This window comes from Muscardinus avellanarius, assembly GCF_963383645.1.
Source record: "Muscardinus avellanarius genome assembly, chromosome: 4".
Taxonomy (NCBI): Eukaryota; Metazoa; Chordata; class Mammalia; order Rodentia; family Gliridae; genus Muscardinus; species Muscardinus avellanarius.
Window position 1 is genome coordinate 128,766,734 of NC_137789.1, and position 136,533 is coordinate 128,903,266.

General features: G+C 38.5%; 1 protein-coding gene across 1 annotated transcript; it reads left to right on the plus strand.

Annotated features, from left to right (window-relative positions):
- Positions 1 to 1,704: 1,704 nt before the first annotated feature.
- ENTPD1 (ectonucleoside triphosphate diphosphohydrolase 1) lies at positions 1,705 to 63,119 on the plus strand (the record flags this gene model as incomplete). Its single annotated transcript, XM_080694841.1, has 11 exons — positions 1,705 to 1,714; positions 9,193 to 9,320; positions 18,627 to 18,744; positions 21,610 to 21,760; positions 23,505 to 23,664; positions 24,151 to 24,390; positions 25,638 to 25,898; positions 37,233 to 37,352; positions 44,723 to 44,860; positions 47,083 to 47,273; positions 62,735 to 63,119. The coding sequence occupies 11 exons, from the start codon at positions 1,705 to 1,707 to the stop codon at positions 63,117 to 63,119; spliced, it is 1,902 nt and encodes a 633-aa protein (XP_080550967.1).
- Between the last annotated feature and the right edge of the window lie 73,414 nt (positions 63,120 to 136,533).

The following is a 136,533-nucleotide window of genomic DNA, read 5'->3' on the forward strand; positions in this document are numbered from 1 at the left end:
GGCAGTCAACAAAGTCAACATCAAACCACAACCTGCAACTTCCCACTTACCCACTGTTCACATTTCTGGCTCCTGGCATCATTACCACTTTAAACTAGAAATCCTCTGGAAAGTTTGCCTCTTCAAGTAAGAGCCTTGGATTTTCAGAAATTTCTATTAAGAATTTAAAAGTGCTCAGGGAAGTAAGGAAGGATGAGGACAGGGGATGTAGCTCAGTTGTAGAGTACATCCTAGCATGCATGGGACCCTGGATTTTATTTCCAGAACAACAGAAAAAGGAGAGGGGGGTGTGCAAGGGAGGGAAAAGAATAAAGTGAAGAGGGTGAGGAAGGGCACAAGTATTTCCCTGTGTAGAAGGCAATTGATGTGCAGCTTGACACTGCTATCCTTTGAGAGGTCTAACTTACACAGTTGGCCTTTGGCTGGTCCCTGAGAGCTTGGATTCTGGAAGAGTTCCCACTGTTCTCAGAACTGATGGAGATGACTTGGTGTGGCTGGACTGTTTGTTAAGAAAGCATGGTTTGTGCTGGGCATCTGTTTTTTTCTGTGAGTCTGGCATATTAGTATACGCTGGATGAAGGTGCCTATGCGAAAGCTCTGGGCACTGCATCTTTACTGAGCTTCCCTGGTAAATATTTAACACAACTAATTGCTGGGGATACCTAAATAAATTTAAAATTGCTATTCTGATAAAAGGTATCTCATTATTTTCACTTACAGTTATTTAATTAAGGGTAATTCAAATACATTTGATATGTTGATAATATGTATTTCTTTTTCTTTGAATAGCCTCTTCATGTCCTTTGTCCATTTTTCTATTACACGGTTGATTATTTTCTTTTGTGTGTATGTTGGGGGTGACAGTATGGAGGATTGAATTCAGGAGTGTTGTCCTCTGACCTACACTCCCAGCACTTTTTATTTTTTTTTATCTTGAAACAGGGTTTTGCTAAGTTACCACATACTGGTCCCAAACCTGTGATTCTCCTGTCTGAGACTCTGAAGTATTAGGATTATCAGGGTGTCTCACCATGCCTAGCTGGTTGGTTAATTTTTAATGATTTTTAATGCCTTTTTATATTATGGAAACCAACTATTTTATGGCTGTTGGAAACATTTCCCCTAATTTACTTTTATTTTGTTTATACTGTAGTTTTTCTGCATGCATGTATTTATGTAATTTCTGAATGTTGTTCCTCATGGGTATAAAAATGAGGAAATAAAAATGAGATCATTTATATATGTAACATATAGAAAAAAAGCTAGGCAACTTGAGTCCGATCATGCTGTTTCCACTAGTACCCCACACTAGTTATGCATAGCCGGTACAGATTTTTTCAGTCTTTCTCACTATCTGCAAATAACCACAGCTAGTTGACAAATGCAGCTGCTCTAAGAAAGGGTAGAGTCCCCAGGGCACAATTCTTTAAAAAATATCAGATGTGGAAGAAGATTCATTTTAGAAGCAATGTGCTTATTGCAGAGACCATCAATACACTAGATTGTTATGCCTTTTTGGCTGGGACACACGGAATTCCTGTCTGCAGTCTTAGTGACATCACTTTGCCGGAAACAACCCTTCTCCCTGACGCCCTATTCTTAAGCATGGGATTCCATACTGACCACAGAGGCCTTTTATGTGCAATGCAAGCTATGGTCAAAGAATTCAGGGGAAGCCAGGAGGGCTAGGGGTAAAGAGAGTAGATGGCGGGTGGTAGGAAGTGAGAGGACCAAGGGGTAGGTTCTCCTTTGCTTCCTTATTTTTCACACACATAGCCTCTATTGGCATTTGGTTTTTGCAATCATTCACATTTTTAGAGTCAAGAACAACCAATTAGTTACTAATCTGAGAAGAGCACACCATGCAAAAAGAACTGTGGGTGGGCATTTGAGGGTTGGCAGAACTTAATTTGCAGGAAGGAGCCTCTTCTTGCTCCTCACCTCCATCTCCTCTGAGGGGTCCACCAGCATCAGCCAGGCCTTACTAACATAAATACTCCATTTCAAGCTAAAGAACTACAAACTAAGAATAACCAACTAATTAAAATTTCAAAAATGGAAATAGCTGGGCGTGGTGGCGCATGCTTGTAATCCCCGCGCTTGGGAGGCAGAGACAGGAGGATCACGCAGGTTCGAAGCCAGCCGCGTGCACTGGCTTAGGAGACCCTGTTTCCAAATAAAAATGTAAAAATAGGTCTGAGAGTGTAGCCTGGAGGTAGAAGGGCTTCCAGGAACCCCAGTACCACCAAAAAAAAAAAGTGGAAATAAAAGATCATAAATAAAAGCCAGAAACTCCTGTGAGGTCTGTGGTTCAGAGCTCAGTGGAAAAGCACATGGGTTTCTTTATCCAGTTACCTCTCTGCCTCTTTCGGTTCTCACCCCTCCCTTCATCTTCCCTCAGAGTCCAGCCCTATGCAGCCCTATATCCATCTTATTTTCCTTCCCTATCCTGTTATCCTTTAACTAACTGATCATCACTGAGGCCTTAAAGTTTATTTTTAGCTTTTGTCTTTTTATTGATCTTTTGTATGACCAAACTTCCTTAAGCAAAGCACGGGCAAGAAAAAACTCACTTGGACTTGACTCTGGATTGGTTAACTGAAGAAATGTGAGGAGTGTAAAATAGCATAAGGTCTTTGCATCTGAATAGAACTTGGTCAACTGAGGAAGAATGAGCTGAGTGATCCCTACGCCTCTCTAATGTAGGTCATAATTGAAGGCATTGGAGTGAAGTTGAAAGTCTAGGAACAAATCCCTACTCTATCTTTTGTGAAATGTATGACTAGGCAAGTGCCATAATCTTCCTGAGGATCCCAACCTAGCCTTCTGTCACTTAGTTTTTGACTCCAATGATCAAAAACTCCATGGTTCTCAAAGGTAGAACACTGATGGTGGTATCACTGAGAACACTCTAGACAGCCCTTCCAGCTAAATTGCTAATGCCAAAGTACCATACCCCCAGCATTGTATAAGACCAAATCTTGTAGTATAGGATAGGGTAGGGTGGTTGAAAGCCTGGGTTTCTGGAGCCAGCATTCCCATGTTAATTTCTGGCTGGCCCCACATTTATATCATTGTAACTTTGGGCTGGTAATTTAACTTTTCTGTTACTTGTTTTCTTCATTTGTAAAGTTATGATAATAATGTTGCCATAGTAACTGGGACCTCATTTAAAAATAGGGTCTTTGAAAAGACTGTGAAGTTATTAGAGGAGGGCATAGGCTCAACACTCCAACATATAGGCACAAGCAGTAACTTTTTCAACAAGACCTCCAAAGCACAGGAAATTAAAGCAAGAATTAACAAGGGGGATGGCATCAAACTAAAAGGTTTCTGCTCATCAAAGGAAACCATCAAGAACATAAAGAGAAAGCCTATAGAATGGGAAAAGATCTTTACCAGCCACCACTCTGATAGAGGGCTAATATCCAGAATATACAAAGAGCTCAAAAGACTCAACACTAGCAAAACAAATAACCCAATCAAGAAATGGGCAACTGAATTGAATAGACATTTCACAAAAGAAGACATACAAGCCGGGCGTGGTGGCGCACGCTTGTAATCCCAGCATTCGGGAGGCTGAGACCTGAGGATCACGGTTCATGGACAGCCTCAGCTACTTAGTGAGGCCCTCCGCAACTCAGTGAGACCCTGTTTCAAAATAAATAATAAAAAATAGGGCAGGAGGTGTAGCTTGGAGTTCAAATGCCCCTGGGTTCCATCCCCTGACCCGCGCAAAAAAAAAAAAAAAAAAAAAAAAAAGAAATACAAATAGTCAATAGATACATGAAAAGATGTTCAACATCATTAGCCACCAGGAAGATACAAATCAAAACTACACGGAGATGCCATCTAACCCCAATCAGAGTGGCAAGCATAATGAAATCAAATAACAAATGCTGGCTAAGATATGAGGAAAGAGGAACTCTTTTACACTGCTGGTGGGAATGCAAATTAGTTCAGCCACAACGGAGATCAGTGTTGAGATTCCTTAGAAAACTGGGAATAGATCTGCCATATGATCCAGCTAAACCACTCCTGGGTATCTTTCCAAAGGGGTTGAAATAAGAGAACTACAGTAACATATGTATACCCATGTTCATAGCAGCACAATTCATAATAGCCAAAATATGGGAGCCGGGCATGGTGGCTCATGCTTGTAATCCCTGCGCTTGGGAGGCTGAGACAGGAGGTTCGCACAGGTTCGAAGCCAGCCTCAGCTACTTAGTGAGGCTTTCATCAACTTAGTGAGACCCTGTTCCCAAATAAAATATAAAATAGGTCTGAGAGTATAGCCTGGAGGTAGAAAGCCCCTGGGTTCCACCCCTAGTAGCACAAAAAAAAAAAAATATGGAACCAACTAGGTCTCCATCCACAGATGAATGGATTGCAAAATTATGGGAAATACACGCAATGGAATTCTACTCAGTTATAAAGAAGGACAAAATCAGGTCATTCACAAGAAGATGTAAAGAACTGGAGAACATTTTGTTAAGTGAGATCAGCCAAGCACAGAAAGAGAAGGGACATATGTTTTCTCTACTATGCCCAAACTAGGGATTACTGGGGATACCAGAGAGATTCCAGATAATGGAGGGGAAACCTCAGCAAAGCTAGAATGGAAGGGTAGGAGAGGAAGAAGGCTGAGGTTGATTAATGGAGAAGCTACATTCGAATATGTGTAAAAGTATGAATGTAGCATGATCAACCTGGACACTCATTGTTGGGAGGGGGAAGAGAAAGTGGAGAGAGAGGGCACCAAGCACAGTCTGAGTGGATGCCACTTTCAATATGATCCACATAAAAATAAAATAACTCAAAAAATAAGAGTCTTTGCATATGTAATTAAGTTCAAGATATAGAAATGAGATCATCCTGGATTTAAAGTGGTCCAATGACTGATGTTCTAAAATAAAAAGAGGGGAATTTAACACACAGAAATACAGGGAGAAAGGCCACGTGAAGACATGAACTGAAGCAGCCACAAGCCAAGAATGCCATGAGCTTCCAGAAGCAAGCAAAGACAAGAAAACAATCTCCTCTAGAGCCTTTGAAGGGAGTGTAGCCCTGCCAGCACCTCGATTTTGGACTCTGGCTTTCGAATGTGAGAATACATCTCTGTTGTTTGAAGCCATATCTGTTGTGGCGGGCCTACGAAATGGAAACAGATTTTATAATTTGATAATAATAGTGCATCTGTCTTATAGGATCATAGTGAGTTAAATTAAGTATGATCCTCAGAGGATTATTGCTAGGGTTAAACTAAGTTAACACACATTATAATCCTATGAGATATATGTACTTTTATATAAAGTGCTTGGAATCTGGAATACGGTAAGAGCTCTTTGAGTGTAGGCCATTATGTATTGTTAGCTCACTGAATCTTACATAGCAATGCTATGCAGTACCTACTGTTATGGCTCTCATTTTGAATATGGGGAAACAGATACTTAGATAAAAAGGTAAGCTTCTGTTGTTTCTTGATCAGGAAGAGTCACTTGAAGGATGGGTTCAGCCAGGGAAAGGAACTAAGAAGGGCAGAAGTTCCCAGAAAGGGCCATTGTAAGAAGATCAGAGATGAGATGGAGGTGATGGGAACAGGGATGGATGTCTGACTAGAAGGAGGGCCCTTTGGCCCTGGGTAAAGCAACTGAGGGAGAATCTTAAAACACCTGAATGTGAGAACTACCTAAATATGTGTCCTCTCTTGGAAAGGAAGGGGGAGGTGGTAGAGTGAGTTAGGAGACCTTGACTCAGGGAGGTGGGGGAATGGCAAGGCCAGATTAGTACCAGTCCCCCTGAGCCTGGGTGTTCATCACTGGGCTATGTAAACAGGAAGGGCCACAGCACTCTGATATTTTCCAGTGCTTATCACATTTATTGTTTTGTTCTCTATATGACAAGCCAAGCTTAGTCTGGATGCGGACCATCAGAAATTAGAAACAATCTTAACCCAATCAGTGGCACTGGATCTACAAAGCAAAATTTTTGATGCTCTTGTCTGAAAATCATTCACCACTAGTAAGCATTCCAAAGCTAGTTACTAATGAAGTTAAAAATACTATATTTTTGGTATAATGAAGTAGAGATGCTAAGATTTCTGTGTACGTCAGGATTTTGACTAAGGACACAATAAAAATTTTATTTTCATTTTGATAAGAATTAAGTGGATGTAGCCGGGCATGGTGGCGCACGCTTGTAATCCCAGCATTCGGGAGGCTGAGACCGGAGGATCGCGGTTCACGGACAGCCTCAGCTACTTAGTGAGGCCCTCTGCAACTCAGTGAGACCCTATTCAAAATAAATAATAAAAAAAAAAATAGGGCAGAGGGTGTAGCTCAGAGATAGAATGCCCCTGGGTTCCATCCCCAGACCCACACACACACACAAAAAGAATTAAGTATATGTCATAATGACTGTTTCTGTAAGAGTCAAATGAGCCTGTTTTGTCATTTTTTCCCCCTGCTGTAACTAATTGGTTTGACATCAGTCTGTACTTTTTCAAAGCTTGGGTTGGTTTCTTTTAGTTTTGTCTGTCAAATTGAATGTTGAAGTTATCGCCTGCATTTCAGGAAGCAGTGCTTGATGTGGAGGTCCTGATTTACATATCTGGGACACATTCATAAAAAAGGAGTCACTAGGCTAGGGGTATAGCTCAGTGGTATAGTGCTTGTCTAGCATGTGCAAGGCCTTGGGTTTGATCTCCAGCTCCATAAAATAGAAAAAGAAAAAAAAATAATAAACTACCTAGGTTGCTACCCTCTCTTTTTAGACCCTCAGAGCTCTTCTAGATCTGGCAGCTGCTACAGTCTTGCTGTGTGTGTGTGTGTGTGTGTGTGTGTGTGTGTGTGTGTGTGTGTGTGTGATAGAGACAGACAGACAGACAGACAGACAGACACTAGGGATTGAACCAAGGGGCATTTTAACTCCCTCAGCCCTATTTTATTTTTTATTGTGAAACACAGTAAATCTCATTAACTTGTGGAGGGCTTCAATAAGTCTCTGAGGCTGACTGCAAACCTGTGATTCTCCTTTTTTAGCCTCCCAAGTACTAGTATTACAGCTGTGCATCACCTGTAATCCACCACCACTACAGTCAAGTTTTACTATGGAAAAATCACATTGACTGTCTTTCCCCGAATAGCCCATTATTTGCCTAAAAGATAACAGAAATGTGGTTTCTATAATACAATGTAAACTGGTATTCCAAAAAATTAGTTTCAAGAAACAATTTTGTCAAACATACCCAGTGATAAAGTATTGTGGAGTCCCCCCACTTTGAATTGGCTCTCTACATCAGAGAATTCAAAACTTCCACTGGCTTCCCTTATTTTCTTTTCATGTGGCAAGAGAGTTTTTCTATTTAGGGTGACATAAGAATTAGACCAGAAACTTTGCAATCTCTAGAAGAAAACATAGGAACAACTCTCCATCATATAGGCATAGGCAGAAATTTCCTTAATAAGACCCCAAAAACTCATGAAGTAAAACCAAGAATCAATAGGTGGGATGGCATCAAATTTGAAAGCTTCTGCACAGCAAAGGAAACTATCAATAATACAAAGAGAGAGCCTATGAAATGGGAGAAAAACTTTTCCAGGTATTTCTCAGACAGAGGATTAATATAGAGAATATATAAAGAACTCAGAAAACTGCTAAAATTATATAAAGAACTAAAAAACACCAAACAAAACCCAAAAATAATTCAAATGACAAATGGAATATTAAACTAAATAGATTTTTTTGAAGAAGAAATAGAAATGACCAACAAATATATGAAAAAATGTTCAACATCCTTAGTATTCAGGGAAATGCAAGTCAAAACTACACATATTTCATCTCACACCAGTTAAAATGGTAGTTACCAAGAATACACATAATAATAAATACTGGTGAGACTGTGGAGAAAAATAGAAACACTTATACACTATTGTTGAAATTGTAAATTAGTTCAACCACTACAGAGATCAGTATAGAGGTTCCTCAAAAGACTAAGGATAGAACCACCATATGACCCAGCTATACCACTCTTGTATTTATCTAGAAGAATTAAAGTTAGCATACTATCGCTGTATATGTGTACCTATATTTATAGCAACATAATTAAAATAAGTAAGTTATGGAACCAACCTAGATGTCAGTCCATCATCAGATTAATGGATAAAGCAAATGTGGTGTATGCACACAGTGGAATTTTACTCAGTCGTGAAGAAGAATTAAATTATGTCATTTGCAGAATGACTTGTGGAACTGGAGAACTTCATGCTAAGTGACATAAGCCAGGTTTAGAAAGTTAAGTGTTGCATGTTTCTCTCATATGTGGAAGCTAGAGAGGAAAGAGAAAGAAAGGTGTCTCATGAAAATAGGGCAAAGATCAGCAGAACAGTGGAAGAGGCTGGGGAGAGGAGGAGAGGAGAGAACTCATTTCATTTCCATACACTGCTTTGTTATGTTATCCCATCCTTAAGCTTAAGAAAAAAGTTTGAGCATAGTTTGGGAGTTGAGCGAGGATATGTGTGAATTGTTGGAATGAAAGGAATGGTATAACCATCCCATTTCCTGTTTACTCCCACAGTATAATCTGTTTAAATAGAATTGAAGTTTCAAAATAAAAATAAAATAGGGCTCTGTTTGTAGCTCAAAGGCAGAATACCCCTGGGTTCAATCCCCAGCACCACAAGAAAAGAAAAATGAAACTAGAGGGTGGGGCATAGCTCAGTGGTGAGCGCTTTCCTAGTGGACCAAGCAGGAAGACATGGGGAAAAAAAAAAAGAAGAGTGAAGCTGGGCGTGGCGGTGCACACTTGTAATCCCAGTAGTGTGGAGGCTGAGACAGGAGGATCACAAGTTCATGCCCAGCCTCTGGTGTCTCCAAATAGTCATCATAGCCGGGCGTAGTGGCGCACGCTTATATTCCCTGCGCTTGGGAGGCTGAGACAGGAAGATTGCACAGGTTCGAAGCCAGCCTCCGCAACTTAGTGAGGCTCTCAGCAACTTAGTGAGACCCTGTTTCCAAATAAAATATAAAATAGGTCTGGGAGTATAGCCCGGAGGTAGAAAGCCTCTGGGTTCCACCCCCAGTACCACCAAAAAAAAAAAAAAAATAGTCATCATAAGACCAGACAAAAATGTGAGGAAAATTATTGTTTGTTGATGTCTTATTGATATTTTCCTCTTCTAATTTTGGTTTTAGAGTCTAACGTGAAGACATTTTGTGTCAAAAATATTTTTATCATCCTTGGCTTCATATCTCTCATGGCTGTGATAGCTTTGATTGCTGTGGGGCTGACCCAGAACAAATCATTGGCAAGAAATATGAAGGTAAGTCAAATTTGTGTGCGTGCGTGCGTGTGTGAGAGAGAGAGAGACAGAGAGACAGAGAGAAAGAGACAGAGAAAGGTGGGGGAAGAAGGGTAAAGATAAATCAGAGCATAAAGAAGAAAATGAGGTTCTAGCAGCCTGAAAACAAGTCATATTCATTGTGTCAAGGGAGTAAAATGGAAACAGATGCTTGTTCTGGAATAAATTAGTGCAGGGAAGATAAGTTCCTTTATAATTGTTCAGCAAATCCATTAAGTCAATACTTTAACAGAGATGAATGCTTTCTTCACTTCATCTCCATCTTTGTTTTACTATGCTTATATTCTATGGTCTAGTCCTATATCTACTTCTTTCTCAATGTTTTATCATGGATGGGTTACAATGCAGCACTCTTTCTTCTTTCTATCCTGTTATCACTATCACCAAAATAATAAGCTTCATTAGACAGCTCTGTATGAAGCACTTTGGGAATCAGTGATTGTGGAGAAGACACATTAAAACTCATTGAGCCGGGCGTGGTGGCACACTCTTGCAAACCTAGCATTTGGGAGGCTGAGACAGAAGGATCACGATTCTCAGACAACCTCAGCTACTTAGTGAGGCCCTTTGCAACTCAGTGAGACCCTGTTTCACAAATAACAGGACTAAAAAATAGGGCTTGGGGATTGTCTTAGAGGTAAATTTCCCCTAAGGTTCAATCCCCAGTACAAAAAAAAAAAAAATAGAGTCATTAACCTTCTATGATATATCCAGAAGATAACTTCATTAAAGAGGTCCTAGAATACATGTGCAGCATATTCTCTGCATTTGAAGATAATGACCAGTGATCTTGGAAAGACGGATGCATATGCCAGGCTTTGAAACTTTTTCCACCCACCCAAGTCACTTGGGTAGCAGAGGAGTGGGTGTTACATTGGTGTCTTTTTGTCACACAAGTTCAACCCAGTGGGGCTGTATACAGCAGCTGCTTTGTCTGGACAGAAGACTGATGCTATCTCATTGCCAAAGGTCCCTTGCCTTTTAATGTTGAGCGATATTGGTTCTCTTGGCAAAACTTCACTCACAGTTAAAGCCTCATGACATCTTGATTCTGCTATTTGTTTACCAGCTTCTAAAGTACAGGATTGCTTTCTTGATTTGACCTTTTTGCATGTTCAATATTGCATCACTGGAGAAGGGGACTGCCTAGGAGGAAAAATCCATGACAGACTTGAGCTCTGTGTTCCCAATGAATACTTATTGTCATGGCTGACTTTCCTTCATTCACAGTAGCCTTCAAGTCTGCTGTGCTTTTGTGTTGTTATATTTGCCTGGAAAATGGAATGTGGTCTTCGGCATTATTTAAATAAAAGGTATGTGTGTTTGGAGATCGACCACTGGCATTAAAGTGAATCTTTTTGGTAACATCTTTTTGGTAACATAAAAATAATTTTTTATATGAAACCTAACCATTTGTTGAAGTCACATCGTAATTTTAGTGGATTTCTGTTACATTTAGGGGACAAAGCATTGGACAATACAGATACAACATTTTCTTTTTTTTTTTTTTGGTGGTACTGGGGTTCCTGGAAGCCCTTCTACCTCCGGGCTACACTCCCAGACCTATTTTTGCATTTTTATTTGGAAACAGGGTCTCCTAAGCTAGCGCGTGGGGCTGGCTTCAAACCTGCGCGATCCTCCTGTCTCTGCCTCCCAAGCGCGGGGATTACAAGCGTGAGCCACCATGCCCGGCCCAGATACAACATTTTCTATCACAGCTAGAAGTCCTCATTGAACACTGATGATTTAGTGTATACTCTTTGATAAGATCTCTGAAACCATGCAAAATTAAGTTGAATGCGTGAGGCGTGTGATAAAATTTTATAAAATCTAAAGTAAAGAATAAAAACAGAACTTATTTTGTATGACTTGTGTCTTGAGTAGTTAGGATAAATGTACAGTTAACTCTCAGTACCTGTGGAGGATTGGTTCCAGGGCTCCCCCATGGATACCAAAACCTGTGGAAGCTCAAGTCTTTTATATAAAATAGAGTGTTGTTCACATATAATGTATGTAAATCCTCCCATATACTTTAAATCATCCCTAAATTCCCTTTATCTAATACATTATAAATTATATGTAAATAGATATTTTACTGTATTTAGGGAATAAAAACAAGAAAAAAATCTGTACATGTTCACTATAGATACGATTTTTCTCTTCTGAATATTTTTGCTCAGCCCTTGGTTAAATTTATAGTGTAGAATCCATAGGTATGGAGAATGGACTGTAATTTGCTTCTGAAAATGACTGCTCACAAAGATAACACTATTTTGATACATGTACCTGGTATATTTATTTGTGATGATGATACAGTCTTGTTTTATTTCTGCCTGACTCAGTTTGAGGTCAGCCTTGCTAGGAGGGTGGCAGCCTCATACCTGGGCACATCTGGCATAGCACCACCACTCTTTATTGTAGTAATTTTTTTTTTACTTGGCCAGCTACTATTAGAGTCTAAGCATATTGAGGACAAGGACTAGGATTCATTCGTCTTCACATACATTTTTTTTGTCCATTCATTTAACAAATAGTTATTGAGCATTTACTCTATTTTGGGCTCTAGAGATGCAGTAATGAACGAGATTGGCAAAATCACTACCCTCGTTGGCCTTATAGCAGGGAGAAATAATCATTAAGTAATAACAAAATAAATGTTGAATTACAACCATCACAGCATCTGAAATGGGTGTTTACTGCATAGAAATGTGTTGACTCAGTGGATAGAGTGAGCATCTTAAGCAGAGAAAATCATTCCCTTCTTAGATATGACAAGCACAGGACTAGCCTGATAGCAGGGGACATCCATGTGGGAAGAAGACCCCTGCTTCATGATCCTCCGGAGATCCTGACTACCCCCTCTAACCCCTAGAGCCTTCTCAACTGGAACCTTTAGAGCCCAGGTCTACAAGTGTAATGGGTATTTTGGGGTTGTTCCCATGCCACCAAAGTCTGTGAACCTCTGCTAATAGATATTAGATAAGTACTTCATAGATACTAAGTAATGCAGTGCTGTGTGTGTGTGTGTGTGTGTGTGTGTGTGTGTGTGTGTGTACGTGTGCCCTAATAGACTGGACAGTCATTAGCTATGTCCAAATATCTCCTGGGAAAGTGCCTTTGTCCCAGTGGATCTAGGCAGAGAGGTAGCTCTGGAATCTGTTCAGTTCACTACTCCTTAATTCCTCAGTTGCCTGCTCATCACTGAGTTCTGGCAGTTTTTGTGCTTTTAGCATGAACCTTCCACACTTTGGCACGCACACTGGGCCAATACCAAACTACAAACCTTCATTAAAAGTTTAACTTCCGTAGAATATAGGCTCAGGGACCAGACCGCTTTGACAGCAATTCCAGATCTACTACTATGTAGCTCAGACTTCAGGCAAGTAAATCCCTGCCCCTAAGCCTCAAATGTAAAGTGGAGATAGTAATCATACCTACTTGGAGAATGGTTGTGGGGATTAAGTGGAATAAAATAAATGCTTGTCAGAGTGCTTCACAAATAAGAAGGCTTCGGTGGAGGCCAGCTGTCAACACCGCTTTACTGAAGATGTATTCTATGGAAGACCCTTTGTTACCACTAATGTTTATGGTCATTGAGCCAGCCCTCTGCATGGTTTCCAGCTTTTCCAAAATGAAATAAAGTGCTACATTTAGATAAGCACTTGTGACTTTATCTTTTAATGGAGAATTTGGAAGGCTTTGCTTTGATTTACAACCTCAAATACTGTTGGAAGATATCTGTTTTATTTATACTCTAGTAGATTTTGACCATTATCTGGTTTTAAAACTAGCATCTTGGAATGGACAGTGGTAGAGTTTCACAACAGTGTGAATGTACTTAATACCACCAAACTGCATACTTAAAAATAATTACAGTGAAAATATCTGTGTTATAAATATTGCACTGCAGTTTAAAAAACAAACAACAAAAAACAGTAGTGTGTGTTAAAGATGTAGTAACTCCAGTTTAAAAAAGAGAGAAAAGAAGATACATCCTGCTAGCATTTCTGTAGCTAATCTGTTTTGTTTATAGAGTATTCTGTCACATTTAAAAGGGCAAGCTTTGTTTATAAGCCCAGGCTCACTAAGCCAGACTGATGAGGCCACTGGATTTCTGCTAAAGCCACAGGAACTTTAAAGAAAGCTTTTGAAGAGCCAGTGTGTCTAAGGGGACAATGTGAAGTTGATTGTGCTGCTGCCTGGTGTCCTAGTCCATTTAGAGCATCCATAACAGAATACCACAAACTGAGTAATTAGTAAAACAAAAACTTACTTTCTTACAGTTTCAGAGACTGGAAAATCCAAGATGAAGCCACCAATATGTTTGGTATCTAGTAAGGGCCTAGTCTCTCTTTCCAAGGTGGCATCTTGAATGCTATGTTCTCAGGAGGTGAGAAATACTGTCTCTCATATGGGAGTAGAGCGAAAAAGGGCAGACCCATTTTCGAAATCCCATTTTATTGTGCCATTAATCCATTTCATAAGGCAGAGCCTTCAGGTTCTAAAAACTCCCATTAGGTCCCACCTCTTGCCACTGTTGCACTGTGACTAAGTTCCCAACACAGGAGTATTAGAGGGGAAAATATTTATAGCACCTAGCTTATGGGGTATTTGGGGGCATTTCAAAGAACATAAGTAATGGCACTGCTTTATATTAGACTGTAGATATTACCATTGTTTAGGACTGGATGGAATTCAGGAACCACATAGCTCCAACCACCTTCATTCATTCCTGTGATTCAATAATTATCTATTGAATTTCTTCTTATGTAGTATAATATACTATGGAGGATCTGGATATACTATGGATATAAAATAAACCTATCCCCTGTAGTTTACAATTTAATAGGACAGAGAGATATTAATCAAATAGCCACATCAATGTGTAATCATGCAGGTAAACTAATAGGATAGAATCCAATCAGAGGAGATCAGAGAAGGCTGAGATCTCAGGGCTTTCCGGACAAAGGCCCTGGAGCAGAATCTGTATGGCCTGTGTACATCTGTAAGCAGGCCAATGCAACTTCATTTGGTGGATGTTTATTTTTATTTATTTATTTTGTGGGTCTGGGGATGGAGCCCAGGGGCATTCAACCTCCAAGCTATACCCCCTGCCCTATTTTTTTTTTATTCTTTATTTTGAAACCAAGTCTCACTGAGTTGCAGAGGGCCTCACTAAGTAGCTGAGTCTGTCCACCAACCGCGATCCTCTGGTCTCAGCCTCCCGAATGCTGGGATTACAAGTGTGCACCACCACGCCCGTCTTCGGTGGGTTTTTTAGATGAGAGAGTTAAATGTCCCACTTCTACAGAGCCAAGAATCCAGCTATCTAACATTCCGTTTTTTTCTTTCTTTCCATATTTAAAGAGACTTATCCAGAATCTTGGAACTATGACATTTGTGCAGGTAGAATCAAGTCTACCCTTAAGTCTAGTCCTTAAGGACTGGTCTGCCTTACTTCCATATGGTTTCCAGTCTCAGTGAGCTCAGAGTCTGTTGCTGCTCATATTTCCAGGTCTTCTCAAGGACGTCAGTGTCTCTATCAACCAAGAAAAGTCATTTCATTGTTCCTCTTTCCAGACCATCACTCTGTTCATGCAGCATAGCTCATGAAGATCCGTTATGATGTAAAGTTATGTGGTCAAAAACTAGCTTAGGTCAAAATTGTATGCACAACTATATAAAATATGCATATAAATGACTAGACAAAACAAAAAACAAAAAAGACTAGACAGAAATGAGTAAAATAAACTTATTAATAACAAATATCTAGGTGAAGTTATTTCTTTATATGACTTTATTCTTTTTAAGTGTCTTTATTCTCATTTTCTAGACACTATTATTCTTTGGTACTTTTAAAATAGAAAATGATATTGTATTAATAATAATAATAATAATAATAGGATATCAGATCCCTTAAAAATTTTTTCTTTGATTATGAAGGATATACTTGTAGGAGTTTTTAATAATGTTTTAAATATGAGCTACAGAGAAACACTGTTTTTTTCTACTGCCAGACTTCTCTAAGGCATTTACTACCTACTGGGCTTGTTAGCCCAGAAAGAAAAGAGAGAGCAGGAACATTCTCTAAACTTCTAGAAAGCTTTATATGCTTGCAGGCCTTATGCTTTCTGGAACATGCATTGGAAAATGTGCCTGGGCTATAACCATGAAAGCCAAACTCCCCATGTGCTTAACTGGGAGCTTTCAAATGATCAAGTTTTAGCTGTATTTCAACAAACAATGTCATTTGTTTTTATTCTGCAAACCATTTTAAAAGACAAAAAGAAAACATTTGGAGCAGCTCAATAATTTGCATTCCAGCATGCTATATACCCATGGTGACATGTCATCAATTCCTTTGTTAAAATGCAGTCTGTCCCCTTCACAAACACTTGCAAACATAAGGTAGTAAAAGCAAAAGCTTTTTGTCTCTCAATGTGTAAAGCCTTGGAGAAGCAGGCTGACTGAAGTGAGACTGGTTCCTTGGTGGTGCTGGAAGGGTACTTTCATATCAACAAAGTTAGAGTAGAACAGCCAGATTCTAGATAAAGCCTACTTGCTGCTGCTTCTGCTTCTGCTGCCTGGATAGTTTTTATCATATTCTCCTGTGGTTGGAACATTGTTTGGAAGGAAGAATTCTGAAGCCTTGCTAGGAAACAACAGCATTTTCTACCCCAGAGCCTCTTCCTCCACCCTGGGAAGTTTCCCAGGAGCCCAAAGTCCCAGTCTCAGTCAGCATCCCTTTCTGCTCACAATGTCGTTTCTGGGATTGCTTTCACTTCAAGCCTAGATGCTAAGGAGTCTGTCCAGCTTGTTTCCTTGCTGTGCCCAAAGCAAGTATACAAGTCCTTTTCTTCCTAAAGGCATAAATACTAATTACTAGAGGGACCCCTGCTGTGCACAACTAGGCTGGTAATTCTATAGAGGTAATGGAGGGTCAAGGACCCTCCCTAGGTCTGCACAGTAATGCTTCCTGGTCTGTATTGAAACAGAATAAAGTTTGGCACTTAAAAGGTTCTATGTTAGCTGTTCCTAGTGGTTTGGGGAGGATCACTCTTGTTTTTACTCCTTGGAGGTTTAGGACTTGTTAGGTGATAAAACAATAGCAGGGAGGAAGGGAAGGTGAGAGAGAGAGAGAGAGAGAGAGAGAGAGAGAGAGAGAGAGAGAGAGAGAGAGAGAGAGAGAGAATGAATGAGAATACTACATTAAGTCTTCTCAAGTGGCAGGCCCACACTTTGAGGTCCACAGCTCAAAATGAGCAGCATATTGCAACAAGGGCTGGCTGACATCTCAGATGTGCCTCCTTTGCTTACCCACTTCTTTTCCTTCATGGTTCTCTCAGGCATAAGGATGACAAAAAGTAAATGTGCCATCTATTATTATCACAAGCCCGTGGCATATGTCATTCATCAACCTGATTAAGCTCCGGTATATAACAAAAAGGGAGTATAACTGAATCAAAATGGGCATTTGGAAGCTTACTTCTGGGTAGATATCTAAAGAAACTGAGAGCTTATTCCCACAAAATGAAATGTACACGAATGTACATTTAACAGTTTGGCAGTTAACTTGCAAACACCCCCAGATAGAAACAAGCCAAATGTCCATCAATAGTAGAATGCACAAAAATATAGTATAGTAAGTTATACCTAAAGGAGGCAAAGCTATGTAAGTCCTGTTTATTAAAAACAAACAAACAAACCCAGGCAAAACTTGATGCTGACAGAAGTCAAGACAGTTGTTACCCTTTGGGCAACCTGACTGAGAACCAGGAAGCTTATTGGGTCTAGGAAATGCTCTGTATCTTGATGTTGGTGGTGGCTATACAGACATCCATATATGCAAAAAGTCACTGAGACGTGCACCTAAGATTGGTGACTTGGCCATAGTTGTACCTCATTCAGTGTCCTTAGAAGGGAGCACTGACTTGAAAACTGCTGCCATCCCTCACTCCAGAGTTTCTGTGTGAAAAGTCTTAAGCATACAGTCTTGAATCTGACTGATCCAAACACAGGTTCTTTCACCTATTAGCTGTATATGTGAAGTAAATTACTTAGCCTTTTTTGTACTTTAGCTTCTTACCTATAAAGAAGAACTAAAAGGAGCACCTACTTTATAGCATTGTTCTGAGAGTTCAGTTTGACAATTAATACATAACATGCTTCATACAGCACCTACTAGGTCCATTACCTACATTCCTGAAATAGGATATGGGGATTTTGTTCTTCTCCCTTTCCCCTCTGACCATCTAGTTCTTCTTAAAGCTGTCATTTATGCTCTTCTCCCTACTTTCTTTAATCTCCCCTACTCTTAAATAGCTAAAATCATGAGGTTTAAGTACATATCTTTTAAAATGTACTGAATACAATTTTATAGTCATACTAATAATTAAAAAGCAAATGAATACATGTGGTGGTGCAGGCCTATAATTCCAGTACTTGGGAGACTGAGAAAGGAGGATCCAGGTTCACAGCCAGCACCAGGAATTTAGTGAGGCCCTCAACTTAGTGAGACCCTATTTAAAAATAATAAATAAAATAGGGCCAAGGGTATAGCTTAGAAGTAAACTACTCCTGTGTTCCCCAGTAAACACACACACACACACACACACACACACACACACACACACACACACACACAGTCTCTGTGTTTCTAAAACAAGCTGCAGATACACTGAACTTAAAATTAGATGAAGATATTTATTGTCTATATAGCCCTCAATGAATTAACTCAATGGTTCCCAAATTTTTATACACATTAGAATTACATAGATTTCATAAAATTTCCAAAGCCCAGGCCACCTACCAGACCAATGAAATCACAAGGTCTGGGGGTAGGACACAGGTCTGTGAAGCTCTCGAGGGAATTCCAGTGTATAGGTAAGTTTGAGAACTACTGGATTCGTTGCTTTCTATTCCTTCCATAGTGCCTCAGCTAATTCAGCATGTGGATCTGAATTTTGCCTGCACATAAGATTCACCTAGGAAGCTTCTAAATAACACAGCAACTCAGGTCCCACCGGATAAGGCCTGGCATGTCTATTGAGCAGCGAGCCTTGAGAGTTCTGTTCTAGAGGAGTGGGTGTCCTGGTAACTCTTGTGATCTGGGTAACCCCAGCCCTCCAAGCCCACCCAGTGTTCCTCTCAAGTTAAAATAGTTTTTCCTTGTAGTTTTGAAATCTGTCCTTATCCTCTTTGTTTTGCAAGCTAAATATGGAGAATTTTATGCCTGATAAGGTTTTTTTTTATTATTTTTGCCCTTAGTTTGGGATTGTGCTGGATGCAGGCTCTTCTCACACAAATTTGTACATCTATAACTGGCCAGCCGAGAAGGAGAATGATACAGGAGTCGTGGAACAGATAGAAGAATGCAGAGTAAAAGGTAAGAAGAAAGGGGAAGGGGAGACAGTGGAGCTGAGGACATGGGAGGCGTATGCCAAGTAAATCATAAGAGAAAAAGGAGCCTCAAATACAGGAAGCCAAATGAGAAGCACAAAGGAGCTCCTGCAGTTGTTTTTATCATCATAAAAATAATATAAATATTAGTCCCTAATTACCAAGCCCTTGAAGAATAAGCAAATTGAAAAATAACTGAGGGGGCTAAGGGAATAGCTTAGTGATAGCATACCTTGCTGAGCATGCGTGAGGCCCTGGATTCAGTTCCAAGCAACACACACATATGTGCACACACGCACACACACACACAAACAACAGTAATTGAGTAAAAGTAGCTCCAACTAAAAGGACACATCTGTGTGTCTTGCACTAAGAACTAAACATATATGATCTCATTTTATCCTCATAATCTCTGAATGAGGTAAGTATTATTTTTCCCATTTAAAAAAATTTAAAAAGCCGGGCATGGTGGCGCACGCTTGTAATCCCCTCGCTTGGTAGGCTGAGACAGGAAGATCGTGCAGGTTCGAAGCCAGCCTCAGCTGGCTTAAGAGACCCTGTCTTCAAATAAAATATAAGATAGGTCTGGGAGTGTAGCCCAGAGGTAGAGGGACCCTGGGTTCCATCCCCAGTACCACCAAAAAAAAAAAAAAAAAAAAAAAACAAGCCGGGTGTGATGGCGCACGTTTGTAATCCCAGCATTCGGGAGGCTGAGACAGGAGTATCATGGTTTGTGGCCAGCCTCAGCTACTTAGTGAGGCCCTTTAGGGCTGGGGGTTTAGCTCAGAGGTAGAAGGCCCCTAGGATCCATCCCTAGTACCACAAAAAGAGCAAAAACAAAAGCAAAAAACAAGAATACTGAGATTGAGAGGGGCTATACCACTTGTTTAAGGTTGAGCGAGTAAAACAATGGAGCTGGAGTTCAAAACGATCTTATTTTTATTTTGAAACAGGGTCTCACTGAGTTGCAAAGGGCCTCACTAAGTATCTGAGGCTGGCCACGAACCCAGATCCTCCTTTCTCAGCCTCCCAAATCCTGGGATTATAAGGCTTCCAGAGGGCTTTTAAAAGATGGATGCAGAGCTTCACCTCCAGAGTTCCTGCATCAACAGATCTGGGAAAGAAGCCTGAGAATTTTCTAACAAGTTCCCAGGTGCTGCTGATGCTGCTGGTCCAGAGACTACTGCTCTCTTAATCCTTGTGTACTCTAATTTACAGTCTGGATGAGCTTTTCAAAAGCCTTCAGCTTCTTTAAAGTCAGGAAAGACCAGATTATAGACTTTTTGGGCTAGGACAAGACCTTGTGGATCATTTAAATTTTATTATACAGAGAAAGAGACAAAAACTGGTAGGATTAGTGGCTTGTAAGAAGCAATAGAACCAGAACAAGAACCCAGAACAAGGTCTCCTACCTGCACTCCAGTCTTCTTGCTTCTCTAAAACACCACATTACACATTGATTTTTTTCCCCTAGTCCTTGGATTCATGGTCACAATCCAAAGAAGGTTAACTGTTTGGCTGTCTCCACACCCTCTACTCAGTACCCCACCATGCACCAGACATCACCACATTGCACCATAGTCTCTCTGACCTTTATCTCTCTTTGCCTTTTGAGCCTGGAACCTGCTGTGTATTTTCTGTCAGATACATAACTAGATCCCAGAAGATAATTGACTTTTAGTCTGAGGGCCTGTAGAGTCCACTCATTTCCATCATTTGTCAAGAAAGTAGTAGAGAAGAGATATTTTTAAGAGAACAAATTATCTGACCCAGTAGCCTGATATCCTGGGGATTTGGGCCCATCAATACTGAGACAATTCTTCTTGCATCTATTAAAGGCCAAATCTCTCATTTTATTGCCTTTTATTTAATTTACTCTTTCCTTTAATTTTTTTTAATTTAGCAGATGTCTTTCTTCTGCGATTCATTCCATGAGTGCATGAGTATTTGGTCTAATGGATACATTATTTTCTCTCTCCGAAGAAAAGGTTAATAATATAATTAAGGCTTAATTTTCTTAATCATATCAGTTACCTGATAACTTAGATCTGATTTTCTCATTATGGTTAAATAAACAGGCTGTTTAAAATCCTGCAAATGATCTGTTTAATTTATTTGCATAATTATCTTTAAAGCAAACAGTCGCTATGAAGCAGTGTGATATTTATCGTAATGTGATGAAAATGTTGAATGTAAACTTTTAAAAGCTTAAGGAGTCTTGGCTCCAATCCTCTCCATGGCAACATTAGTTTTTCTCTAAAACTAGAAAAGCAGTCTTGCTAGAGTGGCAGGGTGCTGGAGTGGAAAAGTCACTGAGGAGACATACTTCTATTTCTGTTTCTGCTCACAGAAAAGAAACTCCTCAGAAATTTTGGGGGGACTGGCCATGATGACATATCTAGTTAGTAAGCACCTTCTACCTTTTCACTAAAAGCCAGTATGTCTAGTGCTTCTTTTAATTCTTATTCTAAATGTCCTTTTATTTAGGTCTTCTAGGAACTTACATTTAAATTACAATTTTGTAGAATCTTTCAAAAGTAGTTAATAGAGTAGCTAGTTAGAAGACCTGCATCAAAAATCTGGGCAGTGTTGTGCAATTAAATATGAAATTGCACCACCCAGTGGCAAATTACTGGACACCAGACAGACTCAGCCTGAGGCTTGGAAATTAAATCATACCAATTCTTGTAGGTCCAGGGAGTTACCTTCTAAGTGTAGCAATCTAATATATATTACATAAGCAAGTTGATTTTTTTTTTCTGGTATTTTCTCAGCAACATCATGTTTGCTCTATATTGTTAAAGTATATTCTATACTTTTTAAAAATGTCACCTTCTCTACTTTTCCCTAGGTTCTGGAATCTCAAAATATGCTACAAAAATATCTGAACTCAGCACATACCTGACCGCCTGCATGGAAAGGGCCATGAAAGTGGTTCCAGTAACCCAACACCCGGAGACACCTGTTTACTTGGGAGCTACAGCAGGCATGCGGTTGCTCAGGTATAGCAGCATGTGGGGACCGAGAGTGGCTGGGACTTAGAGACAGCACAAGAGCCCCTAGAATTATGGAAGAGGACTCACTTACCTAACACCCTAAAATCCACACACCTCAAAGCTCATACCTAAGAAAGAAAATTTCAAGTGAGTAAAACTCCCAAACTCATAATCTGTATAATGGCAAGATTTTAAGTATGTAAAACAGCTTTCTCGCAGATATGTTGGCATGTGTCTGCAATGCCAGCTACTCAGGAGGTGGAGGCGTGAATATTGTTAAGTCTGAGGTCAGCCCCAGAAGCTTATTGAGACCCCTTCTAAAAAAAAGAAAGGCTGTGTCCATCTCCCCATGGGAAACTCACGAGGAAGGGATCGCCAGGAGAGAAATAGTGTATTCTGACACTTTGGGTACAGAATTAGTCAGTGACTATCTGGAAGGGGGAAGACCAGAGGAGACCCTCTGATGTTCCAAGATAATCACAATTAGAACATTATTATTGGTCACCACTTCGTACCATGTGCATTATTTGCCTACTTATTCATTTAGAGTATGGACGTGTTAATTATCATAACAAGTCTGTAAAGTATCATAACCATCATTATTATTACCCAGAAAAGGAAGCTGTGGCTTACAAATGTTAAGTGATTCACCCAAGATCACATACCTAGTAAGTGACAGAGCCAGGGTTGTGAGTGGGATTCTGAGAAAGTAAGGGTCCAGATCATAAAGTGCTTTGTGGACCATGCTGGGAAGTTTAAAGTTTATCTTGGAGTTAGTGGGAAGCCATTAAAAGATGTTACACAGTTGGTGATACTGATAGAAGGAAGGAAAGCTGAGGATAAAAGGAAGGTAGTTAGTAGTGAGTAGGTACGGAAGCCTTTCATATGAGTGACTACAGCTGGAAGGCAGCATCCTCTCACCCAGAGGCTGTGTTGATTAGCATAATTTTTTTTCAGTACTGGGGATGGAACCCAGGGGCATTGTACCTCCGAGCTACAGCCCCAACCTTATGTTTTTAGTCTTTTTAATTTTTGAAATAGGGTCTCATTGAGTTGTACAGGGCCTCACTAAGTAGCTGAGGCCATCTGCAAACTGCGATCCTCCAGTCTCTGCCTTCTGAATGCTGGGATTCTACGCCTAGCCTAGCACAGATCTTGTAAACACTTGCACCCCAAATTCATGATGACAGTACTGGAAAACTTCTTCTTTAGGCCTCAAGGTCTCAAACAGACCCAAGAATCGAGTGATAACATCAGAAATATATTTCCCAGTATGGCAGCCGGGGAGGAGGCTGAGTATCTGTCCTTGGTCACTTGCCACCCACTTTCTACTGCAGCATGAATTCAAAATCCCAAGCACTAACTTGTGTAGCCAATGAGAAGCTACCAGCAATATCTAATAAAACAAATGTCAGCTGTGGGTATGGTGGTGAGCCAAGACCCAGCCACCACCATCACAGACATTTTAAGAGCTTTGGATAGTTTTTGATCCAGAGAACAACAGAGCAAAAATATTATTTTAGGAATAGAAATCTGCTCAACAACTGAAAGGATTTGGAATAGTAGAGAGGAGGCTGAAAAATTAGCTCTGAAGGTTCCTCTGATAGACATGTGCGGGGAAATCTGTGTCTCCATTTATTCCAATGTGTTGTGGTTCATTTCTTTGGAGCATGGCATGGAAGTAATATCCAAAATGGGTAGACATAGTTATTGATTCAAAAATATTAACCTCACCTCTTCTTTGGTATAGGTTGGAAGACAAATATTTGTCAGAAAATGTCCTGAATGCAGTGTCAAGAACAATTAGCAACTACCCGTTTAACTTCCAGGGTGCCAAGATCATCAGTGGCTCAGAGGAAGGTGCCTATGGCTGGATTACTGTCAACTACCTGCTTGGCAAATTCACTCAGGTGAATACCTCATAGTGCCATGGAAGTGGCTCCCTGGGGGCCAATGCCATTAGTTTCTCAGGTACTATTTGGGTCCCTGGCCAGAATGAATGATGGGTGAATGAATGCATGAATTGACTCTCACACTTGTAGGGATCACTAAAGGTAAAATTATCTTACAAGGACTTCTATTCATGAATAAGGAAGCCATGTCTTCATCTTAGGGAGCTATAGAGAAAATATAATCTATCATTAAAAATAAGAACACCTAACATTTACCTAATTCGGTGTGTCTGTTGCACTAAGCACTTTCCCTGTGCTATGTGACGTCATCTCAGAACACAATCTGCAGTATCATTACTATCCTCTGTGGGCATGCTGCAGACTCAGGAGCCTCCAGGGACCCTTGCCTCACCTTTATGCCTGAGGAAGCCCCTGGGCCAAGAAGCAGCATCAAAAGCAGGATGTCCAGAAGCTTTTAGCACTGGTAACTGTATTCTCTTTCAGAATGCAAATTGGTTAACCTTAATCACCGGAGAAAATGATAAATGGGAAACCTATGGAGCTTTGGACCTCGGGGGAGCCTCTACACAAATCACTTTTGTGCCCCCAAACCACACTGTGGAGTCCTCAGACAACTCTCTGTACTTTCGCCTCTATGGCAGGGATTACTATATATATACACACAGCTTCTTGTGCTATGGGAAAGATGAGGCACTTCTGCAGAAACTGGCCAAGGACATTCAGGCAAGTATAACTGGACTCAGACCTGCCCTCCCCACATCTGCCACTCCAGCCCCCACATCCTGTTATTGTTTTCTTTCCAGTTCAGTAATTGGTCTGAAGTTGGTTATTGTACTTTCCATCAGGTTTCTTTTCAGGCAGGATACCAAACTACATCTGGTCGACCCCTATGAATTGTTCCATGCAGATATCCCCTCCTGTGTTTGTTTACTGCACTGTCTCCAAGGACACGACTCAGATCCTTTTCTCAGGAATTGATTTCTCACCCATGTGGGGTTGATAATGAAAGTTACATGCTAGAGTATTGTTTCGAGGAAGGGTTGCAATTTACAAGCTCTTCTAGAATGTTTTTATAAATCTCCCTTTCCCACAAACGACAAAAAACAGGGTTGTTAGAAATGACCTGAAGAAGGGGAGAAAAATTGCTTCAGGAAAAACAATGAATTTACCAATCAACAGTTCAAAGCTTGTTTCCACATGTTTCTTGCATTTTGAAGGCAAGAAAAATTAAACACTCAACGTCATGAGAGTACTAGGCACACCCTGACAAATAAACACACAGCGAGGTTGTCACATCCAGCTGTTCTGTCTCTGCCCAAGGGACAACCACTTTCTGCTTTCCTCCAAGGCGCCCTCTGTCGTTCTCAAAGTCACTATCAGTAAGAGGACCTCTGAGCCTCTAAGTCCCACTGAGTTTCTTATTCACCGCAGCCCCCTTTCTTTTCTTGAGATTGAGGATTAAAAGTCACTTGTGATAAAACTGGCTTAAAAGACCTCAGGTATCTTCCAGCTCTTGGAGCTTCTGATTCTCTGTCTGGGGAGGAGAGAAAGGAGCAGTGTGAAGATTTCTGGACCTTTGGATCCTAGCTTCACACTCAAATTTTTGAGAGTCTTAAGAATTTTTTCTTGTGAGTTAGCTCCTGACATATGTGATTAGGACCAAGCACCCAGGGACAGCTCCAGCTAATGGTATTTCTGTACCCATCTTTATATCTTTATATCAGGTTCCTGCAAATGCCCAACACGTTTATGTCTGGTACCACTTCTGGTGCCTATTATACAAATCCTTTTTTTTTTTTTTTTTTTTTTTTTTTTTACTTAAGGGTGAAAAGGGCAGGGCAGGGCTATGCTTATACCAGCACTGAATGCTGGGCTGTTGAACAGTGCTCACACAATGATGAAATCAGACTGTGCCTTTTGTACTCAAATATTTCATGAATGATTCCTTCAAGTGATTTTTTTCCATTCAGTTTTTAAGCACTGAAATCCTCCTGGACCCATGCTTCCACACCGAATATGAGAAGATAGTAAACATAAGTAACCTATACAAGTCCCCCTGCACCAAGAAATTTGAAAAGAATCTGGTATTCGATCAAATTCAAATCATTGGAACTGGAGACTATCAACGGTGCCAGCAAAGCATCCTCGAGCTCTTCAACACCAGTTACTGTCCTTACACCCAGTGCGCCTTCAACGGGGTTTTCTTGCCGCCACTCGAAGGGAATTTCGGGGTAAGTTTGTGAAATGATGAGGTAGGCTGATTAGGATGATTTTGCTGCAAGTCATAGAATATGTGCCTACATAGTAGGATTTCCTTTTTCTCTCACATAATAATGTCTTGAGATAATTCAGGGTTAGTTCTTTGACTCAACAATGTCAGGACGTGTGATCAGCTTCTCTGTTATCTTTGTGGCTTTCTTTTATGGTGCTAATATGGCAGCTACTGCTCTAAGCATCACATCTTCACAAAGCAGGAATGAAATTGAGTTTCTTTTGCACACATCTTTCTCCTATTAGGCAGAAATGCCAATAGACATCTTTTAAGATACTGTTGACAGGAACTTGGTGAAATGCACATCTCTAAACCAAGCCGTGATAAGGGGAAAGGATTAACATGGTTAATGGTTAACAAGGTTGGTTTAGGCTAATTCTTGTTTATTTCCTGAACCTATTGTTCCCTCAGCCTGGGTAAAAACAGGTTGTGTGAGGTGTGTGTGTGTGTGTGTGTGTGTGTGCATGTATGTGTGTGTATGTTTATTGGGGATTGAACCCAGGAATGTTCTACCACTGACCTATGTCCCCAGCTCCTTTTATTTTTTTATTTTGAAACAGAGTCTCACCAAGTTAAAATACACTGGCCTCAGACCTATGATTCTCCTGTCTTAGCTTCCCAATCACTGAGATTACAGGTGTTTACACTATACTTGGGAGGCTGAGATAGGAGGATCACACAGGTTCGAAGCCAGCCTCAGCTACTTAGTGAGGCTCTCAGCAACTTAGTGAGACCCTGTTTCCAAATAAAATACAAAATAGGTCTGGGAGTGTAGCCCAAAGGTAGAAAGCCTCTGGGTTCCATCCCCAGCACCACACATACAAAAAAAAGATTATATAAGCAAAAAAGAAGAGGGCTGGCTGTGGAGTGGGCACCCATTAAGGTGTGCTATAAGTGGCTTCTCAAATATCAGTAGAAGCAGCAGCTGTTGGATGATTCACCTGAGGATTTTCCTTCATAAAGATATTTAAGAAGTAGAAATCTAGGAAATCCCAAAGAAGCATAGACCATAGCATCTTTTTATTGCATTTTGGAACCCAGATCCAAGTTTCTTATTTTCCTAATTACCTCAGAATAAGATAAAATAATTGAGCAGAAGCAAAAAGAGTCCGTTTGATCTACTCATTATTCAAATGCTATATTTTGGTCCTGGGTATCAAGTATTAATGCATCACAGTTTAGAGGTATATAGCAAAATTAGCTCTCATTTATTAAGTGCCAAATATGGGCTAGGCACTATATATACATTATCATTTAATATATCATTCAAAAAAACAAGTGCATTTATCTGCCTTTACACTCTTTTTTCCTTTTCAGAAAACAGATCAGCATGTGAGGAATAGGGTTCAGTTCCCCTCCAGGACCCTAGCAAGAGAGTTTCTTGCAATTTCTCTTGGCCCAGTTTAATGTTACAGAAAGAGCTCCATGGAGAGAGCACAGGATCACACCTGATTTAACTCCTGGCTCCTTGTGAACTTCATGAGCCCTTCATTCCCTTGGTGTCTGGGAAAGCAACAGTGATTAGTGCCATGGATCCAGGCTTACTGTAATCACAGCCACACCTTAGCTTCCCCTCTCCTCAATGTTCCTGAGGAAAGTACATCACAGGGTAATGACTGTCAGCATAGCACTTGACTTCTAGTTGGCACCGAACCTAAATCCAGAATAAGCTAGGACCTCTCTTGGGTTCCCCGAGGCTGAGCTGGCAATAGTCTCCCACTTGGGCTTTTTTGGGTGAGGGCCCTTCTTTGCCTTGAATCACAGGTTTGGAGGAGGAATGAGAGAACCACAGAGGGAAGCAAGTACCCGGGCTGCTGGCCACAGCCCAGGGTCTCAGTTACTCCAGTCACTGCTAGGAAGTAAGTCTGAAGGAAAATGAGCATACCTTTGTTAAAAACTGAATTTTCCTTCTAAACCTCACTTTGGTAGACTCCTTAGATTTTCTTATTGCTTTCCTCTGAGTAGCATCTTTCTTCTATGGTTATATGCTCAGAGTCAGCCTGCCTGGTACCTATTTGTGCTTTGGCAATTGCTTTCTGCTTCAGACATTTTATTATTCCCTTTGTAATTTTTTCTTAAAACCTACATGTGTTTTTGTTTGCTTGTTTGTTTGGTCTGCTTTCTTGCCTATTAGGTGGGAGCGATGATACCTATGTTATTGTCAGTTAGCTGTGAGCAATAGATACACACGCCAAACAAGCAGCTACTGGATTTGTAAACTTCTAATAACTAGCTTTCTGGGGATGGGGAGCTGATTTTTACCATTTTCCAATTTCCATAATGTAAATGTTTCTACCACCACCTATTTCAAGGTACCAAAATGATATCATCTGAGTCACAAAAATTTTAAAATTTTAATAATCACCTCCCATTAGTGTATAAGAGCCAGTTCCAGCATACCACTGCAAAGAAAAGCTAATACACACTAGCACTGAGTGTGCCTTAAAAAGCTAGTTCTTTCTCCCAGCAGTCCTCATTCTGCATTGTCAGCCCTATAGGAAGTTCTCATTCCCAAGTCGGAACTTGAAGGATAACTATTTGCAGCACGTCCAGCTGTTGTCCCTTTATTTCTATAATTATTAGCCTGGGTGTTCTCTAGGGAAGGGAAATTTTGCTACATTGCATTCAGCTCTGATTGTGTGTGTGTGTGTGTGTGTGTGTGTGTGTGTGTGTGTGTTTGTGTGTGTGTGTGTGTGTACACACGCATGCATGCTGGGGATTGAACAAAGAGGCATTCTGTCTCTGAGCTACACCCTTGGCCCTATTTTATTTTTCTACTTGGAAACAGGGTCTCACTAAGTTGTGGAGGGCCTTGCTAAATTGCTAGGGCTGGCTGTAAACATGCCATCCTCCTGTCTCGGCCTCCTATGTACTGGGTTTACAGGCAAGTGCCACCCAAGCCCAGCCTCGAATTCTTGACCTGTAAATATAATAGTAAAACTGCCATTGCTGTGTCTGGCTACCCTCTGGTCCTGGTTGCTAGACCAAATCTAATGTAGAATGTCAAAATAGAAACACCAACAAAGAAGGAACATCTGTTGAGAATTACTTATGAGGTAATTTGGGAAATATTTTTTAAGATCACATTATGCCATTCATATAAACAAGAAAGGAAAAATACAATAGGGAATGAGAACTAAAGAATATTAAAATATATTTGTTTATATACACACACACACATACACACACACACACTCACACACACATACAGTTGGCGTTTGAAGAACACAGACGTTAGAGGCCCTGATCCTACCCCTTGTAGTCTAATTCCCGTGTATAATTTTTTGTGTGTGTGGTACTGGGGATGGAACCCTTCTACCTCTGGGCTACACTCCCAGACCTATTTTATATTTTTATTTGGAAACAGGGTCTCTTAAGCAAGTGAGGGGCTTTGAACCTGCGCGATCCAAGCGCGGGGATTACAAGCATGCGCCACCACACCCGGCTCCATGTATAATTTTTAAAGACCTTTTTTAACAGGTGCTTGTATTTTTTTAAACCCAAGTTGTAAACTTTTATTACAAATTAAAAATGAGGTTCTTAAGAATCTTATTTTGACCAGATATGAAACAATTTTAAAAGTCTTTAGAGGTATATTGAGAAAAATCCACATTTATTGCTACCCAAAAGAGTTGTCTTTAGGTAAAAATAGTAAGATCTCCATGCTACATAGATAATGCTAACAGTTCTGGTTTTCTAGTCAGCAGACAAAAAGCAAGCACTTATGGTCCTCAGCTCCAACTTTTAGTTCATTTTTTATCGCTGGGACTTTATTATACTCATTTCTTGTTGGATGATTGGGCGAGGGTAGAGATGATAAAACAACAGTCAGCCTCAGGGGAGACGAAGTTCCAGCTGGTGGACTAGCTGGTTGTTTTTTTTTTTTTCTTGACTTCTTGTGGGTTTAGGGTTTTCTCAGTGTCTCTGTTGGTGACCGAAGTCGAGGCGGTACCAGCCTTAAGGTGGGTGGCTTCAGACCTGGGTTCTCATCACCTTGGTTATCTATATCCTCTTCCTTGCTGTCCTCTGGCTGTCTTTGGCAAGGAGGGATCCTTACAGAATCATGGTGCCATGATTTAGGTATAGAATGTTCCCTGGAAAAGTACATGTATTAGCACTGCAAAATGTTTAGAGATGAAATAATTGAATCACAAAGGTTCTAATTTCATCAATGGATAATTGATTAACAGTTGGAATGTATTTATTGGGTGGTAACATAGGCAGGTAGTGTGTGGCTGGGTGAGGTGAGTCCCTGGGGGTGTGGCCTTGGGGACTATATATGTCCCTCATCTCCTGTCCCCGCTCTCTCTGTTTCCCACCTCCATGACAAGAGATTAAGGTTCTTCCATGCACCCTACACACCTTGTCACCAACACCATTTATGCTTTTGAGCCTGCCCTATGGACTGAAAACATGAGCCTTAATAAGCCTTTCCTCCTCTAAGTTGTTTTCGGCATTTTGGTCACAGTGACAAGGAAGCTGGCTAAAACACACGATCTATAGACCCAGTCTACATTCTGTCTTGCTGGTCTACCTTGTTCTCCTGCGATAGTCTCCATCACTCCTCCACACAAGAGAGCGCAGATGACGGTGACCATCCATAGGGTCTCCACAGGTAGTGAACCTGTATCTGACATAGGACTGGCATTGTGGGGCCTGGGCTTCGGGAGCACTTTCCAATCCCTCCTTCATTCTCTTCTCCACTCTCACTATTCTGGGAATTTGGTTTGGTAACTGTGTGGCGGAGAGAGTGTCTGTAATGGTTATGTTCCAGTGCATAGTTATGGCCTTGAGCTGGAACTCTACCAGGACCTGTAAAATTTTCTCCCTTTTCTCTTTCACCAACATGAAGGTCTACAGTCTATCTCCTACACTGTTAAGGTACATCTTGGGGTGGTTGTTCTTTGTGGCAGACTGTATACAATAACACATTTCTTGTCATTTCTGTTGAAAGCATATTTGTTTTTGTTTTTTGTTTGTTTGGCTTTTTTTGTGGTACTGGGATTCCTGGAAGCCCTTCTACCCCCAGGCTTCACTCCCAGACCTATTTTTTATATTTTTATTTGGAAACAGGGTCTCTTAAGCCAGAAAGGCTGGCTTCGAACCTACGCGATCCTCCTGTCTCCACCTCCCAAGCTCAGAGATTACAAGCGTGCACCACCACGCCCGGCGAAAGCATATTTGTTTTTTGTTCTCATTCTTCCCCAAGCTTTCATTGGGATGATCATTGTGTCTCTGTTGATAGCCATCACCCATGTAAGGCCATCTGGGCCACACTCCCTTCATCACTGTCCACGGTGCTGGGCTCAGTGTTGATAGCTCTGAGGGGTGCCCAGCAGCCATTACTCGATCTTGGCCTCACTGCTCACGAGGTGGCGAGGGTAAAGGGGCGGCTGTGGCTGCACAGGGCTCTCTGAGGTCCTCTCTGCTCCTCCTGCTGACCAGAGTTTTGACACCCCGAAAAGTTAACAGCTAATAATAGCCTGGTATTGATCAGAAACCTTACTGACAATATGAACAGTTGGCTAACACATTTTGTATGTCACATATATTACATATCGTGGAAAATCTGTGAGAACCACAAGAGAACACTTTTTTTTTTAGCTGCAAAATGCTATTTACTGGATCAACAAGATGCTGTTGTGGAGATGAACAGTGTCACATAGTATTTTAACGAGGCATTTGTAGCACTTGAGCTCATCCACAATAATTACAGGAGGTTACTATGAAATTATTACTGTACTATATCTTAATTTTACACAGTTATGATTTAATACTACATCTTTACATTTGATTATACCTCTTGATTGTAAATTATATCATGTACAATCAGAAAGTGTTAGTGTGCATACATTTTGTTAAATTTTTATTTTTTCCAGCTATGCCACTCCTAGGTATCTTTCCAAAGAGACTGAAATCAGAGAATTACAGTAATGTATGCATATCCATGTTCAATTCACAATAGCCAAATTATGGAACCAACCTAGGTGTCCATCAACAGATGATTGGATTACAAAATTGTGAGATATACACACAATAGAATTCTACTCAACAATAAAGAAGAACAAAATTATGTCATTTCCAGGAAAATGGATGGACCTGGAGAACATTAAGTTAAGTGAAGTTAGCCAGTCACAAAAGGTGAAGGACTATATGTTTTCTCTAATATGCTCAAGCTGGGGAGTAATTAGGATACCAGAGGGACTCCAGATAATGGAAGAGAAATTTCAGTGGAGCCAGGGAGGTGGTCAGGTGAAAAGGAGGGGAGAGAGGGAGGATCAATGAAGGAATAACTTCCATTGACATTAGGTACATAAGTGAGAATACCAATGTCAACCTCAATACCTTATATGAGGAAGGGGAGGATGGGGAAGGAGCCGAGGGAAAGCCCATCAAGGGCTGTGTGCATGTGTGTCACTATCTCTGTGATTTATATTATGATGCAAGACTATAACGCACCCATAAAAGAGTATAAAAAGTTCATTTTTATAGTAGAGTTACCTATACTTTATGGTAGCAAATTATTATTTTTTGTGTTTGTGGTTCTGGGGGGTGGAACCTAGGGGCATTCTATCTCTGAGCTACACCCCCAGCTCTATTTTATTTTTTATTTGGAAATAGAGTCTACGTTGTGGAGAGCCTCACTCAGTTGCTGAAGCTGACTGCAAACCTGCCATCCTCAATGTCTCAGCCTCCCAAATACTGGGACTTTAGGCATGTGTACCGTACCCAACTTATCTACATAAATTTTAGACATTTATGATATACTTTCTTCTTATTTGAGTATTTCTAGACTATATAGTTTGTGAGCTTTTTCAAATTGTCTAACCCCTCTCCAGATCTGCTTATAAGTGACTCAGTGTAGTTCAAACTTGTATTGCTCAAGGATCAATTGTATACATGGGTGTGTATTTAGGTCTAAGCTTTCTAGAAGCCAATGAAGAAAATAAAGCATAATTAGATCCCTATTTTCATTATATCCGGCATACTAGGTCCTAGGGCAAAGCCAAGTTACTCTTAGAATTGAATCCCAAGGATATTTCATAAGATATTTTATTAGACAATGTCTTTGATCATACTTTTTAACTGTAATTTCTTATACATATTGAGCATCCATTATCCAAAATGCTTGGGACTGGAAGTATTGCACATTTCTGAGGATTTTTTAAAATTTTGAATGTTTGCATAGACTTTACAGAGCTCATATCCCTAAGTCAAAAATCTGAATTCTAAAATGTTCTGTGTATTATCTTCCCTCTACTATAACAAAATACATGAGATAATAAATTTATGGATGGAAAGGGTTTATTTGGCTCACAGTTTTAGAGTTTTTAGGTCGTGATAGACTGGCTCCATTGCTTTGGGCCTGTGGTGAGGCAGATGGATGGAGTACACGGCAAAGCAAAACTACTCTCCTCGTGCGCAGGAAGCCAAAGAGAGAGAAAGGGACGAGGGTCTGGCAGTGCCCTTTGAGGGCACACCTGCAGTGACCTAATGGCCTCCACTGAGCCCTACCACCTCCCAGGAGCACTACCTGGGGACCAGGCTTTTACCACATAAACCTTTGGGGGATGTTCAATATCAAACTCTAGCACTGTGAACCAAGGAGTTTCAGATTTCAGAGTGTTTTGGGTTTTGGATTAGGGATGCTCGATTTGTAGTAACTTTAACTCAATAATATTAAAAAGCCAACTTGCTGGGTGTGATGGTGCACACCTGCAATCCCAGTATTTGGGAGGATGGGATGGGAGAATTGCTGGTTCTAAACCAGCCTCAACAACTTAAAGAGGCCCTGTTTAAAAATGAAAAATAAAAAGGGCTTCGGGTATAGCTCAAAGGTAGAATATCCCTGGGTTCAATCCTGAGTACAGAAGGGGGGGGGGGAGAAGAAAGAGCCAACCCAGCAATGGTAATTCTGCAGTGTACCAAGGAAATACAGGGTTTTTTTTTTATCCAAACTGATGGAAGAAAATAATTCAGAGTAGCTGGAATGCAGAAGAAATAAGCATTCTTCAAATTGCCTGCTATAATATTAAATCTTTAAGCTTGTAATTGAAAGAAGATGAGGAGCTGACCTTTTGAAGCTAGGAACTCTGAAGATGGTCCAGAATGTTTCCATCCTGAGTTACTGCTTAAATGTCAACTCACATGTTATAGGAACCAAGCAAAGAATTATAAAGTAAGGTTGAATCCTAGTATGGAAATGAAGGAGCTGATCACAGACTTACACCTCAGTGGTAGGCATCACATCTGTATCTGAGGGCAAACTCAGGAATTCTTAGAAACGAGTCAGCCTTTCCCTCAAGAAGTGCCTTTGGTTCCCTCCTGGCAAAAAATGTCAGATAGCTTGAGTCCCCAAAGCCCTACCCTTAGAGTAGGATCAGGATTTTTTCCCCCTACAGTCCTTTAAAATCATATTGCTATGAAAAGAAACTTGATAATGTGCCCTTCAACCATCTGATTTTCACGTGTTTCTTTCTGAAATACTAAAAGAAGAAAATGTTTTTTGTCATTTAGTATACTTCTTTGGATTAAAAAGTGAAAAATTCTAAATTAGCTTATGGCTATTTTTTTCATTATACAAAATGCATTAAAAAGGAAAAAAATGCCCTAAGCCTACTTATCCTATCCCATCCTATAGATATTTTCTTTTTCTTGGTTGAATTCCAACCTATGTTCATATAAGCAATAATCCATCGTAGAAGAGAACCTTCCAGGGGACTTCAGAGGCCATCTAAATATTGACCCAGTGTAGGGCCACCAATATTGCCTTAATATCTGGTGAATTTCTGAAGAATATATACAGAAAGGAAAACTACCACTTAGACCATGACACATGAGGCTTTGAATGAAGGTTGGCAAGTAGATGGAATGAAAAAACAAATTAATAATATAAATGAGTTGATCCCTGAGCATGGGAAGAGGAATTAGTGACGTTATTCTGGGGCACAGTCACCCAAGAAAGATAGATAAACCTTTCTCCACATCTCCAGTTTGCCCAGCAAGATTTGCTCTTGACTCTCTGACCTGATCTTTACTGCGACTACAGGGAAATGGTCTGTGTTCATACTTTGCTAGGGTTTTGTGTTTTTGAAAGGAAAATATAAAAATGCATAATTATCGGAGGATATTGGAAGATATAAAAAGGAGAAGCAATTCAAAACCTTGTTCTAAATTTGGTTCAGGTGTTTGTAATAAATACGGTCTTTATTGTTTGTTCTTATATAATGGCATTATTATGTTATTGCATGTTGCATACTTGATTCTGTTTTGTGAGAGGAGTAAAATCATAACCTGCACAGCCGAGGCAGGGACTAGACGCAAAATACTGAGGACGTCCAGACCAGTCATTTTTTTCTTTTATTTTTGCTGTGTGTGTGATAAAACATACATAATGCAAAATTTACAATTTTAACTAATTTATATGCACAATTAGGTGGCATTAAGTGCTTATGCATGGCTCTGCAATCATTTGCACTACCCATCTCCTTCCCAAACTGAAGCTCTGCACACACCATGCAAAACACCAGCTCCCCTCCTTATCCCCTTCAGCTGCTCCTGCTGCTACCATCCTACTTTCTGAATACATTTGACTGTGCTGGGAGCCATGATGAGTGGAGTCACACAACATCGACACATTTGTGACTGTTTGTTGGACTTAGCATCACATCTTCAATAATCCAACCATTCAGACTCTTCTGAAAATCTGTTGCTAAATGCTAAGGATCTCACAAGAAAAAAAAATGAGTATGTGGAAGTGTACAGAAATGTTTTGTATGCACTTTAAACAACATCTTAGCCAGGCATGGTGGTGCACGCTTGTAATCCCAACATTTGGGAGGCTGAGACAGGAGGATCTCGGTCTGCAGACAGCCTCAATTACTTAATGAGACCCTTTACAATTCAGCGAGACCTGTTTCAAATAAAGAATAAAAAATAGGGCTAGGGGTATAGCTTGCAGATAAAATGCCCCTGTATTCCATATCTAGTACTGCAAAAAAAAAAAAAGACATCTTAATCCTTTGAGATGTACCAAAACATTTACCAAAAATGATGTAGAAAACAGAAATTCAAGTCAAACCAGGAGCCTAAGCAAGGCAGAACTGGGAGTGCATACTTCCACAGGTGCCAGGGACTGCCTCTATGTAGAGGGTGTGCAAGGCACATTCAGACACATGCCAGAGACAGATGGACCTGATATGGGCACTACTGCCTCTGAAGTACAACCTAACACCCATAACATAAGTGGACTGGTCACGTTAGGGAGCGAGCTACTATGAGGATGGTCACTCACATGTGAAGGGAGTGGGGGCATGTCAGGTGGTCACTTTGGGGCAGGATCTTGATACAAACTGTAATGTCTGTTTCTGCTGCTTCTGCAACTACAAATGCTTCATTTATTTTGTACTTTAAAGTACAGTCAGTATGTCTTGATTGGACCTTTGGAAAACAATTTAACAAAGCCCTTTTCATTCCTTTATGAACAAACCTGGCAATGGGTTAACTTTCTGATTATGTTCCCTGGAAACCTGATAAAAGTGGAATGTTGACTACATTACCAGACTACTACTTAGAGTAGATGTGGAGGAGAAATCAAGCCCCCACCACCAAGATAAAGCGAGAAAAAAAATATTAAAAAGGATTAGTATTGGCACACATCTATAGTTGGTAGGCTGAGACAGGGGATCACAAGTTCAATGCCAGCGTCAGCAACTTAGTGAGACCTTATTTCAAAATAAAAGGGGTGAAGCCAGGTGTGATGGCACACACTTGTAATCCCAGCATTCGGGAGGCTGAGACCGGAAGATAGTGATTTGCGGACAGCCTCAGCTACTTAGCGAGGCCCTCCGCAACTCAGTGAGACCCTGTTCCAAAAATAAAGAAAGAAAGAATTTAAAAGTTGGGCAGGGGATATAGCTCGGAGATCAAAAACCTCTCGGTTCCATCCCCAGACCCGCAAAAAATAAATAAATAAAAAAAATAAAAGGGGTGGGGGGAATAATTTGGAAATAGGTTCGATCCCTAGGACAAAATAACAACAAAGGATTAATATGCACACAATTATTACTTTTTGTTAGATATGTATGTATAAGAATTTTTAAAAAATCATCTTTTAAGAAATTGCCATTGGATATTTTGGGGGTAGAACTGAATCATATGGCTTGTTTGCAGCGGGAAGTGCCTGGTAGAGGGTATCTCTGCTCCTCCCTGAGCCAAAGCTGAGCCCCCAGAGGGACCAAGCCAATGTTCCTGAGTGTTGTTCACAGCCTGAAACTGTAACTCTCTCTTGCAGGCATTTTCAGCTTTCTACTTTGTGATGAATTTTTTAAATTTGACATTAGAAAGCAAAGTCTTCTCACAGCAAGAGATGATGAGGAAAATGAAAGAGTTCTGCTCTCTGCCTTGGAGCGTGGTAAGTGAAGGAACAGTTCCCTCAGTCTGCTGTGAACTCGCCAGTGTGCAGAGGGAGTCTGCCCCTCTCCGCCTGCTGGTGGGACCAAGACCAGCTGGTGCTGAGAGAACCCAGGTGCAGACTCGGAGCCAACCTGCCAACGTTCCCTGATGTCTTGACACAAACTGGCCTAAGTAAGGTCTTGAATTTCTCAGCTACTATGAGGTCTGACTGGTAGCCGCTGGCCTGATGTTACTAGTCATCTCCGCCCCAGCCACTGCTTCTTCGATTCTGTTGTCTGTTTCTTCATAGATGTACGATGGCTGCTGTGGCCTCTCTGTTCAAGGTCAGAAGAAGGGTAGAAACAGATGCATAGTTTCCTTTTTATAGAAAAGGAAAGGCTATCCCAGAAGCCTCTGGGCAGTCTTCTTATTTTTTTTAAAAGTTTTTAAATATTAAGTTTTAAAGCCAGGCATGGTAGTGCATGCCTGAAATCCTAGCACTTGGGAGGCTGAGACAGGAGGATTACAGGTTCAAGGACAGCCTCAGCAAGTAGTAAGACACTCATCAACCTAGCGAGACCCTGTTTCCAAATAAATAAAATCAGTCTGGGGGTGTTGCTTGGAGGAAAATACCTCTGGGTTCAATTCTCAGTACCACAAAAATATTGTTTTATTGTTTTTTATTGATACATAATAACTTTACATTTAAAGGGGTATAAAGTGATAGTATGACATGTGTATACATTGTATATTGATAAAATTAGGATAATGAAGATGTCTATCACTTTAAACATATCATCTGTTTGTGGTAAGAACATTAAAGCTTCTCCTTCCTAGCTTGTTTGAAATATACACTACATTATTTTAACTGTAGTCACCCTACTGTTCAACAGAACACCAGAACTTATGCCTCCTACCTGTTACATTATACCCACTTACCAGCTTCTCCCTCTCCCTCCCTCACCATCTCCCCCAACTTGATAACCACTATGCCTTGTCTCAGCTATGAGATCAACATTTTATGTTCCACACACAAGTGAGATCATGGAGGACTTGTCGTTTTGCATCTGTTTTATTTAACTTAACATAAACTTTAAGGTCCTCCAGGTCATCCACGTTGTCCCAAATGACAGCATGTCATACCTCATTATGGCTGACTAGTATTCCATTTTGATCCATTCATCCATTGATGGGTATTAAGGTTGATTCCCTATCTTGGCTATTGTGAATAGTGCTACAGTAAAACTGGGAGTGCAAAGTATCTCTTTGACATACTGATTTCATTTCCTTTAGATATACATCCACTAGTGGAATTGCTGGATCATAAAGTACTTCTTTTTTTAAAATTTTTTGAAGAACCTCTATACTGTTTTACACATGGTTTTTGCTAATTTATATTCCTACCACCGATGTGCAAGGGGCCCTTTTTTTTAATATTCTTGCTAATATTTGTTATCTTTTGTCTTTGTCTCTTCTTTTTCATTCCTTTTTTGTTTTCCTTTCTTCTTTCCTTTTTTCTTTGCAGTGCTGGGACTCAAACCCAGGGCCTTATGTACCCTAGGCAAGTATTCTGTCTCTGAGCTACCTTCCTGGCCTTCTTTTTTTTTTTTTTTTTTTGGTGATGTTGGGGTTTCTAGAAACCCTTATACCTCCGGGCTACCCTCCCAGACACCTATTTTTTTATATTTTTATTTGGAAACAGAGTCTCATAAGCCAGCGAGGCAGGCTTCGAACCTGCGCGATCCTCCTGTCTCCGCCTCCCAAGCACATGGATTACAAGCAGTGCACCACCACGCCCGGCTCTTTTGTCTTTTTGCTAATAGTCATGCTAAGAGGCGTCAGGTAGTGAAACACTGTGTTTTTGTTTTGTGTGCCTAGTTAGGCATTAAGACTTTCTTATTGACATATTTTATTTGTACATATGTGTGGGGTATAGTGTGATAATCTGATACATGCATGCAATGTTTAGTGACCAAATTAGGGTAACATTTCCCAATTTCTTCAGCTATTAATCATTTCTATGTATTAGGAAACTTTACACTCCTTTTACCTAGCTATTCTGCAATGTACCATAAGTCAATATGCTTACTTCCAGGCTATGGGAAGCCAGAATAATTCCTCCTATACAATTGTGTTCTAGTGCTCCTCATGACACTTCTTCTGTTCACCCTAATTCCTAGCCTCTAGTGACCATTATTGCAGACTTATTTTATGAGATGGTTTTTTTTTTTAATTCCATAAATGATTGAGAACATGTAGTATTTGTTTTTCATTTCCTGGCTTATTTCATTTCACATAGTGTCCTGAAGTTTCACCCATGTTGCAGTAAATGACAGGATCTCATTCTTTTAATGGTTGAGTAATATTCCTTTGTGTATAAATACCACATCCTCTTTATCAGTCGAGGGATGCTTTGGTTGATTCCATATCTTGATTACTGTGAACAGTGCTGCAGTAAGCATGTGAGTACTGTAGGTATCTCTTGGATGTAATGATTCCATTTCTTCTGGATATATACCCAGTAGTCAGATTGCTGGATCATCTGATATTTATTTTTAATTTTTTTAAATTTTATTGGTGCATTGTAGTCATGCATCATAATGGGATTTAAAAAACCTTGGGTAGACATAACCTGCACACATCACCCAGCCAGCCCCCACCCAATCCCCACCCCATTCCCTCCCCAACTCTCCTTCCCATGCTTGGCTTAGTGGTTGATATCCATATGTTTGTTTAAGTACATGATGTGCTTTAGAAAGTTTCCCTCTTTCCCATTCCCATTCCCTCAGTTGGGTTGCCTCATTTGCTCCTCTATAGGATCTCCTTTTTCACCTAGAGTTACTCCTATGACCCATTTCTCCTTAGCTTTCACATGTTAGGAGAAGCATCTGATTTCTTATTTTTTGTGACTTAATCTCACTTAGTCTAATGTCCTCCATTTCCCCCTATTTCCTTGAAAATTGATGTCATTGTGTTTTTTTATAGCTGAGTAAAATTTCGTTGCATACATATCCCACAGTTTTGTAATCCATCTATTTGTTGATGGACATCTTGGCTGGTTCCACAGTTTAGCTATGGTGAATTGTGTAGCTATGAACATAGATACACATGCATTAATTTGGTAGTTTGGTTTCCTTTCTTTTGGGTAGATACCCAGAAGTGGTAATGCTGAATCATATGGTAAGTTTGTTCCCATTCTTCTGAGGATCCTTCATATTGTTTTCTAAAGTGGTTGCACTAATATGCAATCCCACCAACAATGTCTTAGAGTTCCCACTTCTCCGCATCCTCCCCAGCATCTGTTGTTGTTTGTGTTTTGAATGATTGCCATTCTAGTTGGAGTTAGGTGAAATCTCAGGGTAGTTTTGATTTGCAGCTCTCTGATTGCCAGTGATGTTGAGCATTTTTTCATGCATTTATTGGCCATTTGAATTTCTTCTTTCATAAAGTGTCTATTTAGTTCACTTGCCCATTTTGATTGAATTATTTGTTCTTTTTTAGTGTTTTTAATTTTTAAAGAAATCTCCATACTGTTTTCCATAATGGCTGTACTAATTTACATTCCTACCAACAGTATAGAAGAGGTCTCCTTTCTCTGCATCCTCACCATCACTTGTTATTTCTGTCTCTTTCTAACTGGAGTGAATGATATCTCACTGTGGTTTTGATTTGCATTTCCCTGATGAGAAATACTGAGCATTTTTCATATACATGTTGGTGAACTGTATGTCTTCTACTAAGGATTCAGATCATTTACCCCCGTTTTAGTTGGATGATACGGTGATAGTGATGATGATGATGATTTTGCTGTTTGAATTCCTACATATTCTGGATATTAATAACTTACCAGATGATAGTTTGTGTTTTTCCATTTGGAAGGTCTCCTCGGCTGTGCAAATGCTTCTTTGATATAATCCCACTTGTCTGTTGTTTTGTTTTTACTTTTATTGCCTATGCTTTTGGAGTCCTATTCAATTTTTTTTCTACACTAATGTCTTCGAGTATTCCCCTTTGCCTATCCCTGTAATTTCATAGTTTCAGACCAAACATAAGATCTTTGACCCATTGGGTTGGTTTTTATACGTGGTGAGAGGTAGAAATTTCATTCCATTCTTCTGCATGTGTGTCTCCAGTACAGCACCGTAGCTGCGTGGAGGGCTTTTTCAGGTCAGGGGTGAAGCCTTCAGCTTTAGTTTTGTAGTTAGTGTTTTGTTTTTCTCAGTATCCCCTTGACTAGTGTATGTGTGTGTGTGGTGGGGTTCCATATCAATTTTAGGACTTCTTCTGTGTCTGTAAAGAATCCCATTGGCATTTGGATGGGGACTGCATTGCCATCAGTAGCTTGCTTTAGGTAGTATGATCACTTTAACAATACTAATTCTTCCAATCCATGAATGTAGAGTGCCTTTCCATTTGTGTGTGTATGTGTGTGTATTCTTCTTGAATTTTTTTTCATCAGTGTTTTATAATTTTATTTGTGGAGATCTTTTTCTTCTGTGGTTAAATTTATTTCTATACAGCTGGGTGTGATGGCACACACTTGTAATCCCAGTACTGAGATGAAGCTGAGATGAAGGATTCGGGTTCGTGGCCAGCCTCAGCTACTTAACTTAGTGAGGCCCTCTACAACTTAGTGAGACCCTGTTTCAAAATAAAAAATCAGGCTGGGGGTGTAGCTTGGGGGTAGAATGCTCCTGGGTTTAATCCCCAGCACCATAAAAAAAATTTCTATATATTTTATTATTTTTACAGCTCTTACAAATAGGATTGCTCTCTTGATTTCTCTTAAGCAAGTTTACTATTGGTGTATAAAATGCTACTATTTATGTATGTTGATTTGGTATCATGTTAATTTACTAATTTTTTGATGGGGTATTTAGGGTTTTCTATGTATAAAATCATGCCATCTGCGAACATGCACAGTTTGACTTTTTCTTAATTTGAATGCCATTTATTTCTTTCTCTTGCCTAGTTGCTCTTGCTAAGACTTCCAATACTATGTTGAATATGTGGTGAAAATGGACATCCTTGTTTTGTTCCGAATTTTAAGAGGAAATTCTTTCAGCCTTCCCTGTTCAGTATTATGTCGGTTGTGGGTCTGTCTTATCTAGCCTTTATTATGTTGGGGACCGTCCCTTCTATGCCTAACTTGTGGAAAGAGATACTGAATCTTACAGGAAGTTTTTTCTGCATCCTTTGAGACCCCAGCTAAAAGGTAGGGCTTACAGATGGCATAGTCTTTAGAAGAGGTAAGAAATCTTGGAAAGGCATAGTGGGGAGTCACTATATAAACATTTCACAGAATTCTGAGCATGTAATAATTTTTTTTTTTTGGTACTGGGAGTTGAAACCAGAGGCTTTCTACCTCTGGGCTATACTCCCAGACCTATTTTGTATTTTATTTGAAAACAGGGTCTCACTAAGTTGCTGAGAGCCTCACCAAGTAGCTGAGGCTGGCTTCGAACCTGTGCGATCCTCCTGGCTCAGCCTCCCAAGCGCCGGGATTACAAGCACCTCCACACCTGGCATGTGATAAATGTTTAATGTTAGTTCTCTCTCTGCCCCTTGTGGCCAGGAGGGAATGTCCATCCGAGGAATAGGGCAGCAAAGAACTGTGGGCTGAGATACAGATGTCCGGCCTGTCACCCTCTAATTAAGGGCAGGAGAGGAACAGAGCAGGCCATGGGTAGCTCTGTGTATTCACAACAGCTAGGATGGGCACAGGCAAGGAGTGGAGGGTGGGCAGCTCTCCACATCTCCAGTAGAAAGTAGAGTGACCCAACACACAAAGGTCTCAGCAAGACAACTACTGTGCATTACCTAGATGTTTAAAAAAAGAGAGGTTAAGGGGAATGACAGAAGACAAAAGGTAAGACTTGAACACCTCCCACAATCATTAGCAAAATGCTTCTTAAAGTATGTTCTGGAGCTGCATTTCTCAAACTTTACCATACACATAAGTTACCTGAGAATCCTATTAAAATGCAGATCTTGCCGGGCGTGGTGGTGGTGGCGCACGCTTGTAATCTCCACGCTTGGGAGGCAGAGACAGGAGGATCGTGCAGGTTCGAAGCCAGCCACGCGTGCTGGCTTAGGAGACCCTGTTTCCAAATAAAAATGTAAAAATAGGTCTGGGAGTGTAGCCCGGAGGTAGAAGGGCTTCCAGGAACCCCAGTACCACCACCAAAAAAAAAAAAAAAAAAAAAATGCAGATCTTGAGTTAGCTTGCAATGAACAGGCTTCCAGAGGACGCTGATGCCCAGGGACTAAGCTACAATTCTACTTAGCCATAAAAAAAGAACACAATCATGTCATTTGTAGGAAAATGGATGGAACTGGAGAATACTGTGCTTAGTGAGATTAGCCAGCCACAGAAAGTGAAAGGCCGTGTTTTCACTAATATGGGAGCTAGGGAGAAACTGGGAAAGAAAGAGGATCTCGGATAAATGAGGGGAGACACTAGTGGAATGGGGGAGGAGAATCCAAAGGAAGTGGGGACAGGGCAGAGGAGAAAGGGGAGATCTGATGATAGAAACTATTTGAATAATCCTTTGTTCATACAGGAAGTTATTTGTACTGATGCAAAGATGGCCTATGGAGGGAGCAGGGTGGGAACTGGAGGAAGCACAGCAAATGTGAATGCATGTATGTGTTTGTCACTCTGAACCTCACTATGCCATAGAGTTACATCAGTGCATCAATAAAAGGAGAGGTTAGGGAAGGACAGAGCAGAAAGCAAGGCTTGGGCACTTTCCGCAGCATTAACAGAATGCTTCTTAAAGAAGCCGAGCTGCATTTCTCAAACTTTACAGTGTATGTGAATTACCCGAGAATCATATTAAAATGCAGATTTCGAGTTGATAGTTCTAGAATGAACAAGCTCCTGGGGGACACTGATGTTCTCAGTCCAGGGACCAAGCAGTGTGGTGAGGCTTTTGTGAACATTATTTTAAGATTCTTATAGAGGCTCTGAGCCCAAGACTGATCAAGAGCATATGGGAAATTGGTTAAACAAAAATTAATGGATTTATTTTATGCAATATTTTCACAGCTTTTAATATGCTAATGTGATTACAAAATTCCACGTTTAGGGGACAAAACCATACTAAAATGAACTGTTTCTAAACCTACTAGATCATGGGAACTACTTTTTTTCCTGGAGCACCTATTAATATTGCATAGATTTTATGTAGAAAAAGCTTTTTTAGAGGACCCCAAACTAAAACCCAACACCCACCCTCCCCAGAGCCTCTGAGAGCAACAGCCTTAGGCCCGGGTCACCTGGGGCTTTTGCTTCTTTCATTAGGTCTAGTAATAATAATAAAAAACAGAGGTCTAAGGGGAGGTGCCTGTCAGACAAGTATGATATTTCCTTCACTCCACTTCTAGGTAAAGGCATCTTTTCCTGAAGTAAAAGAGAAGTACCTGAGTGAATACTGCTTCTCTGGTATCTACATCCTCGCTCTCCTTCAGCAAGGCTATCATTTCACAGAAAGGTCCTGGGATACCATTCACATTTTTGATAAGGTAATTTGGGTGTTTGTTGGGTTGTGGGGAGGTTGGATGTTTGTGACTAAAGCAGCTTTGAGCTTGAAAATGTGGTGGTTGCCAGGTGTGATGGCACACACTTGTAATCCCCATACTTGGGAGGCTGAGACAGGAGGATTGTGCAGTTTCAAAACCATCCTCAGCTACTTAGTGAGGCTCTCAGGAACTTAGTGAGACCTGTTTCCAAATAAAATATAAAATAGGTCTGGGAGTGTAGCCCGGATTTAGAAAGCCCCTGAGTTCCATCCCCAGTACCACAAAAAAGAAAGAAAGAAAGAAAGAAAGAAAGAAAGAAAGAAAGAAAGAAAGAAAGAAAATGAGCAGGCGTGGTGGCGCATGCTTGTAATCCCTGCGCTTGGAAGGCGGATACAGGAGGATTGCACAGGTTCGAAGCCAGCCTTGCTGGCTTAAGAGACCCTGTTTCCAAATTTAAAAAAAAGTGTATATATATATATATATATATATAGATATAGATATAGATATAGATATATAGATATATAGATATATAGTCTGGGAGTGTAGCCCAGAGGTAGAAGGGTTTCCAGGAACACAGTGCCACAAGAAAGAAAGAAAGAAAGAAAGAAAGAAAGAAAGAAAGAAAGAAAGAAAGAAAGAAAGAAAGAAAGAAAGAAATGTGGTGGTCAACCTGACTTAAGTTTTGGCCTGATGCCAGGTTTTACCATTCAAAATCCAAGGTGGCATGTGAGGCAATCCTTGCTGGAAAAATCAACCGGCTATGAGTGCTAAGGAGAGCTACCTGCATTCTCAGTTATACCTCGTTACACACTGAATAGTGACTGTTTCTCATAAAACAAAAATAGGATATTAAAGTAATATAACAGCATTTCAGCAGCCATAATGATTCCATGTGCTGACTTCAAAAAGGTCCCTCCCCAAAGCCCCTTCCACAAGCCAGAGACGGGTTATCATGGTTTCTTATAAGAATTGAAAGCCTTATTGGTTGTTCCTTCAAGGTTCACCAATCCCAAAGCTCTGTGTGAAGAGAGGGGCTAAGTGGCTGTGAATGGGGACTTGGCTTAGAAGCCAAGCTTAGTGTGAGCACTGAAGACGCAAGCTCACTGTTGTGCTTCACCACAGCGCCACCTGCAGGTATCGAGGAGAGAAAATTTACATCATCTGCGTGCTGGATGAAAAATATCAAGGGCAGGGTTCCCCTGAGTTTTTTTTTTTTTTTCTGCTAATGGAAATAAACGTTTTATTTCCCCCTCCCTTTTTTTGTGGCACTGGGGTTCCTGGAAGCCCTATTACCTCCGGGATACACTCCCAGACCTATTTTGTATTTTTTTTATTTGGAAACAGGGTCTCTTAACCCAGCGAGGCTGGCTCCGAACCAGCGCCATCCTCCTGTCTCCGCCTCCCAAGAGCCGGGATTATAAGCGTGCACCACCACACCCGGATTATCCCCTTTTTAAATAGTGATTTCAAGCAAAACAAAACATGAATCAAAGAGCAACAGAAGCCACAAAGACGCTAGTAGCATTATCTGTACTTCCTAGTTTTTCTACTGTGACCATGCAGAACTCAAGTAATAAAAAACATTTCCAAATTTATTATTTCAAGATCACCTATATGCCAATAAGTTCAGAGGTGACTGGAAATTATTCCTATGAAGATGGAAGGGTCAGAACCTGTTTTGTCTTTAATAAGCATCCTTTCCAATGCACATGCATGGTCCACTGACCTCCATAAAGTAAGATTGATTTGCTTAGATTATTTCAAAGCTTTTCCCTAAGTGAATCATATAGAAGCCCTGGTTTTGTACAGATGAGTTTCTTGGCCTGACAAATACGTAAAAGGCCAGAGACAATTCTTACTCTGTCATCCTTTTGCCTACTTCCTGCCACCCCCATCCCTCTTCCCTACCCTCCACATTCATACAAACAAGAATATTAAGTTCCAAAGGTCTATTAAAGTTCTTTTGGGGCTAGAAAATAGAATTGGGCATTCATTCACCAAATTCCTTTCTGAAATTTGGAAATATAGTAACAAGGCTCCAAACTTTTAAAAAACACTTGCTCCTATTCTCCCTGCAATCATATTCCCCTAGGGAGTATAAGTTTAGCCCCTTTAGAAAACTACAGGGGTGGTCTCCACCTGTCAGTTGTGCAGTGTATGGATGGGATGGCACGAAAGATCATCTCCTGGGACTGTAAACAACAGATCTTCCCCTCTGTTTGCAGGTCAAGGGCAGCAGTGTGGGGTGGACTTTGGGCTACATGCTGAACCTGACCAACATGATCCCAGCTGAGCAGCCGACCTACCCATCTTTCTCCCACTCTACCTACGTCTTCCTCATGGTCCTCTTCTCTATGATCCTAGCTGCAGGGATCATCCTATCCGTGTGCTTCTTCAAAAAGCCTGCATATTTTTGGTCAGAAATGGAATAGCAGGAGCAGCTGAAATCCATTGGCTGAAGTGGGAAAAAAAAAAAAACCCACAACTTTCCCAGGGAGAACTTTCCTCCACACAGCAGTGCTTGCCGGGGTCCATCTTGGCCAACATGAAACTTCCTTGGCTTTTGCTGAAGCAATTCCTTGGGAGGAATTAAAGAAATACCTCCTTCTCTGCCTCAAGAACTGCCTGACAGACATTATCTCTTTTGAGAGAGTCTTCCACCTGCCCTATTTCTCCTTTGTACTTTGTGCTTGTTTGGTCTCAAAGACCTGCCATCAGTGTTTCATGATTTTTGCTTTATAAAAAAAAATAATATTGACTTTGTCTAGAAGAAATGAGAGTCCTGAGTCCTGTGCTGGGAAGTTGAGCTGGCTAAAAGAAGAATCTCAGGAACTGGTCCAGCCATCTTCTTTAAGAATCTCTCTCTCCCTCCTTCCCATTTACTAAGAAAGGCATGTGGGGAGAGCAGACCCAAATTCCATACCCAGTCTACCCTTTTGGTAGGAGAATTTTCTAGAGTAAAAAGGCCAAAGAGTTTTGCAAGGGAATTTATGTGCTCATACAGTTAATCCCTTGAAATACGGACACGTGGCTGAGTCACATACTCCTAGGTGATGCCAAAATGCTACCAAGAATTTTTTTTTTTTTTTTTTTTTTGGTGGTACTGGGGTTCCTGGAAGCCCTTCTACCTTTGGGCTACACTCCCAGACCTATTGTATATTTTTGAAACAGGGTCTCTTAAACCAGCGCGGCTGGCTTCGAACCTGCGCAATCCTCCTGTCTCTGCCTCCCAAGCACAGGGATTACAAGCGTGAGCTACCACACCCAACCCAAGAAATTTTTAAAAAGCAGATACATAGAGCCGGGGGTGGTGGCGCACGCTTGTAATCGTCGCGCTTGGGAGGCTGAGACAGGAGGATTGCACAGGTTCAAAGCCAGCCTCAGCTACTTAGTGAGGCTCTCTCAGCAACTTAGTGAGACCCTGTTTCTAAATAAAATATAAAATGGGTGTGAGTATAGCCCGGAAGTAGAAAGCCTCTGGGTTCCACCCCCAATACCACCAAAAAAAAAAAAAAAAAAAAAGCAGATACACATATAGGCATTTGGATATCAGCACATATTATGTGGTAGGTATACACATGTTAGGAAGAAAAATACAGAACTCAGGGTTGGAAAAATGTGTCCTTCAATGCAACTTTTGGAATATGTTATTATATTAAAATACACATAAAACTCACCATTTTAGCACTCAATTCAGTACAAGTCAGTGGCATTTAGTACCTTTACAATACTGTGCAAACCTCAGTATTAATTCAATAGCATTTCATTGGTCATAGACAAGACCACCCCTGAGTAGGCTCAAACTACAAACCTTTTGGTTAGCAGCTAAATGTGCTAACCAGCTGCACCACAGAGATAGCTCATGGAGTTTTAAAGCCATGCCACATCTTATTGTCCCAAGATTAATTCAGTGATTGGGTGGCATGAGATGGAATAAAATGATCGGGTGGCATTAGTGTGGCACACCTTTGCCCTTTCACGATCTTTATACATCAAAATATGCTGAGATTGCTGGGTGTGGTGACACACACTTGTAATCCCAGCATTCAGGAGGTGGAGACCAGAGGATCGCAGTTTGCAGACAGCCTCAGCTACTTAGCGAAGGCTTCTGCAACTCAATGAGACCCTGGTTCAAAAAATAAAAAGGCTTAAAAAATAGGACTGGGGTGTAGCTTGGAGATAGAATGCCCCTGGGTTCCACCCCTAGTGCCACACACACAAAAAACGTGCCAGGGTCTAGGCACTGGTGGTGCATGCCTATAATACCAATACTTTAAAGGCTGAAACAGAAGGATTGCAGGTTTGAAGTCAGCCTCAGCAACTTAGAATGTTTCAAATTATAAAAAAATAAAAATAAAAGGGCTGGTGGTGTAGCTCCGAGGTAGAATACTCTGGGTTCAGGCTCCAGTATCAATAAATAACAACAATAATATGTCAGGAACCAAGTCTGAAAGTGTTGTTGCCACCTTTGTCACACGAAGTTGGGCTTTTTTTACTTATTTCATGTAATATTTTATGGAAGAAGTGGTTATCAGCCTTATCATGAAAACACAAAGAGAACCTATGTCTATTTTCTTTAATGATGCTGCAAAAATTACCTGTTGAGCAGGACTGAGCAATGATATATTGTTCTTACCTTGTACCAAGATATCTGTCCACTTCTGGATCTGGGGACTGACTGTTGAGCTATCAGTCTGAAGAAGGTCACCATTACCATTCCTAATACCCATGGCAGAGCTCAAACTCAAACTCACATCTTCTGCGCCAAGCACATTGCTTTTTCTTGTCTAAATACTTATTTCAGCAAGATGGAATTGGAATACACAAGTTTCCTTCAGAGAACACAAATCATTTCTTTTTCCATCATTTATGTCTTGCTTAATTTTTTTTTTCTTTAAGGTATTTGGGCCTCAAACTCCACTTGTAAAAATCTGAAATTAAGCTGGGCGCGATGGTGCCTGCCTGCCATCCCAGTACTTGGGAAGCCAAGACAAGAGGATCACAGGTTCGAGGTCAGCTTCAGTAACTTAGTGAGAACCTGTTTCAAGATAAAAGAATGAAAAAGTGGCTGGGGGTGTAGCTTGAAGGTAGAAAGCCCCTGGTTCAATCCCCAGTACAAAATAAAATAAAATAAAAATAAAAATCTGAAATTATGGAGAAATTTATCAAGCACAATCTAATTTCAATTCTACTGGGGGACCTTTCATTTTGAGGCATATCCACAAGTCTGCATTGGGCCATTCTGGGTGGAGAAGGCCAAATAAGATAGGTTACTATAACTAACTTTAATATTGGATTGGCCAGTGGTTACAAATGATTACTATTCATCACTGGACTTTGACCCAAGACATAAAACATGGTTCTGACTGGTAATCTCATTCTTTTATTAAGTGGGGAATTTTTTTTTTTTGGTCTACAAACCAACAGGGGTAGAAGAAGTTATTTCTATAGAAAAAAGAATGAAGCTACTTAATTAGGCTATGTGTGTGTGTGTGTGTGTGTGTGTGTGTGTGTGTGAGAGAGAGAGAGAGAGAGAGAGAGAGAGAGAGAGAGAGAGTATGTGTGTGTGTCAGAAAGAGAAAAATATTTCAACTTATCCATTTCTTAAATTATTAAGAACCACATATAAATTAGTAGTATGATAGAAATAATTTTATAAATAAATGTTTTTAAACGTACACTTCAACACAACTAAGGAAAGTTTAAGAAAATGTTGAAATACAAAATATTTTCATTTCAACAAGTAATCAATATAGAATTATTAATGAAATGTTTTTGAATAGTAAGTTTTCAAAATCCAATGTGGATATTGCACTTATAGGACATCTTAATTATGACTAGCTATACTTCAAATGTTCAACATAAATCATATGTGGCCAGTGCTACCATATTGGACAGTATATGTCTAAAAAATAAATTCAAAGTTAAAAATACAGGTTATAAGCCCTCAATGTCTTTCCCTTGTGTGTATGGGAGGGAGGGGGTTTAAACAGATAAAAGATACTGTAATGTTCTTACTATCATATTCATTACATTGAAGTTTAATATTATACTTTTTTTTGTGGTACTGGGGATGGAACCCAGGGCATTCTACCTTCAAGCTATATGCCCTCCCCCCGCCTTATTTTTTATTCTTTATTTTAAAACAGTGTCTCACTGAGTTGCATAGGGCCTCACTAAGTTGCTGAGGCTGTCTATGAACCTGGATCTTCCTGCCTCAGCCTCCCAAATGATGGGATTACAAGTGTGAACCACCACACCTGGCTTAATATTATTCTTAAACAAACTTTTAAGATCCTAACTAAGAATTTCACTATATTCTTAAGGTCATACTACTTTCATGTGAAGGTAAAGATGCCAGTTATTTAGACCAAGTTATCTAATGAAAGACTTTGGGACAATTTCACTGAGATTCAAAGATAATATGGGATAATTCTTGATGCTTGTATTCCTCAAAATGAAAATTTGAATATTAAAATAAAGCTTAGTCTCTCCCCCCCCCCCCGGTTCTACTTTTTTTTGTGTGTGTGTGGCACTGGGGTTCCTGGAAGCCCTTCTACGGATGGGCTACACTCCCAGACCTATTTTTTATATTTTTGAAACAGAGTCTCTTACGCCAGCGCGGCTGGCTTCGAACCTGCGCGATCCTCCTGTCTCCGCCTCCCGAGCGCGGGGATTACAAGCGTGCGCCACCATGCCCAGCTGCATTCTACCTTTGAACTACACTCTACCCCTATATTTTGTTTCTTTTTATTTTGAAGCAGGGTCTCACTAAGTTGCAGAGGGCCTCACTAAGTAGCTGAGGCTGGCTGCAAACCTGGATCCTCCTGTTTCAGCCTCCCAAGTACTGGGATTACAAGCGTGTGCCACCATGCCTGGCTAGTTCAGTCCTTTTTTTTTTTTTTTTTTTTTTTTTTTTTTTTTGGTGGTACTGGGGTTCCTGGAAGCCCTTCTGACTCCGGGCTACACTCCCAGACCTATTTTATACTTTTTTTTTTTTTTAATGTGGAAACAGGGTCTCTTAAGCCAGCACGGCTGGCTTCGAACCTGCGCAATCCTCCTGTCTCCGCCTCCCAAGCGCGGGGATTACAAGTGTGCGCCACTACGCCTGGCAAGTTCAGTCTTTTAAAAGCTCACAGAACAAAGCTATCCAAATAAAATTAAAATTTTATACGAAAATGTATTTCCTTTTATTGTCAATTTAAAAGAGAGCTGAATTTTGCCAAAATTGGCCTGGTCCCTCTCTGATTCAGATTCCAGCAGTTGCTATCTTGTTAGAATGTGATAGTAGCTCATAATTAGCTGTGCTCACTAGCCATGTTTTTTTTCAGTTGGTAATGACAATTTCTTTGTTTTATATACTACCCTCAAAGTTTTGCTGACTTATCACAGTAAGCAGTGATTTCATGTGTATGCATCTACAAGCCAGCCAGGCAGCTCGACTTCAGGTGGAAAGTCTGATCAGGCCTCTTATATGGACCTCTTATTCTCCTTGCACAGTGGATTCTTGGGGGTTGCTCTCATGCTGAGTGTAGGAGTTCATGACAGTGAAAGTAGGGTGTCTCTTAAGGCCTCTTCCAAGACAGACCCCTTGACACCTCTATCCATTCTATTGACCAAGTTCTATGACTAAGCTTGAGATCAGCAAGGTAGAGAAATACTAGATTGATGTTCATAAAAATACAAGCTTGCCGGGCGTGGTGGCGCATGCTTGTAATCCCTGCGCTTGGGAGGCTGAGACAGGAGGATCGCAGAGGTTTGAAGCCAGCCTCAGCTACTTAATGAGGCTCTCAGCAACTTAGTGAGACCCTGTTTCCAAATAAAATAGAAAATAGGTCTGGGAGTGTGACCCGGAGGTAGAAAGCCCCTGGGCTCTACCCCCAGTACCACAAAAAAAAAAAAAAAACAGCTTAATCACATTGTGAAATCACCAGCTGAAATCACTGCTGCCTTTCCACTGCCCACAAAATAAAGGCAAAGTCCTTAGCAGACGTTGGAGGCTTCAGCAAGCCGTGGTGGTCAGCTCTCTCCAGCTCACTTCGCACTGCCCACTTCTGATGACCCTCATCCTTCAGCCAGGGGACTGGTTCTCCCAAACACACTATTCAGGTTGTTATCTCAACTTGGAATGCCCTTGTCCCCCTATACTTTCAGAGCTCAGCTCAAATTCTACTCCTATCCTGAAGCCTTCAATCTCCAAATCAGATGCTTCCTTGTGCTACCAAAACCTTACACTTGGGCCTCCATTACAGAACTCAGACCATTCTGTTCAGTATATGGATTATGTTCTTTTGGGCAAATAATGTGACCTATTTCTTTTAGAAAAGGAAGGCTCTGGGATATTTTAGCAAGGTCTGTGGTAACAGTTCTAGCCAGCCTTCCTGTTCACTTCCAGACCAATTACAAACTGTTTCTGATAGGCTAGTCCATGCCATCATTTCTGCCTCTTTATCTGTGTTATATTTATTTATGTTATCTTTTTTGGTTTGGTTTTGGTGCTGGGGATTGAACCCAAGAGCAGTCTACCTCTGAGCTATATCCTCAGCCCTTTTTATTTTTTATTTTGAAACAAGGTCTTACTAAGTTGCTGAGGCTGGCCTTGAACCTGTGATCCTTCTGTCCCAGCCTCCTAAGTACTGGAATTATAGGCATGTGCTACCACACCTAGCACCAGCCCAACTCCTGGTTCCTCAATGAAGCTTTATTTGCCTACTCTAGTCACATAGACCTTTTAATATGCATTTAGTTTCTGTATAGTTCAACATGTAGCACTTGACTGTACATATTATTAAAGTATAAGTTTACAGATTAGAACCAACCGGAAGACATCATACTTATCAACTGAATGTAAATTTTAAAAATCACCCAGGGATCTTGTTGAAATAATAATTATTTGATTTTAATGAATAAATAATGATTCAGCGAATCTGGTTCTACATTTCAAACAATGCCTGTACTGTTGTCCAGGGACCACACTTGGGGTACCACAGATAGAGACCACTTTATCATTCCATGGACTTTCTTTTACTGGCTCTAAGATATAGGGTCAGCTACCACCTGACTGTTGTCCATCATAAGCAGCTTTTCTCGCAGTGTGTTAGCTGAAGTGCCCTTAACAAAGCTTACTTCCCTTTCAGAACAGTCCGAGTGTTTGTCAGTTTTCTGTGCCTCAGATTCCTTCCTGGCTTGCCCTCTGCTTTGGAGAAATCACTGTATCACACTCAATGCACACCTGGCATCCTTCAAGGGATTTCTCCCAGCTCTCTTGCCCTATTCCCAGCTTTCACCAACCACCTTTAGAGGCCCACAGGAAAGAGTTGAGGTAATACTTTCTGCCAGCCCACATGGAACCTTTAAAAATTGTCTAAAAGTTTAGCTGGTTTCTTATTTTTCTTGTCTATGGTAGATTTCTTCCATCTCCTGTTACTCTACTAGAGATGAAAAAGCTAGTCACTTTCAGGAATTCACTGTCGATAGGCCCTATGATTTTATACTTTAAACATTAACCCAATGATTGAAGCTACAATTTCTTGACATATGCACATAATAATCATCTGAAAAATGAGTAAATAAATCCTAAGACAATTATTACATTTTGAATATTTTATTTTTAAATTCCAACTATTTCTAATGAATAAATAATTGTATTTTATGGGATACAAGGTGATGCTTTGATCTATTTATGCATTGAAGAAAGATTCAAAATCACACTAATTAACATATTCATCACTTCACCAACATCAATTTTATATGATGAAGACATTAAAAATCTATTATTCTAGCCAGGTGTGGTGGTGCACGCTTGTAATCCCAGCATCTGGGAGGCTGAGACAGGAGGATCGTGGTATAAGGACAGCCTCAGCTACTACTTAGTGAGGCCCTTTGCAACCTAGACACCCTGTTTCAAAATAAAGAACTACATAATAGGCAAAATATGGAACCAACCTAACTCTCCATCAACAGATGAATGGATTGCAACATTATGGGAAATACACACAATGGAATTCTATTCAGCTATAAAGAAGAACAAAATCGTGGCATTCGCAAAAAAGATGGAAAGATCTGAAGAAGATTATGTTAAGTGAGATCAGCTAAGCACAGAAAGAGAAGGGACATAAGTTTTCTCTAATATGCCCAAACTAGGGAGTGGTGGGGATACCAGAGGGACTCCAGATAATGGAGGGGAAATCTAAGCAAAGCAAGAATGGAAGGAGAGGAGAGGAAAAAGGCTGAGGTTGATTAATAGAGGAGCTACACTCAAATATGTATAAAAGTATGAATATAGTGTGGTTAACCTGGACATTCAGTGTTGGAAACGGGGGAAGGGGAAGGAGGGAAGGGGAAATGGGGGAGTGGGGAAGAGGGCACAAAGCAGTCTAAATGAATACCATTTTCAATATGTTCCACATATAAATTAAATTAAATTTAAAAATATTAAAAAATGTATATCTGACTACTAAACTGCAAGAAAGGTGTGATCCCAAAGCAATTACAAATATAAGAAAACAATGGAATATGTCAAGGACTTTTAGAGTTAGAAAAAACTGACAGATTTTTTTAAAAATGTTAAGAGCCAAGGAAATGTAAAACCCAGTAAATTGTCAATTTGAGTGGAAGTTGCAAGTATCTGTGAGAATAATAAAAAGTAGATAATGTAAGAAGGGGGAAAATTAAAGAATTAAAAAAATAGAGCTGGGGGTGTACACAGAGGTAGAATGCCCCTGGGTTCCATACCCAGTACTGCAAGAAAAAGAAATCTATTCTTCTAGTAGGAAATTGTGTGTTTTTTATATGAAGTTTGCAACCTGAAATGCAATTTGTTATGATGCATAATGAAGCCTCAATAAATCACATAGATTTCCAGTTTTGAAAAGCAACAAATATTTATAGTACACATCATTTTCCTTAGGTATATGTAAAAGTACTTTTTTTTTTTTTTACTTTAAGGGCATAATTTTTATTAACATGGTATCCCTGAGAGGCAGACTTTTTTTTTTTTTTTTTTTTTGCGGTACTGGGGAGTGAACCCAGGGACATTCTACCTCCAACCTCCAAGCTACATTCCCAGTCCCAGTCCTATTTTTCATTCATTATTTTGAAACAGGGTCTCACTAAGTAGCTGAGGCTGGCTGCGAATCTTGACCCGCCTGTCTCAGCCTCCCAAGTACTGGGATTACAAACCTGTGCCACCACACCGGGCCTATTTAATTTTTTTAATTTTTTTAATTTATTTATTTTAATTGGTGCACTGTATTCATACATCATAGTGGGATACATACTTTTGTAGACATACATGCACACATTGCCCTGTCAGCCCCCACCCGATCCCCACCCCATTCTCTCCCTATCCCCCCTCCCATGCTTGGCTTAGTGATTGACATCTAGTATTATAGCAAATTATCAAAAATTAAAAATGATAGTCTCACATAACAGTTTCATTTGTCTGATACCAAGCTTTTGATGACTTAAAGATAACATTTCAATATTTCTTTTTGCTTTCTTTCTTACCAGGGAATCTATTTTTTCTATTTTTTAGGTGAAACTATCATATATTTATATATTTATTTTTCAGAAAAAAAATCTATCCTAATATGGAATATGAACTCTACGTACCCAAAACGATCTTGAAAAAGAACAAAGCTAGAAGATATATATTTTCTGATTTCAAACCATATAAAGCTACAATAATTGAAACAGTGTAGTACTATTCTAAAGGCAGATATATAAACCATTGGAGTTAAATAAAAGCCTAGACCTAAATTCTTCCCTATATTGTCAAGTTATTTTTGACAAGGTTTCCACGAACATTTGGTGGTAGAAATAATAATCTTTTAACTAAATATTGTTTAAAAATAATAATTACATGGAAAAGAATAAAATTGGACCCTTACCTAATCCCATATTTGATAAATGAAGGGTTGGACCATATTGTCTCTGTGGTCCTCCAAAAGTTCATATTTAATCATTACCCAAAGTTTGAAGTTTTCATGGTTTGCTTTTCCCTGAAAAAATAGACTTACTAAGAAGTAATGAATTGGCAATCAGAGAGATGCAAATCAAAACTACCCTGAGATTTCACCTAACTCCAACTAGAATGGCAATCATTCAAAACACAAATAACAACAGATGCTGGCGAGGATGTGGAGAAGTGGGAACTCTAAAACATTGTTGGTGGGATTGCAAATTAGTGCAACCACTTTGGAAAACAGTATGGAGAATCCTCAGAAGAATGGGAACAAATCTACCATTTGATCCAGCAATACCACTTCTGGCTATCTACCCAAAAGATAGGAAGCCAAACTACCAAACCAATGCATGTGTATCAATGTTCATAGCTGCACAATTCACCAGAGCCAAACTATGGAACCAGCCACGATGTCCATCAACAGATGAATGGATTACAAAACTGTGGAATATGTACACAATGGAATTTTACTCAGCCATCAAAAAAAAAAAAACTCAATTGCATCATTTTCAGGGAAATGGTTGGAACTGGAGGACATTATGCTAAGTGAGATTAGTCAGTCACAAAAAATAAGAAAGCAGATGCTTTCCCTAATATGTGAGAGTTAGGGAGAAATGGGTCATAGGAGGAACTCTTGAAAGAGGAACTCCTATAGAGGAGCAAACAAGACAACCTAGAGGAGGAGAAAGGAGGGGGGAAGAGGAAAATCTCTAAAACACACAATGTACTTAAACATATCGAAGTCAATCACTAAGCCAAGCAAGGGAGGGAGGGACGGGGAGGGAATGGGGTGGGAATTGGGTAGGGGTTAAATCAGCGATGAGTACATGTTTGTACACACAAGTTTTTTACCCCAATTTGATGTTTGAATATAATGCACCAATAAAAAAAAATTTAAAAGAAAAAAAAAAGAAGTAATGAGGAGGAGATTCAATATCAAATCTCAAACAGTTTTTAGTCTGGTGGAAAGACAAATGATCATACAGTGTCATAAAAGAGGAAATTAGGGACAGAATCATATAGAAAGTAATGGTTGAGAGCCTGCCGCGCTCTCAACCATCCAGGCCGTGTCTGGAGCCAGTGAGGCTGGGCCCAGAGCCTGTCATGCGGCAGGCCTTGGACCTGGGCCTGCTACACAGCAGTGGTCCAGCGGGTCCCTGCAACTGTGTGGCCAGGAAGCACTAGAAGCTGCCACTGCCTCACCTCATCTCTCAGCAGATTCCCAGATCCAAGTGACACCTATTTTAAAAAAAATTGGTTTTGAGTGGATCATCTTGTCAAATTTACTCACCTTCTGGCTTTCAGGATTTCAGTAAGTGGGAATAAGTGTGGAAATTAAAAGGACTTCCAAGGAAGAAAGATACTGTCATTGATAGGATGTGGAGAAATAGAAGCTCTAATACATTGCTGATGGGATTGCAAGTTGGTGCAACCACTTTGGAAAACAGTATGGAAGATCCTCAGAAGAAGGGAAACAAACTTACCATATGTGTCAGCAATACCACCTCTAGATATCTACCAAAAAGAATGAAAACCAAAATACCAAACTAATGCATGAGCAACCATGTTCATAGCTGCACAGTTCATCATTGCCAAACTGTGGAACCAGCCAAGATGTCCTTGAATGGATGAGTAGATTTCAAAACTATGGAATGTGCACACAATAGAATTTTGCCCACCCATAAGGGAGACCAAAATTATGGCATTTACAGTGAAATGTCACAAAAATAAGAAATCAGATGCTTTCCCTAATGTGTGAAAACTAGGGAGAAATGGATAACAGGAGGAACTCTAGACGAAGAAGGGATCCTAAAGAAGAACAATTAATGTGACCTATCTGAGGGGATGGAAGGGGGGAGAGGGAAACTCTTTAAAGCACATGATGTACTTAAACATATCAAAGTCAGTCAGGAAGCCAAGCATGGGTAGGAGGGAGGGGGAGGGACTGGGCAAGGGTTGATTGGGTGATACATGCATGTATACCTCCACAAGTTTTTTTTTATCTCATTAAGATGTATTACTACAATCCACCAATAAAAATTTTAAAAAATTAAATTAAAGAATCAAAAAAGTAATGGCTGAGCAAAAATTTGGGGAAAAGTGGGACAGCCTTCCAGCAAGGAATGGCATGAACAAAAGCTCACAAAAATGAAGGATACAGTGAGCAGTTTAAGAATGGCTCTAATGTAGTGTAGAAAAGAAGCAAAGCTTTGAAAGAATGAACCTATCATGCAGAAAAACTCAGATTGTATTACAGATAAATGGAAAGCAGCGCTTTAGACCTGCATTACAGGAAAGTTGCTCTTGTGATAGTATAAACAACTAGCCAAAAGGAAACAATTTGGAGGAAAAAAAGCTAATGTCAGAGATGTTGGTTGTTTCACACTAGCAATAGGCTCAAAAAATAAAAACAGTTGTTAGGAGGCAGAATCAAATAACCTGCTGCATGTGAGGAATGATTTTTAAAAAATGGAATTTAAGAACTGTAATGTGTTTCGAGAGGAAAGGTTGTTTTGCTTTGTTTTTGGTACTGGGGATGAAACCCAAGGGCACTCTACCTCCGAGATATACCTCCAGCTCCACTTTTTATTCTTTATTTGAAACAGGGTCTCACTGAGTTGCAAAGGGCCTCACTAAGTATCTGAGGCTGGCTGTGAACCATGATCCTCCTCTCTCAGCTTCCCAAATGCTGGAATTACAAGTGTGTGCCACCATGCTCAGCTAAAATTGGTTTTTAATTCCACAGACAATTTGGAAGTTGGATAAGATAAGAAGTCCAAGTTAAAGAAATATTTGGGAGGTATTTCCCCACTGATGATCGGTGATGTTGTGATACTCTTCATAGGGGAACAACCCAAAATGAAGAGAGAAAAAGACCCCCAGAGAGCAACAATGAAGGGAGCTCAGAGGAAAGAGGTTTTCTTGGTTTTCACTTTGTTCTTGTTTTGTTTTCCTAAGATGAACATGTGTTCTTGTGTGCCAAAAAGAAGAAAATGACTTAGAAAGTCCTAGAAAACATACAAAAAATCCCAGAAGAACTGATGTTGGAAATTAAACATAGTCTGAGTGGTGAGAGAACAATAAAACCAGTATTAGAGAAAACTGGAAAGAAAATTACAAATCCAGGAAGCAGTCTAATCAGCCAAAAATAGCCTAGAAACCTACAAAGAGCTACTGGGTTTGGCAGTTACAAGGTCCTTAGTGGCATGATAGACATTGTGGGCAGAGGAGTTAATAGGTAAGGTAGGGGGGAAAAATTACCTTTTCTACAAGTTTGTGTGGAAGACAAAGGGGAGGAGGAGGAAGAGGGGTAGAAGGAGGAGGAAAAATCTTAGTAAAGGGTTTTTTGTTTGGTTGGTTGGTTGTTGATGTTCTTTTTGTTGTTGGAAAAAGACAGAACTGGATCCAGAAGGTAGGGAAAAGGTATACTGAAGTTATTTTTAAAGGCTTAAGTGATGAAACAAGGCCCCTGAAGAGACAAAATATATGGTATCTAAGACACATATAGATCCTCTGAGGATAGAGAGAAAAACATGCCTGTTCTGAGACATGAAATATATTTGTTCATGTTAAGACGTTCTGGTGGTTAATGTTTCAGATTTCATTTCTGAGTTTCTACTGCCTCTGTAAAAGCAAAGCCAGTTGCTGAAAGTCCAAGGTCAAAAGTGGATAGAAAGTTTAAGAACTGATAGTAGTTAAAAGAGTAGCTGTGAGTAGGAAGGGAAAATAATGACTGAGCCAAGGTCTGGACTATGCCATATTGTCATGGCAATAATCTGGTTATGCGATTTGCATTTATACTATTTAGTTACCTTTTATATGAGTTGAAAAAGAAAATGACTAGAATAAACTAGAGAGTATGCTGGACAAACATGGGCGAAACAAAAAAAAAAGCAAGGAAATTTTGGACATGAATACAACTAAATAATGAGCCAAGCCGGGCGTGGTGGCGCACGCTTGTAATCCCCGCGCTTGGGAGGCTGAGACAGGAGGATCGCGCAGGTTCGAAGCCAGCCGCGCGCGCTGGCTTAGGAGACCCTGTTTCCAAATAAAAATGTAAAAATAGGTCTGGGAATGTAGCCCAGAAGTAGAAGGGCTTCCAGGAACCCCAGTACCACCAAAAAAAAAAAAAAAAAAAATGAGCCAAGTACTGTGGCTAGACAAGGAAAAATATCAACTTAGACAGAGGCTGATGATGACAAATGGTGGTCATGGGACAGGGTCTTATGAGAGCAGGAATTAAGCATAAAAATAGAGGGGCCGGCATGGTGGTGCACGCTTGTAATCCCCGTGCTTGGGAGGCGGAGACAGGAGGATCACGCTGGTTTGGAGCCAGGCGTGCTGGCTTAAGAGACCCTGTTTCCACATAAAAAAAGTTTAAAAATAGGTCTGGGAGTGTAGCCCATAGGAGTGTATCCCGGAGGTAGAAGGGCTTCCAGGAACCCCAATACCACCAAAAAATAAATAAATAAATAAATAAATAAATAATTAAAAATAAAAATAAAGGAGAGATAAAGATGAGAAGACTGCTAACATTTATAATTTTCAATATGGAGCCATCTTAAATATGAAGGCCCCACAGATAGTCATGGAATTTAAGGGTATTTAGGATGCTAGACCTGTGAAGCACATTGACTGCTTTAGTTCCCTCAGGATCTTGTAACTGGGAAAAAAGACTAAATTAGGTGTTAAAGTTCTTAGTGAATGTGAGAGAAATGGATAAATTACAGTAAAATGGAGAAATAAAAGGTATATTTAGAGAAGGTTTTTTGTGTTTTTACCAGGGTGGAACAGAATGACCTAGTAACAGCCACATGCAGGTAGAGATGACAAGTGTCAGTTCCAGACCCGTGGAGTGTGGAGCATAGCTTTCCTTGTGGGGAGCTTCTGGGAAAGTGGTGTCCTTAGGAAATAGCCAGGTTCCAAGGAGGAATGTTCTGAGAGAGGAAGAGGGTAGTGAGGAGTTAATTTATGTCACATGGGAGTCCCAGATAAAGACTTGAAAGTCTCTAGAAGAAGGCTGATAGTGAAATAATTAGCAGGTGGAGAAAGTGTGGAGAAGAGGCTACACAAAAGGATAAACTATCTGGGTGGTTGTCAAGCATGAGAGAAACTAGAAGCAGGATCAGATTTACTGATCTCAAATAAAATTCTCCTAATATTATTTTAGTGCTAAGCCACCAGAGACACTGGGACCTTATGTTGGTTACTAAAGTTAAACCTCACTATTAGTTTTTGTTAGTCTATGTTATGATTTGGACATGGACTGTCTCCTAGCAAAGCTCATGTATTGGCAATGCAGACATATTCAGAGTTAAAAATCACTGAATCAGAATTCTAATCTGATAAATCCATGGATGGGTTAATAGGTTGAATGGGCTCACTGGTGGTAACTGTTGGCAGGTAGCTATGGCTGGAGGGAGTGGTCATGGGGCTATGGCCTTAGGGATTGTATTTGTCCCTGCCCTCTTCCTCTGCTTCTCAGCTGCCCTGAGCAGATTTCTTACACAATGTCCTTCACCATGACTGTTCTACCTTGGGATGGGCAGACAATGGATTGAACCTCTACAACCATAAGCCAAAATAAACCCTTGCTTCTCTAGGTTGTTCTCCTCAGGTCTTTTGGTAACAGCAACAAAAACCTAACACTTAATATTCTAAAATAGAAACAATTCTAAGAAACTCGGGCATAAATCTCAGAATAAAAAGATTAATGTTTATGTTATCTTGACATAATATTCAGGTCATAAAATTGAAACTTAAAAACCCATAAAAGCCTTGTATTAGATGAATACAAATTTTAAAGGGTAACTATATAAATAAGTTTGAATGCTTACATTAGAGACTCTAGCTTCAATTCACCTCATGCCTTCTAAGAATCATACATAATAGTACTCTGCTCTCCATTTCAGGATGCAGGGACTTGGCCCTCAATCCTCTATACCGCTGCAGCCATCTTCTCATGAAAAATCCTCTGGGATTATTGACAAGTCGGGTCCCTCCCCCATTCCCTGCAGGAGGCGAAACCCTGGAGAAGGAGGAGGAGACTCTGCTAGGCAAGCAGGCGGACAGTATTGTGAGGCAAGCGATACTGCGAGGCAGACGATATTGTGGGAGAAGCGGCGTTCCCACCCCGAAGATGTATACCTTAAAAAAAGAAGCATTTTCCCTCTAGCCTCGGATGGCCCTGCAGGTCTTCGGGACTGCCCAGCCCCCCATCCCCGAGAGGACCGCAATAAAACTAGTACCGCGCTCCCTGGCCTCTCTCGCCGCTTTTTACTTACTGCACAAACCTAACAATTATAATAGAAAAGCTCTGAAAAATGGGCAAATGGACGGAGTGGCAGAAAGAAATTACTATGAGACTTAAAGTCCCAACTGTCCTGAGCACAAATATAATAACATAATGAGCAATAAAAATCCTTGGTGTGGCTACATTGTCAGAATAATTATAATACCCATTATTTATATGAGCAATAAACAGAATTTTCAGGGGTTGTCAGGATGTTCTATGACAGAAAGTCTTGGAGGAGAACATTAACAAGTTATACAACTTAATAAAATTCATGTGAGCGAGTGGCATAGTCTGTTTCTAAAACTTTATACATTTGTGTACAATCAATTTCTATTTTACAAAATAAAGGTATTCACTGACTCTTCCACAAACAGACTTCTGCAAGGGACCTTATCCCTCCTGGACCAAGGGGCAGAGATGAAGGAAGGACCTGCAAACTCCCGCACCTCAATTCAAGACCAAGCGAGTGGTGTCTCTCAACACGTGTGGCCCATAAGGTCCTTGAGGGCTTGCCCTCCACACATGGCGCTGCCCGCTGGAAGCTGCACTGCGCATGCTCCTGAGGCTCCACCGCCCCTGCTCTTAAAGCCCCACGGCGCATGCTCCTGAAGCTCCACTGCGCCTGTGCCTAAGGCCCAACAGCGCATGCGCATGAGATCCCACCTCCCGTGCCGCGTACCCCACTGCGCATGCTCCTGAGGCCCCACAGCACATGGCCCTGAGACGCCCAGTGGTCCAGTTTGTGTAATTCCAGACTGAGAAGCCTGGAGAGCGGTTGGTGGCCTCTCAGAATCTGCAGCGGATAGCGCGCCCCGTCTTTACTGTCCAGGCACAACAGCGTTCTGTCCATCCAGGTGAATGTCCTGCTACCCGCTAAAGTCCCCTCGATCCTCCTCTCCTATGAGGCGCTCCTATGTTTGGGTTGGATCCCTGCTCTGTGGGAAACCCCAGCCTGTGCAAAGCCCAGGCAAATGAACCAAGTGGCAGAAGGATGTAAAACCACTCTATCCTTTTGGGCCTGAGTCGCGCAGGACGCTGGGATACCTGACCCATCAGCTAGTCAACTTTGGTGGGAAATGATACAGTTGGAAACCACTTCTCTGTACAGCAGTCCAGAGCGTGTCCACCTGAGGCCCTACTGCGTATGCTCCTGAAGTTCCACCGCACAGGCCCGGTAACCCCTCAGTGTTGAGTTTGCATTAAAGACTGCCATTTGAGCGCTTGCAAGATGCTGAACACCGTGCTGGGGTTGATCTGACATGCATATGCCCCAGCCTGCGTCCTCACTTTAGGTTAAGGAGGAGGGTGGGCTTGCAAGGTAGAAGGCAATAAACAGAAATGAGCACTAGCAACTGGAAGGACCATTGGAAATCAAGGATTGGATTCAGAAAAACCTCTGGGAGATAGAGAGTTTGAATCAGGCATTGATATAGAGTGCTCTGGATTAGGGGAAGTTGCAGAAGTCAAAGGATGGAGGTGACAGGGAATATAAGAATTTAATCTTGCCACGGTTGAAGGCTTATGTTGGAGAGTTATTTATGAGGGTCTTTTTTGTGGTGGTACTGGGGTTTTACCTCCAGGCTATACTCCCAGACCTATTTTATATTTTATTTGGAAACAGGGTCTCTTAAGGGTCTTTTGGGCTCACTTTGAGAAAGGGCTTTTAGACTGCCTCTCTCTCTCTGCAGTTAAGACTATAAATGTAGACACAGAGACACATCTTCAGGTTGGAATAAAAGACACGATCACAGGACTTGCCTCAGTTTACTTGCCCTCATGGCCATAGCTGTTCTTTAACCTTGCAATTAAGTTGTGGGTAGCATAATTATATTGAATTGTGTGTGTTAGATATAAACTTTCAAGATTATACCACAGTTTTTATATCCTGTTTACAAACTAATTTTTAGTAACAGAAGTACCCCCCCCTGCTGGGCCGGGCATGGTGGTGCGCGCTTGTAATCCCAGTACTTGGAAGGCTGAGACAGGAGGATCACGCAGGTTGGAAGCCAGCCTCGGCAGCTTAGTGAGGCTCTCAGCAACTTAGTAAGACCTCTTTCTAAATAAAATATAAAATAGGCCTGGGGGTGTAGCTCAGAGGTAGAAGACTCCTGGGTTTTATCCCCAGTACCACAAAAAAGTGTCCCCCCAAAAGGAAGTGGGCCTGAATCTTTCTTGACCTACAAGAGCAGGTTATAATTTGGGATGTGGTCTTGAGAGCAGTCAGTGATTTTGTCTTAATGCCTTTCAAATACATTTATACATTCGTAGATCAGAAAATTCTTTCTTCATGCTACTTATTTCTAGGTTTTGATTTTGGAAAGTAAAATCACAGCTAACTGAAATACATGAATTTTCAAACTTGTCAAGGAATGCAATACCTGAAAGTCATGATGCTGTTTGTAGAATACTGTGAAATATTACTATATCACACTTAACTAGGTGTAGAGTATTTTAAATTCTATCCTTTCTATTCCTACAACTAGGAGAGGTTAACTGATGCCATACATATAACAAAGATTTGTTTTAAAAAATGCTATCCATTGTCTTAATTTTATCATAAATTTTTAAGACTAATTTTTTGGTAGAGAGTCCTAATTAAAATCAAAAAAGTCAGAAAGACATGGTTTATACTGCTAAAAAAGAGTTCAGAAAGAACTCTCTTCATACTAGGTGACAACAGATTAACAGATACAAGTAAAATTGGATTTTGGACCATACTCAGTTCTGCTAGAGAAGAAAAGGGCACTGGTACGTTTTTTTTTAAATTCCACTAAAAGCTGGGTAAAGGGAAAATAATTTCTAGTTAACTCATAATTAACCAAAGAAATATTACGGGACAATAGAATATGCATTTTATGATTATTCTGCACGCTGAAAAATTTCTGTAATTTTATTCTGCTAGCACTCCTGAAACCAAATGACATATAACAGAAGCAATCGAGGTGATTGAAAATTGTGCTAAAAAGAAATCTGCTGATTCCTAGAGGACATTTCTATGTGGTGAGTAGGTAGTCGTTTAGCATTCCGTTCCAAATAAAGCAAACATCAGGGAATCTTGCGTAGTCACCTGCTCCCAGAATCATTTTGGAAACTCATGTAGCAGACTAGCCTCTATGAATATATTGGGTAAATTGTATGGATTGGCACTTGTAGACTTTATGTTGAACGACACTGCTGAAAAGGGTATTTCTGGATCCAAAAATTATTGTCAGAAGAGACTAAATCTTACGGGATCTTTTTGACCTCCACTGACCAAATCTATTTTTATTTAACTTAATGTTTTCTACAAATTGGAAGTATCATGAAAAAATTCTAAATTAGGCAATTGCTGCTTTAATGCCTTTAAAAAATAATTAAACAAAGCCAGGCATGGTGGCGCATACTTGTAATCCCCGCGCTTGGGAGGCGGAGACAGGAGGATCACGCAGGTTTGAAGCCAGCGACACTGGCTTAAGAGACCCTGTTTCCAAAAATAAAATAGGTCTGGGAGCGTAGCCCGGGAGGTAGAAGGGCTTCCAGGAACCCCAGTACCACCAAAAGAAAAGAATTCAAACAAATTATTTAACCAACTTGGACTTTTTTCTGTTACAAATCTATTAATGTATTTAAGTACTGTCCACACTTCTCACTTGAGAGTCTCATAAGCATCCATTCCCAGTCTCCATTTCCACATCCATTTCTTAAACTCAGATCCCTCTTATTAGTGCTATTAAAATGCCCTCTTAATTAAATCCCTGCCTTCACAAAATATCTTTATATTTAGTCAGATCCCATTTTTTTCTCACTGTAAAGTTTTCTAGTTTTGAAGGGAAGGCAGTTCCCACATATTTTAACGGAAATAATTCCTAGGTATTTGGAATTTTTTTTAAATCACCATTGTAAAACTAATCATTTTCTATTAGTCTATTCATCCTTCCTCTCTCCCTCTTCCTCCTCCCCCCTCTCTCTCTCTCTCTCTCTCACACACACACACACACACACACACACACACACACATTTCTTTCTCATATTTTGCCACTTAACAACCTTCTTATTAAAGCTCAACATTTTAATCCTTTGGAGTTTTCATGTATAAACACATCACCTACAAATAATGATAGTTTTGTCTTTCATTCCTAAGCATCCTAATGATTATATTCCTTCTCTTTGTGGTATTAGGGTTCAAAACCAGGGTCACTCTACCATGGAGCTACATCCTTGACCCTTTTTATTTTTTATTTTGAGACAGGGTCTTGCTAAGTTCTCCAGTTCTCGTTAAATCCCCCTGCCTAAGCCTTCTGAGTCATTAAGGTTATAGGCATTCACCACTGCACTCTGATACTTCTTATTTCTTTGTGTGTCTTATTACATTGACCATAATGTCTACTAGATACTAAAAGTGAGTAAATAGTAAATCTAAATGGGATATTTTTTGTTTTGTTTCTTGTTAAATTAGAAATTTTAAATGTCATATTTTTATCTCCAGTTTCAAAATAATTTTCATTTAGAAACATGATATATCATTCTTAAAAATATGTCTTATTAATTTAGAGCCATCATGAAAAGGATCTCAAAGAGAAGAGAAGATTTTAAAAGAAGGGTAAAGTATTAATGGAGTTTATTAGAAGTTTATATCTGTTTTCTATGTCATTTTATCAAATGGTATATTTTCCTGAAGAAAGTTTACATTTAAATTGCATTGCTTTTGTACTCTGCCAAACATTCTGATTTTTACAACAACTTGTATACAACTAGGATATGATAGTATGAGACAGAATGACCTTTACAAAGGTCATTAAAATCAATCCCTGCTTCCTTCCAGGCAAATGAAAATTCAGACTTTCAGCCATTTAAGGGCATGAGCTTCACAGTCTCCTTTGGTAACTAATTTTTATTAATCTAGCAGTGCTTTCCGTTAGGATTTGGTCCCCTCACAAACAATAGAACTGGGACAACAGAGACCTCAGCAAAGTACAGGAAGGCTGCCCTTTGCAGTAGCTCCGCAGTTGGGAATTGAAGCAGTAGGAATACTGCTTCTTAGAGAGGTGACTGACTGAGAGAATTCCCTGAAATTCATTCTTGGACAGTCGAACACTCAGAGACACCAGACATTCTGGTGTTTTGAACAGAGGAGAGGACTGTCCTACAATCTGGGATCCTCCTGTTTCGCCTCCCAAGTACTGAAATTATAGGACAACCATACCTGGCCACCTGGTATGGATAACTATTTCAGGGAACTAATAACAGAAAAAATTCCAAACCTTGGGAATGAAATGGACATTCAAATACAGGAAGCATTTAACACCTCAAATAAACAAGATTTAAAAGCAACCTCTCAAGATAATTACATTTCAGTTAAATGCCTAACATACATAGAATTTTTAAAAGCCACAAGAGAAAAATGTTAGGTTGGTTATATGTAGAGCAAAGACAATCAGAATTACTGAGAAATTTTCAGCACAAATTCTAAAATCTAGAAGGGCTTAAAATAATGTTTTATATCCTGAAAGAAAATAACTGCCAACCAAGATATCTATATCCAGCAGTCTTTTTCTTTAGAATTGAAGAAGAAATAAAAAGATAAGCAGAAAAATAAGAAAATTCATGACTACTAAGCCATCAATACAAGAAATATTTAAAGAAATACTACACACAGAAGAAATTGAGCACAAACTGCGGAGCTTTTGGATGGAAAAACCTCACTAGAATAGCTAAGTAAATTATAAATAGGACTGAATTAAATATTAGAAAGAAATAAATTGACAGAAATTAATAAGCATCTCTCTATAATAACACACTGATGTAAATGGTATTACTTCTCCTGTTAAAAGACTTATGAAGCCGGGCGTGGTGGTATATGCTTTTAATCCCAGTATTTAGGAAGCTGAGACAGAGGATCCGGGTTTGTGGTTAGCCTCACCTACTTAGTGAGGCTTTCCACAACTTAGTGAGATCCTGTTTCAAAATAAAGAATAAAAAATAGGGCTGGGGGTGTAGCTTGGAGGTAGAATGCCCCAGGATTCAATCCCCAGTACCAGAAAAAAGAAAAGGCATAGATGAGCAGAATAGATTAAAAAATAAGACTAAACTATATGTTTGCAAGAAATTAATCTTACAGGCAAAGACAATCACAGGCTGAAAGTAAAAGGATGGAAAATAATATTCAATCTAAATGAAGCCTACATAAGCAGAAGTAGCTACCTTTTTATCTCACAAATCAGACTTTAAGCCAAAACTAATCAGAAGATGCAAAGAAGGTCACTTCAAAATGGGAAAGGGAACAATCGAACAAGAATATGTAACTAAAGTAAATATTTATACCCCAAATATCAATATAATAATAATTGCATAAAATATAAACTACGTGATTTAAAGACTCAGACCCTAATTAAGTACTACTGGGTGATTTCAGTGCACCTCTGTCACCAATTTATAGGTCATCCAGAGATAAACTCTGTAAAAAATCTTTAGAACTAAAAATATTATAAATAAAATGGACCTAACAGACATATATAGACTATTTCAACCATCAACATCTGAATTAAATTTCTTTCTAGCTGCTCATGGAAATTTATTCAAAATCTACCATATTTTAGGCCAAAAAGAAGTCTTGCAAATATAAAATATTGACATAATTCTTTGTATTTTATCAGATCATAATGAAATGAAATTAGAAATAATTAGCAAGAAAAACTAAAAATTATACTGAATCTGTAGATTGTTTTTTAGCAATATGGCCATTATAACAGTATTGCCGTAGATGATGCTGATTGATTAGGAGTCTTGCATAAGGAAGAAGTTACAATGATTTTTAGAGGAAATTATTATTAGAGAAACAAGACAGCTGAGGGGTATGGGGAGGAAAGAGACATTTTTACTAACTCTCCTTTTACCAGTGTCTTTCTTGTATTGAGAGTTTTAACCAACAAATTGTAAGAAATAATTAATCATAGCAAACAGCACAGAAGTCATGGGATGAGTCAGGGAAAAACAGATGACATAATCTTATATTTAGAAGACCCCCCAAAAAAACTCAACTGAAGACTTCTAGAGCTGATTAACAAATTTAGCAAAATAGTAGTATACAAAATCAACAACAAAAAATCAGTAGTGTATCTATATACCAAACATGAATCCACTGAGAAAGAAATCCTAAAAACAATTCTATTTACAAGAACCCCAAAATAATAAAATATGCAGGAATAAACCTAAGGAAGTAAAAGATCTCTACAATGAAAATTTAAAACACTTAAGAAAGAAATTGAAGAGGATTTTAGAAGATGGAAAGATGTCCCTTGCTTTTGAATAGGCAGAATAAATATTATCAAAATGGCCGTTCTACCAAAAGTGATCTACAGAGTCAGTGCAATTCATATCAAAGTACCAATTTTATTCTTACAGACATAGAAAACTCAGTCATAAGCTGGGCGTGGTGGCCCACACTTATAATCCCAGTACTTGGGAGGCTGAGGCAGGAGAATCATGCAAGTTCGAAGCCAGCCTCAGCTACTTAATGAAGCCTTCAGCAACTTAGTGACACTCTGCTTCAAAAAATAAGCCGGGTGTGGTGGCGCACGCTTGTAATCCCCGCACTTGGGAGGCGGAGACAGGAGGATCGCACAGGTTCGAAGCCAGCCGCGTTGCTTTCAGCGACCCTGTTTCCAAATTAAAATAAATAAATAAATAAATAAATATATATATATATATATATATATATATATATATATATATATATATAATAGGTCTGGGAGTGTAGCCCAGAGGTAGAAGGGCTTCCAGGAACCCCAGTACCACCAAAAAAAATTAAAAAATAAAATAAAGAATAACAATAGGGTTTGGGGTATATCTCAGAGGTAGAATGCCCCTGGGTTCTATCCTCAGTAGCACAAAAAAAAAAAAAAGAAAAATCAGTCATAAATTTCATATGAAGAAACAAAAGACCCAGAATAGCAGTCCTCAGTAATAAGGACTATGAAGGAGGCATCACAATTCCTGGCTTCAAATTATACTACAGAGCTATAATAAAAACAACATGGTATTGGCATAAAAACAGGCATGTAGACCAATGGAACAGAATAGAAGATACAGAAACAAATCCATACACTTATCGCCCATTGATATTTTATAAAGACACCAAATACATACTTTGCTGAAAATAAAGCCTTTTAAGCAAATGCTGTTGGGAAAACCAGCTATCCATTTGTAGAAAAAAATGGAATTAAATCCTTACTTCTCATTCTGCGCAGGAGTCAACTCGAGATGGAAAAAAGACAAGAGAGACTTTAAAAGCTACTAGAGGAGGGCATAGGTCCAATACTCCAAAATATATGCACAGGTAGTAACTTCCTCAACAGAACTCCCAAATCCCAGGAAATTAAAACAAGAATTAATAAATGGAATTGCATTAAATTAAAAAGTTTCTCTTCATCAAAAGAAACCATCAAGAGTCTAAAGAGAAAGCATACAGAATGGGAGATTTTTTTTACCAGCTATCCCTCTGATAGAGGCTAATATCTAGAATATACAAATAATCTAAAAGACTTCATACTAAAAAATTAAAAAATAACCCAGTCAAGAAATGGACAATTTAACTAGATACTTCACAAAAGAAGGAATACAAATGGCCAATAAGTACATGGTAAAAATGTTCAGCATCATTAGCAATCAGAGAGATGCAAATCAAAACTACATTGAAATTCCATCTAACCCCACTCAGAATGGCAATTACTGTAGAAATCATTGTGAAAAATAGAATCACTATATAACCTAGCTCTCTCACTCCTCAATATTTATAGAAAAGAATTAAAGAATATAGAAAAGAATTAAAGAATTTATAGAAAAGAATTAAAGAATTATAGAAATACGTGTATACCCATGTCTATAGCACCACAACTCACAGTAGCCCAGTAATGAAAGCAGCCTACATGTCTGTCAGCAGATGGATGGATTAAGAAAATGTGATATAAGCATACAAAGGAATTTTATCAACCATAAAGAGGAATGAAATTAAATAATTTGTTAAATAAAAATAGGTGATTAGGGATGAATTTTATTCTCATTTGGTATTTCAGTAATGTAAGAAGGAACATTAGAAGTGGTTTATTTGTGTATTTAATTATTATCCTAGTTGAATATCCAGTAGGATATGTTCTCTCAGCAATTCTTTGCTCAAAAAAATTTTTTGTTAGCTATTGAAACATATGTGGAGCCAATATGTACATGTCTCCTAGAAGAAAAAGAAAAGCTCCAGGTAAGATTCATATTTTATCTCTATCTCTGGCTTTTAGATGGAGATGGGAAACTACTAAATAGTATCCAGCATCCTAGGAATGGTGGGCAGAATTACTGAGAATCTAAGATAGACCTCTATCAGTCAGTTGCCAGTTTTAATTATCCATCCTACATTCGAGAGATACTGTTTCTTAGTCAATAGTAGAATTTGGTATTTGTAATTTTGTTAAGGAAGATATTGGAGGTTGAATAAGAAGTAGGAAACATCTTAGTTTATAGTAACTTTATTCAGTAGTTTTTCAAGTGTGGTATAGGAGCCACTGGTGGATTTTGAAATTCTTCGAGATCCTCTATAGACTGGACTTGTATTATAATGTTTCTATAATGATCATATTGATCTGAATCCATGTTTTTAGTATGATTGTAAAGCTTATGTGTGTCTTCTTGCTCTTTCTACTCCAGTTGCATAGTTGTGTGTTATTTGAGTCTTCACTATTATATTTCTTAAATTTAAAAATAAACTCATACCAGCCAGGCATGGTGGTGTATGCTTGTAATCCCAGCTTGTAATCTCTCAGGAGGCTGAGACCAGAGGATCACAGTTCTTGGACAGCCTCAGCTACTTAGCAAGGCCCCTAGCAACTCAGTGAGACCCTGTTTCAAAACAATAAAAAGACTGAAAAATAGGCCTGGGGGTGTAGCTCAGAGGTACAATGCCCCTGGGCTCCATCCCCAGTACCTCAAAATATAAATAAATAAACTCGTACCCCCTATCTCTCTAAAAAGAATTTAACATTTTTAATAGTTTATTTTTAAATATTGAGGTTTAAAAACTGGAAGAGAAATATTCATTTTAACATACTGAATCTTTTTTTTTATTGGTGCATTGTAATCATATATTTTAGTGGAGTCCAAGATGTTATAGGCATACATGCACACATCACCCAGTTAGCTCTTACCCAGTTCCCACCCCATTCCCTTCCCCCTCCCTCCTCATGTTTGGCTTAGTGATTGACTTTGATATGTTCATTAATGTACATCAGAACATTAGGGAATTTCCCTCTTCCCCCTCCCATCCCTCTCGGTTAGGTCACCTTATTTGCTCATCCATAGTATCTTCTTCATCTAGGGTTCTTCCTGTGAACACTGTCACAGGCTACATAGCAATCAAGTTAAGATAACAATCAAGTAAAAGATAACAGTGGTATACTGTAGAATTTTTAAACTATGTTCATATATATTTCATGTCATTTGACTCTCCCAGAAGATTCATGAAATCTATAATACATGCACACTCAGGGCTAACCTTGAGTTTCATCATTAAAAGGTCTTTTATGATATTACAAAGAAGAAATTCTTAAGTTAGTGACCTACTATGTATAAAGAGCTCATATAAATTAGTGAAAAGATGAAAACTTAAGAAAACAAGCAAAGAATCTGAATTGGCATTTTTAAGGAAATTATGAATATCTAAAAAGATACTCGAAGACAAAACAGAAATATGCAAATTAACCCTTTTTGCTTTTTTATTTTTTTGCAGATACCAGAAGAGACAGATAACATTACAGTAGATGAAATTATAGACACGCATCTCTCTAAAGGTTTTCAATAAGTATTCTACAACTGATGTTTTTCATGTTTGTTTCCTAAAATTAAATTATTGCTCCTATGCTGGAATTTTAGCTGTAATAAAAATCTTTTAAGGATTGAGTTTAAACATAAATTAAACTTCCTAGATAGTACAAAATGGGCATAAGAAAATACTTGGAAAAGTCAATGGATGTAATAAAGCTAAGTTTCTTTCTCTCTCTCTCTCTCTCTCTCTCTCTCTCTCTCTCTCTCTCTCTCTCTCTCTCTCCCTCTCTCTCCCTCTCTCTCCCTCTCTCTCCCTCTCTCTCCCTCTCTCTCTCCCCCCTCCCTCTCTCCCTCTCCCCCACAAACATGGAGAATCCACTAGTCTTTGTCTTGTGGCTGTTAGACCTTAAAGACACATTGATACAGAACCTGCTTCAGAAAGTTCCAGGGATCCTTCTTGGGGAGAAAGACAATGATTGAACCCTGTCTTATTCATTCAGGAAATGTTTATAAAGTACCTATTAAGTTCCATCAGCCATTCTAAGGTCTGGGAATAGAGTATAATCAAACTTACTAATTTTTAAATTATACCAAGATATATTATAGTTAAGACTATAAAAATGCTCGTGAGGTATTGTGATTTAGCTCTTTGCTATCCCTTATTTCCACCTATACAATTGTTAAGTACTGAAAGGCAGGAAAATGACAGAGGACAATGCAAGGCATGTAGACCAGTAGTCTTTCAGCTTTTACTATATGCAAGACTGTACAACCACTGTCTTTCGTAATTCACTCAGAGGATCATCTAGTGGATGAGCAGAAAATAGTATATGACTTGGAGTTCACACAACAGCTGGAACCTCCTTTGTACCCTGCAAGAGGGTTTCATTTGCACCTCTAAGAGGTGGCCAAAGTAGGCAGTCAGAAGCATTATACTGATTTTTAAAACTTAGCCCCAGGCCTGGTGGCCTTGTAATCCCAGCACTGGGGAGGCTGAGACTGGAGGATCACAGTTCGGACAGCCTCAGCTACTTAGTGAGGCCCTCCGCAACTCAGTGAGACCCTGTTTTAAAATAAAGAAAAAAAATAGGGCAGGGGGTGTAGCTCAGAGGTAGAATGTCCCTAGGTTCAATCCTCAGACCCCCCCCCCACACACACACAAAAATTGGCCTAAGTACTTTTATGGGTTTTTTTTTTGTTGTTGTTTATTTGTTTTGTTTTGTTTGGGGGGGGGTTCTGGTGGTACTGGGGTTCCTGGAATCCCTTCTACATCCGGGCTACACTCCCAGATCTATTTTTACATTTTATTTGGAAACTAGGTCTCCTAAGCCAGCGCGCACGGCTGGCTTCGAACCTGCTCGATCCTCCTGTCTCTGCCTCCCAAGCACTGGGATTACAAGCGTGCGCCACGACGCCTGGCAACCTAAGTACTTTTAATAGGGACTTAGAGACTTAACTTTTTCCCTTTCAGACTCCTAAAAGTCCGTTTAATCAGATTAACATAACCTGGCTTCAATTTTGTATATTTGTATGTTCTACTCAGCAGCCTGTATAGAATATGACTATTCTCATGGATTCTTTTTCCTAACAGGAAAAAGATTGAAGGTTAGCTTATGTGTGATCTTTTTAATCCTTTATTTGACTTTTTGTCTGTTTACAAAGAAAGACCCTGGCCAGCAACTGAGGAAGCAGCCAAAGAAGGTGGCAAAGAGTAGAAAAGTCAAAAAAAAGAAACAAAAAGTATTTATTTCAAATGAAAAATGGGAAAGGGATGCCCACTGGTCTTAGATGCTGAACTCTCATGAAATAATGATGGGGTCTTCATAATTGTCAAGATGCTTAGAAATGCATGCAGTTAAAATATTTAGAGATGCTTTTGCTGGTGTTGCTGTTTAATTACAAGAAAGCATTATGAACCTGTATTCTGTTGGTTTCCTGATAGATTTAGATGCAGAAGAAAATCAAACCATAATAGAGACGCTGAGAGGCAAAGTAAGAGAAAAGCTAAAAAATGCTAAGGTAATCATTTTTAAATATTTTACTGTTTTCAGATTTACTATTTTAAATGAAGTATGTATAATAAGATGCTTTTTTTTGCCAAAAAAGAACTGAAGTTCAGCACCTCTGCCTCTCTCTCTCTCTCTCTCTCTCTCTCTCTCTCTCTCTCTCTCTCTCTCATTTGCAGTGCTGGATCTCACATACACGGGGCAAATGTTGTGCCACTGAGCCCTATACTCAGCTCCATAGTTCAATCTTAATGTAGCTTTATAATTCTAAAAAGATTCACATTCTTTTCTGCTTTTATCCTCTTACATAATAGAACCCCTATGATGTCAAACCTAAAGCTAAGACAAGTTAAGCTTTTTGGTCATAATAATTATATATAACATCTTGGGGAAATGAGATGGTTTTGTGTGTGTGTGTGTGTGTGTGTGTGTGTGTGTGTGTGTTTGATTTGAAAAGAAAAACATAGAGAAGTCTTAATTTTTATTCATTTTGGACAGAAGACTTATGAGCACAATTATGCTTATTATTGTCAAAATGTATTTATTTTGTGTTTCAGATTAATCAGGGTGAAAAATCTTCAACTCAGCTCAGCGGGACTAAGATATATCAATGGTCTAAGGTGAATCACTTTTTAAAGACACTTTTTAAAGAGATTTATGGAAGTGTATCTAAACAGAAGAAAATTTCACTTAATGTTAAATACAAGATTCAGTGACCTTTAGTTAACTTACAGTTGTATAATCAATACCACAATTAAGTTTTAGGCCATTTTCATCATTCAAAAAAAAAAGAAAAGGATCCTTATACTCATTTGTAGTCATCCCTTTTCCTAAAAGATTTTTTATATATTTGGTGGTACTGGGGTTCCTGGAAACCCTTCTACCCTCCGGGCTACACTCCCAGACCCATTTTATATTTTTATTTGGAAATAGGTTCTCTTAAGCCAGCGAGGCTGGCTTCAAGCCAGCGCGATCCTCCTTTCTCCGCCTCCCAAGTCTGGGGATTACAAGCATAATCCACCACACCTGGTGCAAAGATAAGAATTTTATTATCTAAAGAAGAGCTAAGCCCACTTAAATATTAAAGACTGTATTAGAGTAGACTCAACTGTGGAGTGCAGGTGGTTATGGTTATACCGAAGGGGCTTGAGGGCAAAATTTTTATAAAATACTCATAGAAGCAATCCCTGGAGATATTTGACTAATGTGGAGCAGTGGCCATGAAGTACCTAGTGACAGGTTATGTGGCAGTGTCTGATTGGAACTTGTTTACTTTCCCTAGGGTATGACCATTCCAGCTGACTTGTATTTTGGTTTGCTTATATGAACTCAGGACCTAGGAGCCACCACAACCTAATGACCTTGCATTTAATTATTCTAACAGTATTATAGATGATCCCCCAACTTAAGTATTCTGCTCTAAACTTTAGTGTGCAATCACATATTTGAAACTTGAAGTAGCAAAATAATTCATTTTGGGGGAAAATATAATATTTAAAGTATAGACTAGTATAACAAAAATATTCAAAGTAAAATATCTTAAGATAGAAGTTTAACTTCTCTCTGGTATATCACTGTCTGTACTATAAAGCAGTATGGCCTAATGAGAGAGTTCTGCCATCTTCACCATGTGGTTTTCATCTCTGAGTCCCTGGCAAGGCTCCATTTCTTCCATTTGCTAAATGGAAGGGAGGAAAAAAGAACCCAAGGACCACAGGTTACTCTTTGACTAAAAAAGACATACAGATTGCATACATCATTTCCTGTAAAGGAATGTGGGGAGAATATCTAGGTGTCCAGCTTAAAACAAATCCTATTTTTATTTTTATTTTTTTATTTTATTTTATTTTTTTTTTTTTGGTGGTACTGGGGTTCCTGGAAGCCCTTGTACCTCCGGGCTACACTCCCAGACCTATTTTTACATTTTTATTTGGAAACAGGGTCTCCTAAGCCAGCGCGCGGGGCTGGCTTCGAACCTGCGCGATCCTCCTGTTTCTGCCTCCCAAGCACGGGGATTACAAGCGTGCGCCACCACGCCCGGCCAAATCCTATTTTTAGAGATGGGAGAAAAGACAATAAGCAAGGATCGTTTGTTTATTTTTGTTATTTTTGTTGTTGTTGTTTTAAGTTCATGTTTGTTTCCTCCACAATACCCTGGGTGCTGACTACAAAACATTTCAGTGAAACTTAAAAATAAAAGTAGACTAAAAAGTGATGTTTATGTTATTAAATCAACATATGAATAAAAGCATGCCTAAATTGTATTTTAACTGCAAATAGTAAAACTATGAATAGCACACAGTCTGCTAAGGTTGAACCACTGAGTATCAAGAAAAGAGGTAAAAAGAAAGAGAAATGAGAAATGGGCTTAAAAGAACTTGCATATTAACCACTAGACAAGGATATATGCTCAGAAAATAGATGATTTTAGCAAGTGGTTTTGAGATGAGCAGAGATGATGGGAAATAAAATATTTTGAGATGATCAGAGATGATGGGAAATAAAACTGACAATATATGCAACATTGTTGCAAGGCAAATAATGGCTAAATTAGAGATGCCAACAGGATATAAGGTAAGTTTTGTATTTTACGTATTTTCAAATTCTTTCAAATTTATCATTTTATAAACCTCTCTTAAAACTGCTCATTTAAATATATGTGTATGAGCCGGGCGTGGTGGCGCACGCTTATAATCCCCACGCTTGGGAGGCAGAAACAGGAGGATCCCGCAGGTTCGAAGCCAGCCACGCACACTGGCTTAGGAGACCCTGTTTCCAAATAAAAATGTAAAAAAATAGGTCTGGGAGTGTAGCCCGGAGGTAGAAGGGCTTCCAGGAACCCCAGTACCACCAATAAATAAATAAATAAATAAATAAATAAATAAATAAATAAATAAATAAAACTGCTCATTTAAATATATGTGTATGAGCCGGGCGTGGTGGCGCACGCTTATAATCCCCACGCTTGGGAGGCAGAAACAGGAGGATCCCGCAGGTTCGAAGCCAGCCACGCACACTGGCTTAGGAGACCCTGTTTCCAAATAAAAATGTAAAAAAATAGGTCTGGGAGTGTAGCCCGGAGTTAGAAGGGCTTCCAGGAACCCCAGTACCACCAATAAATAAATAAATAAATAAATAAATAAATAAATAAATAAATAAATAAAACTGCTCATTTAAATATATGTGTATGAGCCGGGCGTGGTGGTACACGCTTGTAATCCCCGCACTTGGGAGGCGGAGACAGGAGGATCGCGCAGGTTCGAAGCCAGCCGCGCTGGCTTAAGAAACCCTGTTTCCAAAAATAAAAAAGTATAAAATAGGTCTGGGAGTGTAGCCCAGAGATAGAAGGGCTTTCAAGAACCCCAGTACCACACACACATACACACACACACACACACACTCACACTCACACTCACACTCACACTCACACATACACACACAGTATATATGAAAGAAGTGATTTAATTTATATTTCAAAGGCTACAGATTTAAAGAAGAAGGATTCTTTTACTGGCAAGTTTAAAACTATGACTTTAATGGGCATGGTGGCACATGCTTGTAATCCCAGTACTTGGGAGACTGAGACAGGAGGATTGCAGGTTCAAGGACAGCCTCAGCAAGTAGTGAGACTCTTATTGACCTAGCAAGATCCTGTTTCCAAATAAAAATAAAATAGGACTAGCGAGCTAGGTGTGGTAGTCCATGCTTGTAATCCCCACGCTTGGGAGGCTGAGACAGAAGGATTGCACAGGTTCGAAGCCAGCCTCAGCTACTTAGTGAGGCTCTCAGCAACTTAGTGAGACCCTGTTTCCAAGTAAAATATAAAATAGGTCTGGGAGTATAGTCCAGAGGTAGAAAGCCTCTGGGTTCCACCCTCAGTACCACCAAAAAAAAAAAAAAAATAGGACTAGAGGTATAGTTCAGAGGTTGAATGTCCCTGGGTTCAATCCCCATTGCCACAAAATAATTAATTATTAATTAAAATAAAGCTAAGGCTTTTAATTACCTTTAGCTCCAACAAAGTTTATGACAGGTTATACTTATGTGTGTATGTGAGCATATTTATACATAAGAACACTTGAAAATAGGGAGGGGAAAATAAGGGACCTGAGCCAGCATTTTGATCAAAGTGTGAAGTAATGCTCTTAATTCTCAACTAGATTGAGGAGATGGTGTGAGAAGGTGGGGATTTGGGCTGTTTAATTCTGCTTTTATTTGCAGTTACCAGAACATTAAAGGCAAAAAAAAAAAAAAAACAGGAGCTAAATAGACTGGAAACTATAACTTGATAAAACACAACTCATTCCTTGTTTATTAATATCATCAATTGTTTACGTTTACCATATTACAGAAAAGCATTTATTTACTTATAAGCAGAAAAAGTGTTCCTTTTAAACATCATCTACTGGTTTCTGTTGTTGAACCCGCAGACGGAAGCCTTGCTGGATGAAGGTCTTTCCTTTTTCATTCTCAGCGGTGAGGCTCTGGGCCAGTCGTCAGAGCAGGTTGGATTTGTTCCCCTCCCTCCCACATCCTCTCTCAGGCAAAACAATTCTTTCTTAAAGGAGTAAAATGCAATACTTGGATGGTAGATGAAATTTCTATTACTGTACCTTCCTTTTTTGAATTAAGAAGTTGTTCACGATAATACTGTTGAGAGTTTATTGGATATCCAATTAGATGTGAGGTTTTCAAAGTATGCTGTGTTATTCATTCCTCATAATAACCCGTGAGACTGACACCATTGCTATTATCTCTACTGTTAAGGCCAGGAAGCCGAAGCACAGAGAGTTGAGCACGATGGAGCTGGGGAATAGAGTACAGGTTAGCCGCCCTGACGCCTGTGCTTTCCTCTTTTGTTGTTCTGTCCTTCAAGCGCTCCACTTGGCTCTTCATGGTCTCTAGTCCCCATCGCAGGGTCCTCGGTCTTCATCCCTCCCAGGTCAATCCTAGCCCTTCTGCTTCCTCTCAGTTCTCCCCGCCCCCCACCCTGGCTCCTGGGTCCTCTGTGCTTGCTCCAGTACCAGCCAGTCTCACTGGTCTTTCCCCATCTCCTCCCAAATTCTGTCTCACTAGCCTTCCTGTTTGCACCTGCTCCTTAACTTTCTCCAGTTCCTCAGTACCTTCAAATCCCATGGTTTTGTTTTTGTTTTTGATTTTTAGGCCCTTGCCACCCAGAACTTCCTATTCACAATTGTTCCACCTAACATTGTCTGGCGTTTCTCAGTGATTTCCGCAACCCTTCAGTTTTTCTCTCAAGTGTCCCCCGAACTCCAGGTTGCCTTCTTACTTACCTCACAGTCCCTTCCAGTCCCTTTTTTTGCATTCTACTCTGTGGCTTTTACTCTTTTTTTCTTGCTGTTTTTCCATCATAAAAACTTTTAAAGTTTTTTTTTAATTGGTATATTGTAGCCATACATTTTAATGGAGTACAAGATGGTAGAGGCATACATGCACACATCCCTCATTTAGCCCTTCCCAAATTCCCTTCCATTATCTCCCCCTCCTTCCTTCTCATTTTTGGTTTAGTAATTGATTTTGCTATGTTTGTGAGTATACATCATGTACATTAGGGAAATTTCCCTCTTCTCCCCTCCCATCCCCCTCAGTTAGGTCACCTTATTTGCTCATCTATGGTTTCTCCTATTTAGAGTTCCTTCTATGATCCTTTTTTCCCCTAGCTTTTGCATATTAGAGATAACATCCTGACTTTTTATTTTTTGTGACTGACTAATCTCACTTAGCATAATGTTCTCCAGTTCTATCCATTTCCTTTCAAATGACATTGTGTGTGTGTGTGTGTGTGTGTGTGTGTGTGTGTGTGTGTGTGTGTTAGTGAGGATGGAACCCAGAGGCATTCTACCTCCAAGCTACACTCCTAGCCCTATTTTTATTCTTATTTTGAAACAGGATCTCACTAAGTTGTGAAGGGCCTTACTAAGTAGCTGAGGCTGTCTGTCCTCAAACCACGATCTTCTTGTCTCAGCCTTCCAAGTACTGGGATCACAAGTGTACGCCACCACGCCTGGCTAAAATGACATAATTTTGTTCTCCTTTATGGCTGAGTGAAATTCCATTGTGTTTTTAACCCATGGTGTTTTAATCCACTCATCTGTTGATGGACATCTTGGCTGGTTCCATAGTTAAAGCTTTGAATAAATAAAGACATATACATTATAAAAACATGAGAAAGAAAATAAAAGTAATCTGAAATCCCATTGCCCTGAAATAAATAAACACTATTATCAGTTTCCCATACCTTTCCCTGCACTTACACCCTTTCATGTACACAGAGTTTTGTGTAAACAGAATCACTATCACAGTAGTGAATGATAGCTCCATTTTTCTAATTGCTCATTACTACTATCCAAACTCTGTTTAAATGATACATTATTAAAAATATGTGTCTGGTGCCCTATCTAGATTAGCCCCCAGCCTCCTCAGCCCAGCATTCTTACCTTGCTTTATTTTTCCTTATAACATGTATCACCACCTAACATGTATTTTATTGTCTATTTGTTTATTTTATTCCAATAACACCTTAGAACACTCAAAAAATATTTGGGTTAATACTAAAAAATGTTTTATCAAACATCCCTGGGCTCCTAAATTCCAAGCTATCTGACCCCCAGCATTCCAAGATATGGGTTAAGGAATAAGCTTTTCTGGGAAGATAAGAGGAGGTCCTGCCCTTGATGCCCCCACCCAGCAGAGTATGAGAAGGCCGGGTACTGTGGCTCTGGCCACTTTCCCTTCTCTAGGCAAGCACAAAAAAATTAGGGGAGAGTTGTAGGTGGGAAAAACAGACTACCCGGGCATGAGAAAGTCCAAGTTCACATGTGAACTATTTAGAGGAGTTATCTGAAAAGCTGTCTGCCTGTACTTGGTGACTTTAGGACCCATAGAGAGCTATATCCCTAGCATAGGGAGGAGAGAACTTATTTTGGGGAGGCTGAGTTTGAGTGTGGCCCCTTCCTAGTGAGTGAAAGGGAAGCCCTGGTCCCAAATACCTCATGTAGAAAACCCAGACTGAGGGCTCCAGCTGTTTTCATATGGTTCAGCTTGTTCCACCACAACTAACAAAGCATGTTTCTGTGAGATGGAGCAGGCGTGGTATCTGTTTTTTAATCACTTAATATTGTTTACATCCATCCCTACTTATGTTTTCAGAGCTCATTCTCCCTGTCACGTAATGACCAACAGCACAGACACTCTTCTGCTTTAGGCTGCCTAGAGAAGATCAGGAAAGTAGTCTGGGCCATCAGCCAGACTAAGTGAGAAAGAGTTTGGCAGACAGGGCTTCTATTGGTCAAGATAATTTGCCTCAGGCTAAAAGTAGAGACAGATTAGGGCAGGGGCCATAAAGACCTGTAGGGTAATAAATTAGAGGCCAGAATTGGATTTGAAAGCACAGCATACTCAGCCATCAGGGCAGACCTTAGCTCTGAAGGCAACTTGAAAGCCCTGGCCCAGCCAGCAGTGCTGTAGAGGAAGCTGGGCATGGGACTTCAGCTGGAGCAAAGAGCCAGTTGGGCTGTGATTAGAATCTTCAAAGAGATGCCTGATGTGGAGAGCCCCAAATCTTGCTCCTAAATGTTGGTGCCATGCCTTTATTTGAATTCTGAAAAAGACAGCACAAATATTTCTGGATATAAAACATTTTCTTGATTTTATGAAAGGAGAGTAAAGATGGTATGATGGTGTGATGACTTGATAAGAAACCAGGTGATACTTAACTAGGCTATTTTCTCAATTTTGTCAAGTTGATCAAGGCCATGGAATGTTCTCTATTCAAAGGAATTCTCTGATTAATTATTTTTATTTTATTATTTACACTAAATATATTTTTTGAGAATTGAGGGAGTTTTATTTATGCAATTCACACTTGCTCTCTCTTGTTCAGTATGTATAGATTTCAAATTAGATGTCATCCAAAACAAATTAATGATTTTATTTTTGTGAATAGGTTTATATTTATGATTATGATATAAATATATACATGTATTATTTACAAATGTTTGTTTTCATACATATATATATATATATATATATATATCATGTTTTAGAATTTTACTATAATCACTCTGCTGTAGACTCCTATGTTGAATCTTTTCCTCTTTTTTTCCTTAAAGACCTTTTAGAAAATAGCATGCCTATTCAACATCACTTTGGGTAGTAATAATTCTTTCTTTTATAATTTTATTATTGTTTTGTAACTATACAACATAGTATAGTTCAAAGTGACATTTATACATGCACACATCACTTGGTGTGCTTCCTGCCAGACCCCACCCCACTCCCCTGATCCTGAGCATGTTAGTGAGACCGGTAGTAAGACCTTCATATCTATTTTATTTTATTATTATTATTTTTTTGGTGGCACTGGGGTTCCTGGAAGCCCTTCTACCTCCGGGCTACACTCCCAGACCTATTTTTACATTTTCATTTTTGGAAACAGGGTCTCCTAAGCCAGCGCGCGCGGCTGGCTTCGAACCTGCGCGATCCTCCTGTCTCCGCCTCCCAAGCGCGGGGATTACAAGCGTGCGCCACCACGCCCGGCAGACCTTCATATCTAAACATAATAGTATTTGATCTGTTTTCTTCCTCGTCTTTTTTCCCTCCCCATCTCCCTCCACCACCTTCCACTAATCTATTAGTTTCTCTCTTTTATCTGAAGCCCCTTTTCTTTATTAAATTTTCTCTAGCTTCTACATATGGTAGAAAACATATGACCCTTGGCTTTCTAAGACTGGTGTTCTGTAGTCTTATGTATTTTTCCTACAAAATCTTGACATAATTTTGTTCTTCCTTATAGCTGAGTAAAACTTCATTGTGTGTATCTACCACACTCTCTTTATCCATTCATCTGTTGAGGGACACCTAGGTTGGTTCCATTATTTGGCTATTGTGAATTGTGCTGCTATAAACATGGGTTTGCAAGCATCACTATAGTATGCTAATTCTTGCTGAGGAGTATTTGAAAGATATTGAGCTATATGTTTGTATTAGTTGTATGGTTGTTCCTTTTCTAGTCTGCACGCACCTTCCTTCCTTCCTTCCTTCCCCTCACTCTCTTCTCCCTCCTTTTCCTCCTCCTCTTCCTTCTCCTCCTCATCTTCCTCTTGCTCCTTCTCCTTCACCTCCTCCTTCCTTTTCATTTTGTATTGGGATTTGAACCCTGGGCCATTCTACCTCTGAGATATACCTACAGCCTTTTTTTTTTTATTATTATTTGAAATAAGGACTCCCTAAGTTGTTGAGAATCTCACTAAGTTGCTGAGGCTGGCCTTAGATCTGCAATCTTTCTGTCTCTGCTTTCTAAGTACTGGTATTACAGCTGTATACCAACATGCAAAGCCCATTTCTGGACTTTTGAGAAAACTCAGTGGATGTTTCTGGACCCTGTCATAGACGTTTGTCTCATAGTTGATATATCATAGTCCAATATCTCTGAAAATTCCCCATGTGGAAGGAGGAACTTAAATTATAGTTTTATTTCAACAGTATTTCATTGGATAATTGCCAGGGTGGGCAAGAGAAAAATCATACTGCATAATACTAAGCCTCAAATGTGTTCCTCTATGATCAAGGAAAATTGACAGAATCTCAGCTAGCTCTTGATCTGGGTGAGGGGGACCCACCCAGATCACAGAACAGATCACAGTAAGGTTCTAGAAATTTCACTTATCTCATATTAATCATAGGGTACAAGCATGTAGATTTAAATTTCTTTCTGGTATTCAACAGAGATCAGTAAATGATAGTTATTCCAAACACTGCTCACTTGGTGATAATTTAAAAAACATTGCCAAGGATCAGTATGAAGATTTTATGGAAGAAGTCATTTTTACAGATTTACTGGAAATAAAAGCTGCTGACTATGAAGATGATCAAGAACATTTCAGAAAACAGCAGGCAAATATTTTTGTGCCAAGTAATTCTCCAGGTAATGCTCTTTTACAGTAAAATATTCAAGTCATTAATGCACCATATTATAGGAGAATAGCCTCTTTATGTGTTCGCTTAATAAAAAGTATTGATCTAAAATTATAGTAAATTACCTTTATTTTTGCTATTTTGGACTATAATATCTAAGTTTTGTTATTAAGTGCCCAGCCATCGTAAACTACCAAATGGTATAATGCCACGCATTTTAGAAGATGAAGGATTCTATATTCAGAGAAAGCCAGAAATCTGTAAAAAGACCTGCAACAAAATGGAAAATCGCCTGCTTAAACTAGAAGAGGCAAGTACACCATCTAATAAGATAAACCATGCACAGAGAGTATAACATTGGTTTTAGTGAAAAAATTAGTTACTATACTTCTTAAATATTTTTGATAGGGAAAATGTTGGTTTGAAGAAAGTGGAGAAATAACGTCATTACCTTCACCTATCAGACAGTCATGGAATTTTCGACTAAACATAAACAAGAAATCCTTAAATCCAGCACTAAAAACCATATACAGAAAGGTAACCAACAAGAATTTTTTATAATTATGGTTGAAATTCTTATAATATCAATTATAACTTAGGTTTCTGTAGTTTTATTTTATCTTTTGAAGATATTAAGTCAAATAATTTGGCTAAACTATGACAAAATATTAATGGCCCTTAAGAATGTGTTTTTGAGGAATACTTAATGATATGGGAAATTATCAAAATAAAATGTGCGGAGTACTGAATCTGCTCAACAAGACAGGCATCTCTCTAACTTGGGAATTTTAATTTCCAAAAGCTTATTTGTAATTTAGTTGTTTGAAACTAAAACATGTGCCAGGTGCAGTAATATATACCTGTGATCCCAGTATTTGGGAGGCTGAGAAAGGAGGATTGCCTAATCAATTTAGCAAGACCCTAAAATTAAAAAAATAAAAATAAGAAGAGCTATAGCTCGGAGGTTGGATATTCCTGAGTTTAATCCTTAATCCTTAGTGTGGGGAATAAAAACCTGAAACATTTTGTTTCCTGGTAACGAACAGCCAGTTTCCTACTAAGTGACTAAATCCCTTAGGTAGAATCTGAGTCAGCCCTTACATACAGAAAAGAGACCTAATGAATATGGATTAAACAAAAGCAAGCCTTATGGTCATTCTCTGCCTCCCTAAAGCCCAGTGAGGAAGAAGGAAAGAGTAGAGAGGCAGATATTTGACCACCATAGTAACGTGCCCACAGTCCTTGAGGATCATTGATCTTGCCACAACAGGTTTGGGTTGGGACAGCAAGTTTTTCAATGTAGCAACAGATTTAATAGCAATGGTACAGACAGGAAAGCATATGTTTGGTCTATTTTTTTCTTGCAAATAACAGTACCATAGATTGTGTAAATTATAAAGAGATGAGATTAATTTTTTGCTGTTTCATTCCAAGATTGAGGGGTAGCATCTGATAGTAACCATCTTGCCTGGCAGTGTTCTGAAATGGCCCAGGGCATCACATGGTAAAGGCAGAGCATGCAAGAGAACTAGCCAAACTGGCTTTGATGCTGGACCCACTCCTTAGGTGACCCATTCGCTGCTGCTAATCATGAGTGAGGGCCAAGCTCTAATCACCTCTTTAAAGTCCTATCTAATTCCATCTCTAAGTATTTTATAATGGCAGTTAAATTTCAACATGAGTTTCAGAGGTGAAATATCATATTCAAATCATAGAAGTATGTCCTTTTATACCAGAGTAATCAGAGAGGGCTCAGTGCTCTCCTTCAGTAGATAAGATTGTGGCTTTAACTGCGAGTGGCTATGCAGTCATGAATTAGGCTCCACATATTAAGTAACTCACCAGCCTTTTTAGTGATTACATCACTAAAAATCAATGATATATTCAAACATACCTGCTTAAATTGAAAATAGTGGACAAAGAGGACTAATATCTAGAATATACAAAGAACTTTAAGAACTTAACACTAAAAATGTAATAAAATGGGCAATTTCCGGGCGTGGTGGTGCATACTTGTAATTCCAGCATTCGGGAGGCTGAGACCGGAGGATGGAGGATCGTGGTTTGCGGACAGCCTCAGCTACTTAGTGAGGCCCTTTGCAACTCAGTGAGACCCTGTCTCAAAATAAAGGATTAAAAAATTGGACAGAGGGTGTAGCTCGGAGGTCAAGAAAAAATGTAAATGTTCAATAAATATATGAAAAAATATTCAAAGTCATTAGCAAACAGAGGAATTAAAATAAAACTACACTCAAATTCCATCTAACTCCAGTTAGAATGGCAATCATCAGGAATACAAACAAATGCTGGTGAGGATATGGGGAAATAGGAATTCTTATACATTGTTGGTGGAAAGAAGTATGGAGTTTCCTCAAAAGACTAGGCATGGAATCACCATATGATCCAGTTTTACTACTACTCAGTGTCTTCCTGAAAGTATTAAAGTCAGAATACTGTAGAAATGCATGTATATTCATGTTTATTAGCAGCACAATTTATAATAGCCAGATTATGAAACCAACGTAGGTAACCATCATCAAAAAATGAATGAATAATGAAAATATGGTACATATATATAATAGAATTTTCCTCAACTATAAAAAACAAAATTATGTCATTTTCAGGAAAATGAATGGAACCAGAGAATATTACCCCAAGTGAGATCAGCCAGTCTCAGAAAGTCAAGGGGCAAATATTTTCTCTCATATGTAGAAGATAAAAGGGTTTTAGATAATTAAGGAGAGAGACCAAGAGACCAGTAGTGGAAAGGAGATAGAGGAAGGGGGTAATGATGAGAAAGGAAAGAATTGATTAATGAAACCATTAAAATCACTCTGGAAGTGGTGGCACATCCTTGTGATCCCAGTACTTGGGAAGCTGAGACAGGAGGATCGCAGTTTGCAGCCAGCCTCAGCTATTTAGTGAGGCTCTCTGCAATTTAGTGAGACCTTGTTTCAAAATAAAAAAAATATATATAGCTGGGGGTGTAGCTTGGAGGTAGAATGTCCCTGTATTTCATCCCCAGTACTGCAAAAAAAAAAAAAATTATGCTGTTCCCATATATGAAGGCATCACTACCTATCTTACTGTTATGCATAGGTAGAAGTGGATAGCAGGGTAGGATCTGAAATGAAATGCACCAAGACCCGTGTGCATGTTTGTTTGTATGACTTTGAACCTCACTATGCAGTAAAAATATTAAAAATAGTGAACAAAAGCATAGATGAATTATTTTGTGTATAATTTTTTTTTTTTGGTGGTACTGGGGTTCCTGGAAGCCCTTCTACCTCTGGGCTACACTCCCAGACCTATTTTTATACTTTTTAATTTGGAAACAGGGTCTCTTAAGCCAGCACGGCTGGCTTTGAACCTGCACGATCCTCCTGTCTCCGCCTCCCAAGCGTGGGGATTACAAGCGTGCGCCACCATGCCCGGCGTTTTTGTGTATAATCTAAGTTCTGTACACTCCAACTAATTTAGGGGCAATCTAGTATCCTTAGACAGAGACAGTATCCTGTACAAAGAGGGATGGTTTCCTCATAATGTGGTGTTTGCTTAGAGGCTCCAGATGTCTCAAAGGAATGTCTGGATTATTATCAATGTATTCATTTAGAAACAAATGCTTTAGTAAGTTATTACCACTTAATTCTGGCCCACAGGTGACCATTAAGCCATCATGTAACTAAACTCTTGACCCAAAAGTTGTTAACCCTATTTGTCATAGTGTTTCTATAGGGGATTATTTTTGTTCTTATAACTTGAAGGTCCAACTTCCACAAGTAAAAAATAGTGAGGCAGATGACAGTAATTTATAGCAAGATGTTTAAAATGCTGTGATATAAACATATTTTATGAAATTAAGAATAATAATCAATTTCAAAGAAGAAAAATAAATCATCTTTTGCTTTTTTTTAATCTCTTCCTCCTACAATTGACATGTTGCTCCTCTGAGTTACTTATAATTTTAAAAAATAGAATTAGACTAACATTGTGCACACATTTGTCTTTAAAAGCCAGTAAAACCTGACTTGGGAAGCTCTTTTAGACACAAGATGGAAGGCCAAAGGGAAACGTACCAATTAGATCTCAACATTGTGGGTTTGCAATTCAGCCACCATCCTCTCTTCAGCCAAGAACAAGTGTTATGTGCTAGGCTGCTCCAGTTTTATGAATGTTTTCAGAACAGGCAGCAGCAGAATTTACCTCAGCTGTTGTATGAAAAGGTGAGAATGTCTTTGTTATAGAACTGAACATTTAAAATTCAGAGCGGGTAAGTTCTCAGTAAGAGCAAGTTACTTAGAACGTTTTCCCCTCTGCTCTGTAAGTACTTAATTAGAACAATGGTTCAATTTTAGTTTTTCTGAAAAGAAACTGTAGGAGTTGACTGGCCATTGAGACAGCCTCAAACATCCTGCAGTGTATTTATTATATGTAAATGATTTACTAATCAGTGGTATTGTTGGTTCTACAACTCAAGAAGAGTATTTGAAATGATTATGACTCAAAAGAGCCATGTATCCCCTTTAAGTCTTGTAATGAAACATTTTGGTAAAAATATTAGGGATCTTGAATCTTATGTTAAATTGAAAAGTCTTGGCCTGAGGATGACTAATCCAAGTAGTTAGCTAATGACGTCTTAAAGGATAAATAAATTTTGAAAAGGAATCAAAGGGGTGCCCACTGATTGTTTTTACAAATGTGTACCTCTTGTTTAAACTCTGCTAGGTTTCTGAGACATGAGCATTTTGTTAACTAGTGTTCTCTCAGCAAAGACATTTTGATAGATCTTATTTGACTAATGAGTACATTTAAAATTAAATACCTCGTTAGGTGTGGTGGTGCACACTTATAATCCCAGCATTCAGGAGACTGAGACCAGAGGATTGTGGTTTGCCGACAGCCTCAGCTACTTAGTGAGGCCCTTTGCAACTCAGTGTATCCCTGTTTCAAAAAATAGAATAAAAAACAGGGTAACAGGTGTAGCTCAGAGGTCGAATGCCCCAAGGTTCCATCTCCAGACCCCCCCAAAAAATTAAATTAAATACCTGATAAGTTATTTAAACATTCAATTCTGATAGAGTCACCAAGACATCTCAATAAGTTCAACATAAATTATACAAACTATACCTTAATAAATGTCTGCTCCTTAAAATACAAGTATAAAACCCATAGGACTTAATTTGATTAAATGTTCATATTTGCAATTTGTATAGAATTTAACAGGTTAACACCATACGTGAACAACTTAGAATATTTTCTAAGAAAAATGTTGAATGTTCTGATTTTCATTACAGTACAGCCATTGTTTTATAAATGGTATAACCAACTCCAAAGTTAAGATACAGGTCATTTAAAAAGCGATTTGAAAAAACGCCGGGCGTGGTGGCGCACGCTTGTAATCCCCGCGCTTGGGAGGCAGAGACAGGAGGATCGCGCAGGTTCGAAGCCAGCTGCATGTGCTGGCTTAGGAGACCCTGTTTCCAAATAGAAATGTAAAAATAGGTCTGGGAGTGTAGCCCGGAGGTAGAAGGGCTTCCAGGAACCCCAGTACCACCAAAATAAATAAATAAATAAATTAATTAATTAATTAATTAATTAATTAATAAATAAAATAAAAAGCGATTTGAGCTGGGTGTGGTGGCCCACCCAATCCCCACACTTGGGAGGAGGAGACAGGAGGATCACACAGGTTCGAAGCCAGCCTCACTGGCTTAAGAGACCCTGTTTCTAAATAAAAATATAAAACTAGGTCTGGAAGTGTAGCCTGGAGGTAGAAGGGTTTCCAGGAACCGCAGTACCACCACAAAAAAAAAACAGTGACTTGAAGCTGGGTGTGGTGGTGCATGCCTGTAATCTCAGCACTTGGGAGGCTGAGACAGGAGAATCTCAGGTTCAAGACCTTCCTCAGCAACTTATCAAGATTCTCAGCAACCAAGCAAGGCCCTATTTCAAAACAAGAAATTAAAAAAAAAAAAACAAAGCTCTGGGGGTATTTCTCAGAGGTAGAATGCCTCTGGGTTCAATCTCCAGTAAAACACAAGTATACAGGACTTTAGTTACAGGTTTCTGCTTTATAGAATTTCCCAACAATATAATTTTTAAAATCTGATCTAGCTATAACAATTTATTTTATTTCATTAGAGTGCTATATACTTCATGTAGCACTCTAATGAAATAAAATAGTTATTTAGTACCATATAATATATGTATATTAGAGAGAGAGAGAAAGGGAGAAAGAAAAAGAGACTGACTTCGGGTTTACTTTTCATGTAATATGAATGACTCTCTGAATAAAATAAAAACCTCGGGATCATTGTTCGCAACTATTATGGTGATTCTCAGGTAACCAGTACTCTGATAACCAAGAAAAATGATCATTGAAGGACAACTAGTAGTGTCTGGTGTCTGAAAGACCAAAATTGTTTTTTGTTTTTGTTTTTGTTTTTTTGTAGTACTGGGGTTCCTGGAAATCCTTCTACTTCCAGGCTACATTCCCAGACCTACTTTTATACTTTTTTATTTGGAAACAGGGTCTCTTAAGCCAGTGCGGCTGGCTTTGAACCTGCTGGCTTTGAACCTGCGCAGATCCTCCTGTCTCCGCCTCCCAAGCACAGGGATTTACAAGCATGCGCCACCACGCCCGGCTGAAAGACCAAAATTGTAAAGATACCTTTCTATATATTCTTGCAATACATATGTGTTGCATAGTTATAGTATAAAACCCATAGTATAAAACATATCTATAGTATAAAACCCATAGGACTTAATTTGATTAAATGTTCATGTTAGCAATTTGTATAGAATTTAACAGGTTAACACCATGCGTAAACAACTTAGAATATTTTCTAAGAAAAATGTTGAATGGTCTGATTTTCATTACAGTACAGCCATTGTACTGTACACATATACATATGTGTATAGATAATTTCTAGCCTTTTTTCCATATAGAGTTTATAGCTGTGTCTCAGGTGGATTTGGATTCCAACTCAATTTTTTTCTCCCAAAAAGTTTAGCTTAATATCTGAAACGACCTCATTCCTTATTGACTTAAAGTGCTGCCTTTATTGTAAACCAGCTACCTATATTTATATAGGTTTGCTTAAGGATGATTTATTCTACTGATCTAGTCTCATCTTGTTTTCATTACTATACTTAATTATTAAATTACTATATTAAAATATTAAATTATAATGTAAAATAGGACAAATGCCTTCTCATATATTTCTAGAATGTTTTTGAGTACTCTTGTGGATTTAATCTTCCATGCTAACCTTTGAATTGGCTTCTCACCTTCTATTCTAAAACTTCTATTACCATTTTTATTGTGATTGCATTATACTATTATGTTAATTTTGAAATAAATTTTACCTATATAAAAACTAGATTTTCTTATCAAGGAATATAGTGTCTTCCATTTTTCTAGTCTTATGTTTTCCAGTGAAAGTTGATATTAACTCTAGTCTTGAAATTCTCACCAGTTACCTTTAACTGTGACAGACTTCTCCTGCAAGTATTTTAGGCTTTGGTTTTATTTCTCTGTGAAAATATATGTTTATGGTATCTTTTATATGCTGTTTATCTTATTTCTTTATTTTCTTATTTCCCTATGTTATTATGCATTTATACATTCATACAGAGAGATAGGCATATATAGTTATTAATGTAGGCACATAGATGGAGATATGAGTGACAATATCATCATGTATAAAGATAGAAATCTTTCCTATAACCATAGGATTTTTGATAAAATAAAAGATAAATACCTGTGTTCAATCTTCCATCTTTATCTGATGGCCTTTCTCAATATCAGTTGATGAACCGATTGCCTAGTCTACTCAGGTGTTATGCTCATTGCCTACACAGACAAGGAGGCTTTTCTCAGTTTGGTTCCAATGTTCCTATGTGAAATATATTTTGGAAGACAAGATAATAATACAAGAAATTTACACATTTGTACTTCTGCTGTACACATCTAGACTTACAGGTGAATTGGAGTGATGGTTACAGGTGGATGCAATACACCAAAGAGCCCTTTTCTTTGTTTTAGCTGAAAGCACTGACAAATGCCACCAAATTAGCAAATGAAAATTTTGAAATGAACCATCTTACCAGAAAATCTTTAGAAGATTATTATTGGCAGATAAGGTAGGTTTAAGCCATTCATGTGTTCATCGTATATGAAGTAAATTCTTTAGACAAAGTATCACACTTGATATGGAGAATAACATGTTCAAGATCCCTATTATTTGAGAGATTATAGAAATGGTTAAAATATTTCCTAATGATTCATGTTTATATAAAAATATTTTACAAAAATGCAATGAGAAAGTAGTTGTTTTTTTAAATGGTGGGGGATTGAACCCTGGTGCATTCTATCTCCAAGCTACACTCCCAGCCCTATTTTATTTATTTTGAAACAGGGTCTTACTAAGTTGCTTTCCTCAAATCTGCGATCCTCCTGTCTCAACCTTCCAAGTACTGGGATTACAGGCCTGTGCCACCATACCTGGCTAGTAGTTGTAGTTTTAATATCCATTGGTTTTTTTGTTGTTTGTTTGTTTATTTGTTTGTTTGTTGCAGTGCTGGGCACTGAACTCAGGGTCTGTTAATGCTAGAAAAGCTCAATACCTTGCCTGAGCTATACCCCTAGCTTTAATATCTATTGATTTATTTTTATAAATTATTTGTTTAGGAAAAACTACTGTGATATTACCAATAGTTTTAAATTGACTTGGATTTTATTTACCTCATGTGGTTTTATATATTTGAGAATTAGTATGCATTTATGTATGTGCAATATATATTATTAATCCAGTCATACTTCATGATTATATGGATTTAAGGACCCTTGTTTAAATATAGATGGTCTAAAAATCAGAAAATATTGTCTTGAATACTAGTTGGGAAGATAATTTATCAAAGTATGAAATTACTGGAAAAATAGTTCAAAACCAAAATATAATCATGTTTCAGGAATCTCCAAAAGCATGAACCCACTCCCTGGACAGTTCTCATTGGGTAGAAAGTTTAACTGTGCACAAAGATATAGCAGTTGTCTATATATGAGAGTGATTTCATAGGCAGAGAAAATTCCTGAGCTCCTTCCCATTGACCTGACATAGTTCTACAGACCCTTAGCCCTTAGAGACAGTAATTGGTTTAAATCATTGACTTCCTAGAATAACCTTTTTAAATGCAAATAGTCTTACATGAGGAAGTTAGCATGTGCTTCACAGTAGACATGGTACACAATGAATAACTCAATAAATGTTAGTTAAACAAATGAATATAACCCAACAACATTTGCAACACAATAAACTAGTATTATTTATATTAGCTAAAATTGGAGGCAAAGGGCAGATATTGGCCTAATGAATGTAGAACAAGTAAACTTTGTTGCAGGAAGAAGAGAAAAAAGTAGGCACTAGATGCTAGATAGGGGTTCACTGTGTGATTGTGTGATTGCTGAGGACATAATGACTCTTACTAAAGTAAAAATACCAATATAATAGATTTCCATTTAAAAAAGCTGGGTGAGGAGAGAGTGGAATGCTCTAAAGGGTGGTTTGTGGACTTTTGAAATCCAGTGTTCATACTGGAAAAGATGTGCCCATGAAATGCAGATAAGAATGGCAATATTTACTAAGCCTTTAATGACTTTCGATTAGGTGCCTGGTACCCACAATCACCTCATACCCAGGGTAGAAGCCTGAAGGTCACTTCTGATCCCTTTCGTTGTTTCTCTTATGCCTCATATGCAGCTATAAACCAAGCTTTTTTACTTTTTAAATTTTAGCATCTCTTACCCATCTTTGCCCTCCCACTGATTCTGCTTATTCCAAGCACTGTAGTTTAAATATCTCACATCCTAATTACTCAGATCATTTCCTAAAATGCCTTTCTTTATATCATGCCCCATACTGCAATCAGAGTGAATTTTCTAAATAAATTAAATTTATTAATGACTGCCTATTACCTTCAAGATAAAATTCAATAGCTTTAGCATGATCTATAAGCCCCTGCATAACCTGACTTAGGCTTACCACTCCAACCTGGTGTTAGAGGCTCTCTGCCCTTGAATTACAGTCCAGTGTTTCACATGAACTGTGTTAATACTTGTATATTTTTGTTTTAAAGCAACTTGTTTCTAGAATGTTCTCTCATTCTTTTTTAATTCTTAGGTAATATTTGAATTTTATTTCAGTTTTATGTCACTTTTTCAGGGATGCTTTTAGTTACCCAAAAGATGAGATTTCCTTTCTTTAAATCACATAACTTTTTAAATATGGCTTTATATTGGTGTATTATAGTCTCACATCATAATATAGTTCAGAGTGACAGGGACATGCATGTACATGGCACTTGGTGAGCTTGCCCTGTCTCCCTCCCCACCACCTCCTCTTCCCCATACATGATACTGAGATAGGCATTGGTAATTTCACATATGTACACAATATTAGTAGAAGTGGTTCTTTCATTAATTCTTCCCCCCCGACCAACCTCCCTTAGACTCCTTTCACTGCTCTTTTGGGGTTTCTCCTTCATTATCGAACATCCCTCTGGTACCCAGATCACTCCCTAGCTTCCACATGAGAGAAAACACATGACCCTTCACTTACTGTGACTCAGTGATCTTAACTAACAAAGTTCTCCAAGCCCGTTATTTTTCTTGCAAGTAACATAGTTTTGTTCTTTATTGTCACATTGAACACTTTGTATTCCTCTTTTTATTATATTCATCACATTTGTAATTACTTGTCTTTGGGGATTTTTTCCTCTGCTAAGATATTGGTTACCATCACTTAAAACAATTCCTGCCACATATAAGATATGTATTATGTATGTTGAAATTTAACTGCCAATGTAAGAGTGGGGGTGTGGCCTTTAAATGGCGATTAGGCCATGGCAGATCCACCAAAATGGTGTGCTTAATGCCTTAATAAAAGAGTTTGGGGAGCTAGTCTGTCTCTCTCTCCTCTTTCCTATCTCTCTTTTCTCTACTCTCTCTCTCTCTCTCTCTCTCTCTCTCTCTCTCTCTCTCTCTCTCTTCTCTCTCTCTCTCTCTCCCCCCCTCTTTTTCTCTCTCTGCCTTTTGCCATGTGATGATGCAGCTGAAAAGTTGCACTGAGGAAGTGATATAACTGACTTTTGAAAGGTATATTTTCTGTCCTTGTGCATTTTAACTAAATAAGAATCATTCCCCAGCACTTTTTTTTTTTTTTTTTTTTTTGGTGGTACTGGGAGTGGAATCCAGAGGCTTTCTACCTCCGGGCTATACTCCCAGACCTTTTTATATTTTATTTGGAAACAGGGTCTCACTAAGTTGCTGAGAGCCTCACTAAGCAGCTGAGACTGGCTTCGAACCTGTGTGATCCTCCTGTCTCAGCCTCCCAAGCCCGGGGATTACACACGTGTGCCACCACGCCTGGCTCCCAGCACTTTCTTAAAGTGATTCAGACTCTACGGTGTGTGACCACCACCATGTTTCCCCATAAAAAATTTTTTCAGATTTGGCATCCCAGATTGAAACCAGTCACACTCTAGAGGCTTTGGAGACACCCAAATTAAACTTACTAGGTTGCAAAAATAGAAGTTGTGGAAGCATAAAACTGCACCAAAGTAAGTAAAAACATGTGGTATGGAGCAGTATTCACTACCTGGTTTGCACTTCCTTTAAACAAACCATGAAGTACCAGCCGAAAATTAACTGAAATGCTACATGGTTTACAAGAAAAATTATCAAAACATTGGACTTCCTGTCTCCTTTCTTTCACTGTTTTTGTCTTCCAAGTCCTTATCTCTCTTGTTCTTCAGGATCTTGTGAAGTTGTAGCTAGGGTATTTTCTTTTTCAGAATTTTCATTTTAGCGGGGCATTTTTGAATAGTGAAAAACCTTTAAGGAATTCTTTTTTTACTGATGTAATTTCAGTGGATAAATTTTAAAAATAAGATGGGTACTTCCGATGTGAATAAAATAGAAGAAAATAAGGTGGAGAGGGACTCTAAGGAGTTAGTCTAATGCATTCTTTTAGACCATCTTTAATTTCTAATTTACAACTTTTTTTTGATCTGCCACTATTGCTGCAGTAACACAAAACAGCTATATGACTTAGAAAGAGAAAAGGACTTCTCCCTACTGCACTCTATGTCAGAGACCTGGAAACAGATAAAGTCCCTTCGACAACGGCAGGGATTTACAAGCACCCCAATAAAGTTACAGTTTCATAGGTAAGTGAATGTCCTACTTATTAGTTTCCTGAAGAAGTGCCCACAAATAAGTGGGAATTCACAGTAACTGAGGGAAAAAAATAGAAGCTACTTCACAGTTCCCACTTCACAACCTATTACCCTGGGTCTTTCCCCAAACTATAAAAGTTCTTTGAACAGTTTCTAAACCTAAGCCATAATAGAACTTTATCTAGACTCCAAAATTAATGTAAACTTGAATTGTTTTTTATTATTTATTTATTTATTTTGGTAGTGGGGATGAACCTAGGGGTATTCTGCTTCCAAGCTATACCCCCTGCTTTTTTGTTTTGTTTTGTTTTGAAACAGAGTCTCATTAGATTGCTAAGAGTCTTGCTACATTACTGAGGCTGTCTTTGAACCTGTGATCCTCCTGTCTGACTAAGCCTCTCAAGAGCTGGGATTACAGATGACCTATTATCTTTTAAAACAGCTTTACATGCTTATGTATCATGAACGCTTGTGCAGCACATTTTAAGATGCTTCTGGAAACTCTTTTTCTTGGCCACATGCACCCCTCTTAACCTAACAACAAACCTTGTGAACCCTAACTGTGAATAAGTTTGTCACCAACCCTCCCAGAATTACAGGCCTCAGGACAAGGCAACCTGAGGCCCACACACACTGAGCTCAGCTTATCTTCCCTTCATGTTTAGTTTGGGGAACATTGAATTTGATCGCCCTTTAAGATATCTCTAAATAAAGCCATTGAGCAATTGAAGCCATGGATGTACATGAAACTGCTGATGGAGAGGAGAAGAAGACCAAGAACTGAGAAATCTCTTTAAATGACTTGAAGCAGGAGGAGAAGTTAAGGGGAGAACAGAGAAGCTACCAGCTAGGTCTCACCATGAAGTCTACGAAGAGGGAAAACTGTATTTTAAGTAAGAGGGAATGGCTAATAGTTAAGTGCCAGTTAAATTCACACACACACACACACACACACACGCACACACACACACACACAAATGGACATTGGATTTCCTGAAAAGGAGGCAAGTGGTATTGTTAGCTTGAGCAAATTTTGCAAAATGACAGTGGGAAAAATCAGATAGCATAAAGTTGAGGATTCAGCCCAGTCTTCTAATTCAGACAAGAAACTATCCTTGTCACGGGTTAGCAACACTGTATTGAATGTAAGAAGTTGGCTGAGCAAGTAGCTACTAACCCAAAGCATAGCACTAATAAATACCACAGAGAACCCAGATTCCTGTATAATACCCTCGTGTGTGTGTTCCCTGGTAGGTGCTACCTATTTGGAGAAAATTCAGATAACTGTCAAGGAGGCTTTGTTTTTTTAGGTACCAGGGATGGAACCCAGGAGTATTCTACGTCCAAGCTTCACAAACCCAGCCCCGTTTTTTTATTCTTTATTTTGAAACAGGATCTCACTAAGTTGTGGAAGGCCTCACTAAGCGGCTGAGGCTGTCTATGAACCATGATCTTCCTGCCTCAGTCTCCCAAGTACTGAGATTATAAGTGTGCACTACCATGTCCAATAGGAGGCTTTAAAAATAAGAAGGTGAATGCAAGCTATATAATCAGGAAAACATATAACATCTGGTAGAATAATCAAGACTGTTGTCTTTTCCCAGAACCACGTGGCTCAGAATAAAAAAGAGGAAGCAATAGACTCAAGATCACTGCCTTGATTCCCTGTCCCACAGGCATTCTTTGTACACTAAAATACTATATTGCTAAAACACCTATTCTTTAAGTCACTGCACAACAATTTAATCTTAGAGTATTTTAATAACCCCCAAAAGAAACCATCTTTCCATCACCAGTAGTCACTCCTACATGTCTGGACATGTTTTGATTTCTTTTGGGTATATACCTAGCAAAGAAATTCTTTGGCCCTATGATGTGTGTGTGTGTGTGTGTGTGTGTGTGTGTGTGTGTGTGTGTGTGTTACTGGTGATTAAATCCAGGGGCATTCTACTTCAGAGCTACATCTCCAGCCTATTTTATTGTTTTTGCTTTGGAACAGGGTCTTGCTAGCTTGCTGAGAGTCTTGCTACATTCTGAGACTGTCTTTAAATCTGTGATCCTCCTATCTCAGCCTCCCAAGTATTGGAATTACAGGTGTTTGTCACCATGCTCGGCCATATGGTAGTTTTATGGTTAACATTTTGAGGAACTGCTAAACTGTTTTCCAATATAGCCATATCATTTTATATTCACAACAGAGCACATAACATTTTCTCAAACGATTTCCTTCTTCAAGTTTAAAACTAAAAAAAAATAAAACCTGTACTGAAATGTACAAAAACAATAATTAAACTATCAGAAAAACTCAAACCCCTAAGTCAGTTATTTTGTAAGTTGGGTTTTTTTGAATTACTAAAATAAAGAAGTAATAATAGTACTCATAGTGTTGAGATAATTAAATGAGCTAATATGCATAAAAATTTTAGTATAGCCTCTGGCACATACTTAGTAAGTACTCTATAAGAGTTACCCAATACTAATAGTAGCAGAATTGGTTCTAATATCATGAACTGCTTTCTGTTTATGTAGCTATGATTTACATTTAATGTCAAACTGGTCACCTGCCTTAATACTGTTCATGTTCTCATGACAATACAGGAGAAAGAAAAGTGAGTAGAAATACGTGTCCTTTAGCCTATGTCTCTCATTCTTCTTGTAACTTATTCTCACCAGAGTAAAGGTTCTTGATATCCATATAAAAAAAACCTGCAAATTATATTGGTAAATTCACTTAAGTAGGGAGAAATCTGTAAAAACAGAACAAGCTTACAAGCTTAGGAAGGTGTGTGTGTGTGTGTGTGTGTGTGTGTGTGTGTGTGTGTGTATAAGAGATTGATTTGTGTGGTCAAGATTTCTTAAATACTTTAAATAATTCCATTTATTATTAATTAGGATAAAAATGAATAAATGTGCTGAACAAGAACAAGCAAAAATGTCAGAAATGTCCAAGACTGAGAAGAAAAATGAAGAAAAAGCACTTAAGGATGGAGAAAAGGAGGTATTTGTATTGCAAGTAGTATTCAACTCACCTTACACTAGTTAGAATAGTTGATTGTTTGATGGCATAGGAAATCTTGGTATTTGTAATAGATACCAAAGAAAATGACAAATATAACAAGTAAAAGTTTAATTCTAAGAATAATTATCCTAAACAATAAACATACCTATTACATATTTTTTATTTGTTTGTTTCTAGAGTCTCTTGTATTTCATATCAGAAACTGAAGAAACAGAAATTGAAAGCCTTAAACCAGTTACCTTGATACCACAACTTTCTTTTACAGCAGAATTAACAAGCTTATCCAAGTGTTCATTGTAAGCATTTTAAAAGAATTATTTCTTGGCTGGGCATGGGAATGAGAAAGGAAAGAACTGATGAATGAAACCATTCAAATTGTGCTGTTCCCAGCTGGGTGTGGTGGCACATGATTGTAAGCCCAGTACTTGGGAGGCTGAGACAGGAGGATCACAGGTTGGTAGCCAGCCTCAGCTAATTAGTGAGGCGCTCTCCAACTTAGTGAGACCCTGTTTCCAAGTAAAGAATAAAAAATAGGGCTTAGGTTATAGCTCGGAGGTAAAATAAACCTGGGTTCCATTCGCCAGTACCACAAAAAATTATTTCCTCATTATATATTATCTTTTTGTTACATTGTTTTAATAGTTATATTAGATTTCTTGAGTGAATACCATATATGCCAGATCTTCTGCTAAGCTTTTAATATACATTTTCACTTCTGACTATCATCATAGCTCTGTGGAGTCTGATACTAACCTCATCTTAGAGGTGGGGGAATTTATGTTTATGAAAGATTGAGTTTTCCAGGATCACACATCTGAACATGCCTGAAGTGGGTCATAAGCCCAATTGGCTTGCCATAAAGGCCACAGTGTCTTTGCTAGTAAGCTTAATATATCAAGCATTGCTTTTTGTTTTGTTATAATAATTTTTCTTCGTATGTAGGTAAGTGGGATATAAAATTGTGATAAAAAATAAAATTAAACCATTATATTTACTTGTTTAAAAAAAAAGCTGGTTCTTATAAAAACTATTCCATATTGAGAGGACCCTTCAGACAGATTTTTCTTTGGCAGCATAAACTCCACTATTTCTTAGTTGTAACTTCTTTGAACTGTGCACCTAGGTCATTAATGAAAAACAAACATTGTATACATCTCCATTTCTCTCAGCTACTAGATATATGGATCCCTTAAAACGAATATGGCAACTTGGAACAGTGAAGTAAATCCAGTCTTTCAGTATCTCTGTCCCATAGGAGACTTTAAACTAGTCCATCTTTGATTATTGTGAATATGCATCAGTTAGCATAGAGTTAGAATATTGTGGGTATTCAATATCAATATTCTTTGAGTGACTGGGTAGTTACATTTAAACAGAACTTTAAGAGTAGCAGACACAAGGCCACATTATCACCACCCTCTTTCTGACCAGGGAAGTGGGACAATGAAGCACTCTTTTATTTGTTCTACATGGACTTCCAATTATTTATTATTCAGGATACACATACAAAAGGGCCATCTTACTGAGGGTAAGAAAACAGGGGGGAAAAAACTAGTATAAATTAGAGAGAAAGAAGAGAAAGAGCTAGAGGAAGATATTTGTGCCAGAAAATCTAGACTGAAACTTAGTGGAAGTCAAGGCAAAAGGAAATACAATGCTTTTATATCTTTAAAAGCTATTGGCATCTGGTAGTATTGCTGTCCGTTTAAATATCCAGTTGAAGCCAGACATGGTGGCACATGCTTGCAGTCCCAGCACTTCGGAGGCGGAGACAGGAGGATCGCGCCGGTTCGAAGCCCGCCTTGCTGTTTGGAGACTCTGTTTCCAAAAATAAAAATATAAAAGTAGGTCTGGGAGTGTAGCCCGGAGGTAGAAGGGTTCCATCATCAGTGCCACCAAAATAAATAAATAAATAAATATTCAGTTGAATAAAAATTTATTCTTTTTTAAAAAAAGTAATCCATTGATATCGAGGATAGAGATTAAAAATAATGCAGAGATTAGAGGAGAATTTAAAATTTACAAAACCAGGTGTGGTGTCACACACTTGTAGTATCAATACTTTGGAGGCTGAAACAGGAGGATTGCAGGTTTGAGACTAACCTCAATAATTCAGCAAGATCCTTAGCAACTTTATGAGACCCTGTTTCAAAATAAAAAATAAAAAGTGACAGGGCTGTAGTCTGGAGGTAGAATGTCCCTTGGTTCCATCCCCAGTACAACAACAATAGCCTCATCATCATCATCATCATCATGAAATAAAATAGTTTACAAGGGAAGAAAAGGGCATGAATTCCTGAAGATACATATAATTCTAAATTAACAAAAATGCATGGACTTATTGTTAAAACTACTTCCTTTATTGCTTTGTTGCATTATAGTCTCACATCAAAATGTAAATCATGTTGACAATGGCATACATGCACACAGTACTTGGTGCCCCCTTCCGCCTTCCCATTTCCAATACCAAGTATCCAGATTGACAATGGTATACTCTCATGTATATACATAGTCGATGGTAGTATTTCCATTAATGAACCTCAGTCTTCTTCTCCCCTACCCTTCATCCCTGACTCCACCGAGGATCTCCTCCATTATCTGAAGTCCCACTGGTATCCCAGATACTCCCTAGCTTGAGCATATTAGAGAAAGCATATGACTCTTCACTTTCTGTGCTTGGCTGATCTCACTTAACATAATGTTCTCCAGGTCCTTCCATCTTCTTGCAAATGACCTAGTTTTGTTCTTCTTTATTACTGAGTAGAATTCCATTGTGTGTGTTTTCAATAATGTTGTAATCCATTCATCTGTTGATTGACACCTAGGTTAGTTCCATAGTTTTGCTATTGTGAATTGTGCTGCTATGAACATGGGTATGTATATATTACTGTAGTTGTCTGGCTTCAACCCTTTTGTAAAGATACCCAGAAGTGGTATAGCCAGATCGTATGGTGGATCCATTCCCAGTTTTCTAATGAATCTCCATGATGATCTCCATAGCAGTTGAACTAGTTTGCAGTCCCACCAACAGTGTAGAAGAGTTTCTATTTCCCCACATCCTTACCAACATTTATTGCTATTTGACTTCTTTATGCTTACCATTCTGATTGGAGTTAGATGGAATTTCAGTGTAGTTTTGATTTGCATCTCTGATTGCTAATTATGTTGAACATTTTTTCATGTATCTATTGGTCATTTGTATCTCCTCTTTTGTGAGTTTTTTAAATTCAGTTGTCCATTTATTGGTTGGCTTATTTGTTTTTCTAGTATAAAGTCTTTAAATTCTTTGTATATTCTAAATATAAGCCCTCTATCAGAAGGATAGCTGGTAAAGATTTTCTCCCATTCTGTAGGCTTTCTCTTTAGACTCTTGATGATTTCCTTTGATGAGCAGAAACTTTTTAGTTTGATGCCATCCTACTTGTTAATTCTTGTTTTAATTTCCTGAGCTTTGGACGTCTTGCTAAGGAAGTTACTACATGTGTCTGCATGTTGGAGTATTGGACTTATGCCCTCCTCTAATACCTTCATAGTCTCTGGTTTAACTTCCAGGTCTTTGATCTGTCTCGAGTTAATTCCTTTGCAGGAGGAGAGGTGAGAATTTAGTTCCGTTTTTCTACAGGTGGATAGCCAGTTTTCCCAGCACCATTTGTTGAAAGGCTGTCTTTTCTCCAGCATATATATTTGGTCCCCTTGTCAAAAATCAACTGACTGTAAGTGTGTAGATTTGTTCCCATATATTCTATTCTGTTCTATTGGTCTGTGTGTCTGTTTTTGTGCTAATACCATGCTTTTGTAATTACTATAGCCCTATAGTATAATTTGAAATTAGGAATTGTGATTCCCCTTGCATGGTTATTATTGCTTTGGCTATTCTGGGTCTTTTGTTCCTCCATATGAATTTCAGGACTGATTTTTCTAGGTCTATGAAGAATGTCATTTGTATTTTGATAGGGATTGCAATGATTCTGTAGATCACTTTTGGCAGAATGTCCATTTTGATGATATCTATTCTGCCTAACCAGTAACAAGGGAGATCTTTTCATCTTCCAAGGTCTTCTTCAATTTCTTTCTTTAATGTTTTGTAATTTTTATTATAGAAGCCTCTTACATCCTTGGGCAGGTTTATTCCTAGGTATTTTATTGGTTTTGAGGTTATTGTAAATGGAATTGTTTTCTGTATTTCTTTCTTCATAGATTAATGGTTGGCAAATAGAAAAGCTACTATTTCTTTAGCTTAATTTTATATCCTGCTACTTTGTTGACTTGGTTAATCAGCTCCAGTAGTCTTTTGGTTGAGTGTTTTGGGTCTTCTAGATATAGATTCATGTCATCTGAAAATAAAGATAGTTTTAATTCTTCTTTTCTTATTTAAATTATTTTGATATCTTTCTCTTGTTGTTCTGGCAAGTCTCGAGGATTATATTGAGAAGGTGTGGTAATAGTGAGCATCCTTGTCTTGTTCCTGATTTTAGAGGAAATTCTTGAAGTTTGTCCGCATTCAGTATGATGTTGGCTTTGGATTTATTGTATATTCCCTTAATGATGTTGAGATACATTCCTTCTATTCCAATATTCTGCAATATATATACATACATATATATATATATATGTATATATATATAATTTTTTTTTTCTGGTACTGGGGTTCCTGGAAGCCCTTCTACCTCTGATATACACTCCCATGGGCTACACTCCCAGACCTTTTTTCTTTTTATGTGGAAACAGTCTCTTAAGCCAGCAAGGCTGGCTCAGAACCAGCGCGATCCTCCTGTCTCCACCTCCCAAGTGTGGGGATTACAAGCCTGCGACACCACGCCCGGCATTCTGCAGTATTTTTTTTTACATGAATGTTAGATTTTGTCAAATGCTTTTTTCAGCAAATATTGACATGATCATGTGATTTTTGTTCTCATTTCTATTTATGTTGTGAATTACATGTATTGATTTGCATATGTTGAACTATCCTTTTTTTTTTTTTTTTTTGCAGATCTGGGGATGGAACCCAGGGCATTTGACCTCTGAGCCACATCCCCTGACCTATTTTTATTCTTTATTTTGAAACCAAGTCTCACTAGGTTGTGGAGGGCCTCACTAAGTAGCTGAGGCTGTCTGTGAACTGTGATCCTCCAGTTTCAGCCTCCTGAATGCTGGGATTACAAGTGTGCACCACCATGCCCAGCTGAACTATCCTTGTTTTCATAGGATGAAACCAAGTTGGGTGTGGTGTACAATTTTCTTGATTTTTTTTTTTTTTTTTTTTTTTTTGGCGGTACTGGGAATAGAACCCAGGGACATTCTACCTCCAAGCCATACCCCACCCCTATTTCTTTCTTTCTTTTTTTTTTTTTTTTTTTTTTGGGCGGGTCTGGGGATGGAACCCAGGGGCATTTGACCTCCGAGCTATACTCCCTGCCCTATTTTTATTCTTTATTTTGAAACCGGGTCTCACTGAGTTGCAGAGTGCCTCACTAAGTAGCTGAGGCTGTCCGCAAACTGCGATTCTCCAGTCTCAGCCTCCCAAATGCTGGGATTACAAGCGTGCGCCACCACACCCGGCTTATTCTTTATTTTTGAAACAGGGTCTCACTAAGTTGCGGAGGGCCTCACTAAGTAGCTGAGGCTGTCCACGAACCACGATCCTCAGGTCTCAGCCTCCCAAATGCTGGGATTACAAGCATGTGCCACCACACCCGGCTTTGATATGGTTTTAAATGTACATAGCTAGTATTTTGTTTAGAATTTTTGCATCTATGTTCATCAGTGATATTGGTCTGTAATTTTCTTTTCTTAAGGTATCTTTTTTGGTTTTGGTATTAATATAATACTGGCCTCATAAAAGGAGTTTGGATGAATTCCATCTCTTTTGATTTTCCAGAACAAGTTGTGGAATATTGGGTTTAGTTCTTCTCTAAAAGTTTTGTAGAATTTAGCTGGAAACCCATCTGGGCCTGGGCTTTTCTTTGATGGCAGAATTTTTATTGCTGTTTCTATTTGCTTGCTATTGGTCAGTTTAGGTTTTCTATGTTCTCTTGGTTCAATTTAAGTAGGTTATATCGAAATCTGTCAGTAGTTTCTGATGATCCTCTGAATCGCCCCACTGTCTGTGGTAATGTCTCCTTTTTCACTTGTGATTTTAATAATTTTAATAATTTTGTGTTCTCTTTTTGTTATTAGGTTAGCTAGGGGTTTGCCAGTCTTGTTAATCTTTTCAAAAAACTAGCTTTTTGTTTTGTTAATTCTTTGTATTGTTTTTTTATTCTTTATTTCATTTATTTCTGCTGTGATTTTAATTATTTCCTGCCTTCTGCTGACTTTGCGATTAGACTGTTCCTGGTTTTTTTAGGTCCTTAAGATGTGTCATTAGGTTCTTTATTTGGTGACTTTCTGTTCTTCTTATGTGGGTACTCAATGCTATAAATTTTCCCCTTAACAAAGTTTCTCAAATAGTTTGGTATGTTGTGTCTCTATTTTTGTTTAATTCTAGGAATTTTTTATTTCTCCCCTTATTTCTGATATTATACATTTCTCCTTTAAAAGCATATCATTTGAGCTAAATTATTTATATAATTTATTTTGGTCTTCCTGTTGTTGATTTCTACTTTCATTTTGTTGTGATCTGAAAAGATGCAGGAAATTATATTACATCTTTTGAATTTGCTGGTGCTTGCCTTGTGACGCAGAATGTGGTCTATTTTGAGAAGGTTCCTTGGGCAGCTGAGAAGAATGTATATTCCGCTGTTGCTGGTTGAAATATTCTGTATATGTTTATTAGGTTCATTTGGTTTATTGTTTTCATTAGTCCTGAAGAGTCTTTATTCATCTTTTTCCTTGAAGATCGATCTAGTGGTTGGAGTAGTACATTGAAATCTCCCAATATTATTGTATTTGGGTCTATGAGAACTGATATCCTGAAGAGTTTGTTTTACAAATGTGGGTGCACCCACATTGGGGGCATAAATGGTTTCTATCATTATATCTTCTTGCTGGGTTATTCCTTTTATTTAAAATAAGTGTCCTGCTTCGTCTCTTCTGCTGTATTTTAGCTTAAAATCTGTTTTATTAGATACCAGTATCGCTACCCCTGCTCGTTTTTGGTCTCTGTTGACATGGTATATCTTTTTCCATTCTTTCACTGTTAGATTATGAATATCTTTAGCTGTAAGATGAGTTTCTTACAAGCAGTATATATTTGGATTATGTTTTTAAATTTACCTTGCCATTCTATGTCTTTTAATTGATGAGTTAAGCCATTTGCCATTCAGTATTATTAAAATATGGTTTTGTTTCCTGTAATTTTGTGTTCTATATTCTGTTTGATGTAGTGTTGCTTTTTCTTTGCTCCAGATTGCTGTTGCAAATTGCCCCCATGATGGAATTCATCTGCTCTTTGGTTCTGGAATTTGCTTCTTTTTTTCTTCTTTCTGATTTATTTCTTTAAGTATTTCTTTGAGGACTTCCGGGAAGATGGCGACCGAGAAAAGCGGGGCTTAAGAGCCCTGCTAACAACCAATCTCCATTACCGCAAAATCAGTGCCTTTCACAGCCAGAAAACACCATCACCAGAGAAACAAAAAAATCACCAGGCTCCAGAGAGAAAGAAGACTGAGAACAGAGCTCAGAGTCACAGAGGAGATACACCGGCCTCACACCCAAGGACGTGGCAGCAGCGCCATACTGCCGGCGGCAGCGGTGAGTTCACCAGACGACTACAGCAAGCTGAGGTAAGCCGCTGCGGACCAGCCAGGCGGGATTTTTTAGCGCAGGGAGCAGCTAAAGCTCCCAGTGGCTGAGCTCAGCACACGCTACAGGGACTCAGAGTGGAACTCAAAACCAAGAAGAAATAAGTCAGCCTCACGGCCGAGGGCGTAGCAGCGGCACCATATTGCCACCGGCGGCAGCAGCAGCGAATTCACCGAGTCCAGTACAGCTACATCTGCGAACTCAAGAACAGTGAGTCAAATTTCGGGCCACAGAGGAGAAATCCCAGTACTGTACTCCATGGGACTTGACCCAGTGGGGGAGGAGTGGTGGCAGAGATATCACACCATAGGAAAACGTGCAACCTGGCACCCCCAAGAGTTTAAAGCAGCCTCTATCGACTCCCTGGGTCGGAGACTCTGTGATACAACCCAGTAAAGGAGTAGTGGGGTCAGAGATACTATAGACTCGAGATTCAGAGCACCTTAAGTGAAGTCATAGTGACCCAGGGAAGAACCCATAGAAGGCACAAACTTCCGAAATCATGGGAAAGAGGAATAATACTGGAGCAATGAATGCCCACAACCCCACAACATGAGAACCCGATAAAACAGAAAATCAGAGATTTCTAGAAGATCAAATCAGGAAAATAACTGTAGAAATAATAGAGGTGCTTCAAAAAGAATTCAGAGAGAGCCAAAAAGAGATAAAGGACGCAATTAATGAAGTAAAGGCCTCAACTCAAAGCACAAACAACCGATTAGAACACATGGAGAACAGAATCTCGCTCTTAGAAGATGATCATTCCAAAAATGAATGCATAGTTTCTAATCTAGAAAAAAATATCCGACAGCAGGAATCTGACATTGAAGAAATATGGGCCCATCTTAAGAGAGCTAACCTAAGAATAATTGGAATAGAGGAGGGAAAAGAAAGTGAAACCAAAGGGATCAACAATCTCTTCAAGGAAGTAATAGCAGAAAATTTTCCAAATATAGAGCAAGAGGTTGATACACAGATCCAGGAAACTTACAGAACTCCCTTTAGACAGGATCGGAGAAGAGGATCCCCACGCCACATAATTGTCAAAATGACCAATGTGGAAGCCAAGCAGAGCATCTTAAAGGCAACAAAAACAAAGGGCCAAGTGACATTCAGAGGCAAACCAATTAGAATCACTCCAGACTTCCCAAACCAAGTCATGAGAGCCAGAAGGGCTTGAAGTAACATATTCCAAACTCTGAAAGAAAACAACTTCCAGCCAAAAATTTCCTACCTAGCAAAACTTTCTGTCAAATTAGATGGAAAAATAAGAAGCTTCCATGACAAACAGAAACTGAAGGAATTTATGTCTTCAAAACCAGCGCTAGAGAAAATACTCAAAGAGATTAACTACAAAGAAGAAATAGGTAACACACACCAGAACAAGAGAAACAAGATTTTCCATCCAACAGACAACTAAGATTGGTTATCTGTGGAGATTCGTTATTTATGTTAGTCTTTTACCTATCTCTAAATTGTATTGTTTGCCTTTATTGTTGTTAATTTTTAGGATTTCTAGTTGGAATACTAATATACCTTCAGATATAGCATTTGGAAATATTGTATCCAATTCCATTAGTAACTTTTAACTCTGTTTACATTGTCTTTGGATATACAATATTTTTTTATTTTTTAGGGAGTTTGTATACTCTTCTATTGCCTGTGCCATTGAAATCATATCCAAGAAATCACTGCCAATTTCAATGTTTTGAGGTTTTATGACCCAGATTTTCCCCTAAAAGTTTATAGTCTTAAGATTTATATTTAGGTCTTTTTTTTTAATTTTATTTTATTGGTGCACTGTATTCATACATCATAGTGGGATACAAACTTTTGTAGACATACATGCACACATCGCCCAGGCAGCCCCCACCCGATCCCCACCCCATTCTCTCCCCATCCCTCCCTCCCATGCTTGGCTTAGTGGTTGACATCTAGTATTATAGCAATTTATCCAAAATTAAAAATGATAATCTCACATAACAGTTTCATTTGTCTGATACCAAGCTTTTGATGACTTAAAGATAACATTTCAATATTTCTTTTTGCTTTCTTTCTTACCAGAGATTTTTTTTTTTTAGGTGAAACTATCATATATTTATTTTTCAGAAAAAAATCTATCCTGATATGGAATATGGACTCTAGATACCCAAAACAATCTCGAAGCAAAAACAAAGCTAGAAGATGTATATTTTCTGATTTCAAACCATATAAAGCTACAATAATTGAAACAGTGTAGTACTGTTCTAAAGGCAGATATATAGACCATTGAAGTTAAATACAAGCCTAGAGCTAACTTCTTCCCTATATTGTCAAGTTATTTTTGACAAGGTTTCCACGAAGATTTGGTGGTGGAAATAATAATCTTTTAACTAAATATTGTTGAAAAATAATAATTACATGGAAAAGAATAAAATTGGACCCTTACCTAATCCCACATACAAGTATGAACTCAAACTAGATAAAAGACCTAAATATAAATCTTAAGACTATAAACTTTTAGGAGAAAATCTGGGTCATAAAACCTCACAACATTGAAATTGGCAGTGATTTCTTGGATATGATTTCAATGGCACAGGCAACAGAAGAATATACAAACTCCCTAAAAAATAAAAGAAAATATTGTATATCCAAAGACAATGTAAACAGAGTTAAAAGTTACTAATAGAATTGGATAAAATATTTCCAAATGCTATATCTGAAGGTATATTAATATTCCAACTAGAAATCCTAAAAATTAACAACAATAAAGGCAAACAATACAACTTAGAGATAGGTAAAAGACTAACATAAATAATGAATCTCCACAGATAACCAATCTTAGTTGTCTGTTGGATGGAAACTCTTGTTTCTCTGGTTCTGGTGAGTGTTACCTATTTCTTCTTTGTAGTTAATCTCTTTGAGTATTTTCTCTAGCGCTGGTTTTGAAGACATAAATTCCTTCAGTTTCTGTTTGTCATGGAAGCTTCTTATTTCTCCATCTAATTTGATAGAAAGTTTTGCTGGATAGGAAATTTTTGGCTGGAAGTTGTTTTCTTTCAGAGTTTGGAATATGTTACTCCAAGCCCTTCTGGCTCTCATGACTTGGTTTGGGAAGTCTGGAGTGATTCTAATTGGTTTGCCTCTGAATGTCACTTGGCCCTTTGTTTTTGTTGCCTTTAAGATTCTCTGCTTGGCTTCCACATTGGTCATTTTGACAATTATATGGCGTGGGGATCCTCTTCTCGGATCCTGTCTAAAGGGAGTTCTATAAGTTTCCTGGATCTGTGTATCAACCTCTTGCTCTATATTTGGAAAATTTTCTGCTATTACTTCCTTGAAGAGATTGTTGATCCCTTTGGTATCACTTTCTTTTCCCTCCTCTATTCCAATTATTCTTAGGTTAGCTCTCTTAAGATGGGCCCATATTTCTTCAATGTCAGATTCCTGCTGTTGGATATCTTTTTCTAGATTAGAAACTATGCATTCATTTTTGGATTGCTCATCTTCTAAGAGCGAGATTCTGTTCTCCATGTGGTCTAATCGGTTGTTTGTGCTTTGAATTGAGGCCTTTACTTCATTAATTGCATCCTTTATCTCTTTTTGGCTCTCTCTGAGTTCTTTTTGAAGCACCTCTATTATTTCTACAGTTATTTTCCTGATTTGATCTTCTAGAAATCTCTGATTTTCTGTTTTATCAGGTTCTGATGTTGTTGGGTTGTGCACATTCATTACTTCAGTGTTATTCCTCTTTCCCATGATTTCGGAGGTTTGTGCCTTCTCTGGGTTCTTCCCTTGGGTCACTATGGCTTCACTTAAGGTGCTCTGGATCTCGAGTCTGTATTATCTCAGACCCTACTACTCCTTTACTGGGTTGTATCACAGAGTCTCCGACCCAGGGAGTCGATAGAGGCTGCTTTAAACTATGGGGGGTGCCAGGTTGCACGCTCTCCTATGGTGTGATATCTCTGCCACCACCACTCCCTCACTGGGTCAAGTCTCAGGAGGCACAATACTGGGATTTCTCCTCTGTGGCCCGCAATTTGACTCACTGTTCTTGAGTACGTAGATGTAGCTGTACTGGACTCGGTGAATTCACTGCTGCTGCCGCCGCCGGTGGCAATATGGCGCCTCTGCCACGCCCTCAGCCATGAGGCTGGCGTATTTTTTCTTCTCTGGTTTTGATTTCCACTCTGAATCCCTGCAGCGTGTGCTGAGCTCAGCCACTGGGAGCTTTAAATGCTGTCTGCGCCGAAAGATCCCGCCTGGCTGTTCCGCATCGTCTCACCTCGGCTTGCTGTAGCCGTCCGCTGAGTTCGCCGCTGCCGCCGGCAGTATGGCGCTGCTGCCGCGTCCTCGGGCGCGTGTGTCTCCTCTGTGGCCCTGAGCTCTGTTCTCAGTCCGCTTTCTCTCTGGAGCCTGGTGGTTTTTTTGTTTTTCTGGTGATGGTGTTTTCTGGCTATGAAAGGCGCTCTTTTTGTGGTAATGGAGATTGGTTGTTAGCGGGACTCTTAAGCCCCGCTTTTCTCGGTCTCCATCTTCCCGGATATCATTTAGGTCTTTTATCTATTTTGAGTTAATACTTGTATATGGGATTAGGTAAGGGTCCAATTTTATTCTTTGCCATGTAATTATTATTTTTCAACAATATTTAGTTAAAAGATTATTATTTCCACCACCAAATGTCCGTGGAAACCTTGTCAAAAATAACTTGACATTATAGAGAAGAATTTAGCTCTAGGCTTGTATTTAACTCCAATGGTTTATTTATGTGCCTTTAGAACAGTACTACACTGTTTCAATTATTGTAGCTTTATATGGTTTGAAATCAGAAAATATATATCTTCTAGCTTTGTTCTTTTTCAAGACCGTTTTGGGTATCTAGAGTCCATATTCCATATTAGGATAGATTTTTTTTCCTGAAAAATAAATATATAAATATATGATAGTTTCACCTAAAAAAATAGAAAAAAAATATTCTCTGGTAAGAAAGAAAGCAAAAAGAAATATTGAAATGTTATCTTTAAGTCATCAAAAGCTTGGTATCAGACAAATGAAACTGTTATGTGAGATTATCATTTTTAATTTTGGATAAATTGCTATAATACTAGATGTCAACCACTAAGCCAAGCATGGGAGGGAGGGATGGGGAGAGAATGGGGTGGGGATCGGGTGGGGGCTGCCTGGGCGATGTGTGCATGTATGTCTACAAAAGTTTGTATCCCACTATGATGTATGAATATAGTGCACCAATAAAAAAAATAAATAAAGAAAAATAAAAAAATAAAGAAAATAAAGAAAAAAAATATTTCCATCCAAAAAAAAAAGTATTTCTTTAAGTATTTTCTCTAGTGGTAGTTATACATTTTTTTAAGATTCCACTTATCTTGGAGAATTTTTATTTTTCTGTCAATTTTGAATTAAAACCTTGCTGGATATAGCAGTCTTGGTTGGAAATTATTTTCTTCCAGGGTGTGGATTACTTCATATCAGTCCTTCCTGGCATTCATGACTTTGGTTGTGAAGTCTGGAGTGATTTGTATTGTTTTTCCTCTGAATGTCACACAGTTTTTTGTTTTTACTGCTTTTAAGATTCTTTCCTTAGCCTCTTTGTTAGTCATTTTGATTATTATGTGGTGTGGGAAGGTTCTACTTTGGTCTTATCAGTATTTTGTATTTCTCCTGATGTGGATGTTCAAGGCTTTTTCATGTTTGGAAAATTCTCTGAAATTATTTTTCTAAAGAGACTATGAATACCCTTGGTCTGTGCCTCTGTCCCTTCTTCAGTGCCTTTATTTGTAAGTTAAGACATTTCATATTGTCCCATAACTGCTGGATGTTTAGGTTCTGTTGTTGTAATGTCTTCTATATACTGTTGACTGTGCTTTCGGTTTTGAATAAACTGTCTGCTAACAGTGATATTTTGTTTTCCATTTTATCTAATCTTCCAGAATTGTTTTCAATTGCTGTCTTCAATTCATTTATTGACTCCTTCACTTCAAGGCCTCTTTCTGATTCTTTTTTAAGGCCTCAATTTCTCTTTTATTTCCTGTAAGGCCTTTTATTATATTGAAGATCAGGATTCAGAATTCTCCTTCTTGCCTTGCTTGTAGATCAGTATTGGTGATAACCCTTATTGTTGAGTTTGGGAATATGTGTTTTCTTCACTATTTTTTCCTAATTTTTGTATTTTCAGAGTTCTTGAGTCTGTGTTTTGTTGTCTTAGCATCTTCTTCCTCTTTGTGTGTGAGCTGTTGTTAATAGGTGCTGCTCCAGATTTCTGTGTCCTGTGGGGCTCTAGGGCTCTCAACTGCACAGTGCAGTGCTGCTGGTGCAAGTTTTTGGTTGAGCACATGGACTTAGATCTTTGTCGTACCTGAAGTGAGGTACTGATCACTTAAAATGCTGGAATTTTGCTCTTGCTTCACCTCAAGTCCTTGGCTTCCTTGTTGGGGATTTCTCGAGGCCATAGAGTCAGCAGAGTTGTCAGACCTTACTCAAGTGGGTGGGCTAAGATGTCACGGTCCTCTGTAGCGATGGCGTTCACCAGTTCAGGTGCACACTTGGGCTCTTTGCTATCTTCTCTTTTGACTACTGAATTTTATTCTGCTGCAGTTCCCTTTATTGTGTTTTAATTTGTATGTATCTTCACTGCTTTGTTTTCATTGTTAAGGAGCTTCCTTCTCAGTAGTTGAATTTTTTTTGTACAGCAACTGAGATTTGTTGCGTCCCACAGTCACCATTTTATCCCATCCTTTTATTAAAACTACTTCTAGAGGACCACATGAAGGGCAGCTTTTACTTATATATTTCTCTGAAGGTAATTGGGTAGATGGTCAGAAAAGGCCAACTGGGAGTAGGAAGAAATATATTTCACTCCCTAAACCTCTGAGAAGGGTATAGCGAAAATGGGCAGATAATGGGGCAAGGAGATTCTGGGCCCATACGATGATTAGAGTATGGAATAAAAGGAAATTTTGTTTCAACCTAGAACTTATCTTCCAACCAGTTTTTTTCTCTTCTAAAAAAAAGGAGGATTGAGCCTTAAACATCATTAGACCAACCGCTTTGCAATTGAGAAGATACTCACTGAATGTTTGCTTGGTGAATTCATGAATAGTGAGAAGACTCTGGGAGTATATCACTCCTGGGATCATTTATTCTATAGAAGCCTCAGGGAGGTAACCTGGCTTATCACTCTGATCTTTAGGTTCAGAGAAAGAATGAATTCCTCACTGTCTTGGGGAAAAGGGGTACACAGCCTGAGGCCTAAGGAGATTTACAAAGAACTTTAAAAAGAGAATAGCAAGCCTATTGCCTATTGCAAATCTTTGAAGTTTTTCAAAATTGTGTGTTTTTGTGTGTGTATATATGTGTGTGTGTGTGTGTGTGTGTGTGTGTGTGTGTGTGTGTGTTGTCCTATAAAAGTTAGAAAACTTGAATTTTGAATTCTTGGTACAAGTTTTTTACCTTCAGGCCAAAGTCTCTCCTTTTTTCCTCCTAAGATACCTGGTGAGTAAATGCTATAGTTTAAATTATAATTTAGTAAAATAATAGCTAAATGATTTGTAGTAGGTTCATTTTAGTTCTCTTTCTTTCTTTCTTTCTTTTCTTTTTTCTTTTTTTTTTTTTTTTTGGTACTGGGGGTGGAACCCAGGGGATTTTATACCCACGAGCTATACTCCCAGACCAATTTTATACCATATTTGGAAACAGGGTCTCACTAAGTTGCTGAGAACCTCACTAAGAAGCTGAGGCTGGCTTCAAACTTTTTCGATCCTCCTGTCTCAGCCTCCCAAGTGCAGAGATTACAAACATGTGCCACCACACCCAGCTCTTTTTCTATTTTTTAGTACATACCATTCTTTAAAAACATTTGACTGGGAAGGGGAAACTTATTCTCATATAAGCAGATGTTAGTTCATGTAAAGATATCATCTGACCTTTAAAAGGATCGTCTCTTAACATACTAAGATCTACTTTAAAATCACAATAGTTTAGGCCGAGCGTGGTGGCGCACGCTTGTAATCCCCATGCTTGGGAGGCAGAGACAGGAGGATCGCGCAGGTTCGAAGCCAGCCGCGCACGCTGGCTTAGGAGACCCTGTTTCCAAATATAAAATGTAAAAAGAGGTCTGGGAGTGTAGCCCGGAGGTAGAAGGGCTTCCAGGAACCCCAGTACCACCAAAAAAAAATCACAATAGTTTATATTCATTCTGTTTTTCATGTGTTATTTAAAGATATGTTTAATTTTAGGCATGAGCAAAAGAGGAGAGCCAAAATTCAGAAGCTTAAATATTTTATTAAAATATTTTACAACGACAAACTGGTTACCTGCACCTCAGCATCTCCCCTACAGTTTGATTTTAAAGTCATGTTTCAGCAAATTTTCAGTATCCAGGTAATATATTGGCCTGAAACAATTTTCTTGGAGGTATGCCATTGTCATTTACTCTTATATTTTATTTCATACATAATTTTTCTTATTGGATATTGTTATATGTGATAAGTTGTTTTTATAATAACAGATGACTATTCAGTGGCTAGCAATATAGGTATAATTAGTAAATGCATAATCCATCACTTTTATGTCACAAGTACAAAATTATTTTATTTGCAGTTGCTCATAATACTTCTCTCCAGCTGTAATTTCTAACAACCCTGGATGTTCAGGATTACTGTTCATTCATTCATGAGTTGGAAGAAGGCTATTTAAAGTATAAGTTGCACAACTATTATGAACATTGAATTATTTCTACACATTTCCCCAACTCCTGACTGGGTGGCTGCAGTCTCTTGCTATTTTTACTCTTCTTTTTTTGTATTCTGAATCTCTTTAAGAATTAGATGTAATAACATACAACAGATTCCTGGTCCCTGTTCCCTTGCACTAAAGGAAAAAGAAATTGGGAATAGTTAAGGAAGTTAGATAAGATGTCTTGATGACCCATAGTGGATTAAGCTTGAAGCTAGATCTAAAAGTAAAGTTAAGAAAGTAATGAAGGTGTGTGTGTGTGTGTGTGTGTGTGTGTGTGTGTGTAGCCAGAGTTTGAGGAATATGGAGAGGATTATAGTTACAAATCCAACCCAAGATTATTTTTATAATGCCCAAAATAATTTTTTACTATTCCTCACATGGAGACTGAACACCACGCTGCTGAATGAGGAAGTGGTCATTGAAGAAGTAAGGGGCAAAATTAAGAAATTTGTAGAAACAAATGAAAATAGAGACACAACATATCAAAACCTTTGGGACGCTTGAAGGTGATACTAAGAGGAAAATTCATAGCACTGAGTACCCACATAAGAACAGAAAATCACCAAATAAAAAAATCTAATGACACACTTCAAAGCTCTTGAAAAACAGAAATAGTCAAACCCCAAAGCCAGAAGAAGACAGGAAACTATTAAAATCAGAGCAGAATCAATGAAGTAGAGAATAAAAGAACAATAAGGAAAATCAACAAAACCAAAAGCTAGTTTCTTAAAAAAAATAAGCAAGATAGATAAACCACTAACCAACCTAACCAAAAGAAAGAAAGAAAGAGTCCAAATTACTAAAATAAGGATGAAAAAGGAGATATTGCCACCAACAACATGGAAATCCGGAGGATTATCAGAAACTACTTTGAAAAACTGTACTGTTCCTAATAAAGACATTATTCATTATTTATTCATTCAAGTTTCTATCACCTTACATGACTTTTCTATTAAAGTTCCTATTTAAAAATATTCTGATTATTCTTTCCTACTATCATTCTGAAAACATCCTGATATAGTAATTCAATCACTTGAAGTTTAAAATCTGCCTCACAAAATAGGTAAACATGTATTCAAAATACATCTTTGGTAAATAAACTTTCATCATCTCATTGATTATCCCATGACCCTAACAAAGTAAAAAACGAGAGAGATGAATGGAGTTAGAGATAAGTTACACCATTACAGCTGCAAAAAGTTACAAAAGAAATCTGTATGCTCTAGCCCAGCAGCTTCTTTTTAGTTATCATTCTTTCTTTCAATTTTCTCCCCTTGATTTTCTTCTTTTTATAAGCATTTATCACTGTTCCTCTAAGTACTAACAATATAGTCTTGGTCTAAGTACTAACAATATAGTCTAGGTACTAACAATATAGTCTTGGTACTAACAATATAGTCTTGGAAATTGGATTTTTCCTAGGCAATTTAATGTGAGTTTCAACCTCACATTAATAATATTAACAGTGTTAATTTTTTATTATTAATTAAAATTAATAAAAACAGAGTTGCACATGGAGCCTTTATTTCTTCATTTGTAACATGGGAAAATAGTATCTATTTCTATTATTTTCTCAGTTTTAAATGAGATAAAGAATTTTAAAAGTACTACTTAAAAATTGATTATGTAATTGTGTCATATATATTTATATTTTCAAAACTGTATTTTCAAGGTTTATATTCAGTTCATTTTCTATGGAACCATAAAAAGGCATTACACTCTAAGGTCTTATGGTTATCTTTCTCCTTAATTAAATGTAGATTAAAGCCTGTTTTATTGTAGTATTTTTAAAAAAATGAATACCAGTATTTTATCGAGGATCATTATATTTTTATTTTTCTCTGTTGTATTTTCATTGAGATGTCAATAATTTTTTTATATTTAGGTTTATGAAATAAGTAAAAGGATAAGTTTGATGGCAAGATTATATTTACCTTTACCTCAAAACATAGAAATGAAAGGCAAAACTGCTTTGGAATATATAGAATTCAGCTCTGATAAAATGGTCATACCTGTGGATGGAGAAGTAGGAAGCAGTGAGTTTATTTAAAAAATTTTTCTTCCCCCGGTTCTTTTTCTTTTATGAGTAGCATATACTAAATGACCCTAGGTCATTTACATGAGTGAAGAACCCTATATTTACAGTATTGGGTTAAAAACAAAATTTTCTTTCAGATATTAAACTAAATGGTTTAAAACTTGATCCTGAAACAGGTCTTAGGGAGTGTAACAATTTGCAGTTAGCACCTGTCCTTTTCCTAGGCATGTGAGGCTTGAGCATTACCCTCTGGAACAGGAGCTCTGCTTCTGAGAGGACAGTGCTCAGCCTCTGCCTCTCCCTCAGTGAACCTAAGGCACTCCAGGACATGTGAATCAGGGATATGAGAAAAAATGAGGGGGGAACTGAGGGAAAGACAGAGGAAAGAAGAAGGGATATTTTTTTTTGTGTGTGTGTGTGTGGTACTGGGGTTCCTGGAAGCCCTTCTACCTCCAGGCTATGCTCCCAGACCTATTTTTTATATTTTTATTTGGAAACAGGGTCTCTTAAGCCAGCGCGGCTGGCTTCGAACCTGCATGATCCTCCTGTCTCCGCCTCCCAAGCGCGGGGATTACAAGCGTGCGCCACCATGCCCAGCAGAAGGGATGTTTTGATGTTCCTGTTTATTTATTTTTCAGTTGATTTCTCTCTTATGCAATTATATATAAGTTAGCACATCTCTGAGAAGACTGTCTTTTTTCTCCTTCCCAAGATTTCTTACTTTCACTTTCTCTGGGCTTTTGTGTCCATCTGGTAAAAAGGATGGTGGGTGGACAAATGGACAATGACAAGAGAAAAGAAAATAGTTAAGAGTCTAAAAGTGACAAGTGAATATAGTCTGCGTAGAGTCCAGAGGAAGCAGCACAGTAGGGTATGGAGATCCAGGAGAAAAGACTGTGGACTCCACAATTGGAGAGAACACTGGGAGTTCAGCAAAAGTTTCAAGAAGTATTGTTAAACTTTCTTGAAATTGAGAAAGAAAAAGGAGAGAGGCAGAAGACTGAGTTCAGGGGATGAGGAGAAAGAGTAGCTCATCTGCCTCTTTTTCTGCTACAAATGTTCTTTTCTTTCTGGAAGCCATTCCCAGAAAGAGTGGGTAAGAAACTTCCTGGTATAAGAGAAGGAAAATAGAGATGATTGTCTCTGTGTTTTGAGATCAGTATTTTCCTCTCCCTTTTGTTGTCTATTTGAGCCAATCCTTCTTGAGGTATCTTATCCTAGGGGAGATGAGGGAGAGTGCCAAATAAGACTTGGAGTTAATACAGAAATTCCTTTGTGTTCCTAGGACTTCACAATTAGAAGTCTGGAGGGGAAAAAATACAGTGTGTTCCAGCTATACACTTTTAAAAATTCTCATTCATTTCTAATGCTTTTTATAAACAGATGTACCTTTTCTTCTTGAGGGAAATGGAGCTGAAGAACTTTGTCTTTTGACATCAGGAAAACTTAGCTATTCCCTATCGTGGGCCTTAGATGAAAATGGTATTCCTCTGACACCTATGTCACAGTCATTAAGATCTACATACTGTAGGTAATAAACTTTTATGTTTGAAGAACACTTCCAAGCCTCAGCAAGGTATCACACAAAATGTATGTGTATAAAAGGGAAAACCTAAGCAGCAGTAGAAATAGTTTAGTTTATTTGTATATTGATTGGTTTTTATTTAAATCACCCCATTAAGGGAGCAAGAATACTTACATGGAAAAGAACATGTCTCATCAGTGCTTAAAATTATAGCCACATGGATGATAAGAAAGGTATTTCTAAAGCCCTTAACTTATAGGCAAAGGCCAAGGCTCCCCAGAATTTTATTCCTGAAGCTTCCAGTGATTCTAGATTACCAAAAAATTATTTATGCATTATTGGCTTGCCAGAAAGAAAATTCTAGAAATTTATTCTATGCCCCAGGAGTGTTACATGCCCTTCAGGTACAACTTCCAGGTCTCCATCTGCAAAGTGAAACTCTTCAGTCTTTCACTGGCCTTAAGCCAAAGAATTGTGTTGCCCATTTGGTGTTGGGTTGTGGAGAGGGCATGCAGGTGGTGGGGACTTTGCCACAACTCACAGCTGAACACCTATAGAAGCATCTGGGGGAGTCATTGTAAAAAGGCGCTAAAGTTTTTACTATTTTCCCCGAGGCAGAAATCATTGAACCATGCTGAAATCCAATTATAACTTCTTAATTTTTAAAGCTATAATGGGATAAATCTCTATTTAATATATTCATTAACACTTTAGCTTTGCCTCAGGCCCTGTTTTCTAAGAGATCTGAACTAAGAAGAAAAATTAGTTACATGATGGTATCTAGGGTGTTAGGCCCTAGAGATCTCTTGTGATAAAGACATCAAAACAATTCAACCACAAGGGCAGAGATACAAAGTAAAAGAAAGGAAGACTACTCAGACTTTACCTATTTATAATTTTTCTTACATCTCACCATCAGCAATAGCTTCAGAAGATTCTTCATGGAAATATGAGACAGTGCAAAACGTGTGTCCATGTTCAAGCAAAACATTATCGTATCTGTGTCAGAACTGTATTTCTGGAATCCCCATTTATAGCTGGGGACTTTTTCCCAAGTACTTTATAGAAAAATTTAGAAATCCTTTAGTCTAAGTTCTTTTATTCACGCATGGTGAAGCAAATTATCTATGAAGAGATTAAATAAGTGGGATAATTTAGGACTCTAAAGGAATCCTTCTTCTTTGGGGTTGAATTTTGTCTGCACTTAGCATATAGCTAAGATTGCTAAGGATTTATGAAGAATTTAGGCTATCATTTATATATACATCAACATTTGAAGATGGTCTCGTAATCAAAGAAACTCCTTTGGCCCGTACTGCCCACTTTATTGCATTACTCTCTATTACATTTCAACTATAAAGATACGGCCTGAAGTTTTATTTATATTGTATACTTTTTAAATTTTACTTGTGCAAATACTTTAATAATGTGCATCCTATGAAAAGAAAATATTTAATGAGTTTCTATGCTTAGGGTTTACAGAATACATCCCATGAGTACCTTTCACTTAAGCATTTGCCACATTTTAGCTCCTCCACAAAGCAGAGCTGGCAACAATGGAAATTTATAAACCTTATCCTTAAGAAACTTATTATCTCTCAAGGAGAAAAAAATTTCCTACCCAGCAAAACTTTCTGTCAAATTAGATGGAGAAATAAGAAGCTTCCATGACAAACAGAAACTGAAGGAAATTATGTCTTCAAAACCAGCACTAGAGAAAATACTCAAAGAGATTAACTACAAAGAAGAAATAGGTAACACACACCAGAACCAGAGAAACAAGAGTTTCCATCCAACAGTCAACTAAGATTGGTTATCTGCGGAGATTCATTACTTATGTTAGTCTTTTACCTATCTCTAAATGGTATTGTTTGCCTTTATTGTTGTTAATTTTTAGGATGTCTAGTTGGAATATTAATATACCTTCAGATATAGAATTTGGAAATATTTTATCCCATTCTATTAGTAACTGTTAACTCTGTTTACATTGTCTTTGGATATACAATATTTTTTTTATTTTTTAGGGAGTTTGTATACTCTTCTGTTACCTGTGCCATTGAAATCATATCCAAGAAATCACTGCCAATTTCAATGTTGTGAGGTTTTATGACCCAGATTTTCTCCTAAAAGTTTATAGTCTTAAGATTTATATTTAGGTCTATTATCTATTTTGAGTTAATATTTGTATATGGGATTAGGTAAGGGTCCAACTTTATTCTTTTCCATGTAATTATTATGTTTCAACAATATTTAGTTAAAAGATTATTATTTCCACCACCAAATGTCTGTGGAAACCTTGTCAAAAATAACTTGACAATATAGGGAAGAATTTAGCTCTAGGCTTTTATTTAACTCCAATGGTTTATATATCTGCCTTTAGAATAGTACTACACTGTTTCAATTATTGTAGCTTTATATGGTTTGAAATCAGAAAATATATATCTTCTAGCTTTGTTCTTTTTCAAGATCATTTTGGGTATCTAGAGTCCATATTCCATATTAGGATAGATTTTTTTTTCTGAAAAACAAATATATAAATATATGATAGTTTCACCTAAAAAAATAGAAAAAAATATTCTCTGGTAAGAAAGAAAGTAAAAAGAAATATTGAAATGTTATCTTTAAGTCATCAAAAGCTTGGTATCAGACAAATGAGACTGTTATGTGAGATTAACATTTTTAATTTTGGATAAATTGCTAAAATACTAGATGTCAACCACTAAGCCAAGCATGGGAGGGAGGGATGGGGAGGGAATGGGGTGAGGATCGGGTGGGGGCTGACTGGGCGATGTGTGCATGTATGTCTACAAAAGTTTGTATCCCACTATGATGTATGAATACAATACACCAATTTAAAAAAAGCTATTATAAAGTTAGAATATGAGGAAAAAACAGAATGAATATTGTGTCTAATCCTTTTTTGTATCCTTACATACCAGGGATGGATAGATTTTATCTTTAAATACTCAGAATGGGTAGATACTGGCTTAATACAGTGATGCCTTGTCTGCACGTTGGATACAAATTCACAAAGTATTTTCTCTATGTTAGTGTGTTAAGGAATGTGGATGCAAGAGGTGTTCCTGGAATTCCATGGCTAGTTAATGCACAAAAGCTTTTTGAATGGGCAAATGAAGTCAGAATTGATCCAAACGATCCAGAATATTCTGATTTAATGGAATTTATTACAGTAAGTTATAGAGAATATCAATATTGTAAGTATATTTCTTAAGCTCTACCCCCTTCTACTTTCCCATAGTCTGCTATATATTTTCCTAAGTACCAGAGGACATGTAAAGCTAAATATGAGGGAAAATACAGTTTTCAGCTTATAATATTGTAAAGGCAATTAGGAATTCAGCAACTGGAATAACTACTGCTTTAGGCCTAGTTGGTCTCTGCTTTGCTACTTAGCAGCCCGCAGCATAACCAACAGGCTAAGCTTCAGTCTAACATCTGCTGCACAACCATCATGTGCCAACCATATTATTAGGTACTAAAGGCATTAAGATGACTTCGAGATGCACTCCTTCCCTCAGACTCCATTATCTGGTCACTTTTTTTTTTTTTTATAGCCAGCCAAACTTCTCTGTACCCCAAACATGCTTTCTTTATACCTTTATTTATGCCATTGATTTGCCTAGGAAAGCACCCATACTGTCTTGTCTTATCCAACCTGCAAGGATGATAACTGTTTGTAATTATACACACACTCTTTATTCCTTTCTCTCTTGTCAACCTTCATTTGTTTGTTTTAAATAAACTCTTATGACTCGGTAACTAATATCCTTCTGCCTTTTATTTACCCATGCCTTCAGTCTTTCCTTAAGGAACCCCAGATAATAAATCTTTGTCTCTCTGATGGCAACTAGCATTGTCTTTGCAGCACCATCCACTTACATTTGTATATGTTGAATAAAGCAACTCTTAAATTAGATTACTGTAACTAAGCTTTCCTAGATCAGAGCTTCCCACTGATGGGGAGAATTGATTACAGGTACGCAGAAATATTGATCCCCCCCTCAACTCTTAGGGAAACCAGAAAGGAGTAATCTCATAATTTAACTGTATGCATATAACAGATATTCTCAGTTTCTGCTTAAGTCATGACTGGGAGGAAATTGGGAAACCTCATAAGTTGGGATTCTGAAAAAAATACAGACTTCAGTTTCCTCTCCTTCAACTGATTCACTTGCTCCCTAAGTATTTATATTGTGAGTCTTATATTAGAGGGAGTATTTTGAAATAAGTTTTGAATGTAAATAAATTAATATTTTAAGTAAAGATTTTATATTTTTATGTTTTGCAGTGTATGAGACATAAAGGGCAGGATATTCCTAAGTATTTCCGTCTTGAACAATTACAAGATGAATTTAACTTTGTTTCTGAAGAGGAAATGAAAAAGAGCAAACGTTTCCAGCTTTTACAACTTAGAAATGCAGGCCAATTAGATGCTTTTCTTCTGCAGCAAATGCCCCTCTATGATAGAGAGATTCCAGATTCAGTTTTCCAGGTAACTTGGTTTTTATTTGAATGTGGCTTATTTTATGTTAAAGTTAATATTTAATGGCTTTAAACCTATCTTAGGTATTTTGTTATTTCTTAACTAATAATCTGTAGACAGATTTTTCCCTTCTCTTTAGGAATTAATGTATGGATGTTTCAAATTCAAAAAACATCCTACCTTGCCTTTCAGCTTATTTAACAGCCCAAATCCTTTAGGTATCGTTTAAATTTATGTAGCTATTGTATTTTTGTTATCATAAAATGCATCCCAATTTAATAGCAGTTTGGGGGGTTAGAGGACATAACACTACTACAGTAAAATTACACATTGATTATAAGGCACATCTAATTTCACAATCTTTAAAATATGAAAAAAAGAAAGAAAAGTTAGTTTTATTCAGTGGTGGGCTGCAGCTGGCTGGTGACAATGCATGGCAGCCTATTGTGCACATCTGTTCTGAGCTCCACCTTCAGCAATTTCAAATTTGTCATTTAAGATCTGCTGCTGAGGGAGAGGGGAATGTTTATGCTATAAATCAGCAAATGCTATGAATTGAAGCTTCTCCTTTCACTTCAGAAGAACCTGTTGTTAAACATTTACCATCACACCACCAGTTTTATGATAAAGGAATTTTAAGAGATGGTGCCTGTAGAAATAACCAACTGTAGTAATCCTAGCACTTGAGCTTGCTAAAAGATTGTTCAAGAAGAAAGGAATTATTATTCCATCCCTGAACAAAATGCCTGTGCTACTAGTAGTGTTACGACAGCAGGATGATGTCAACAAACTCCAGTAAAGACATCAGTTTCTAATGTCCATTCAGTCCCTTAGGGGATATAAACAAAACCACGCAGGGCTCCTTGTTTTTAAAATTCAACTTGTGCCGGGCACAGTGACACATGCCTGTAATCTCAGGTATTTGGGAGGCTGAGACAGAAAAATGCCAAGTTTAAGGCTAATCTGGACGATTTAACAAGACTCTGCCTCAAAATAGAAAAGGGAGGATTGAGTGTAGCTCAGTGGCAGAGCACCCCCAATGTTTATCTATTAATCAAATCACACATAACACGGCTGAGGATGGAGCTCAGTGGTAGAATTCCCTGGTATCAGAAGAAAAAAAAAGAATGAATTTCTTCTCAGAAGGAAATAGAATAAAGTCATAAGCTTGTTTTAGCCAATATTCAGTGGAAGAATCAGAAAAAAAATATTTTCTGTTCAGGCTGAAGTGTTACCACTGCTCCATACACATGAACTGAAATGAATAGCTATATTTTTATTGTAATTTATCCTGTCTAAACTCTTTGATATATTCAAGTGAAACTAATTTAATTCTCTCTCTAGGAGTATGAAAGTCAGGTAGAGAAGGATATGTCCATTTCAGATGTGAATTCTATTACTGCCCACAGGATTAATTCTGTCAATTTTCTGAAAAAGGTAATAAAAAACAACATAGCATGACCACTATGTTTGCATTCACTCTTCCGAAAACTGGTCTTCTGTGTTCATGGTGTTAAACTCCTTCCAGAAGCCGAGTGTGGTGGCACACGCTTGAAATCCCAGCATTCGGGAGGCTGAGACAGGAGGATCACGGTTCTCAGTCAGTCAGTTACTACTTAGGCCCTCTGCAACTCAGTGAGACCCCGTTTCCAAATAAGGAATAAAAAATAGAGCCAGGTGTGGTGGCGCACGCTTATAATCCCAGCATTTGGGAGTCTGAGACAGGAGGATCGTGGTTCATAGACAGCCTCTGTTACTTAGGCCCTTTGCAACTGAGTCCTGATTTCAAATAAAGAATTTTTTTAAATAGGGCTGGACCTGTAGCTCAGACGTAGAATGCCCCTGGGTTCCATCCCCACTACCGCAAAAAAAAAAAAAAAGAATAAAAAATAGGGTTGGGAGCCAGGTGTGGTGGTGGCGCATGCTTATAATCCCAGTATTCAGGAGGCAGAGAGGATCACCGTTCCCAGACAGTCTCAGCTACTTAGCTAGACCCTTCCCAACTCAGTGAAACCCTGTTTCAAAAATAAAAAGACTATAACATAGGGCTGAGGGTATAGCTCAGAGGTACAATGCCCTTGGTTTCATCCCCAGTACTGCAAAAACAAACAAACAAACAAATAAATAAATAAATAAATAAGGCTGAGGGTATGGCTCAGAGGTAAAATGCCTCTGGGTTCCATTACTAGTACTGGGAAAAAAAAAAAAAACACTTTCCAGAGAGTCAGCTGGGCGAATCCACTTGCTCATCGCTTCTTTTAGATCACTGAGAAGTTTTCTGCTCTCTTCAGACTTCCTTTTCAAAGTTAGATTACTTCATTGTCAAGATCTTATTATTAAAACACACCCCAACCTCAAAGTTCACTTTGAGCCCCCCTGATCATTGGCCAGTGTCTTTTGTTTCTCATCTCTTCCCCCTTGTTACTAGCTCTTCTTTACTAGCTCCATATTTTAAAACAAAAAAGTCGGGATGTGCTATTTAATAGTGAGTCTGCTGTCTTAGAAAATAAGGTTCTTGCTCATAAGAAAAGAGAACTCATCTCCTTTTTATCCGTCCTTTATGTTTGGGGAAGCCCAGGAGAAAAGGGAGCAGAGAGTCAGCAAAGGGGTAAGAGCATAAGTTCTGAGGATGTTTGAACCTCACATAGGAATCTTGGAAAGGAGCTTTAAGAAAATTATGAAGCCAGGCATGGTGGCTCTGGCCTGTAATCTTAGTAGTCCTTGGAAGGCTGAGACAGGAGGATCGCAGATTTGAGGACAGCCTTAGCAAGTAGTGAGTGAGACTCTCATCAACCTAGCAAGACCCTATTTCAAAAGAAAAAAGTAAAGTAGGACTAGGGGTATAGCTCAGAGGTAGAATGCCTCTGGGTTTAATCCCCAGTACCCCCAAAAAATGAAAAGAAAAATTGTGAAATTCGATCGCAACCTCCTGTGAAGGCTTGTTTGCTATCTGGACATGGTTTAAAGCTACAAGTTTTGTAGGTTCGTGTAATAATTATTGTAAATTATGTACCATGAAAATATTTGACTCCAGAGACCTGATGGGGCCATAGGCACTTCGGTCCTTCCCTTTGCCAGAGTGTTCCGTAAATGTTTCCCATGTGACTTCGTGTGGGTTTGTATGGGTTCCATGGAAAGAACTCATGAGAAGATCATGAGTCCTGCTCAGTTACCAGGACCAGAGGTAGCTGAGGCCAGGGTTGTGTCAGTAAAGAGTGGGGTCCCAGAAATCTCAAGGATTATTAGATGAAGTTTTGCAAAATAGGTTTGCATCTAAAACTCTAGTGCAAGCCGGGCGTGGTGGCGCACGCTTGTAATCCCGGAGTTTGGGAGGCGGAGACAGGAGGATTGCACAGGTTCAAAGCCAGCCTCAGCTACTTAGTGAAGCTCTTAGTAACTTAGTGAGTCCTGTTTCCAAATTAAAAAAAAAAATAGGTCTGGGAGTATAGACCAAAGGTAAAAAGCCCCTGGGTTCCACCCCTAGTGCCACACGGGGGGAAAAAAACTCTAGTGCATCTCCTCAGTCTGTCCCTTTTATTAGTTTATTAAGTTACTTGGGGGGGGGGTACCTACCATGAGCTCTGACCTCTCTACATTTGTATTCTAGTGGGAGAAGTCAGGTAATGAACAACACATTATTAGTATGTCAGAGAATGAAATATGCTATGAAAAGTGAAGTAGGAAGTGTGTGTGTGTTATGCAATTCTAAATAGGATTTAGAATTGTCAAGGAAGTCCAGGAGAAGGTAAGAGTCCAACAATGGACTGCTACTCATTTATACTTGAAGGAAGTGAGGTAGATAGCCATAGAGTTTTGGGGGAGGTGGTAACATTCCAGGCTAATGGAACCACAGGTGAAAACTCTGAGGTGAAGCATGCCTGGTCTGTGGTAGAAAGAACAAGAACCCCAACAAGATGCCAAGGATGCCAAGGGAGAGAGCAAGGTAGATAGATAGACAGACAGACAGACAGACAGATAGATAGATGGATGGATGGATGGATGGATGATAGACATAGATAGCAAGCAGCCATGGGGCCAGAGGGATCTGGTTTACCTTCAAGGGAAATAACTTGTTGCCCATGTGACAGGATAATTTTTAGCAGTTGGTTATGTTTTTCCCATTATTCTTACATCACTCCATTTTATCATCCCATTCAAGCAGATAATTGGGCTCTAGGTTATGTATCACATTGTTCCCAGAATGATTCCTAGCAAGACAGCAGAAAATTTCTGCCAGATACTCCACTTCCATATCTCATGTCTGAAAGTCTAAACCTATCATTAAGGATAAGGCTAAAGGAGAAAGAGAAGGATTTCAAGGGAGATTATTCATAGTCCTTAAACAAATTCAGGTTTGTAGAAGGGTCTTATAGTAACGGCTTTGGTCAAGCATTGAATTTCTGGCCAAACGAATGGAATGAGGGCCTAAAATCAGCATAGGACTGACCCAGGGGAAATATAGACATGTGATCAGATGTCTTTGAGCTTTTAGGTCAAGATTCATGTCTATTGCTAGTGACTTTATAGAAATGAGTTCTCGGGGCAGTTATCTTCATCAGTGAAGACTAGTTCTGGTCATGTAGACCATGAGTTAAATGGAAAAAGTTAAGCAAAGAATTTAGGATGAGATGAAATTTCTATAGATGATATAGAAAAAAAGTGAAAAAAATGAATTAGCTTTGGTGTGACAATGTGAGTTGGGAATGACTTTAATAATGACAGCAAACAGAATTCAATTTTTAGTCATCTAACCCCCCTTTCCATTCATTGCTTGCAAAAAATATAGTGTCTGAAGCATTTTAAGTACTTAACTTAAAATATAAATAGTGCATTTTTTTAATTCCAAAAAATTCTTCTAGGTGAGAAGGTCAATAATGAAAAGGATCATCAAAGTTAGCAAATTTAACTTGCCAGATATTGTGGCTGATTTTGAAGAAATTATATCTGCAAGGTACTACTTAAAATTATTAACTCTGAAATATAAATATTTAAGCTAATACCTTCAAAATCTCTAAGTTCTCTGTTTTTAATTACTTAAGTCGCACATTGAAAGATGCAGTTTCATAACATACAGTGAGATGTTAATGACTTAAAATATATTTAATAACTTTAAAGTTTCATTTTAGAATATCTCAGGGATTTTTTTTTGTATGGTATTTTAAGAAAGTTTTTCACCCTCCCTTTACTGATAGTTTTTAAAACAAGACAGATAAGTAAAAGAAATGCTTTTGTCCAAGTTTGTTTTGCCCTAAGACTTTTTTCATTAGGCTTCTACTGGACAAGTCATTGTTTATAGCACTAAGCCTGTAATCTCCCCCCATGCACTTCTGAGAATCCTCAGTTGCACAGGTCCTGAGGCCCACAGGGAGCAATTGGGGGAGCCTGTGCTGAAGTAACTCAATTCTCAGAGTGTCAATCCATGAAACACAAGATGAACAGGAACAGATCAGCCACCTCCCTGGGAGACTTCCAGAGATGCTATATGCACGTTCTTGGAATTATCAGTGAGATTTTAACTGGCTTAGTAGATTAGAATCCATGGGGTTTTATTTACAGACCTTGGGGGCAAAATGGGTATGATCATAAAACTATAATGGGTATCTATAACTAACCCTGGGGTTTCAGATCCATGGAGAAGATTTAAATATTCAGTCGATTTCAAAAGCACAATTCCAAAAAAAAGTATACTCTTCTGAAGGATTGTCATGTGTCATGGCTTTACCTCTCTGTGTCCTGATCTCTTCTGGAACTGTATACCCAGAAGGCATGGAGCCATCACCTTCTCTCTCAACATGGGGGAACATAGCTCTCCTCTTCTATCCTCAGAAAAAGATTCCTTCCTTGGATTTGAAACAGCTCTGTTCCTCTCCATAATTGAGAATGGGGTTCAAAGTAATGGTCTTATTTATAATAAATCTAAACACCAGTAATTTTTAAAACTATGTTCTTTTGTATATGTGGGATGATCATTTTTTTTATTCTCTAGCCAGTTGACACATGCAGTTTGTAAGTTCATTGAACCAAGAAGAAAGTTAAAGCCTCAGAGAAAAGAAAGGAAAAAAGTCACAGCTCAGACTATTTCTGACGGAGATATTAAAATCCTTATCAGAATATTGAGGGCCTATAATATTCCTACTAGGAAAACAGTAGCTAATAATAGGTAAGGTCATATGCTCCCGTTTTTAGAATTGGAAAAGATGAATGTTAAATATGATAAATTTTCTTGCTCACTTATTTGTAAAACTTTGCACTTTATTAATGCTTCATGTCCATAAAATGAATTAAAGTTAAAATCTTTAAAGCCGGGCATGGTTGCACACGCTTGTAATCCCAGCACTTGGGAGGCTGAGACAGAAGGATCGTGGTTCAAAGACAGCCTCAGCTACTTAGTGAGGCCCTCTGCAACTCAGTGAGACCCTGTTTCAAAATAAAGAATAAAAATATAGGATTAGGGGTGTAGTTTGGGGGTAGAATGCCTCTGAATTCCATCTCTAGTACCGCAAAAAAAAAAAAAATAAATAGAGATGGGGGTGTATCTTGGAGGTGGAATGCCCATGGGTTCCATCTCCAATGCTAAAATATATATATTATATTATTATATATTATATATAATTATATATATTATGTATTATACATTATATATTATAAATATATATAAATATATAAAAATATATTTATTTATCTGGATAGTCAAATGTACTGTTAAAGACATGTATTAAGACTTTTCAGATGTTTGAAATTCCCAAAGTAACTTTTACATGTGTACTTTTAGGGTATTTTTCACATGCTCACCTTCCTATGATATAGTAAATAAATTCTTTTTGTCTCTATTCCCTATTGGATAAGCCTACTTATTTGATATCATCCATATCTTTTCTCAGACTTAAAGAAACAATCAAATCAGTAGCCTCTGATGAGATCTTAAATGAGATAAGTATTTAACAATTCTATAAAGTACACTAGTAATTGTTCACTCTAAATTACATCCGTTCCTAATTGGTCTCTCCATCTCTATTTTCTTCTGCTTCCAGTTTACTTTTTATAACACAGTGAAGGCCTTTTTTAAAAAAAATTTATATTGGTGCATTGTAGTCTTACATATAAATGGGGTCAAGATGGTAGAGCCATGCATGCACACATCATTCATTTAGCCCTGGCCCTTCTTTATAAAATATAATCCTAACCATTTTATTCTCTGGTCTATGGGTATATGTAGAACAAGGTACAAACTCCTTGAAATGGCTACAAAATCTTTGAGGTCCTGGCTCTTGTCTACCAAGTATCCTCATCTCTCTCCACCCCACCAGCACTGCCCCCCCTACCGCTTGTTCTGTGAGGCTCCCTGAGTTGTTTCTCTGCCAGGAGCAGCCTCCACACATCCCCATATTATCAGCAAATTCAATTCTCTAAAGCCCAAGCTCAAGCAATATTTTCTTTGTGATCTCTTCCTTGTCTTCACCTCAGAAACTTAATCATTCCTTTTCCTGGTAACTCTTTTAGCTATAATGTACCTCTCACGTTTTATTTCTCATATTTTGTTGTACTTATTTGTTTACCTGTTTATTCCCCCCTGGCAGACCTTAAAATCCTTACAGAAGAGTTTTTTTTTAATCTGTGGATTCTCGATAAATACCTGATTAAAAAATAGGACCAATAGATGATTATTAATTCAGTGAATGAATAAAGGATGTTTATAATACTAAGCCATTCAGTTGCCAAGTAACTTCCAAAGCCTTTACCTTTTTCAACTATATAAAATATTTCAAAATCTAGTCGGTGTTTATTATGTGTTTCAGGATGCTGTGCACCCTTTCATAGAAGTTTCATTTCAACACACTGTGTACCAAACCAATACTGCAAATGGGTCTCATCCATGCTGGAATGAAGAAATTAAAGTAGATTTTATGTAAGTTGGAGTTCATTTTGCTGTGGCTTCTAAAAAAAAGAGAATGACAAAATTATTTTCCTGAACCACTTATTGAAAATAATTATTAAACTGGCCTTTATTTTTAAGATTTTTAATTGAGATACTTAATTCATAGGTACTATGATTCATATGTACTATTCATATATACATATGTACACACATTATTATAGTACATGCTAGTCCTTAAGACAAATAACAAAATGTCTGTATATCTACCATCCAACTTAAAAAATAGAATATTCCTGATACCTTAGAAGGACTGTTGTGCCATTACCTAGTTGCATCTTTTTTCCCCCAGAGATAACAACCATGAATTGGTGTTTATAATTCTTTTTCTTCCTTTAGAATTTTACTTTCATAGGTATTTATCCCCAACTGTTATTTATTCATGTTTTCAACTTTGTACAAGTTGAATCATATTTATGTATTCTTCTGCAATCTTGCTTTTTTACTCTTCATTTTTTGAGAGATTCACCCATGCTCATTACTATATTCTACCTATTTGCTCTGGTCTGAATGCGTCCTCCCAAATTTATGTGTTAGAAACAATTCCTAATACAATTATGTTGGGAAGTGGGACCTAATGTGAGGAAGTTAGGTTATGTGGGCTTCACCCTCGTAAATTAATTAATACTGCTATAAAAGGGGGCTTAGTGAGATGGGTGCCCCTGCTCTGCTCTTCTGTTATGTGACGACACAACATTCATCCCTTTTCCCTTTTCATCTTCTGCCACGCAAAGGCACAGCAGGAAGGCCCTCACCAGAGTCCAGATGCTGGTGCCTTATTTTAGACTTTCAACCTCTGGAAGTATGAGAAATACATTTCTAATCTTTATAAATTACCAAGTCTTGGTTATTATACCAGCATAAAATGGGCTAAGATACTGCTATTTATTTCCATATTTATATACTATTAAACTGTATGAAAATATCATAATTTATTTATACTTTCTTCTATCAGTGCACTTTTGCCTTGCTTCCAGTTTTCATGCATTGCAAGCATCATTGCTCTGCACATTCTTGTACTTGTCTTCTGAAGTAAGTTTTTTTTTTAAAGAGATTGGATCTCAAACTTTTTATATATTAAAATCACCTTTGCATATTAAAATACAGCTTTATAGGCCCACCTTTCTAGTTTCTAATTCAGCAGGTCTGGGATAGGGCCTAATAAATTCTAGTACATTATCTGGTGTCACTAATGCTTCTAGACAGCTAACACTGTAAGAATCCCTGCTCTAGTCTAGGAATGGGATTACTTGGTTGTAGTTGAATTTAACTTTACTATGTAATGCCAAACTGTTTTCTAAAGTGATTGTACAATATGTATTCACAAGAGCAATTTTAAAAATTTTCTAAGCCAGGAGTTGTGGTGCACACTTGTAATCCCAGCATTCGGGAGGCTGAGACTGGAGGATAGTGATTCGCAGACAGCCTCAGCTACTTAGGGAGGCCCTCTGCAACTCATCTGAGCCAAACTAAAGAGATCAGAGGAATCACAATGGCAAAGACCCAGATATCACTTTTTGTTGCCTCCTCTCATCCTATGACATTTTAGTGAGTAAAAACCATATGAAAATGGAATAAATAGCAATAATAAATAAAAAGTAGTAATTGGCTCTCTGAACCTTACTTTAAAAAGAATTAGTGGCAAATACTAAGGAAAGTTTGTGTAGAATACAAAATACAAGATAATGTAGAAAGATAAGAGTAATTTAAGGGACCTACTAAATTGATAAATTCAAAAATGTCTATTTATCCTTAAAAATGATATTTATCCTTTCTCTTGCTGGCACAGTATTGTAAATATGCATGACTTCCCCTTCCCTACCATAGGTCTTTTCAACATTAAAGGAAACCCTTGAGCAAATTAGAAGAGTCTCTTGTTATTTTATCACTTAGTAATATAAGGAATCTTCAATTTTAAATTGTTCTCTGAATTCAATAGCTTTTTTTTGTTTGCAGTAACTGGGGATTGAACCCAGTAGGTGATCTACTTCTGAACTACACCCTCAGCCCTATTTATTTATTTATTTATTTATTTATTTATTTATTTATTTATTTTTGGTGCTACTGGAGATGGAACCCTTCTACCTGTGGGTTATACTCCCAGACCTATTTTATATTTTATTTGGAAACAGGGTCTCTTAAGCCAATGAGGCTGGCTTCAAACCTGCGTGATCCTCCTGTCTCCACCTCCCAAGCGCAGGGTTTACATATGTGCACCACTATGCCCGGCTTATTTTTTATTTATGTATTTATTTTAATTTTTTAATTTTTTAATTTTTTTTCTTTTGGTGGTCCTGGGGTTCCTGGAAACCCTTCTACTTCTGGGCTACACTCCCAGACCTATTTTATACTTTTTTTATTTGGAAACAGGGTCTCTTAAGCCAGGGAACCTGCATAATCCTCCTGTCTCCGCCTCCCAAGCATGGGGATTACAAACGTGCACCATCACTCCTGGGTTATTTTTTATTTTTAAACAGAGCCTCACTAAGTTACTGTGTGCTGTTGGCTTCAACCCTGCAATCCTCCTGCCTCAGCCTTCCAAGTACTGGGATTACAGACATACACCACAATACCTGGCTTCAACTAATGTTTTTAATTAACACTGCATACTAGACTCAGAAAATATAGAAGTTGCTAGAGATCCTTTGAAATAGTACTTGCTTCCTAAAGTAATAAACTTTAACAAATAATGTCAGTGGTTGTCGTATAGGGAAAAGACCAGATCTTTAGAGCCAGTCAGAACTGGATTTAGAAGCCGGAGGCTGAGACAGGAGGCTGAGACAGGAGGATCGCAGTTCGCAGACAGCCTCAGCTACTTAGTGAGGCCCACTGCAACTCAGTGAGACCCTGTTTCAAAATAAAGAATAAAAAATTGGGCAGGGGGTGTAACTCGGAGGTTAAATGCCTCTGGGTTCCATCCCCAGACCCGCAAAAAAAAAAAAAAAAAAAAAAAA